Raw genomic sequence first — 144,179 nt, forward strand, 5'->3', positions numbered from 1 at the left:
GTCTGGTATTAATGTTAACCTTGCTGGCTGTCAAGACAAGCTAATAGAGGTAATGATTTTTATCTTACTAGCCCAGCAAAAGAGTTCCTGACTGCCAAACTAATCTTAAATATTTTGACTCTGTATGTGTTTCACCTTTTTTAATATACCACCATATGAAAACATTAAGGTTTGAGTCTAAAAAAATGAACTCAACACCAAAGAGGCTTTATCCATGCACTAAGATAAGTGTAGAAGAAGTTCTTATCAATTCCAATAAATAATATAGTTTCATTCATATGTGAAATTTTCTGGGGTCTTTTCTTTCATCACAGCACTTGTGATTGATGAGGATGGAATCATTGCCTTTCTCTGCCACAACATAAACATGAGAGGATGGAAATAAGGCTCCTTTTTGAGGATATGTTTTATACTGTATAGTAAAATGAGGCTTTGACTCATGTTTAAGCCAACCACTCTACCACTCACACACAAAATCCTCTGATACATGTGAGAACTCTCTCAGAATGCATGCCCGCTGGTATGAGCCCGCATCCCACGTTAGTGCATGTCCAACTCTCAGGAATCAGAAGCAATCTTGTGGTTCAAACACAGCTGCTCAGTTTTTAACCCTTCCTTTTTGTGTGGACTGTACAATTTGTAAGCACTGTTAAGCGTAGCTTGTTGAAAACCTGAGAATATGCCCACCCCCCTTTGTGCTGGTAACTGGCCAGAAGAACACACCAAGATTCTGGTCAATATTTAGTTTGAGAAGAGCAAGATAGGCCCTGCCTTTAGCAAGAGTACAAGAAAGAGACATATTTACACAGATACATCAAAGAGGTTGGCAGAGCTGAGGATCCACTGGAGCAGCAACGAATGCTGGGAGCAAGTCAAGCACCTCAGAACCATCTACCTCAAAGTGAAGGATGTGAACCGTACTTCAGGATGCTCTGTGGCGCCCTGCTATGAGGAATTTGACTGGATGCTGGAAACAATGCCAAGTGCAGCGCCCACAATGCTGCATGACAATGTCCTGAGCAGGGACAGCATGAAGCTAACCGTGGAGGCTGAGGCAGCACTGGAAGCGAGCTTGCGGCTGCCGAAGGACACCCCTGAATGGACTGTGTGGCTGTTGCCAGGCCCAGATCAGGCTATGTGGACAGACCAGCTATAGGACATCCTGAGCCCTTATTTGGAGGAGCTGTTTGGGGATGGCCCCCAAATGGCCCACAGATGAAGCAATAGCAGTAGCCCTGGAGCTGGAGCCTGGTATGTTGCGACTTCCTTTTTTAAAATGTTATTGTTAGTAAGAATGGCACGGGCTAGGCCTCCCCAAACCTCATGCCACCGGTGGGAGGAGCGGGCAATGCCGGATTACCTCAAGAGGCCCTGGCCAATTTGGGGCACTCGGAAAAATCTCCCCCACCACAGCCCTGGGGATGGAGGAGCTCTCGCTCCCTGCTGCGGGCCCTCAGGCCGCAGTGGGAGACAGAGGTTTTCCACTCTGAAGACCACACCGGGGCGGGTGGGGGTTGCGGAATGGGAAAGGGGATCTGGGTGGGATCTGATATGGGTTCGAGGATATGGAAAAAAATTAAATTTTTACTAGATACATGCTTATTGTTTGAAAGAGGGATTGGGGTATTAGCCTTAGTTAGCATTGATTCATATTTCCACATGTATGGCTTTGTTTATGATTCCGCTGTGCCAGAACGCCCTCCCTGTATAGCTGAAGTGTCCAAAGATGCCTTGATTATCAGTCTGAATGACAGTGGTGGATGTAGTTAGTCTCCTGGGCCCTTTCTCATCTGTGCAGGAATGCAGGGTGGTTGTGAAGGGATTATACTACATCTCCATCCTACATCAGCATCTGATTGATTTTGCCACAGATTTTCATCCATTCCTGGCAGCTGATGCATGCAGCCTTCTCATGGAGTAGGAACAATTAAATTCTGGGGCAGGGCATACTTATTATGGCCGCTTCTGACACTCATGACCCCCCTCCATTCTGAGATGTGCTGGCCAGTCACCAGATGCCAAAACAACTTCTTTGTATAGATGGATGGCACTTCTTCACTGGCCTGGAATAGGAGTTCTCACCTCCAGCCAGGCTCATCTAGCAGATTAATGTCTTCCAAAGCTTGTCTTGCCTGTAAGGATGGTAAAACTGAACCTAGGGTCCTTCGTAGGAACAACCATCCTCCCATGGGAAACAAATGTAATGAGATATACATGATATTATTATGCTAAATTTTCCATAACATGTCTGGGTTTGGACCATGGCTTGATGGAGCTTCTGAACAGGCTGATGAATAAAATAAAACTATATTATAAAAAGTATCAATCTGTGACTTTGCAGTGATACTCTCCCCCCAAAAAGGTAGAATTCCCCCACCCCGTCATGGTCAGCCCGTAATGTGCTCTCTCATTTTCATTGGCAGGCCCTTCCACCTCTACCAAGCAGAAGCAAGGAAGCAGGAACCTGGAGAAGCAGACACTCAACCTACGTGGGAGAAGGAAGAGAATCCATGATTCATAGAAGGTTAGGATTGGAAGGGACCTTAGGAGGTCATCTAGTCCAACCCCCTGCTCGAAGCAGGACCAATCCCCAATTTTTGCCCCAGATCCCTAAATGGCCCCCTCAAGGATTGAACTCTCATCCCTGGGTTTAGCAGGCCAATGGTCAAACCACTGAGCGATCCCTGATGAACTGCTGCAAGACATTTTGACCAAGGCAGACAAACAGATGGAGTTCCTGAGAGAGAGAGCGAGAGCGAGAGAGAGGAGATGAGGTTGCAGAAGGAGAATGAGGCAACCCATCATGAGGAGAGAATGGCCTGGCAGTTCCTGGAGCCTGACCAGAGTTTGAGGGAGGGGGACAGAGCGTGGCAGAAGGACCTTTTTGAGACGTTGACTCACTCTCTTGGCCACCAGGCATCAGGCCCACTACCAGCTCCACTGCCAGCTGCAGCTACTGTCCAAGATCCCCACGCGGAGGAGTCCCGTCCACGCTACCGTGTCTTGCAGGCTATGCAGCCAATGGATAATTCTGGGGTTGGCTGGCCGTAACCCAAGCAATGAACAGCTTATGGAACAATTCAATGTGCCCTGTGCAACTGTCCACCACTGTGCAACCAAGACCTGGAAAATGCTCCAGAAGGGGCAAGGAAAACAGGCGCACAGGGGACATGCAGTCCCACCAGCAGTGAGATGTAATAGTGGCACCATATATAGTGTGGCATTTTTGTTGCTTTGGTTGTTTATTCTGCAGTTTTTTTTAGTTTTGCTGTCTTTTGCCACTTGCTGGCAGGCAGTCTGCCTATAAGATTTTTTAGTTGTTATTTAAATGCAAACCAAACACTTCTATTTGAAACGTGTAAACAAGAACAAGTCTCAAGGTTACTTGAACAATCTATTACATTCAAAATATCAAACTCCATGTGAGCAGTACATAAGCTTTATATGGAACTCATGAATGGGTTTTATTAAATTCATAAGCTGCATTGGCCCCAAAATCATGGGATATATGTGGGATGATTTAAGTGTGGGATAACTATGCTACTTCATTCTTCCTCATCCATAGCATCCTGCAAACCCATTATGTGGGTGCACAAGACAGCCCTGGTTTCCCTTGCACATGGGGATCCCAGCCTCATAACGATAGGTGCACTCTCTGGTTGCATGTACCATGGCCTCAATTCACCAGTGTCTTGAATCCACATCTGGCAAAATTATTTTCCTTTCTTCTTGCAGACTTTTTGCAATGCATTGGAGGCCATGATAATGAAGACAGCATTGGCAACACTGACATCCGAAGGCAGCTCCATCGTGACTTCAACCTGCCAAAAGTTCATTCTGCCACTGTCCTACAGCTATTGAGTGTACAACTGAACTTTCTTTTATCTCTGAAGACAGGGTATGATTTCATGAGCCATGGCAGAAGGGAATATGCGAGTCCCCCCAGTAACAGTGGAGACAGAAACTCCATTTACAACAATCTCAGTTGGAGGGAATAAGGTTCCTGCTTGTCCATGAAGGTAAAGTCCTGAACTCCAAAATCCCTGGCATCATGCATCCTGCCAGTTGGTGTCCATGAAACAACCTCTGTGGTCAACCAGGGCCTGCATAGTAGTAGTACGCTTTGTAGATACTAGCACTGAATGTCCACCAGCATCTCATAGAATCTCTGCCTGAATTGGGATATAGGATGAAACGAGGAGTAGGAAATTGTTTTCCATCAGTGCTGGATTCATGGCCTGTCTCTGGTGACAAGGAGTATGCAGATCTGAAATGTCTCAGCTGGGATGTGTTGGCTAGCTAAGGGCACTTCTGGTCAAGTGCTGTGGGATAGAGAGACTGGTTCTCCCACAATACACCATGAAGCAAGCCCTAGAGCACCTACAGCTAGAAAGGGTGCTAAGAACCTTGGGATACGCCCCCAGAAGCCATAGTGTCTGACACGTGTATACCACAGTATGAATGTGCTGGCACAGGTATCTGGAGTGTATAGCACTGCAGTGTGGATGCTCAAAGGTGAACTTGGAAAGAATGGGTTTGAAAGTGTGGGTCACATGGACCTGGGTTTATATGCAGTGTAGACATACCATGCAAGTCTTGCATCTTTAGAATGCTCTTCCCCAAGAGATAGAGCACATCAGTGGCCTCTTTCCAGGGAAAACTAAAGCTTTTTCATTTTTTTTTAATGTGTATGGATTTGTAGTAACTATTATTGAAGAGGACACAGGTATTACTGATAAATAAAAATTTATTTATTTTTTCAATTGCTGTTTCAGGTATCTGTTTTGTCTTGGGATGATGGATCCCATTTGACATTATTGACTTCAGTTGTATATTTACTAAGTGCTTAGAAGTCTTCAGGTTTAAATCCCAGTCAAAAAACATTTTATTCTGAGAATGTCAGCCCAGGGTATGTCTACACTACAAGCACTACAGTGGTACAGATGCAGCTTTGCAGCTACATCACTATAGAATAGACACTACAGCAACAGAAGGGGGGTTTCTGTTGCTGTAGTAAATCCAGTCCCTCAAGTAAATCCATGTCTAAAAGAGGCTGTAGCTTTCTTCCGTCAATCTAGCAATGTCTTCACTGGTGCTCAGGTCAGCTTAATAAAGTTTCTGAGTGTGATTTTTTTTTCACACCTCTGAGCAACATATCTCTGGTCTACACTATGCGGGTGGTCGAATTTAGCTGCATTAGGTCGATTTAAAAATGACTGTGTCCACACAACCAATCCCGTGCCGTCGACCTAAAGGGCTCTTAAAATCGACTTCTGTACTCCTCCCCAATGAGGGGAGTAGCGCTAAGATCGACCTTGCTGGGTTGAATTTGGGGTGGTGCGGATGCAAATCGACGGTATTGGCCTCCAGGAGCTATTGCAGAGTGCTCCATTGTGACGGCTCTGGACAGCACTTTGAACTCCGATGCACTAGCCAGGTACACAGGAAAAGCCCCGGACCTTTTGAATTTCATTTCCTGTTTGGTCAGCGTGGTGAACTCAGCAGCACTCAGCGGCACAGGTGACCATGCAGTCCCTCCAGAATCGCAAATGAGCTCCAGCATGGACCGAAAGGGAGACACTGGATCTGATTGTTGTATGGGGAGAAGCATCTGTGCAGGCCGGACTCCAATCAAAAAGAAGAAATGCAAATATATATGCCAAAATCTCACAGGGCATGTTGGAGAGAGGCTACAACAGGGACACACAGCAGTGCCGTCTGAAAGTTAAGGAGCTCAGGCAAGCCTACCAAAAGACAAGGGAGGCAAACAGTCTCTCCGGGTCACAGCCCCAGACATGCCGCTTCTATGATGAGCTGTATGGCATTCTAGGGGGGGACTGTACCACTATCCCACCACTGTCCATGGACACCTGCAAGGGGGGAGTCTTGCAACAGGGAGGAGGATTTTGTGGATGAGGAAGAGGAGGAGGAGGAGGAGAATACGCAGCAGGCAAATGGTGAATCCGTTCTCCCCGGCAGCCAGGACCTTTTCATCACCTTGGAGCCAATACCCTCCCAAGGCGGGATCCCCGACCCTGAAGCCGGAGAAGGCACCTCTGGTGAGTGCACATGTGTAACTACAGCACAGGGTTTAAAAGCAATAGTGTTTAATGTTTGATTTGCCCTGAAGAATTGGGATGCATTTTCAGCCAGTACAGCACCAGAAAAGTCTGTTAACGTGTCTGGGGATGGAGCGGGAATCTGCCAGGGGCATCTCCATGAAGCTCTCCTGGAGGTACTCTGAAAGCCTTTGCAGAGGGTTTCTGGGGAGGGCTACCTTATTTCGTCCTCCACGGTAGGACACTTTACCACTCCAAGCCAGTAGCAAGTATTCTGGAATCATTGCAGCACAAAGCATGGCAGCGAATGGTCCTGGGTTTTGGTCGCATTCAAGCAACATTCGGTCTATATGTTTCTGTGTTAGCCTCAGTAGAGTGATACCATTCATCGTCACCTGGTTAAAATAGGGGAATTTTTGTAAGGGAACAGTAAAAGGACCCCGTTCATGCTGGGCTGTTTGCGCTTGGCTAAAAGGGATCATCCCAGAGAATAGCCATGCAGTGGGGTGGGGAGGGGTGAAGGTATCATCCCGGAGAACAGCCACGTGGTGGGGGGAGGGGAGAAGGGATCATCCCAGAGAATAGCCACACGAGGGGTGGGGGGAAGGTGTGTGCTGCACATCCACCCGAAAACCACAGCCCCGCCTTTTAAATGTGAAACCCAACCCATTGCTTGCTCTGGGAAAGGAGGGCGCTGCAGTTTGAAAACATTCCCACATTTTGTGAAGGCGTAAGAAGCCAACCCTGCGTAACAAAAGGCTTACCATGGCTGCCTGGAAACCGAATTCTGTTGCCCAGCCGTGTGTGTGTGATGTGTCACCATACCGGCAGGCGCTCAATATAAAAGGCAAAATGCGACCTTGTACCTAAAGCACATGTGCTGTCTGCTGTGAATTGCTTGATTCACTGTGAAAGAGTATCCCTTTTGTTCTCAGAAATGTATCATCTTAAATTTTACTCTCCCTTTTTATCTCCCCCAGGGGCAAATGTTTCTACACTCCTCCTATCATCTCTGTCCTTTAGGTTATCGCAGATTAGAAGGCGAAAAGAACGCACTCGCGATGACATGTTTGCCAAGCTCATGCAGTCCTCCCGCACTGATAGGACACAGCTTAATGCATGGAGGCATTCAGTGGCAGAGGCCAGGAAAGAATTAAGTGAGTGCAAAGAGCGGAGGCAGGACGTGATGCTGAGGCTGATGGGGGAGCAAACAGACATGATGAAGTGTCTGTTGCGGGAGCAAACAGAGATGATGAAGCCTCTGTTGGAGCTGCAGGAAAGCCAACAAGAGCACAGACCCCTGCTGCATCCAATGTATAACCACATGCCCTCCTCCCCAAGTTCCATATCCGCCTCACCCAGATGCCCAAGAACACGTGGGGGGAGGCTCCGGGTACCCAGCGACTCCACTCCAGAGGATGGCCCAAGCAACAGAAAGCTGTCATTCAAACAGTTTAATTGTTAGTGTAACTACAATAAACAATGTGGTCTTGTCCTTCCCTCCTTCCCCACCCCACCTTGTCCGTTATCTCATTTTTTTTAATTAATAAAGAAAGAATGCATGGTTTCAAAACAATAGTTACTTTATTTCAAAGGGGAGAGGGTGGCTGGCTTACAGGGAATTAAAATCAACAAAGGGGGTGGGTTTGTATCAAGGAGAAAGACACACACAACTGTCACACTGTAGCCTGGCCAGTCATGAAACTGGTTTTCAAAGCCTCTCTGATGCGCAGCACACCTAGCTGTGCTCTTCCAATCGCCCTGGTGTCTGGCTACTCAAAATTGGATGCCAGGCGATTTGCCTCAACTTTCTACCCCACCATAAATGTCTTCCCCCTTACTCTCACAGATATTATGGAGCACACAGCAAGCAGCAATAACAATGGGAATGTTGATTGCGCTGAGGTCTGACTTAGTCGGCAAACAGTGCCAGCAAGCTTTTAAACGTCCAAAGACACATTCTACCACCATTCTGCACTTGCTCAGCCTATAGTTGAACTGCTCCTTACTACTGTCCAGGCTGCCTGTGTATGGCTTCATGAGCCATGGGAGCAAGGGGTAGGCTGGGTCCCCAAGGATAACTATTGGCATTTCAACATCCCCAACGGTAATCTTCTGGCCTGGGAATAAGTCCCTTCTTGCAGCTGCTCGAACAGCCTGGAGTTCCCAAATATGCGAGCGTCATGCACCTTTCCCGGCTATCACACACTGATGTTGGTGAAACGTCCCTTGTGATATACCAGTGCTTGCAGCACCACTGAGAAGTACCCCTTACGGTTTATGTACTGGTTGGCAAGGTGGTCCGGTGCTAAGATGGGGATATGCGTTCCGTCTATCGCCCCACCACAGTTAGGGAACCCCATTGCAGCAAAGCCCTCCACTATGACCTGCACATTTCCCAGAGTCACTACCCTGGATAACAGAACGTCAATGATTGCATTGGATATTTGGATCACAGCAACCCCCACAGTAGATTTGCCCACTCCAAATTGATTCCCGACTGACGGCTAGCAGTCAGGTGTTGCAAGCTTCCACAGGGCTATCTCCACTCGCTTCTCAACTGTCAGGGCAGCTATCATCTTGGTATTCCTGCGCTTCAGGGTGGGGGAAAGCAACTCACAGAGTTCCAGGAAAGTGGCCTTATGCATGCAAAAGTTTCACAGCCACTGTGAATCATCCCATACCTACAACACTATGCGGTCCCACCAGTCTGTGCTTGTTTGCCTGGCCCAGGATCGGCGTTGCACTGTATCAACCAGCCCCACTGCCACCATGATGTCCCAATTGCCACAGCCTGTGCTTTCAGGAACATCTGTGTCCATGTCCTCATCAAAATCCTCCTCGTGCTGGCGTCCCGGTTCTGCGTATAATCCAGGATAATGCGTGAGGTGTTTACAATGCTCACAACAGCAGCAGTGACGGTGAGCTGAGTGGGCTCCAAGCTTGCCGTGGTATGGCGTCTGCATGGGTAACCCAGGAAAAAAGGCACGAAATGATTGTCTGCCGTTGCTTTTATGGAGGGAGGGGCAACTGACGACATGTACCCAAAACCACCCGTGACAATGTTTTTGCCCCATCAGGCATTGGGCGCTTAACCAGAATGCCAATGGGCAGCGGAGACTGCGGGAACTGTGGGATAGCGACCCACAGTGCACAGATGCTAGCCACAGTAGTGAGGACACACTCCCCTGACTTAATGCGCTTAGTGGGGACATACGCAATCGACTGTATAAAATTGATTTCTAAAAATCGACTTCTATAAAATCGACCTAATTTCATAGTATAGACATACCCTTAACAAGTTGATCTAAGTTTTAGGTGTAGAGCAGGCCTCAGCTAGCAGCTTAGTGACCATACTGAAAAGCAAACCTGGTCCTCTGGTGAATTTGCTGTGGCCCCTTCTGTTCAAGGGAAGTGTGACCAAACTCAATTTATTGCCAGAGAGTCAGCCTGTAAATAATGGCATGTTATAGTTGAGGCCAAAAATGTGATAATCTGAAAGATAAAATCTAATGAGATGAATATATTTTTATTGTGTTTCTGGAAAAAGTAAATAAGATTTCCATAAACAAGTCTCCGTATACGTTGCTGGTAGAACTCCAATTTGTAATAAATCCACACTGTCTGAATTTTTAGTAGTCAGCAAAAACTTTTCTAATCTGTTTGTAACATCCTGTCAAAACTTCTGGCAATCAACTTAAAGAAGCAAAAGTGGTACATTGGAGGAACAAAGGTTTTGGACTCTCTCTTTTTATTAGTAAGAATTATAGTTCCCCTTTAGAAGGAAGTTGGCATGCTTTTCAAAGAAGTCAAAATGATGTCTAAAAGAGGTCATGCAAATCCCACACGCCCCCCAGCATTATGTAATAATTAAAAAAAATAATAAAAACAAAAGCCAAACTAATTGTTCATCCAATGGGAGCTGGGACCTTGTCCAAATGGAAAGCTTTCTAAATTTCAGAAAAGGGATTATAGGTTTATTTTAGACTTCAGCAAAGTGTTCTTGATTTGAGAAAGGCTTACCAATTGACTTTTATGAGCTGAAAGTCAATTTCTGGTGAAAATGACCTAGAAGTCTAATTGTCTCAGATGATCTCAGTTAAACCTAACTTTTTCCTCGTGTAGCTTGAGATAGAAGTTGGATTCTTCTCCAGTGAGTTCCCTAATATCCTTCATCCATTGCTCCTCTTTTTAAATCCATGGGTTATTTTTTAAAACGGCTAAATAAGGAAAGGAACTTTCTTTTAAAACATGTTTCTCTGAACTCTTTCATTTGTTCTAAATTTGTTTGAGGTCACAGATATCAGTTTGCTTTGCCTCTAGATGGTATAGACTTCTGAAACAACTGCACAAGTTTGAAAAGAGGTTTTTGTGGGAGATAAATAATAAACATATACGTGAAATATTTTGATTAAATACATATTTGTTTTCCTTCTTTTGGCTTAGCCAGATAGGACTAACACACCTGGTGCCTAATCATACTGAATTTGGTTTTGTTCCTTTATCTAAGAAAGAAAATTGCTGTAGTAGGGGAAAGGGAAGAGAAAATCTATCAGCTAGAGTTGGTCAGATATACTTTGCCAAAAAAATGCCTTTATAACTGCATGGACATTGTCATGGGAGAATTTCCATTTTCTTTTAAGTTTTGTGAGTATTCAATGACTATCTGTAAACCAAACATTTTTTCCAGTTGTTGACAACCTAATATATGACCATTGAAACTATGATGTTTTCCCCTAAAACATAAAAAAAATTATGGAAAATTTGACAAAGTTTTAATTTTCCTTCAATTTTTTTGCAAGGAATAAAACACCAGCTCTAGTATCAATTTTGTGTATATTTACATCTTCAATTTAGATTCTGTACCAGTTCAGTGTTTTTAGTATACTTTTATAAGTGAAGACAGGTTTGGTATATATGCTTTCTCTACTGATAATGGCGTTAGCTAGACTATTTTATCACTGTCAAATGAAATATGCTTAAACTCACAAACAACATACATTAGTTCTTTAATGTTACAGAGTGAGTGATCCCAAAAAGAATTTTATTCCAACACAGAGTACAAAAATAAACACCAGCAGAAATTCCACTTATGGTAGAATAAGCTTTCTTGATGCTTTTTGAACCAATGAATTTTTGAGTACTAACATACACATTCTTCCTCTATTTTTCCAGCAGCACCAAAGAATGCTGATCCAACTGAGCTTTATGTTTTTAATCCCTTTAAGCTGTAAGTGTTTTTACTTTCAAAACTTGTATTACTTTGGGGACTCAAATTTTCTGATGGCTGTTCTCACACTCCTCTATAGTAATAATTCTTAGCACTCATAACCTGCAGATCTTCTAGCACTTCACACAGGTGAATCAGTATAATTGTCTGTTTTACAGAAGAGGAAGTTGGGGCACAGAAAGTAAAGTGACCTGAATAATAAATGAATGACTGAGTGTAACATGCCCCACAGTACAATCTGGACGGTTGAACAGCTGTGTCCCTTTAACTTTCTAGCCTGGGGTGCCTTTTCACTGCTTTGCTGTCAGAACAGCCACTCCTGGCCAGCTCATGCACAGTCCCTAGCATGTAAAATCACTCCCAGCTAAATTACATGAATGTTCTGACCAGTCAATCATGAATTACATAAATGGTGACAACCACAAATTCCTAGTCCCAGCTTTGTCCCCCCAGAGATGTCCATTTTGTATTGCTCAGTACCCTCCTGAACAGTACAAGCTCATAGAAAGTCCATCATTTCATCAAAGGAAAATAATATGCACAGGCCTTGTTATCCAAAATGGAGTTTCCCACATACTTTAATTCAAACACATTGGTTAAGATAAAACAATAAGATAAGTTTATTAACTACAGAAAGCTAGATTTTTAAGTGATTACAAGTAATGATGCATAAAAGTCAGACTTGATTACAAAGCAAATAAAAAGGAAAAAAGCACAAGCTAATATGTAATTTAACAAGATAAGTTAACTGAAAAGCAAAAAGATTTTGTTTCACCATATGCTTACAGCTGTCTGTACTGGCTGAAAAGCCTTCCCGCCTGGACCACCCCTACCACAGTTCAATGGTGCTTTCTTTGTCTTTTGAGAATTGTAGCTGCCATGAGTAGAGACGGGGGGGGGGGTGAAGGAGAGAGAGAGGTGATTTGGAGGCCACTCATTCTCATTCTTATACCCCTCTCCCCAATTTGAGGATTACCCCCAGCTGGAGTGCAGGTGACAAGTAGTTTCTTGTGAATGTAAGGTTTGAACTGTCCCTGTGATGAAATGTAAATTTCTTATTTATGCCTTCCCCTGCTGGAGAGTGGCTGCTTAAATGGATGATAGTCTTTTAACACCAGGCTGGGTGTTGGTCTGTCCTTTGTTTCTGATAAATTAGTTTGGGCCATCTTTTCTTAAACTTGAATCATGTAACAACAATGTGATACAGTAGAATCTTATAATTTTACCTATTATGTTGATAACACATATTTTACCAGGACAATAATGTTCAGCAGATTATGAGTTTTCAAATGATATCTCACAGGGCACTCTTTGCACAAAATTTATCATAGTCTTGTAAAAGTAGTGAACATAGTGGCACAGACTGTCACACTGAGCCAGGCTAGAACTCAAGTCTTCTGACTCCCAGGCCAGGGCTCTGTCCACTGAACCATACAGTCTCACTGGAATTGTTGGAGAAACTCTGATATGTCTATGATCATTTATGTAGTCTCTTATTTTAGAAAGTACAAATATAAACAGGTTTTGAAGACAGATGCAGCTATCTTCACATCCCCATGCATGAGATTTTGGTTTTTAATGTTTTTAATTTCTGATATCCTGTAACTAGTTTTATCTTTTCCCCCATCTTCACCCTCCAAAGTCTATTTTCCTTTGGATAATATTTCATATTTTGATCTTTTGTAATAGAGTTCAAAAATTAGTGTAATCCTATTGTCACAGTGCCTGGAGTGGCTCACAGCAGAGTGTGCCAAATGCAGATCAGACTGTTAGAAACCAGAGCAGACACCCCAGACTGGTGGTATATTCTATCATTAGATTTCACCAAGCGTGTAACGATAGTGTACTCCTGGATCACTATATTAGTTTTCCCATGGAGTCACAAACAATCCACTTATGCTCTCTAGCTTCTCTTTACCATCCAGATAAACTGGACTTTGCGATATAAAAGGTTATTAAAACCAAAATCACATACATTAGGTTCTTCCAACTCTGAAGGATTGATCATTTACCTCAAGTCACTCAGGACCTTACCAAAAACAATGCTGTATCTAATTCCTTTAGTAAACTAAAACTAAAGATTTATTAGCTAAGAAAAGAAATGAGAGTTATCGAGAGGCTAAAGCAGATAAAATACATTACAGTTGGATCAGGGTTTATTGTCCGAATGATAACAGAGGTGTAGTAGTCTGCCAGTCTCTTAGAGTCTCTTCATAAGTTCCCCACGGGTTCCTAAAAATGGCTTTGGGGAACCTCTGTCTGTTATCTGGAACACCTGCTGATAGCACTGAGATGAATCAGATAAAAATTGCTCAAAGGCTCCAGTATTTTATAGGTCTTGTTCACAGGAAGGCAAGCTGACAGGCACCTTCATCCCAGCATAGGCTCTGATGGGTAGCCAATGCAGACAGGGCTTGCATTGTTGCTTTGAAGTTAGCATACTGAGTCTTTGGCCTTGGGTCACCACATCAAGGACTACTTGCTTTGAAATTAACATTCTATTTCCTATACATACACAAGTAATTTGGTTACAATGATATAATACAATTGCCAACTACTCATTACAATAGAAATAGATAATTTAAAGCAATACAGTTAACATTCATTTGGTTTTCAGGAAGTTCACATATCAAGCAAATTCTCATCTCAATGCTAACATATATCACTGATCTAGGGCTAATTAAGCATAGGGGTATATATACACAATGCAAATCAACAAGTTACAGATACATGAAGACAATAGTGGTAACATTACTTTGAACTATTCCAGCAGATGTGGCTTGACCCCACTATAATGCCTCTTGGCATTCTTTTGCTTCCCATCTGCACAAGTGAGTTGATACTCTTAACAGTTCTTTGAGGTTGTGAGCTGGGCCCCCTAGCTATCAGTGTCACACCTATTAAATGAGTTTTGTTTCCAGAGGTACCACTCCACTGCTGTCGGGGAAGGAGGGACTGAGTTCAGATTTAAGAATTTTATTAAAATGATGTTAAAATAAAAAGCAAACGGTACAGAGTTTAAGCGTAGAAGTTTCTGGTTATCAGGGAATAATGTACAGATTATCAAGGGGTGCGAAGTTTGGTTTAGGATTGGATGGCGTAAGGAATACTTAATCTGCAATATCCCCAATTGGGGTTAAAAGGTTAACAGGTCAAAGTACAGACATTGAGACATGAGGGTATGTTGTTCATATAATGGCTATGTTCAGGTGTGGAGTATAATGAGTGGATATGATGATGAGGATGTATTTACCCTCATTTAGTGAGATTTAATGTTCAGCGACAGGTTTCAGAGTAGCAGCCATGTTAGTCTGTATCCGCAAAAGAAAAGGAGTACTTGTGGTACCTTAGAGACTAACAAATTAATTTGAGCATAAGCTTTTGTGAGCTACAGCTCACTTCATTGGATGCATGCAGTGGAAAATACAGTGGGGAGATTTTATATACACAGAGAACATGAAACAATGGGTGTTACCATACACACTGTAATGAGAGTGATCAGGTAAGGTGAGTTATTACTAGCAGGACAGAAAAAAACAACAACAAAAAAACACAAAAAACCTTTTGTAGTGATAATCAAGGTGGGCCATTTCCAGCAGTTGACAAGAACATGTGAGGGACAGTAGGGGGCGGAAAATAGACATGGGGAAATAGTTTTACTTTGTGTAATGAGACATCCACTCCCAGTCTTTATTCAAGCCTAATTTAATGGTGTCCAGTTCGCAAATTAATTCCAATTCAGCAGTCTCTTGTTGGTATCTGTTTTTGAAGTTTTTTTGTTGAAGAATTGTGACTTTTAGGTCTGTAATCGAGTGACCAGAGAGATTGAAGTGTTCTCTGACTGGTTTTTGAATGTTATAATTCTTGACGTCTGATTTGTGTCCATTTATTCTTTTACATAGAGACTGTCCAGTTTGGCCAATGTACATGGAAGGGGGGCATTGCTGGCACATGATGGCATATATCACACTGGTAGATGTGCAGGTGAACGAGCTTCTGATGGTGTGGCTGATGTGATAAGGCCCTATGATGGTGTCCCTGAATAGATATGTGGACACAATTGGCAACGGGCTTTGTTGCAAGGATAGGTTCCTGGGTTAGTGTTTTTATTGTGTGGTGTGTGGTTGCTGGTGAGTATTTGCTTCAGGTTGGGGGTTTGTTCACTGAGTTTATGGTTCCAGTTCATATGGTCCAATGGAAAAAGTCTCTCAAGCCCTTTCTTGTAGTTGATGCATGATGTTGTTCCAGCTCACGCCTCCTGGTACTGTCAGTGGCCGGTGATGTGTTCGATGTAGATGTCCCTGGACCATTGGATGGTGTCTGAGACCATGAGGCGCCGCATGAGCCGTGCGTAGTGTTGACCGATCCCACAGGTCCGCAGCACATGGTTGTTGCAGGGGCCCCAGGCGCCCAGTTCTCCGACGATCAGGGCGTCCATCTGCACCTCGTAGCTCTTTGCTCTCAGGGTGTCGGCCAGGGGTGTGTACTTTTCCAGCTTATGAGCTTGGGCTTTGGGAAAGGCCGGGGTCCTGTTCTCAAAGGAGACCGTGACATTGATGAGGTTGATCTTTTTCTGGGCCTTCTCAGTGACGACCATGTCAGGTCGAAGCTGGCTGTCGGTACCAGGGATGGTGCAGTTCATGGCGACCTCCCCCAGGTGCAGTGCGATGGCTTTTACCAGGCACTTCTGGATGGTGTTCTGGTGCAGCTGCCAGGCTCTAGAGTGGGGCTTGCAGCTGCACAGGACATGGGGCAAGGTCTTGCTGGAGTAGCCACACTTCCTGCAATGCTTGTCTCGGTTCCTGTGGCAGACGGCTCCGTTGAGCGGGAAACAGTTGAGCCCGGCACAGTGGATGAACTGCCAGTTGGTGAAACAGGTGAACCTACCCCCTGCGAGGAAGTGGTTGCTGGCATCCCACTTGCTGGTCAGCTCAAAAGCTTTACCCTGGTCCGGTTTACGCTTCAGGGTTCCCACGTACAGTGAATGGATGGCTACCTTCAGGGTCTGCTCCAGCATGCCCCTGGCGCTCAGGGAGATGATGGTGTTGTCGTTGGACCTGATTTGCGGAACCAGGACTCCCAGCTCCTGGCTCTCCTCGCACCACTCCCAGTGGCAGCCCATGCGCTTCCCCAGGCGACGCGTGGCACTGTGAGTGCGGGACCACAGTAAAGCGATGTCGCTCCTTTCCTGTCCGAATTCGCCATCCAGGGAGCTGCTCAGGAAGGTGGCAATGTCTTGGTTGCAGGGGGCTCTGCCGATCCGCTTCTTTGTCACGTCACAGAGGGTGTTCGCCGCTATGTTCCTTACCGTGGCATAAATACCAAGGGCGTCAGGTGAGATTGTACTCAGGCAGATAGATTGAGGAGCCGGCTGTGCGTCTGTGGACTCCTGCTATTTTTAGGCACAAGCTTGAGCATAGCTAGCATGGGTACGTCTATGAAAGCTGGGAATCACACATCCCATCTGAAATATAGACACACCCTAAGAAGGCTGGATGGGTAGAGAAGCTGGCAGTCTGCTCCAGAGGAATGCCTGAAACCTGGGGAACAATGGCCTTTCTGAAACCCTGCGAAGGTGGAGAACTGTGCTAGCCCTAGACCATGGGATGGAGTGAGATAGAGGAGCCTGATAGGGTTGCCAATTTTTGTTGGACGTATTCCTGGAGATTTCATCACATGACAATCTTCAATTAAAGATTAATTCCTGGAGACTCAAGGACAATCCTGGAGGGCTGGCAACCCTAGAGCCTGAGTACCTATGTGAGGATATTGTATCCTAACTGAGGCTCACCTATGAAGGAGGGGGGTGACCAACTGGACTTTGCTGGGGCTGAAGACTTAGTTGTCTTTATATTTATGTTGGATGTGTTAAGGGACTCTGTGACCCAGAAAGGGGCAGACTCTTGAATTGTCTTGACTGCAGGGTTGACTACAGCTGAAATAGGCTGAAGAACACAAGAGGGAAACTGACACAGCTGCAACAATGCCACATCCAGCATGAGGGGGCATGCCGTAGGGACACCACTTTGCTATAAAACCACTGTTGGTTTTATTAAGGGCCTTTCATTTTTCTTTTACTTTTTAAGCCCAGGATCTGTCAGGGCTTGTGGTTAAAAGAGGAGAAAGCTTTGGTATTCCTGGTTGCAGTTGAGTGATGCTACTTAGGACTTACCTACAGGAGTGTTGGCATCATGTTATCCAGAAGAAGAGATACCTACAGTAACTCTTGTTTCCAACTGTATTGACCGCACAGAGCCATGCTGTAGGAGTCCTGTTCCTTGATACACAACCAAAAACCATTTTAAAGATGAAATAGATTCCTCAATTCCAACGTTATTGAGATGGAGAGCATAGTCAATCCCACACCCACTAACAGTCCCGCGATTTTTTTTTACCTTCAGGAACTCTGTTTCCAGCTGGACTCCAATGTGGAGAATCAGTTGCATAGGGGGCAATGTAGCTGGAGAACAGGAATTACTATAGGTCAGGGGTGGGCAAACTTTTTGGCCCGAGGGCCACATCTGGGTATGGAAATTATATGCCGGGCCATGAATGCTCACAAAATTGGAGGGTGGAGTGCAGGGGGCGAGGGGTGGGGATAAGGGGTTGGAGGTTCAAGAGGGTGCTCTGGGCTGGGACCGACAGGTTCAGAGGGTGGGAGGGGGATCAGGGCTGGGGCAGGGCGTTGGTGCATGGAAAGGGGTCAGCGGTGCAGGCTCCTGGTGGTGCTTACCTCAAGGAGCTCTTGGAAGCAGTGGCATGTCCCCAATCTGGCTCCTACGCAGAGGCGCGGCCAGACAGCTCTGTGCCCTACCCCGTCTGCAGGTGCTGCCCCTGCAGCTCCCATTGGTCATGGTTCCCAGCCAATAGGAGCTGCAGGGGTGGCGCCTGGGATGGGGGCAGCGTGCGGAGCCCCTTGACTGCCTCTGAGCGTAGGAGCCAGAGGGGGGACATGCCGTTGCTTCCAGGAGCCACACAGAGCAGAGCGGCGCAAGCCCCAGACCCTACTCCCTGGCAGGAACTCGAGGGCCGGATTAAAACGTAGTTTGCCCACCCCTGCTATAGGTGAATAACCACCTTTTCTCCATCCTGACATTACTTCCACAGTGCCCTACTACAGGACACTAGCTTGTGGTGACTTCACTGAAGAGCCCTGTTAGCTGAACAATAATTGAAGCACTGCTCTCCCAAACTCATGGGTTAATTTTAAGAAAAGGCTAGGATGGCACTCTTGCATGGCAACTTTTTTCATGTTGTAGGAGTCACAGCTGCAATATAAAACTGATAAATGACGGGGACCATAAATTTCACAATGCACTTGCCAATAGGGAAGAAAGTATGTCTGTAGAGGAGCATAATCTTTTTTAAATTTTACCTTAACTGTTGGCATCTATCCTGAATTTTCTGTGAAGCCCTAATTTTGTGTCATATGTCCTGCAAGTCTAACTTAACTTTAAACAACCCAAAATTTTACTTAGGATTGGGAAACCTTGTCTGCATTTATCACAGTATGCTAAATGTTAAATTCCACAGGGCAAATCTCTGAAATCTGAATCCAATTCCTGCTAAAGTAAATGATTGTCTTTTCTTTCATCTAAATGGGAGTTGATCTGGTCCCTAAACAAGAGACGTGGAACCATAAAGCACATTACAGTGGTCTAATTTACTTGTGCAGTAAAAGGACTTGTAGTCTATATCCAGTCAACGTAGATACTGCTAGCAAAACACTACTGTTTACTGTTTCCATGTTGATTGAATGTTCAGATTATATAGGCCTAAAGTATAAATATAATTTGAGTGGCTTCTCAATAAGAATATAAATTGCTATTTTTATTATGAATCATCTCCTACACACACATTGTTTTAACTTGCTAACCTCAGGAGCTGTCAGGGTCCCTGGTAAAAATAGAGCTTTGCTATTGCTGGCTCTATAGCACTCCGATGTCAGTTCTGTAGCCAGCCAAAACCATGATAAAAAGCAGTTCTTGCCACAGTATAACCTAATTTTCCCTGTTCCAGTGTAGACAGAGATGAACTATACAACCATACTATAAGCCACTTTTTCCACTTGGGACCCGAAAGACACCCAAACAAAGGAGTGTATCATTTGGATAATGTCAAGAAACCAGAGATGGTGGTGGTTGATAGCGCTCAGTTTGAATCACTGATCAGAGTGGGGTTTAATGCTTGCATCTGGGTATGTCTGTCTTCTCTTTCCTGAGCTACAACCATCCTTTTTCATGTATTTAAATGAAAGCTGGGATTTTCATGAGAGACAAGATGGGTGAGGTAATATCTTTCATTGGGTCAACTTCTGTTGGTAAGAGAGACGAGCTCTCTTACTTACACAGAGCTCTTCTTTAGGCCATGAACCTAAAGCGGGGCCTTGTGAATCACCACCATTGCACAGCTCCCGATACAGAGGAGTTGGCAACACAGTTGTCTTGTATGACCTGAGACAAGAGGGATAGCTCAGTGGTTTGAGCATTGGCCTACTAAACCCAAAGTTGTCAGTTCAATCCTTGAGAGGACCATTTAGGGATCTGGGGCAAAAATTGGGGATTGGTCCTGCTTTGAGCAGGGGGTTGGACTAGGTGACGTCCTGACATCCCTTCCAACCCTGATATTCCATGAAAGCCGTGTTTACGGATCAAGGGCACCTGAGGCCAAAAAAGCAACCATCAGATTGTCTAGTTCCATGTTTCTCAAATGTGGCCATGAGGGGCCTTTTCTTGGGGCCACAGAGGTGATGGGGGGAAGGGGCCAAGCAGTGGTTGGGTGACAGAAAAGCTGGAGGAGCAGCCAGCCACCGTCTGTTCCCCACCTTCTCAGGGATGGTGGGATTGGACTTCAACCCTGGGGTGCTGTGCGGCAGGCTACACCCACAGGGCTTTGGGCTCCATTCCCTGGCTGTTAGGTGGTGGGCTGTGGCTTTGAGCTCACCCTCCCCAATTGCCCCTGGCCCCTGCTGCCTCCCCTAATGCCCCACTGCTTCTGTAACACTTTCCCATCCAGAACTTAATTTTTCCCAGGTCTTGCCAGGAGGGAGCAAGTCTGCCATGAAAAGTAGTATTTGTATGTTTGTTAATATCGCTTTTCACAGTAGACTTACTAGTTAGCAAGCCTTAAATAAATAAACCCAAACAAAGCAAAAGAAACAATAAGGAAAAAAGACAAGAACATACAAAGCGCCTTCTGTTTCTATTCTGCTTAGGCCCCTAAAGACTAGAGTACATTACTTTTATTACTGAGTGTGAAGTGAGCTGTAGCTCCCGAAAGCTCATGCTCAAATAAATCGGTTAGTCTCTAAGGTGCCACAAGTCCTCCTTTTCTTTTTGGGAATACAGATGTAAGCAGTGTCAGGATGAGCTCCACCCTGACATCTGGTGGTGAGGTGTGGCAAGTTGTGGAAAAGAATTTCAGGGGCCGATCTCATTTGCATAGGCACACCCACCACGCCTAGAATGAGACCATAGCTGCCCAAATGGTCACTTTGGCTGCTGTGGGATCCCCAGTGTCTCTGTTATTGGGGCAGGAAGAATAAATTGTTATTACCCTGATTATGGGAACTGTGCTTGGAACTGTACGTGGCCTTTTGTTACGATGGAGGGATTCACCATCATCTAAGTAGCACTCGCTAGGCAAGGGTCATGGGTTCCAAAACTGTGTGAATGGAGAGAGGCTGGGGACAAGTATTAATACTTGGTGGCATGGGCCCCTTGGTGAGGGCCTTACATGCTAATTGCACTTCCTCCTCTCTCCACTGTGGAATATCAGAGCTAATTTTGATTTCATTAGAAGTCTAGTTACAGGCTGCTGAGCTCACTTTGGGCTGACAGTGCACCAGCACTGGGGCTCCCCTATTATAAGCTGAATTCACCTAAGCGCTGAAATCACTGAGTGTTGTGTTAAGTAGTGGGGGAGCCTGAAGATATATTGTGGAGCAGTTTGCGGGCCGGCTGGCGAAGCAGTTCGACACGGAGCAGTGTGTGGATGGCAGGAGCTGCTTGTGGGCCGTGGAGCTGAGCGAAGGAGTTCGTGGGGCGGCTGGCGGAGCGGAGCGCAGCTGAGTGAAGGAGTTCGTGGGGCGGCTGGTGGAGCGGAGTGCAGCTGCGCGAAGGAGTTTTGTGGGGCGGCTGGCGGAGCGGAGCGGAGCGCCGCTATGGAGCTATGGGGCGGTCAGCTTCAGATCACGTAAGGTGCCTCTTACCCCCGTCCCATTTCCACCCAGGTTGGGAGGTAAAGCTCCGCCGATAAACTTTCGAACTCTGGGGCTGCCCTGACCAGGGACAGAGACTTTTGGGGCATTGGACTTTTGGGGTTGCTGGACTCAAGAACCAAAGGGAAAAGGGCATGCCCCAATTTGCCTGGGGTGGGTTGTTTTTGCTCATGGGTTGTGTTATGAATCCGGTTGGTGGTGTTTCCCCAACATAATGCCACATTGTTTCTCTCTGTTATTAAAAGACTTTTGCTACACTCAGACTATGTGCTTGCGAGAGGGGAAGTATTGCCTCTTGGAGGCGCCCAGCGGGGGTGGTATATATTTGTCCCAGGTCACTGGGTGGGGGCTCGAGCCAGTTTGCATTGTGTTATTGGAATGGAACCCCTAGATATTGAACCCGGCCCTTGTTGCTGCCAACTCTGACGGGCAGAAGGGTTACACAGACTAACACGGCTGCTACTCTGAGACCCCTACAGAAACACATTACCATGATCTGACATGTATACGTGCACATTAATTTGTTTTTCCTAAAGTTAATTAAGTCTTTTAGGGAAATCTGTCACGGTGGCCACCAAAACATTTGTTGCGAGAACCCCTGCTCCAGCCTGCCCCGCTTCACATCTCCGGCCAGTCGTCCCCCCGCCTGGCCCGGCCACTGGCAGGGGGGCGCGGCTGAGGCCGGCTCTGCACTACGGCAGCGGCGGCGCCAGGTGGGGCAGGAGCACCCAGCGACCAGCGCCCCCTCGGGCGGCTGCGGTGCGCAGAGCAGCTGGGGGGCGCCTGGTGCGGGAGCTGCAGCTGCTCCGCTGCCCGCCGCGGGACCCAGAGCGCGGCCAGCACGCGCCTGAGGCCGCGCGGCCCGCGGGGAGCCCCGCCTCGGCCACGCGGACAGGGCAGCGCGATTTGGACACTTCTCGCGACAGCGGCGGAAGCTCGGCCTCCTCAGTGTACGCGTCGCCATGGCGACCGCGGCGTGGGTGAGGTTCGGCGCTGCTGGCTGGGGGCGCGAGGACAGAGCGGCGGGGCGGGTTCGAATGGAACGGGCCGGAGCAGATCCCCGGGGACCATGAGCAGCAGCAGCGACAGCAGGTCGCGCGCAGGGGCCGCCTGCTCCCGGCTCATTGACGTGACCAGCAACGCGGCGCTGCTGCCCGACCCCCCCGCCGCGGAGGTACGGAGCCGCGTCCCTGCCCGCTTTGCACTGGCTGCGGGGCAGAGCCGGGCTTGGACGCAGCGTCCCGCCGCCTCCTGTTCCTATCACGCTGCGCTGCCTGGGGCCAGCACCTTGCTCTTCTCTGCGCTCAGCGTCCCCTGTCTCCGAGATCTCACTGCTCCGTGGGGTCCTAAGGCTGGCCAGGGGGACGCTTCCTAGGCAGGCTGCATGTGTGTGTGGGGGTGGGGATGGACTGAGCAGCCGGTCTCCAGTCTAGTTCCCTGGCCCTAGCCCGCTGCAGAGCCGCGTTGGCAGGCACCCCTCCTGGGAGCTTGGCCGCCTAGTTCCAGGGTGCCCCCCTCCCTGTGCCAGAACGAGGAGTTTATGCACAGTTGCGGAGTCATACTGTGAGTCAGAAGAAACCTTCCTAAAGAGCACCAGGAGTGCAGAGAACAAGAGGTGGGAAAGGGCTTTAGGGAGCCATCGCTGGGGCTAGGGAGCTGGGCTTTGACTGCAGGGGCCTGGGGACCTGAAGGTAGCCAAGTGCCCGGCTGCTGATCAGTGCACTCTAGCACCCCAGGCTTGCTCCCAATTGCTGTGTCTCTCCCCCCCCCCCCAACAGGTGTTAGGTGGTGCGTTCCTACCTACAGTGATGGAAAAGCTGTGCCTCCGCCACAGGACTGTGCCCATAGCTATGCCCGTAGAGTCTCCATAGTGTAAACGTAGTCTGAGTCACAGGTGGTGCACCAGAGCAAGCAGCTGCTTCTCCTTGGAGGGAGGCACAAATTGGGCTGGGGAGCAGAACCAAAGGCCAGAGCTGAGCAGCAGAACTTCTGGCTGACTCTGGCCTCTGCTGCATGCAGGTCCTCAGCCTCACTGTAGGGTCCCAATGAGCATCCCAACCTCCTCATCCCCATTTTAACTAATCCTTTACTAATCCAGCACCTTTTGTCACATGATATTTACTTAAAATATTTAAATAACCCCACAAATTTAAATAACCTCCCAAAATTAAAAAAGGCGTCAACCTGCAGTTCATTGTAATTTTATGTTCCTTTCAAATACGTTTCTATATTTGCTGTATGCAGCTGTGACACCTAGGTTTTAACCCTTACTCTAGTCAGGATGAGTATACTCACTCTCAGTTGAAGACCTGTTACCCCTTTATTGCCTGTGCCATTTCTGAAAACCATTCTCCATCCTGACTCTTATGATGTGTGCTCCCACCTATGCCACATATTTCAAGGAGTGGCTTTTTTTAGTCTCTGGAAGATCTGTGGGTTTAAGAGGTGTAACAGCAAATGCATCCATGTAGATGATTTCCTACAGAAAGGAGGTGAGATAGACTGAAGATCTTCTGTACACACTACTAACATTATACTCCTTGCAGATGATTGACCTTGCCTAGTTTATCTCATGGTAAAACTACAATGTCCTCTCTCCTCTGGGATTTTACAGTGGGGTTGCTAATGCGTATTAATTATCATGTGGCAAAACACACCCTTGTTTAGCAATGTAGACAAAGCCTTAGACAAGAACATGCAATCCAGCTCACCTAAGAGCTGATAGAAACCTTACCTGTTCTAGTGACTCCCTGATGTAGTGGTTCTCAGCCTGTGTTCCATCGCATAAGAGGATCTGCAAAGACTTTCTACAGATCCTTGGCAGTTCCAAGGTTCATATTTTTGTGTGTAGAATTTCTTTGCCTCTTTTCGAATCCATCCCTGCTTCTAGATACTGCTAAACCAGCATTTCTAGACTCAGTTCACTTTTATCTCCAGTTTTAAAATATACTTTTGGAGAATTATTTCATTTTTTTCCCCACTGGAAGCCTCCAGATTGATACATACATCAGGAATAAAAAAAATAAATAAAAAAATCTCCAGTGAAGATGCTCTTGAAGTCAGTGACAGAGGATTTACAAACTTGGGAAAAAAGCTAATCCTTGATTTTAACACCAGCAAAATTAGAAGGGAGGAGGGTCTGTGCAGTTTTAATTGCAATTAATGTGTTTGAGATGGGGCATGAATTTTGGAAAAGTTTGGGCATAGTTTCTTCAAGTTCAAGAAATTCTAGTCTAGTGCCTTCATCCTGATGTTTCCAAGACAGAATGGCTAATTTCTAACTGCCTCAAAGCTGTCCTATTGATCTGTTAGCCAGTTTTCAGACATTTCAGAGGAGAAAAAAAGATAGCTTTTTATTTAATTGCTTGTTTCTGTGGAGGATTAGTGACATTAATTTTAATACTTCAAAATGCAACTACAAGTTCCCTTTTTGTTTCAGTTTTTAGTTTCACCTCATCATTTTGTCAATTTTAACAGCTGCATTACTTCATATACTACAAAGCAGTAGAGATATTTGGTTCAACGATTTAAATAAAGTCTGACTGATCATTAAAACTTATCTTTACAAATTCAAGGACAAAAATTTTTCTTATTAAATGTTGCAAAAGGGAGTATCTTCAGTGTGCTAGGAATTTACTTGTGTTATCCAAGGCTTTTCTTCATTGCGTTTCTTTATCATTCTTTCAACTCATTCCTTTGAAACTGTGGTATGATGGCTTTGATGTGAAGTTAAAGGTGAGGCTCAAGGATATTGCTTGGAAATGAAACCAATTGCCTGCTAAAGCAATAGCAAAAAGTGTAGTTAATATAAAAGTCCATCATTTTAACAATACTTTATTCAGTAGGAAAAACAGCCATTAATAGGTGATACTCAGCTATTCACTGACTTTTGTTAACAGTGGAATGTGATTTTTGTATTGCACTAAATTGTTTTGTTGCTCTGCTTAGAATTTTTGTTTTTCAACATTCTGAAGTCTGTTGCCATTTTAGTAAATACAGCTTTCAACCTGTTAAACTGTTTTCAGTAGCATGAATTTTTAATAGTTTAGAATTGATAGCAAAAAAATAAATATAAAAATGATCTGTAACTAGGTGACTTCTAAATGAAGAACATACTTAAAATTACTTTTACAGGTATTGCAAAAGTATATGTAATAATTGTGACTGATCAGAGCTGGTGGAGTAGAGAGAGATGTGGGACTGGACTCTTAAAATTTATACTGTGCATAAGCCAACTATATATTCATAAGTATATATCTGTTCAGTGTAATGCAAGACATAGAAGGCATGAAACAAAGAGGATATTAGAATAGAATATTGGCATTGTTAGAGTGTCCATCACCTTTGCGGTCTCTCCTCCATTTACAAATCTCTCATTAATACTAATTTATTCTACAAAGCCTTATACTGTTGTCCACCAACCAATAGATAAAACAAAGAAAACAAGTGAAACTGCATGTGAGCAAGCGGTGATTTTCTGCACAGTAACTTGCTTTTGCTGCATTTCATTCCTCTGACCCTTTGTCTGCTGGCAGCAAGATCTGAACTCTATTTCCATATTTGTTTTTTAAAGCATATAAAACATGTTGATCTCAAAGTAATTACAAATAATAAATTTTTCAGCTTTTTCACAGTATTTATTTCACAAAACTGTTGAAACAAAGCAGCAGGGGGACCCATTTCACCAATTTTTTTCTTTTTACTTCATCCCTTAATCAAGTCTTTACAAGAAGATGTAAGAAGTTGTTATAAAACCTGAAATACCAGTATTTTCATAATTGTCTTGAGATAACTGCTGTTCTTAACCATGGTAAACAGTTATTTATCACATTTAGGTTCAAGATCAACTCACCATAATGAAGAGACAAGTGGAAGAGAGAGTGAATTTAAATGCTATCTGCAGTGCTGGAAGGTAAAAATAACATTTTGATTGCTGTGTGACTTTCTTTTGAGCATATTAAACAACTTTGAAGTAGGCTTGTTATTAAATAAACAGTGGAGAATGATGTCCAACAACATCTTATAATGACAACAGCAGACTGGGCAGGACTTATCGTCAGAAGAGAAACACTGAAAATGCCAGAAGTAATTGATTTTATTCACCTGGACTATTGTTTTTAGGTTATGCTTGTTTCAGAAAAGACACAATAATGTTAGAAAAATTCCAGAGAAGCACATCAAAAATAATCAGAGGATTGGCAGGAATTACAAGCTAAAAGTTAGGTCTGTTTGGAAAGGAAAAGACTAACTGGGTAGGTGGACTTGATTGTGACGATGAAGGATATAGTGAAAAGTGATCATAGAATCATAGAACATCAGGGTTGGAAGGGACTTCAGGAGGTCATCTAGTCCAACCCCCTGCTCGAAGCAGGACCAATCCCCAACTAAATCATCCCAGCCAGGGCTTTGTCAAGCCTGACCTTAAAAACTTCTAATGAAGGAGATTCCACCACCTCCCTAGGTAATGCATTCCAGTGTTTCACCACTCTCCTAGTGAAAATGTTTTTCCTAATATCCAACCTAAACCTCCCCCACTGCAACTTGAAATCATTACTCCTCATTCTGTCATCTGGTACCACTGAGAACAGTCTAGATTCATCCTCTTTGGAACCCCCTTTCAGGTAGTTGAAAGCAGCTATCAAATCCTCCCTCATTCTTCTCTTCCGCAGACTAAACAATCCCAGTTCCCTCAGCCTCTCCTCATAAGTCATGTGTTCCAGTCCCCTAATCATTTTTGTTGTCCTCCGCTGGACGTTTTCCAATTTTTCCACATCCTTCTTGTAGTGTGGGGCCCAAAACTGGACACAGTACTCCAGATGAGGCCTCACCAATGTCGAATAGAGGGGAACGATCACGTCCCTCGATCTGCTCGCTATGCCCCTACTTATACATCCCAAAATGCCATTGGCCTTCTTGGCAACAAGGGCACGCTGTTGATTCATAACCAGCTTCTTGTCCACTGCAACCCCTAGGTCCTTTTCTGCAGAACTGCTGCCTCGCCATTTAGTCCCTACTCTGTAGCGGTGCATGGGATTCTTCCGTCCTAAATGCAGGACTCTGAACTTGTCCCTGTTGAACCTCATCAGATTTCTTTTGGCCCAATCCTCTAATTTGTCTAGGTCCCTCTCTATCCTATCCCTACCTCTCCTCCCAGTTTAGGGTAATCTGCAAATTTGCTGAGGGTGCAATCCACGCCATCCTCCAGATCATTAATGAAGATATTGAACAAAACTGGCCCCAGGACCGACCCTTGGGGCACTCTGCTTGATACCGGCTGCCAACTAGACATGGAGCCATTGATCACTACCCTTTGAGCCCGACAGTCTAGCCAGCTTTCTATCAACCCTAGCGTCCATTCATCCAGCCCATACTTTTTTAACTTGCTGGCAAGAATACTGTGGGAGACCGTGTCAAAAGCTTTGCTAAAGTCAAGGAACAACACGTCCACTGCTTTCCCCTCATCCACAGAGCCAATTGTCACATCATAGAAGGCAATTAGATTAGTCAAGCATGACTTACCCTTGGTGAATCCATGCTGACTGTTCCTGATCACTTTCCTCTCCTCTAAGTGCTTCAGAATTGATTCCTTGAGGACCTGCTCCATGATTTTTCCAGGGACCGAGGTGAGGCTGACTGGCCTGTAGTTCCCAGGATCCTCCTTCTTCCCTTTTTTAAAGTTGGGCACTACATTCGCCTTTTTCCAGTCGTCCGCGACCTCCCCTGATCGCCATGAGTTTTCAAAGATAATGGCCAATGGCTCTGCAATCACATCCGCCAACTCCTTTAGCACTCTCGGATGCAGCGCATCCGGCCCCATGGACTTGTGCTTGTCCAGCTTTTCTAAATAGTCCTGAACCACTTCTTTCTCCACAGAGGGCTGGTCACCTCCTCCCCATGCCGTGCTGCCCAGTGCAGCAGGCTGGGAGCTGACCTTGTTCGTGAAGACAGTAGCAAAAAAAGCATTGAGTACGTTAGCTTTTTCCACATCCTCTGTGACTAGGTTGCCTCCCTCATTCAGTAAGGGGCCCCCACTTTCCTTGACTTTCTTCTTGTTGCTAACATACCTGAAGAAACCCTTCTTGTTACTCTTAACATCTCTTGCTAGCTGCAACTCCAAGTGTGATTTGACCTTCCTGATTTCACTCCTGCATGCCCGAGCAATATTTTTATACTCTTCCCTGGTCATTTGTCCAATCTTCCACTTCTTATAAGCTTCTTTTTTGTGTTTAAGATCAGCACTGTTAAGCCAAGATGATCGCCTGTCATATTTACTATTCTTTCTACACATCGGGATGATTTGTCCCTGTAACCTCAATAAGGATTCTTTAAAATACAGCCAGCTCTCCTGGACTCCTTTTCCCGCATGTGATTCTCCCAAGGGATCCTGCCCATCAGTTCCCTGAGGTTGTCAAAATCTGCTTTTCTGAAGTCCAGGGTCCGTATTCTGCTGCTTCCCTTTCTTACCTGTGTCAGGATCCTGAACTCAACCATCTCATGGTCACTGCCTCCCAGGTTCCCATCCACTTTTTCTTCCCCTACTAATTTTTCCCGGTTTGTGAGCAGCAGGTCAAGAAGAGCTCTGCCCCTAGTTGGTTCCTCCAGCACTTGGATTAGAAAATTGTCCCCTGCACTTAGCAAAAATTTCCTGGATTGTCTGTGCACTGCTGTATTGCTCTCCCAGCAGGTATCAGGGTGATTGAAGTCTCCCATGAGAACCAGGGCCTGCGATCTAGTAACTTCCGTGAGTTGCTGGAAGAAAGCCTTGTTCACTTCATCCCCGTAGTCCAGTGGTCTATAGCAGACTCCCACCACGACATCACCCTTGTTGCTCACGCTTCTAAACTTAATCCAGAGACACTCAGGTTTTTCTACAGTTTCATACCAGAGCTCTGAGCAGTCACACTGCTCCCTTACATATAGTGCAACTCCCCCACCTTTTCTGACCTGCCTGTCCTTCCTGAACAGTTTATATCCATCCATGACAGTACTCCAGTCATGTGAGTTATCCCACTAAGTCTCTATTATTTCAATCACATCATAATTCCTTGACTGTGCCAGGACTTCCAGTTCTCCCTGCTTGTTTCCCAGGCTTCTTGCATTTGTGTATAGGCACTTGAGATAACTTGCTGTTTGTCCTGCTTTCTTAGTATGAGGCAGGAGCCCTCCCCTTTCACGTTCTCCTGCTCGTGCTTCCTCCCAGTATCCCACTTCCCCACTTACCTCAGGGCTTTGGTCTCCTTCCCCCGGTGAACCTAGTTTAAAGCCCTTCTCACTAGGTTAGCCAGTCTGCTTGCGAAGATGCTCTTCCCTCTCTTCATTAGGTGGAGCCCGTCTCTGCCTAGCACTCCTTCTTGGAACACCATCCCATGGTCAAAGAATCCAAAGCCTTCTCTCTGACACCACCTGCGTAGCCATTCATTGACTTCCACGATTTGACGGTCTCTACCCAGGCCTTTTCCTTCTATGGGGAGGATGGATGAAAACACCACTTGTGCCTCAAACTCCTTTATCCTTCTTCCCAGAACCACGTAGTCCGCAGTGATCCGCTCAAGGTCATTCTTGGCAGTATCATTGGTACTCACGTGGAGAAGCAGGAAGGGGTAGCGATCCGAGGGCTTGATGAGTCTCGGCAGTCTCTCCGTCACATTGTGAATCCTGGCAAGCAGCATACTTCTCGGTTTTCCCGGTCAGAGCGGCAGATAGATGACTCAGTCCCCCTGAGGAGAGAGTCCCCGATCACCACCCGCCTCCTTCTCTTCGGAGCGGTGGTCGTGGAACCCCCATCCCTAGGACAAAAAGAAAAGGAGTACTTGTGGCACCTTAGAGACTAACCAATTTATTTGAGCATAAGCTTTTGTGAGCTACAGCTCACTTCATCGGATGCATTCAGTGGAAAATACAGTGAAGACGTTTATATACACAAATCTCCTCACTGTATTTTCCACTGAATGCATCCGATGAAGTGAGCTGTAGCTCACGAAAGCTTATGCTCAAATAAATTGGTTAGTCTCTAAGGTGCCACAAGTACTCCTTTTCTTTTTGCGAATACAGACTAACACGGCTGCTACTCTGATCCCTAGGACAGTGCATCTCATGCCTTCCAATCGGCGGAGTCTCCTTCTGTTCCCTTCCCTCAGATGTATCATCTAGTCCGCTCTCCGCATTAGTACCAGTGGAGAGAACATGAAAATGGTTGCTTACCTGTATCTGCGCTGCTGGTACATGGATGTTCCCCTTTCTTCTTCTGGAGGTCACATGCTGCCAAATTTCTTCACCGTCCTCCTGTCCCTGCTGCGCAGCCTGCTCTGAATCTTCAGAACGTTGTGCCCGTAGAAGGATATCCTGACATCTGTCCAGGAAATCTTCAGTTTCTCTTATGCAACGCAGGGTCGATACTTGTTTTTCCAGACCTTGAACCTTCTCTTCCAATATGGAAACCAGCTTGTACTTTGTACAGACAAAGTCGCTTCTGTCCTGTGGAAGAAAGACAAACATGGCACATCCAGTGCAGGTCACAACAGCTGAACGCTCCCCGTCTATATTACCTTCCTTCTACAAGCTTCCTCAGGAGTTGTAGTAACTACTCAGAGAAGCCGGCAAGATGTAAGCCTCAGTGGGCTCTCAGAAACTCCCTCTGTTAGCCTCTCTGCCGTTCACCACTCAGCTTGTTCGCAGCTGACTGGCTTTTTATAACAGTCAGGCCCACTCAAGGCTCACCTGGAACAAAGCACTCCCAAATCACACTTTTCAAACAAACAGCCAATCAAGCACACAGTCAAACTGTCCCCACAACAGACACTCAGATACTCACCAACACGGCCTCCCTAATGCAGCCCTTAGCGTACCTCCTCTCAACAGATCCCAGGCAAACTCCCTCTGTTAGCCTCTCTGCTGTTCGCCGCAGTCAGACATTGTTTTCACCCTTTTCCATAATATGAAAATAAAGAGGATAAAACTGAAATGTAGTAATTACAAAATAAACAGAAAATATTTATGTACATGGCATATGGCATATTGCCAACTCCTGCAATTTTATCACTTGTCTTACAATATTTGTCTTTTTTTTCATAGAACCCTAACTTGTGAAGTCAAGTGGTTATATGAAAATCTCAACTTTATTTTTATAAGTTAAGTTTCTCGACTAGACGGTTGCAGAGAAAAGTTTCAAAATGTGAACCCCTCCCTACACCCGAAAGGCTCAGAAATCAGAAGGCAAAATAACCCCAAATTTGTTGGTTTAAAATCATGAGATTTTTGGGAAAATATTTTATAATTTTTTGAGGCTCGTGATTTTTGGATGCCTGGGGTTGTCAAGTCTGTAATAAGTTTATGTAATTGACTCTGTAAGAGGAGTTGTTGTAGCTGTGTGGGTCCCAGGATATTAGAAAGACAAGGTGAGTGAGGTAATAATCTTTTATTTGACCGACTGTTGTGGTGAGAGAGACAAGCATGAAAGATATTGCCTCAGCCACCTTAGAATTCCTTCTTCCTCCACCTTAACAAAAGAGGTGCATTCAGCAGTGCAGAAATTGTCAGGGCCAGGATTTCTCAAAAGGCAGTATATGCAACCACAGATGACTGCTGCAGTCATGTGATACATGGATTGGTTTATCAGAGTAGAATCCATTATAACTACACTGACTAATATTATAAGGGTGTTACACTAAGTACTTTTGAGTTTTAGATCTCATATGCTAGATTTTAAAGTTTGAGAACTGTTGGTCTAGGTGTAATATTATTATTTTGCTTTAATATCCAACATTTCTGGGCCCTTTACTCCAGGTAAAATGACCAAAGTTGTATGAAAGGGCCCTAAAAGGTATGGATTTGGCTCTGGGAGAATTCTGGCACAGGCACTGAGGAAGACAGCCATAGGCTGTCCTCTGGGGTACCCTTGCAAGACCTAGTGTGCATGTGTATCTGGGGAGGGGCGGGGGGAAGCACTGTCACTCATAGGCTGTCAGGGACAGGCTGCCATGATTTCGACAGACCCTTTTCCCAAAGCAGTCTAGAATCAGGACTCTGCAAGAAGGCTTAAAGCCACATTAACCTCCACTTTCTCTGTCTGCACTGCAAAAAAGATGTGTTCTTAACTCAGGTTAGCTAATCAACATTAACCAGCTCTGGTTAAAATATCAGTGAAGACGTGGCAATTTAGCTTTTAACTTGACTTAAGAGCTCAAGTTCAACCCCTAGCTGTTCTACAGGCTAACTCAAGTTAAAAGCCAAATTGCCATATCTTGGCTGCTGTTTTAATCAGTGTTAGCTAATGCAGGGTAGATAGCCAAATTAAGAACACACTTTTTTTTTTTGCAGTGTAGACATATCATCAGAGGTGCAGCCCAGAATCTCACCCATCCTATTGCCCTAACTTTTCAGAATGAGCCCCTTTTTAATTCACATGTGTGTCCATGAATATGAATGTAATTAAAAATAGAAACACTGTCTGCATAACTCTTCTTTATTTTGTTAAATATGAATCTGGTATGACATAGAAGGTGAACCTTTGGGTTTAGCAATTCTAGTCAGCTTTTCCTCTTTCTTTTTATTTGTTTATTTAATTGTGGTAAGATCCAGTGGTTCCAATCAGTCTTGAGACCCAGTGTACTAGGCATTGTACAAATACATAGGCAGAACCAGTCCCTGCCCCAAGAACTTGCAATCTAAAAAGCATAAAAACTGAAAAATGGTGGCGGAAAGGGATGCAACATACAAATTACAGCTTATGGTTAAGGTTGACCCATGTCAAGTTTATTGCATGGATTTTATTTTTTGTTTTGATTTTATTTGTGCCGGAGGGTTTAAGTGGGAAATTGGGTAAAAAGAAGAAGGGTGAAATTGATGGGCTGAGAAGAGGAACGAAAGAGTAAAGATCGGAGGGGAGAGAGGAAAGGAGGTGACTGGACAAAAGTGGTCATGTAACTGGAGCAGAGATCATTGGCCATGTGAAGAGGACTATCATGACAGTTGGTAGACAAGTATCTGAAGGCTGCTCTGACTGCTATTGGAGGGCTTCTGGTGGCTGGGGCCTTTGATGGGCTGCTACGGAAGCTCTCCCTACACCTGCTGTCTTTTGCTATTATGCCCTTATTTTGTTGATGGAAGAACAGGAAATAGGTCAGTAGAACAGATTTATGAGAATTCTCAGATATGCTATATTTTTATATCCAGCATTTTTTTTCAATTCTTTTTCTCACATTTGTTTTATTAGAAACAAAGGAAGAACAGAGGCACGAAAGGTTAGTGAGTCATTTTTTATTTCTGTTGTACTAGCAATTGAAGTGTGCTATTTGTTTTTCAAATACAGAGGAAGATGCCATCCCTGTTCTGAACAGCATGCGGTCGAAACAGACAAAGTGTTGGGGAAAGGGATACAATGTACCCACTGGTCAATTAGGATGATGGGTGACACTTGGCTTATGGAGGTTTTTTTTATTGTTTTGATGTATATTTCTTTATATATTTGTTTCACTAATATTAGGGATTTTGGGAGGGCCGTAGTTGGGGTTGAAGTGAGAGTGAAGAATGGTGGGGAAGGGGTTGTGTGAATTAAAGAAAGAAAGATGGCAAAAACATAATGGGAAGAGACTGATGGTGGGCAGCTAAAGTATTGCAGTGATATCAAAGGGGAGGGGAGTGTAACAAGATGGTATGGTTCTTCTGGTGATCCACCTTCTTCAGGAGGTGGTGGAGCCCTGCATAAAACTACTGAAGTTCTGCTGACTCACTGTGGCAGGTGCAGCTTGCCGACTCAACCCTTTATATAAGGAAGGTGAGAGTGGCTCTTCGCAACAGGAAACTGGGGCCTAGGTCAGATAGGTCTCTACAGGGAAACCATAGGAACACCGTAGGCTGAGGTTTACGTTTTTGTTGTGTGATCGGCCAGTAAAGCCAAAACTCCCAGGAAAAGAGGTATGTTTAGATTAAAAAGAGTTTGTAGATTCTGTTCCGGGCATGATGTGTTGTGTGGGGGTGTCCACCTGCTTGCACTTGGGATGAAGGGGGACAGCAGTGAAAGGTATTATAGCAAATGAAATAAATATACATCAAGAGTTCAAGTTACAGAGTTGAGCGAATGATGATATGTGAAGGCTTCTCCTGGCAGCTGCTGCCCATGTAAAGGAGTTGTAGGAGAGGTTTCTGGGTCCAGTATAATGGGCTTGTTTCCCTGGAACTGGTGGGCGGGGGGAGGTTGGAAGGCGCTGACTTTACCCCTTTGGCTGTAGCTGGTCTTGGGATTTCCATAGTCCACTTGAAATTGCTGCTGCTGTTTCCGATGTGGAAGGGACAGGAGAGGCATCTGTTACATGTGTTTTGTATGGATTGGATTGTTTTCATTGAGCTTTAATGACTTGAATTTTATTGATCTGCATTGGAGACACTTCGTCTGAACTGAATATACCATGCAAATCTTGGATGAGTGACCTGTTTATAAAACTCGCTTGTAGTTATTATTTAAAAATGTTATTTCATTTTGTTTGCATCAGCCTGTGGAGAACAGAATGAATGGTAGAGATAAGGCATTATGCAAGTGAGCTTTTCTGTTCTTGTTTGAGGGAGTGCCAGATCTGCTTAATATACTTTTAAAATCTCTCAGTCACTCATGATTAGCTAACTGCTTGGCAGTGGTATGGATCACCAGTCAGGTTTGTGCATACTGAGTAGCAAAATGTAGAAATTAATGTGTTTACTTAATGTGTACACAAATATACATATTCACCCCCCAAAACCCATATGAATATATATAGAAAATCCACCTGGACATTAATATAGTAGTTCCAACTTTTCCAATCTCTGGTGCCACAATGATCATTAGGAGCAGATTGAGAAAAGTATTTAGGTGGCTAAAGATGCAGATAGATACTTAGGACTTTGCAACACTTGCGACTTACAGTGCAATAAAGGAGCCCCGGGCGCACTAGCTCACTACCCATCCACACTGGCAAGGCACGTAGAGCGCTCTGTCTCCACGGCTACAGCACTGCTGGTACTTCACCTCGGCGAGTGGGATAACGTTTGCTGCGCCCTCGCTGGAGCGCCACGGTGCCAGTGTGATCGAGGTGTTGCTTTACTGCACTCTGATCAGCCTCTGGAAATGTCCCATAATCTCCTTAAGTCAGGTGGCCACTCTTGTCATTGTTTAGAATTGGCTGTAGGAATGCGGAAATGCCCTTTGACAGCTCCGTTTCTGGCAGTCAGCTGCTTATCAGCTCCGAGACAAAGCAACCATTAGTGTGGAATGCTGTGTGTGAGAGGGGGGGGGGAAGGAGGCGTCTACTGCTGTCTGAACTTACAAGACAGCATGCTGACATGCTCTCAGCTCCCCAAAAACACACTCTGTCTCCCCCCACATACACACAACACACTCCCTGTCACACTCCACCCCAGCCACCCCCATTTGAAAAGCACGTTGCAGCCACTTGCATGCTGGCATAGCTGCCCACAATGCACCGCTCCCAATGCTGCTGCAAGTGCCGCAAATGTGTCCATGCCAGTGCGCTTGAAGCGGTCAGTGTGGGCAGACTGCTGTGCTTTCCCTACTGCGCTCTATGAAGGCTGGTTTAACTCAAAGCGCTCTACGTCTGCAAGTGTAGCCATGCCCTTAGAGGGATTTTCCAAAGTGCTTGAGTTAGGAGCTATCTTCCATTAACTTTAATCTGAGTTAGGTGCCGAACCTACTGAGGGACTGTTGTAAATCCCTCGGGTGTCTGTCTGCATCTTAGCCACCTAAATACGTTTGTCAATCTGTCCCTAAATGAACAGTGCAGGTTTTAGATCCTCAGGCAGTAAGGCGTTTTTGTATTGCTGAGGATCAGGGATCTTCCTCTAGAACAATACTCTCTTATTTTGTGCTGTATTAATCAGCTTGATGAGACACCTATGTAATGATGTCAGAGAATAAGAGATGGTGATTAAATTTATTCATTTTATGTTTCTTTAGAGGAGAGGAGAGAAATTCACAGTAATATGAATTCAGGCCGAAGAGATGGTGATATTACTATTTCATTTGTTGGTATTGTGGTAGTGCCTAGAAGCCCAAAGCATGGACTAGGGCTCTGTTATACTGACTGTTGTATGCATATGGAAAAAAAATTATCCTAAAATTATCCTATTAAAAATTATCCTATCCCTGTCCTAAAAATCTGAACACATGGTGTTAGACAACTCGTGGAGTAAAACAGGAGAGAGGATGGTAGCAGATAAGTGATTATAATAAGTAGCAGGCATAGTATTGTAGTAAGTACAGGATTCTGCGAAAACCACTGCCCTATGGAGGTGTAATTTCTAAAGCACACTAATGTGTTGCTGGGTAGGCCTGCTGGCATGCACTAAAGGTTCCCTCTTGTACTTTAAATTAGTGCTCTTTGAACCAGTACGTTAAAGGGCATTCGGGAACATTACAAAGAGATTACTCATTACAGAACGACTGTAATGAGTAATGTAAAATAATATACATTACTCATTCTAGTATATACAGAGAGAGCAAGCCCTGAAAACACCCAATTTTTGGACATTACATCAAACAAAAATTGCAAAAAGTAAACCCCAAAATATGAAATTAATAAACCAAAAAAACCAGCCAACACAGAAGTCCTGATTATAAGCTATAATGTCAGTATTTACTCTTTCAACACCAGAGTATGTAGTTTTCACTTGTGTACGTGCTTTGATCATCAAACAAAACTAGTTACTAAGTACATTAGCAGGGTGTTTTGATTCTTTGTATTCACTACAACATCAAAGCAATGAAAGCTCTTTACCTTGTCGTTGGAAAGATACAGTGTTGTTATCAGTCTTGTGCTTTTTATAGTTTCCCCAAAACTGTGCCAGGCAGTTGAGTGACAAGAACAAGCCCTTTGTGTGTTAAAAGACTGACATTTGACTGACGAACAAATGTGGCATTATTTCATCTAGATAATTTATTTTGTGACTTTTCCCAAGATACTAATCCTTAGCAGGCTGATGTTTTTCTAAACTACTAATTAAAATATGCATTGGAGAAGAACGTGTGTGCATCCATGTGGTGATGACAGTCATGACAAATTCCAGAGCCATGTAATAAATCACATTTATCTTTAACTTTTGGCTGCCTCATGTGTACCTAAATACGTTTGCCTGCATTCTACCCACTACTCTGTCACCCCTAGGGCTGCTAACATTCCTCAACTCTCATCAACTCCAAAGTTTTCTTAAAACAAGCTGCCACAGAAATGTTTTGACCTTTCCCCCTTAAATAAGAAATTCACTGTTACCCCCAAAATAATGTCCCTCCTCAGAAGTAGGAGGGATAATATTCAGTCTTGCACCAGTGACAGATTTCACTAATCTCTTGTGACCCATTGAGGAAATAAGAGCTTTATATAATTGAAAAGCTCTGCATTCCCTCTTTCTAGTGAGATACATAGTGCTTGTTTCTTGCCTTGGTTTAAATAGTGACCTATTATTTGCAATATTATTACCTATAGAAAACCTTTATAGTAGTTTTTAGAGATTTTTAAAAATATATTCATTATCATTTTACTTTCCCTCTTGGGCTTGTACATTTGGATTTAAATGATAAGTGAGTCTGACTTTACAAGCAGAGGGATACAAAAATCATATCAAAAGAAAATTTAAATATCTCAAAACAGTTGCTTAGGATGTCCTGCATAAATTTAATATCTTCACCACTTGTGACTGATGTGCATAATCCTAAACTCAGGCTCAGAAAATACACCACTGCATGTGTTTTCTCTATTATAGCTGAATTGCCAGTGCCAGCTATAAGGTTGCCTATGTGCTTCTATTGTGAACTCCCTTTTTCATTTACTCATCACTCTTTCAAGTTAGGAGAGAGACATATGGACACAAAATTCAAGGGTGCAGTTTGGCATGCAATGGGTTTGGTGTGGTGCACTGCCTCAATGGGAGCTCCTAGAGGTATAGACATGAGGACTTGTCTGCAGGTGGAGTTCTTCAGACATAGTTATTCTGGAATAACTATTCTTGAAGAACAATATGCATGGACATTCTTATTCTGGAATAAAAGTGTCCACATGTTGAGTTAATCAGGAATGACTCTGTGGGTAGACAAGCCCTGAGACACCCTTGAAGAGGAGGGAGTGTGCCCTTTCCAGAGTGAGACCAGCTCTGCAGGCCAGTGTGCAGTGTGGATTGTGTCCTATCTCTGCCCCTTCTGGGGTGTCTAGCTGTAACAGCATTGCTGGATGGGAGTCTGTCTTTCTTTTGTAGTAGTGCAAGGACCACAGTTGTGTTTCATTTTTGCATGGGAGTTGGTGGAGGTAGAGAGAGGGGTTTTTTGTATGCCCTCTCCCTACTCCTTTGCATTCCCTGCATGTACTAAACACAGTTCTGCTCTAAGAATGTCAGATTTAATATTGTTTCAATCTACAATAACTACAAAATATGTCCTATCTAATGGGGCTGTTGCCCAGACCCTGGATTAGACATAAATTGGAAGGCATGGCTTTGATTTCTCTCTTTTCTAAATTAAATGGACTTGTTTTACTTAAGCTAATTGCGATTCCTTTGATACATGCTGCAAGGTGCTCTTGGACTCAGAGAATGAAAACAAAACTCAGGATTCAGAGCATCCAAAAGCTGAACGCGTGTATACATTGTCAAAATGTGAGATCTGGTCTGCCGCGGAATGGGAAAAGTCTAAAAGCCAAGAGGAACAGCAGCCAAAAGAAGGCTGGGGGGAGGTGAATAGTTACATGATTAGGTATTGTGTTTTGATGCTTTTTAATCCCTCATACTACTCCCCCCCACCCCATATTGATATTTTATTTTCTGCAAAACTGTAAATCAGTGTGCAGTGCAGGAACAGAATTTAAATACTGAAATAGTAGGGACACACAACCTCTGGCCAAGGACAGTCTGTAAAGCTTTCTTTGTCTTTAATGTTTAATAACTACATAAGTAACTTTGCTGCTGTACTCTAGAATTTTAACAATTTAACACACCGAGGGCCAAATTCACCACCAGTGTGAGTAGAGGGACTCCACTGATTTGAGTACAATTATGTCTGTTTACACCTTTGGTGGGTATGGCATACCCAATGTTAGTGCACAGCATTTTTAGTGTGTTTTCTTTGAGCTACTGAATGGCAGGACAAATCTGAAGAAACGTTGTTCAGAAACATGGTGTCTGATGGTTCTTATTTTGCCTTGACTGTGATGTCTTCCCAGGGAGCTTATGATCACATTCTTTTGGATATACCTGTCACTCGAGAACAGACAAATCATTGGGCTGTGGCTGAAACTGCCCGTAGTGAACTTGCAGCACTTCTGGTAAAGTATGAATGTGCCCAGTCAGAGGTAAGTCTTAAAGAATCACCCTTCCTCCCTTCCCCCCAAAAGAACCCCCTAAATGTTCTTTTCCTGTTAATATGAGCTGTGCACACATTGCAGAGACAGTAGATCCAATAAATCTCCTTATGGGGAATGTAAAATGTATCTTTGTTTTATTAATTGTGGGATTTTGTTTTTGTTTTCAGATTACATTTGTTCTGATTTGCCATGAGTTTTTTTTCCTGCTTATATCAGTTGCCAGTCTTTGCACCATTATCTTGCTCATTAATTGAAGTTGGCATCAGGATGATTTTCATATTGTGTTTGTTTGGACGTAAAATACAGTATTTCACAATTCTAACCAAAGTTAATATTTTAACACTGTGGTTATCTCAGTGATTATAACATTTGTTGATTCCAGGACTCCCATATTTTCCCACTTGTTAACATGCTCATTTTTTATTTCCATTACTGAATAACACTTAGTTGATCCAGTCATGCAGTACAGGTGGTTTTTCTGTGCCGATAGAATTGAATGATAGCATCCTATACTGATAGCACTCTTCATCCAGGTGGCATCTAAAGCATTTAATAAATGTTTCAAGAGCATGTTCTCTTTCTCCCCTTCTCTCTGTGTAAAATGCTTAGGATCCACCTGTATGATGCATCAAAATCAAAATTCACTATGCCCATGAATGAAATATAGCTAAATTTGTTGTAAAATCAAACAACTTTTAAACAGTTCACAGCAATGATAAGCAATGGTTTAGAACAATAAATTATAAATTCTATATCCAAGTGAAACAGGGGTGAATGTAGATCAGTAGAATGTAATTATCTGAGCTGGACTTTGGCCAGTTAACAAAAAGTGCCTACTGATCTTTAATTAATGTATGTGGTCAGTAGCTTGGCTTTACATTTCATCAGAAAGAATTAAAGAAGATGAGATTCTTGTTGATCCTTTACTTGACTCCAACTCTTAAATGAAGGGAGTAAATACTTACTTACTGTCGTGATGACAGACCACTTTATAGAATTTTTTTCACTGCTGTTTTTGGAAAAGGCAGAAAGGGAGTAAAGAAAGCCACCATCACTTTCATCGAAAATACTCAAATTCTTGTTAAATTCATGTTGTTGTTTGTAACATCTACATGTCCCAACTGAATTCAGAGGCCCCTAGTGCTTGGTGCTGTACAGAGTCATAATAAGAGACACTGAATGACATACAGTCTAAATTGACAAGAGAGAAAAAGGAAGTGTTGTTCCATTTCTACATGGGGAATTAAAGTACAGAGAGATTAGGTAGCTTGCCTGTGGTCACACAGGATATCTTTGGCAGAGCTAGGAATTAAACTCTGATCTCCTGAGTTCCAGTCAAGTGCCTTAATCACAAGTGCATCTTTCTTGCATTAAAAGAGCACTCATATACCTTGTTTACCTTAGTTTTAGTTTTCATGTGGTAAGAGCTAACTGCCACATATTACATATTTTTCATTATAATGGAGCTGGAAGCAACACCTAAGTGTTGCTTAGAACTTTCTATTGTAAATCCCTGTTTTTAGTTGTTTATAACTTTGACCATTTAGGCTGAAATTTTACATGCCAGGTCTGCCTCAGGCTGAATGTTTCTGGGAAATTTTCAGCAAAAATGGATCAACTGTTTGTGAGAATGAGGCTAGGGAAAATACATTATTTTGCCAGTGTTTTAAAAAAAATAAGTTAGAACTGTTTGTTGAGAAGCTCTAGCACTTTCATATTTTGGAACAGGGACTTGAAATTAGGCAAGGGATGCCACCAGGGGAGGTGCCTTTTGCTGTTCCTATGGAAATCTACCTAATCTACTTGACTGAATTATAAGCCTCTGAAAATCACTGTTTGCACATGCTCTGTAGAGGTTTGTTAGCAAAATTCTCCAACCATTCTATCTTCACTGAACATTCTGCAGCTCTTTAGAGCTCTGTACCAGCCACAGTGAGCAAGCTTCATTCCCACAGAGCAGGGGTAGTCAATTATTTTTGTCAAGGTCCAGACTCTGGAGGAAATAATTTTTTTAAAAAAGTATGATAATAAGTAAATAAAAAGATGTTGGGGTCTGTTCAAAAGCATATGGCAGTCCGGATTTGGCCTGCGGTCCGCCTGTTGATTACCCCTGCCATAGAGCTTACTGAGTACGCTCCAGGTCAGGACTGAGCAAGACTTTTCTTGCAATTACTCTTTCCATTAGCGAGAGGCCACTGTGACACCAGACACCAGAAGTGAGAGCAGGGAGGCAGAGGTCTTGTGAAAAAATAGTATGTGATCATATAATTAAAGACTGTATCATTAAGGTTTCACAAGAAACCCTAATTCTGGCATTTCCTAACTTTTGTATGTGTGATTTTTACAACCTTAATGTTGTTTCAACCTAATATAAAACTCCATTTAAATTAATTTTAAAAAGTGGTTGTTTTTGTTTCCGCTCTGTTTTTTTAAATACCTTTATAGATATTTAAAAATAACATTTTTCTTCTTACTAACTTTGCCCATTTTATTCGGCTAATGCATATTTTTGCTGTTGTTTCGAATGGCACTGAAAGCAATGTGGCTATTTTTGTTTACTTCATACTGAAGCTGGAGTTTACTTACTGCTTTCTGTGAGTACTGAAAAAATGGTAGCTATTGTCACTTGTTTTTTTTCACTGAATCCATTGGTAATAGAGTAGAAGAATAAGATACTTTGATTCCAAAAGGTATTTCCTGCCAGATTTTAAAAAAATAAACAATTTAATAATAAATTAAATAATAATTTGACAGTTCAAATATGTAGTCTATATTGAATTCTTCTTACAGTTATTTGTTTTTTCTCTCTTCCTCTCCTCTCTCTATAGCTTCTAGATCTCAGATCCAAAATGGTCTCTAAAGAAGTCTCATTGCAAGAGCTGAAGGCTGAAGTGGAAAGCTACAAGGAAAACAATGCTAGACAATCCTCTCTACTCCTCTCTTTGCAAAATCGAGTTCAGGAGATGGAGGAGGAATCAGGTGTGCTTGTCGCTTCCAAAAAACAGACAGACCTAACAGCACAGGTTTTGCTCCAGGAGAATTGGGAGCTGAAGGAGAAGATCCATGACCAAGAAGCCAAACTGAAGTAAGAGATTCAATCAAGCTGTGGCATAATTTTGGGTTGAGATGTCACTATACTATAGTTGCCAACATAAAAAACTACCTTTGTAGGAAAATTTCAGTTCAGAAACAGATTTACAGCTTTGTATTGAGCTGTATAGTATTGCCCCTTTGGCCTGGGCAGTTAGCCAATATTCAGGGCCTTTCAGAGTTGTGCCCTTTAGGAAGAGAACTTGATATGAGTCAGGTATATTTTTTGGTGTAATTTTGTTTACTTACAAATAATGTACACAAAGCCCAGTTTCCCTGAACATAGTAGAAACAAATAGCAGGCACACACAATTTCTTAGCTCAGATACCCCCAAGTGTACCACTCCAGCGAGCTCTGTGCCTGACAATGTCTTTTTCTGCTTCCTCTTAGGGTCACATTCACCATGCTTTCTACAGGCTTTCTCTGCTTCTACCACACACAGGCTGAAAAACCAATCTCTTCGCCCCTGTGTTTTCAATCAGGGAAATCCCTGCCCTGCCCTGTAGTCTGGGCCATCCTCCATTTTTTATAGCTGTTTGTTTTAAATAAAGAGGCTAAATTATTTATTCCATTGAGTCTGAAAGAATGCTTGATGCACCTATTGACTGTAACTGGGTCTGTGATTGTTGGAACCAAAGACTTGTCTGATGCCAGCCAGGAGCACCTGTCAGAAAAACAATATGTTTTTACAGAGGTTATAAATAAACTCTGCAGGAGGGATTGTTTACTCGAGTGAAGCATTTAGTCACTTGCAGCTGCAAATCTGTAGGACTTTTCTGTAAATTTCGCCAGTGGTTATTGAGTCTGTAATCTCCCCAGTCTGAATTTCTAAGGGTTAAGAAGATCCGTTAGCGTGCCCAGTGGAGTTTGTGAGCTCTTCCAGCTTAATAGCTTTGATTTTCCCTGAAAGAAAAAGCAGGGAAGTGAAAATACAAAAATTTGTGCTTAAGATTGAGATTACATATTTAAATGCTCAATAGTCATGAAACCAGAAAAGTAAGGTTTTCATAATATGGAAAATTCAGTTATGCTATACATGCATTGTAATTTCAATTTGTGTATTTGTTTTTAAATACATACATGAATATATTACTTTTTATGTTAAGAATATACTAGAAAATATGCAATTTGTACAACGTGGCTCAACTTACTATGAACATTTTTAAATTTTTCCTTTCCATGTATTTGGGCTTTCATATTTGTAACTAGTAATGTCACATTAATATAACCTTTTGTATTTTTCTGTATTGCATGTGCCACTCTGGATAATGCAATATCAAGGTGCTCAGATACTGTGGTATGTTTGTAGGTATAGTTATGCCAAGAAAGAGGAAGAGAACCATTACTGGTGATAGCTGTTAGGTTAGGAAGAAAGCTTAAATACAGTATCTACCAGCATATGCAGGTCTGATGTGCCTTTTGTTAGATATTTCAATCCATTGATTTTTTTCCCTCCTACTGTTCATTGGGTGATGGCTTTTGCCGTATACAACTTTACATTGTAAAAGATGCAATGTCCTGTGCTGACTTTATCAATTTAACAATCTTCAGGACCGTGTGCATGCCAAACAAAAGTGTATTCACTGTTAGATCAGAATACACACACAGGTTAGTTTTGCTGGGCAAGTCTTGTGGCTTCAGACACATCAGAGGTGCAAGTATTTCTGCAGAAATCCACGTGATCAAATGTACTTAAAAAAAAAAAAGTAGGTTAATGCTATGTGCTGTTGCTGTAACTTAAAGAAATTTATACTTTCAAGATAATTCCTGGTTGGTGTGTCTTCATCTGAGACAGTAGTCCTAGAGAACATACTGTACACACATGCAGTACATGGGGCTAACTCACTGTTCTATTGGGGGGAAAAATTGGTGAACAAGACAGGATAAATTTGATGGTATGTCACGTAACCAGTCATTTTGGCCATGTGTTTTTAGAGAAGTCTCTGAAATAGTTAACGTTGAAGATGTGATGGCATTCCTTCCCATGAGGTTCCCTTGGCTATTTCACCAACGAGCCATAGATGCAATAACACATGGATACTCCATCTGGTTTTCAGCAGTGCCTACACTCAACCCCCCTTTCCCAGGATTCTTCTCACAAGGATCTATTATATCAAGAGGTCCTTGTGCTCCTTTCTCTCATTGTGGTGGAAGAGGTCCTGCCTCAGTACAGGGGAAAGGGTTTTTAGAGCAGCTATTTTCCTATCCTGAAGAAAAAGGGAGGCTGGCAACCCATTCTGGACTTGCGGAACCTCACATTCATTCACAAGTTGAAAGTTCAGGATGGTACCCCTCACATTGATAATCCCAAATCTAGAGTCCGGAGACTAGTTCAGATCTCTTGTGCTACAGGATGCGTACTTCCACATCTCCATCATTTTGCCTACAAGAAGTACCTAAGATTTACGGTTGGCCAGGACCACTATCAATATTGAATCCTGCCTTTTGAACTCTCCACAGCATTGAAGAGATTTAGCGAGGTGCTCTCAGTAGTGGCAACTTACTTGAGAAGATGCAACATCAATAAATAACCTTAACTGGATGATTGGCTTATATGGGGGAGCGCTCCTCAACAGGTCTCTTAAGCCATCCAAAATGCACTCAACCTCTTTCAGAGATCAGGCCTGAAACTCAATAAATGGAAATAGACAGTAATCCCAGATCAGAGGATTGAAGTCATTGGTCTGATCTTAGATTCCTCCACATCCAGGGCCTACATGCCTCAAGACAGATTTGAGAACCTGTCCATTCTAACTCTCAGTTGGAGGGAAATCCATGTACCAAGGGAAGGTTGTGCCTTGTCCTTCTAGATCAGATGGCCTCTTGCACCTTTGTGACTCTGCATGCCAGGCTTCACCTCCACTACTTGCAGGATTAGTAGAAGCTGTTTTACACACTCTCCAAACATTGCCTGGATGCATCTCATTAACTCACCCATGGTCCTGTCTTCACTGAAATGGTGGGGGAAAAAAAAAGAGTGCGTGCAGAGGGGTCTCCTTCTGGATAATCCTGCCATTGAAGACCATAGTCACAGACACATCCTTGTTACAATAGGGTGCCCACATGGACGCATTAAAGACACAGGGTTTATGGTCCCCAAGGGACAAGAGAATGAACGTCAATCTCCTAAAACTCAAAACCATACAGGAGCTCTGTGAGTCCTTTCTCCACCTAATAGAAGGGCAGTACAAATAAATCAGGACCAACAACATGACCACCATGTTTTATATCAACAAGGTAGAGACAGGCCTTCCCTGCTCTGCCAGGAAGCCATCACGCTCTGGAACTGGTGCATCAAATATACAGTTATTGCTGGTGAAGTACATTTACTTGGACTGCAGAACATGCTTGTGGACAATCTCATCAGATACTTCCTCCCAGATGGTGAATGGGAGATTCTGGTGGACATCTTCATGGACTGGGGCAATCCCAAAATGGACGTGTTTGCCACTCAATAGAACAAGTGCCTGAGATTCTGCTCAAGGGGTAGAATGAGACTGGAATCCATCGCAGATGCCTTTGTGTTACTGGGAACAGGAGACCTGATATATACTTTCCCCTGGCCCCTCTTATTGCCAGAGGATTTTGCAAACTGAAACAGGTCTCAGCCAAGCTAATTCTCTTAGCTCCAGTGTTGCCCTGACAATTCTAGTTCACAGACCTACTGAGCCTTTCTTCTGCTCCCAGACCTGCTGTCTCAGAACAAGTGATAGACCCAACACTTGAATCTTTCATCCTCGCAGCTCACAGCAAGCGTGGCTGTTGTCAATAGAGCAGGCCTGCTCCACTCTAGTTAGAGAAGTTCTAATAAGCAGCAGAAAAGAATCAACAAGAAAAACCTACCTGCCAAAATGGATGGTGCTTTTCACTGGTGCCACCAAAAATCTGTGGTACCACATCATTCCTTGATTCCACCAATCCTCAACTATTTACCCAAACTAAAATGTAAGAACCTGTCCCTCAGTTCAGTCAGCCATCACCTACTGGCCATCTCAGCTCATCTTCCACCAGTGGAGGACCATACTGTTAGTAATTAGGTTCCTGAAGGCCCTAATTAAGGTATTCCCACCAATCAAGGAACCTGGATCCTCATGGAACTTAAAAGTGATAGTCTCAGCCTTCAGGGATTTACTCTTCAGACCTATGGCCTCTTCTTCCCTTCTACACCTTTCTATGCAAATTACATTTTTAATCACTATAACTTCTGCCAGATCAGTACAGGAAATTCAGGTACTGATGGCTGACCCACCCTATATAGTGCTCCACCCAGACAAGGTGGAGCATACACCTTAAATTTCTTTCTAGAGTATTGACAGACTTCCACTAGAACCAAAAAATACACTTACTGGTATTTTTCCCAAAACCTCATGCATTTAAATCTGGGGTGATGTTGCACACTCTAGACCAGTGGTTCTTAGCCTTTTTGGGTTCAGTCCCCATTTGTAAACTTTGATGGCTTGTTGTGACCAGTAAATAGCTTTAGTGCAAAAAACAAAACAAAACTGGCTTACTAAATATATTGTGGGTAAGAAATACAATATACATATTAATGCAGTAAATACTAAATAATTACACCCTCCATTCCATAATGGCAACTCGTGTGGCTCCTATCCCATGGGACTGGGCGAGCTTGGCTCCTCACTCCAGGCAGTGTGACCTTTGAGGATTTAGCTTGTGGGCTTGCTGGGCCAAATTTGGGAGAGTGATGTAGTGACTTTGTGCAGAAGGTCGCAGCACCACTCACTCATATTTGGCCTGGAGGAGCAGCTGGGCCAACGCTGTGCACCAGGTAGCAACTCCTGGAGCAGGGAGTTGAGCTCAGCCAGCCTCGCAGGACCACAGCAGTGTGAATGCAGGGTGGGCTTTGCAACCCCCCCGTCCATGGCTTTCCATCCCCCTGGGGGCAGGACCTGACACTCTCCTCTCCAGGTTTCCTCTGTGAACCTGTGCCACATTTTGGCACCCTAGTTTTGGGTCACAACCCATGGGTTGAAAAACCCTGTTCTACATGTCAGGAGAGAGCTGGCCTACTATTTAAACAGAACAGAAGTACTTAGAAAATCACTAAGACTTCATGTTAATCTCCATCACAGAGATGTCAAAAGGTTCTGCAAGTTCATCCCAGATACTATAAAACTGAATTTCTGATGGTATTCAAACATGCCACGAAGTGGCCATGGTAGATCCACCAGATATCAGGGGTCACTCCCTTAGAGTGCAAGTCGTAGCAGCAGCCTCACTGTGAAGTCTACCGTTATCAAACACAGTAGAACCTCAGTGTTATGAGCATCAGAGTTATGGACTGACTAGTCAACCACACCCCTCATTTGGAACCGGAAGTATGCAGGCAGCAGCAGCAGCCGCCACAAATTAAAAAAGCAAATACAGTACAGTGCTGTGTTAAATGTAAACTACTTAAAAAAAGGGGAGGGGGGTTTTAAAAAAAAAAACTTGACAAGGTAAGGAACCTGTTTCTGTTCTTGTTTTCATTTGAATTAAGATGGTTAAAGGTAGCGTTTTTCTTCTGCATAGTAAAGTGTCAAAGCTGTATTAAGTCAATGTTCAGCTGTAAACTCGAAAGAACAACCATAATGTGTTTTTCAGAGTTATGAACAACCTCCATTCCCGAGATGTTTGTAACTCTGAGGTTCTACTTAGGGTGACCAGATAGTAAGTGTGAAAAATTGGGACGGGGTGGGGGGTAATAGGCACCTATATAAGACAAAGTTCAGAATATTGGGACTGTCCCTATAAAATCAGGATATCTGGTCACCCTAGTTCTACTGCATTTGTAAAGCAGCCACTTGGGCATCAACGTGCATATTCCCAAGACACTACATCCTGACTGAGGCCTCCAGGCCCAAAGAGTAAAGCAGTTCTTCACTCTGTTTAAATAATTACACTTAGTTCCCACCTCCTTAACACAGTCACTGCTTGGGAGTTACCAGCAGTGGTATATGGATATGGACAATCACCTGAAGGAGAATGGGAAGTTCTTTGAGATGCGTTGTCCATATGCACATTCCCACCGTTCCATCCCCTCTACCGTGAAGTCCCTATTTGGGGGTTCTGCAGTGAGAAGGAACCAAATGGTAGCTGGTGCATGAGGGCTCAGGAGCATGAAGGCTGCAGGGTACATGCGTGTTGTACAAGTACTGCTGACCCAAAAGACTCCACTCTCAGGTTCATGAGTTATATGTGCACCATCAATGGAATGTGTTTATGGACCACACGTCTTGAAGAAGTCCAGTTTCTGTACCTGAAAAGTAACTTCCCCTTCTGTGCAGAATTCAAGGCGAAAGTCTCTGGCTTTATGTGAATTTTCTGTTCTCTTGGGGCTTTGAGTAAAGGTTGTCCATCAAAAATTAAAAAAAAAAAAAAAATCAACCAAAGAGTTAAGTGTCCTCTTAAATATGCATAATTGGTGATGTGGAACCAGTAGTTCATCCAGTGTGTTTAAAAATATAGCAATTGTTTTATTAATTTCAATTTCAAAATGTATGCTATTTATTAAAATACCGAACATGATTTTAATATATGGTATTTTTCCAAGGGTGTATATTGGGGGGTGCTTCTGGAGTTTCCTTCCTTTCCAGCCTGTGCTTTACTCCTCAATAGGACAACTACCAAACAAACCACATCATAGTTTCATCTTCCTTGCGTGGACTGAAGAGAGAGATCTTCAGAGCCAGTCATCAGAGGGGCATCATTTGATAAGGCTGTGAGGCGCTTGCTTTCTTAGGGGCAGAATGTACTCCATCTAACAACACTCCCTGCCCCTGGTGGCCCATAGTATATGCATTAAACCACATTTAACTTGGGTGAAGGTTGTGCTAGAATAGGTATGCCCAAGCAATGAGCTTGGGATAATTTTGCCTTTTGCTTGAAAAAATACTGTTTCTAAATATTCCTCCTGATGTGTGTTTGTTTTGGCTGATTAGCAAATATTTGAATGAATGTGAAGAAAGCAAGAATCAAGCTTCTAAGATCAGCTGGAAGCATGGTGAATTCTTAGCACAGCTTTCTGGATTCCTGGATGTCAACATCAGAGGAAAAGAGGAACCACACAAACATTTAATTTCAAAGGTGTTTATGTGCAGTTATTTTTTCCTACATACTGAAGAGACTTGTTAAATATTTAACTGCATTGTATTGCTCTAATGGATATTAATATAGAAGGGTGCACTGTCTTTGAAATATTTGGTTTGATGTAGAAAATTTAATACAGCAATTTTCTTTTATAATAGAAAAAGAGAATACCTGTTTAAACAACTTAAATGTTAAAGATCAGAATTTTGTTGTCAAATAAGGATATACCAAGCATATTGCCATGTAAAATAGTGTTCATAAATATAGGCCTGATTTTCAGAGGTGCTGATTTCCCACAGCTCTCATTGAACTCAGAGAGGCCTTACGTATGTTCCTATAACTTACAATTATGATTGCAAAGTACAACTCAAGAAAATACATACAATTGAATGCTTGTCTAAAAATATTAAAAACGATAAAATTCCAATATGACCGTTCTGGCACCACTCTTAACACTCATTTAATGCAGTCATGCCATTAAACAGAAACATTCTCAGTGACACACACTAAAACAACCATAATACTGAACCTGTACCAAAACACATACAATTACTACAAGGTTCAATTGAATCTTATTCATTCATTACGCACAGTTCTGAGAGAATGCTACACAAAATCTTTAATACCTTTCTCCTCCACGATTTCCCAAATGTTGAAAGCTGAGCTCCCATTCAGGAAAATGAAATCAACGGCACCCCCTACCCACCTTTAATACATCTTTTACACTCTCTGGCTAGTCTTTCACCTCTACTTCTCTTCTAAGGGGCACACTGAAAACAGTGTTTATTAGAACAGAGTATTTGTTCTGGATTTCCCCCCTCCCCTCCCTTATCTATGTCTCTTTTCTCTCAGCAATGACTAGAGTTAAAGACAGAATAGGAGCACCTTCACCTTTAGTCATCATTCAAGTAGGATTCAAGGGGACATATAATCCTGTATTTTTCTGCTCATTTTGAAGCGTCATGAGATATTCCTCACCCCAGATTTGTAGGATCCCAACAAGGGTAGTCAGGGCCAAGGGACAGAGCAGTGGCAAACCCGAGGCTGGGAGTAGCAGAGGAGTTTGTAGTCTGGTCCAGGCCAGTGTCCATAGCAAGGGTCAGAGTCTTAAGTCAGGTTTTGAGGTTCAAGTCAGGTGGTGAAGTTCAGATCAAGCAGGAAAGGTCATGTCAGCTGCAGAGGAGCCAGTTGCCTGGATGCTTCCTGGAATGTTCCTTGGGCTTATATAAGGCAGTGAGCCAATCAGGAGCTATGGGGCTGCTGTCTGTCAGACTCTTGAGGTGGAACTTCCCATGGTCTGTGTCCACAGTGGGTCATGGGAAATGGAGTTCAAGTTGGTTATAGCTGCTACTGTAACCTGGTAGTTTTGCAGGCTTGGGTTCTAGACTTGTGGAGCTTTACACTCCTTGGAGTTGCTGCAGCATTACCTCAACAGATCAAGATCATGCTTGGGGCTTGTCTTCCCCTGAATTCTGGCTGCTGCTCAAAAGAGCTCCCCAAATTCTTTTTTTAGGAGATAGCCTTTCCCTCTCATAAGGTCAAGAGGAGTCTGTTGCCAAATCACATGGCTCCCTATGACTCAGAATATTTCAAATGTAAAATCACTTCTCAATGTCCTGTGCTGGTTTCCCATTCCAAAGGCTTGCTAGCCATAAATCTTATGGAAAAGCTGCCTGCTTCCCACATGAAGATAGTTGTATAATCTATTTTTATTTTCTGCCCTGCCTTATCACCATTGTGGACATGCAGAAATGACAACAGCCCTCCAGATGATAATGTTTGATCTAGTGCTGAGAATTTGTATGGGGATAACTAAACTAAATTAACATTTGCTATGCTAAGGCATACTTTTCTCATGGCATATTATGGCTCCAGTTTCTCTTCTTTTTCTACTTTGTTTATAAGGAAACATTGGAAATGAATAGCAGAACTTAGTCATAGATCTGACCCTAAAGGTTTTACAAACAACATTTTTTATGATGATGGGGAACAGAAAATGCATTTAAATGAGTGAAGACAATTGTTAACTGGAAACAGTGTAAGAATTTTACTAATATGTACTATTTGAATTGTATGTTTGTCTAGGTCAATCAGATGCATAAAGAAAATACAATGCTAAAAGGGAAGATTCCCACTCTTGCAGAGGCTATCAATGTTCATGAGATAGAGTCAAAAGCTAGCAGAGAAACCATCATGAGGCTTGTTTCAGAAGTCAGCAAAGAGCAGAAAAGGGCCATAGTCTACTCCCAAGACATGGACAAGCTTAGCAAGGTAAATTATTTTCTAGTGTGCATGTCTGTGTGGTTTAGAGATCTATTTCTAGGAATGAAAAATGCATTTTTCAGTGGAAGAAATGGTGTGAAATGAAAGTAAATGATGGTAAGATTTCAACACATGCTATTACCAACAAAAGTTAGTTTGGAAAACTCTTATCAGGCTAGGGTGTTGGTTGGAGATTTTTTTTTTATGCTTAGTTTTTAAAAAAGTATTTTTTCTGTTATCACCTTCAAGTTCATGAAGTCTCAAGAATATTAGGAGATTAAAATGCTTTTGTTAGAGAGCTCTGCTTTAGTGTTGATGTTTCCTATATGCCGATAGAGTGATGTTTTCACTCTCGTTCAACAACTGTATCCCTGGTTATAGCCTTCTCAAAGTGGTAGGTGGGCGGAAATTGTGTAAGTCAGCATGAAGGTACAGAACTATTGATTTTACTCTGAGGTAGGAGACTGATAGATGAGTTGAAATGTATGCTAAGAAATCCATATTTTATTCCTTGAAGTAAGCTTGAGGGAGTTTTACAAGTATTCTTCCATAGAGAATCAGGAGTAGCTGGAGATGCAATTGGAGCCAGATTTTTTTTAAAAAACTGCTGTAAAATTTATTCTTCAGAAATAGAGAGAAATTCATTGAATAGTATTTAGCAAAATGTTGTCCTAAAGATTCCATTTACAGAACTGGTAGTGAAGTATCTTGTCTGTCAGACACCAGATTATTTGTATGGTATAATAAACTCATACTTTATAAATAGTCATTTGACTTGCACACCGAGAAATCCTGGCTAGCAGCATGACTCCACAATCCATGATTCAAAATCCACTGAAGTCAGTTGGAGTTTTTCATTGAATTCAGTGGGCTTTGGATCCAGCTTGTAATATGCACAATGTTTTATGAATACACAGAATATCTGAGATATTGGCATTTTCTTATCTGCAGTTCCAACATTTGCTATGATTGGCAAGACCATCCTAAAAATTATAATTAAAAATGTGTTAAATACATATATTGACCTGATAAACTATATCTATGAAGCTGCTCAGCATTTAATTTTAACATAGAATTTTACTAAACTTTTCAACTTGCATTTGTTTATTTTTTAAAGATTTATGCATCAGCTGACTTGTAAATATGATTCTTAAAAAGAAAGTTTTTTTTTAAAAAAATGGTTTGCTATAACCCATGACACTTAAAATGAGAAAGAGGCACAATAATTGTGTTCCTTTTGAATTATTTTATCCAATTTGTCATTTCAGTACCATGGCCTTTTGAAGCAATTTTATTTGTTTGCAAATTTAAAAAAAATAAACTGAGATCATAACTGGTTATTGCTCAACCTTATGTTGACTAGCTGCTATTGTGCTGCACCTGTGAAAGGAAATCTACAGACTGATGAAGTAATATAATTGGAATAGACCTCCCTTCATTCTTTGCTATAATAGCCATAATTTGATTCTTGGCATTGGCATAATTTCTCTGTTAAGAGGACCTCTTTAGAGTTGAAGAGGGAAATAAAATGGAACCATGCCAAGATTTGGTTGGCAGTTAGTTCTAAAATCAGTTTAGTAACAAGTAATGACAGTATTTAACCTAATTAATATGGTTTTGTTTCTTTGTTTATTCTGAAATGTATTTAACACAGGGATTATCACATTGCAACAAATCTGATCAATTAAGTCTGGTATCCTGCCTCCCACAGCATTTGAAACCTGATGCTTCTGGAGAAGGCAAATGACACCCCGTAAATGTACCAACCTGGTCGTGTAAAGTTGTACCTTGTGGGAAGGAAAATTCCTTCCCATTCTTAGTTGTTAATCAAACAGTGCCCTGAAGTGTGAAGGATTAAATTCCTTGCTACATTGTAATCCCAGCTAGTTTGACTGCAGGGTTTATTCTTATTCACATAAATCTCTAATCCTTTTAAAAATCTTATTAAACTGTTTGTCTCATTAGTATCCTGGGGCAAAGAGTTTCACAGGCTGATTAAATGAAGCAGAACCATGTTTTTGGTTTTGTCTGTTTTAAAATATTTTCTCTTCCATTGAATGGCTTCTTGTTCTTATTTCACAGCACAGGATATGCAGCACTTTCCATTCATTATTTTATATACCCCTGACATATCTACTGCCTCTATCTCTTTCTCAAACTGATGACTGGATCATCACAGAGAAGAGGAAATTTACTTGGCAAGTGCTGTGAGTTTACACAAGAGGAGGCAAGGGTCATGGCTCTACAACAGTGAGATCCAATGAGATGCATGAGAATATTCCCAGGATCTTGGGGTATTCACAGAGTAGCAGCCCCTATGCATTATTCGCCAAGTTCCAGTATCTCATGGCAACATAGCCCCTTTGGGACCTTTGCTATCATTTTCTGTGTATTCCTGCTGTGTACCCTCCCTTTAAGGGACATAGAAGGACTATTCAAGAATTAACTTCCTCAGGAATTTCTAAAGATGTTTCTATAGGGATGCAAGATAGGGCTGCTGTCCTGCCTCACCTACCCTGCCATGTCCCCTAAACTTGCAGAGTCCAGACTCATCGGCATATGTGCAGTATGCCCAGCCATTTAATGGTGTCCTTATCAGCCAGGTGGAGAGCCGGTAGCCTGTTGTCGAAATAAGTCAGTGGGCACTCGGCAATATGTGACATAGTCTGAAGTTTAACATAACTGCATCGCTGGAAAAAACACATTTAAAGAGATTGGCCGCACAGTGCCCTGTCCTGTTCGAAACCAGGTCAGAGATGAACACAGGCACCTTGGCAGATCAAAACTGATGAGAGAGTTATTAATGACTGTCATCATTGACCACTCATTGCGCCAAGCAGATTCCACTGTCCTGTCCTGTGGTGGCATAAATGAGCATAAAGAGCATTGTGACGGGCTGGACTAGGCCTACAGGACCCCAGTTGGAGGCCTCAGAATCCTTCCACACCCCGTCCCAGAGAGGAACAGAAGAGAAGTCCTTCAAGTGGCCTAGAGTGTCTGCAGGGGAAGCGGCCAATCAGAGGGACTGCAGGACCAGCCAATCAGGGGCCAGGAGGGCCATATAAAAAGGAGCAGCAGAGACAGTTGTCGGTCAGTTGCTGCCTGGAGCTGGAAGAGAGAGGACTGTGTTCCTGGCTGGCTGAAAGAGCAGCGGGACCATGGAAATCTTAGTGTAGCCAGGGACCTGGGGAGCTAAGAAAGAGCTCCTGGCTGGCTGAGGGGACTGAGCAAGAACTCAGCCCAGGGAGGGCTTCAGGAAGACAGTGTCTTAAGGGAGGAAGCCCTGGAGGTATGGCCCCATGCCAGGCCTGGGAGAAGGTAAAGACTGTGTATATCAGAGGGGGTTTGTTCTGGTCTACCTACAGACAGTATGTGAGATTCGGCTGGAGGGTTGAATGACTGAAGACTTGCAGAAGAAACTGTTGACTATGGTGGGTGCTCATGAAAGGTGGGTGCTGACCCCATTGCAGGCATCTAGAAGACAGGTGAGCTGGTGGGTGGTTGAAGAGGTCTGAGTACAATGGCAGATCGCTATTCACATGGATCTTAGCCAGCAGCGTGACAGAGACCTTTTCATGGCAAATATGGGGTGGTGCTATGTTAAGTATCAGTAGTCATGGCAACAGAATCCTGCTAACAGTATGCATAGCTTTGTTAAGCTCTACATCGATCAACCTTGTGTGAAATGAGCGACACCAGACAGGAGCACAGTAATCTGCTGTTGAATAGCAGAGGGAAAGGGCTGATGATCTGCGCTTCTGGGCGCTTGCATTCCAGGTCGAACCAGCCAATTTTCTGAGCAAGTTGTTCTGACTGTTGACTTTGTCTGCCATCTTCCTCAATGGTTGTGGTATGTTAATGATCTATCCAATGTCACACTGATTTTGCCAAACTGGTTTTGGATCATGCTGCAGGCATTGGCCACTGAGGAAAATGTATAACTCCTGGCTTGCATTTGCATTATTCAAATGGAATACACTAGAAACAGTCTTAGAAAAGCTCGGCAGTGGGTGCCATTGACTACAATACTCTGCCATAAGCATCACATCTTCATTCAAGACCTTGTCAATTTCTGAGAAGGACAGGTTGGTGGCTACAGCAGATGATGTCGGCATAGATGAACTTGCGCGAGAGCATAGCTGGCAGGTCATTGATGTACACATTGAACAGTACTGGTGAAAGAACTGAGCCTGGAGGGAGGTCATTGATTTGACACTTCCTGTGTCGGAGAAAGGGAGCTCTATTACTTCGAACACCCAGTGCAGGCAACTTGAGAGAGTTTAAACAAAAGGTCTCTGTGCCAAATTGTGTCATAGGCGGCGGTCAAATCCAAGAAGATGGCTCCTGTCTTTAGATTTTGTTGAAAACCATTTTTGATAAAGGTGGTCAAGGCCAGAACTTGATCACAGGTGCTGTGTCCTTTCCCAGACTGAGCAATATTCACACACTGGGGCAGCTGTAGGCTCAAGGGGACAGGTGGCTAGTTTGATATTGACATTCCTCACCTCCTTTTGACAACTTTGGCCCCATAGTAGTAGGAATTTTGCTACTTTCACCAGGGCATGATGTGGCCCTACATAGTCCCAGTTTTTAAATTTCTCCTTCTTTGAAAGTCTCCCCATCATGCTTCTAATGTGATTTAGTCTTCATCTCTCCACCTCCCTCTCTCATCTATGCTTTCTTTGAGATGAGGCAGCCAATCAGCATTTGAATATTTGCACTTTCCTTATATACTATTATAACTTTTTCTCATTTAGGCACTCCCCTGTTTTGTGTGGAAATAATCCTGGTACATTTGTCACTTTTTTTTTTTTTAAACCCCTGTGGGTCTATTATTCAGATGTCTTCATGGAGTGTGCTGAGATGTTGCCTTGATCTTTTCCTGTGTCACTAATTTAGACCCCATCAGTATATGCAAGTAGTTTTTAAATTTTTACACCATTTCTTCTAGTGTGCATTACCAGCACTTGTCTATGTTAAATTTCATCCACCACTGAGTTTCCCAGTCACTGTTTTTTCTTAATGAAAGTCATCACAATCTAGCAATGTATTTATAGATCTAAGTAATTTTGTGTCATCTTCAAATCTTACTTCCCCATTCACTATACCTTGAAGATAATTGATACTAAATGCATGTGGGAGTCCTGTTTACCTCAACAGGGATTCTGTCTGTGAAGGACTTGCAAGATTGGGCCCATAATGAACAACTTTGGTCCTAATGCTACTCGTTCCTGCACCTCTCTGCTAGTCACCTCTCCATGCTGAAAATTAGCCATTTAGTCCCCATTCCTTATTTTTGACCTGTATTAAGCCTTGTTTTATGTTTTTTGTATTTTAGGATCTGGACAGTGCTTTAACAGCCAAACAGAGTCTAGAGAAGGAGATCAGAAGCCTCCAAGATAGGCTTGCTGCTAGCCAGAGGGCTTGGGAAGCCTCAAAGCAGGAACTGCACCACCTGAAGAGATGTTCCAATGAGATGGATGGGAGTCTGAAAAGCAGCATTGAGGAGGCCAGGACTGCTCAGAGCCTGCTGAGTGCTTTTAAAGAGCAAGTTGCTACCCTTCTCAGCAACAGTTCTGTAACAGTTAAATCCTCTGAGGAGGCCATCATGGAGAGAATTCGAGAACTGGGCCACAGGGAAGAGAGCAAAAAGATAGTAAGTGGATTGCTTCTGTACCTGTTCAGTCTGCTTGATTTTTGTATGGCTCCTTTTCCATATTAGCTATAATTCCGTACTCTGCATGTATGTGTTGCATTTATGATAGAATCTTAAATAATGTGGTCCTATAATATTTTTTCCACAGGACTTCTGCCTAATTCAGTATGCACATTGGACAGGCCTGAGCCTAGAGCAACTTTGGATCATTCACCGAAGACGTAGAGTTTGTTATGAAGCTGATGTAGTCAGGAAGTAAGACAGGCATCCTCAGGGAGGGGAAAGGATGCTCTTGTCTTTAAGACACTGAACTGGTTCTCACTTTGGTGTGACTTTGGGTAAATTACTTGATCACTCTGTTCCTCAGTTCCCCCATCTGTAAAATGGAGTGCTCACAGGGTTATTCTGAAAGTAAATTCAGTAACATTAGGTGATCAGATGTGCCTGTGCGTGGCATCATAGGAAAGTCCATGAATGAAGGAAAAATTCCTCTCTGAGCTGAGTTTTGATGTTGTGCGGTGTATGAGGCACAGGACCATACATTAAACAATGAAGAAAAAAAATCTGCCTCCTTCACTGATCAGTCCATCGTGCACAGTGAATAAGTCATGGGTTCTGTGAGAGGAAAAAATAAGAAGTGATCACATAAGTAAAGATCGAAGGCCAGATCATAGCCCCCTTGTGACACCTGTACACCACTCTGACAGCCCTTGCAACACCCTGGTGAGGGGGTGGCTGTTATGTTCATCACTACAGCTGTTTTGAACCAAGAAACACTTCATTGGGAGCTATGGGGAGGCTGTTGTAAGAGCAGTCTTAATGTCGGCACCAGCTCCTGGAGCAGGCAGAATTGAGGAGGCACCAAGGTAGCTTTAGAGCTCCTCCTCCAGGGATGCTCCTGAGAGGTGCAGTACAAAATCTAGCCCTAATAATAGACAGCCCTAATTTTGGCATTTCCTAACATTTGATTGCTTTACTTTGTAGCCTTAATATTCATTTAATGCAGCTGTTTTGTATAGAACTTCCTAGCTTTTTTCAAAAAAAGGAAGAAGGAACTGATGGAAATGAATTCCATCATAGAATATCAGAGTTGGAAGGGACCTCAGGAGGTCATCTAGTCCAACCCCCTGCTCGAAGCAGGACCAATCCCCAACTAAATCATCCCAGCCAGGGCTTTGTCAAGCCTGACCTTAAAAATCTCAAAGGAGGGAGATTCCACCACCTCCCTAGGTAATGCATTCCAGTGCTTCACCACCCTGCTATTGAAAAGATTTTTCCTAATATCCAACCTAAACCTCCCCCACTGCAACTTGAGACCATTACTCCTTGTTCTTTCATCTGCTACCACTGAGAACAGTCTAGATCCATCCTCTTTGGAACCCCCTTTCCGGTAGTTGAAAGCACCTATCAAATCCCCCCTCATTCTTCTTTTCCGCAGACTAAACAATCCCAGTTCCCTCAGTCTCTCCTCATAAGTCATGTGCTCCTGTCCCCTAATCATTTTTGTTGCCCTCCACTGGACGCTTTCCAATTTTTTCACATCCTTCTTGCAGTGTGGGGCCCAAAACTGGACACAGTACTCCAGATGAGGCCTCACAAGTGTTGAATAGAGGGGAACGATCACATCCCTCGATCTGCTGGCAATGCCTCTACTTATACAGCCCAAAATGCCATTAGCCTTCTTGGCAACAAGAGCACACTATTGATTCATATCCAGCTTCTTGTCCACTGTAACCCCTAAGTCCTTTTCTGCAGAACTTCTGCCTAGCCATTCGGTCCGTACTCTGTAGCAGTGCATGGGATTCTTCCATCCTAAGTGCAGGACTCTGCACTTCATAGAATCATAGAATGTCAGGGTTGGAAGGGACCCCAGAAGGTCATCTAGTCCAACCCCCTGCTCAAAGCAGGACCAATTCCCAGTTAAATCATCCCAGCCAGGGCTTTGTCAAGCCTGACCTTAAAAACCTCTAAGGAAGGAGATTCTACCACCTCCCTAGGTAACGCATTCCAGTGTTTCACCACCCTCTTAGTGAAAAAGTTTTTCCTAATATCCAATCTAAACCTCCCCCACTGCAACTTGAGACCATTACTCCTCGTTCTGTCATCTGCTACCATTGAGAACAGTCTAGAGCCATCCTCTTTGGAACCCCCTTTCAGGTAGTTGAAAGCAGCTATCAAATCCCCCCTCATTCTTCTCTTCTGCAGGCTAAACAATCCCAGCTCCCTCAGCCTCTCCTCATAACTCATGTGTTCCAGTCCCCTAATCATTTTTGTTGCCCTTCGCTGGACTCTCTCCAATTTATCCACATCCTTCTTGAAGTGTGGGGCCCAAAACTGGACACAGTACTCCAGATGAGGCCTCACCAATGTCGAATAGAGGGGAACGATCACGTCCCTCGATCTGCTCGCTATGCCCCTACTTATACATCCCAAAATGCCATTGGCCTTCTTGGCAACAAGGGCACACTGCTGACTCATATCCAGCTTCTCGTCCACTGTCACCCCTAGGTCCTTTTCCGCAGAACTGCTGCCTAGCCATTCGGTCCCTAGTCTGTAGCTGTGCATTGGGTTCTTCCGTCCTAAGTGCAGGACCCTGCACTTATCCTTATTGAACCTCATCAGATTCCTTTTGGCCCAATCTTCCAATTGGTCTAGGTCCTTCTGTATCCTATCCCTCCCCTCCAGCGTATCTACCACTCCTCCCAGTTTAGTATCATCTGCAAATTTGCTGAGAGTGCAATCCACACCATCCTCCAGATCATTTATGAAGATATTGAATAAAACCGGCCCCAGGACCGACCCTTGGGGCACTCCACTTGATACCGGCTGCCAACTAGACATGGAGCCATTGATCACTACCCGTTGAGCCCGACAATCTAGCCAGCTTTCTACCCACCTTATAGTGCATTCATCCAGCCCATACTTCCTTAACTTGCTGACAAGAATACTATGGGAGACCGTGTCAAAAGCTTTGCTAAAGTCAAGAAACAATACATCCACTGCTTTCCCTTCATCCACAGAACCAGTAATCTCATCATAAAAGGTGATTAGATTAGTCAGGCATGACCTTCCCTTGTCTTTGTTGAACCTCATCAGATTTCTTTTGGCCCAATCCTCTAATTTGTTTAGGTCCCTCTGTATCCTATCCCTGCCCTCCAGCATATCTACCACACCTCCCAGTTTAGTGTCATCTGCAAACTTGCTGAGGGTGCAGTCCACGCCATCCTCCAGATCATTAATGAAAATATTTGCTGTATTCTAGTAGAACATTGGGGACTGCACAATATGTGCAAGGAATGAGACAGCAACCTTTTTGTTCTTACTTATGCATCATAATCTATCATTTGGAAGAGGCTCTAGCCTTCTTCAGAATCCTGTCTTCTCTTCCATCTGCACCTTTATTATTTGAGCCCTATGTAACACCATATGCCACAAAGCATCTATATGTTTAAAACTGAAATCCCACTCAATTTTCTAACACATGCATATACACAGATCAGGTGGAATATATCTATTCCATGGAAATTATTAATCCATTGATGTGGGCGTTGTGCCACAACCATCTCTCAGCAGAGACTGGTGCCACACTGGAGCTATGAGAATTAGCTTGGCCGAGACCTGTTTCAGTATGCAGTATGTCCACATCTTTCCTGAAATGTGGCGCCCAGAACTGGACACAATACTCCAGTTGAGGCCTAATCAGCGCGGAGTAGAGAGGAAGAATTACTTCCTGTGTGTTGCTTACAATACTCTTGCTAAGACATCCCAGAATGATGTTTGCTTTTTTTGCAACAGCGTTACATTGACTCGTATTTAGCTTGTGATCCACTATGACCCCCAGATCCCTTTCCGCAGTCCTCCTTCGTAGGCAGTCATTTCCCATTTTGTATGTGTGCAATGATAAAAAGATTTAGAAAAGCTGACCTGTGAGGAAGGGTTAAAAAATTGGGCATGGTTTAATTAGTGAGAAAAGACTGAGGGGGGACCTGATAAGCCTTCAACATGTGAAGGGCTGTTGTAAAGAGGATTGTGATCAATTGTTCTCCATGTCCATTAAGCTAGGACAAGAAGTAATGGGCTTAATCTGCAGCAAGGAAGAGTTAGGTTAGTTATTAAGAAAAACTTTCTAACTGTAAGGGTTGCTAAGGTCTGTGTGGGGCGCAGGGGCTCCCTGAATCCCACCTCCCCCTACCAGGTCCCACTCTCTCATTTACTCTCTCTCTCTTCCCCCAGTTGGCAGCAGTTGGGGGAGCTCTCTGAGGGAAACAGACACGGGCAAAGGATTGTCTCATCCTCCTCTCCTCTCCTTGCAACAGAAGAGGATCTGGCTGAAAAGATGGCCAGTCTCTCAGGCAGTCTCTTGGGATTTAACCCTATGGGCCTCGTCTGTCAGAGTCGATTGCCCCTTTGTGGGGTTTACCTTTTGCCTCTCCTCCTGGGGCATACTGCTTTGCTGCCAGTCAGGCCAGCTTCGTAAGCAGTACATCCTATGGCCGTCCCCTCCTTGGCTGGACCACCTCTCTTACCAGCAGTAAGACAGAGCAGCCTTCTTCCTATTCACTGTCCCTTCCTGCTGTAAGTTTTCTTCTTTTAAGCTCTTCCCCTTCCAGGCTGAACAAACCTTGCAAGTGTGCCTTGTTAGTGCTAAAGAGGCCAGGAAGAGTTTGTTTAGTCTCCTCTGTACCAGAATGAGGGTGTGTCCCGTCACACTCTGGAATAGGATCAATGCCCATGATTGGAGATTTTAAAGACCAAGTTGGACAAACCCCTGTCAGGGATGGTCTAGGTTTACTTAGTTCTGCCTCAGCGCAGGGGGCTGGACTTGATGACTTCTTGAGGCCCCTTCCAGCCCTACATTTCTAAGATTCTGTGTTCAGAAATCGGCACCTTAAGGTAAAGGTTCTTGCTCTTCAGAAGTGCTGAGCACTCGCATTGAAAATCAGGCCAGAGTTTAATAGGAATTCTTGGGTGCTCATACCTCTAAAAATTAGGCCTCTTATTAGGCCATTTATTTAGATCCAGGAGCCTTAATTTATGCTCTGATATTAAAAAATCTTGTCTGTATATTTAATCTTGCTAGCATACATTTAACCACACCCATACAAGTAAAATATGTATTGTGCTTTCTGGTTTGAACAGCTGATGGTTGTAACAGAGCAGTTATTGTGCAAATGCTTGCTTTTACTGACTTGCTTGTATAATCAGATTGTGCATCAAATGGGAGTAACTTCAAACCTAACAAAAGATAACATAATCTTCCAGTAGAAAATTATTTCATGTGAGGCTAAATCCCTTTGATGAAAAAGCTTCCATAGAGAAGAAGGAAAACTTTCCTTCAGAAATCCATGACCTGGGTCCTATGTGTGCTATGTCAGCTCCTCTCCGAGAAGCTTGACATAGCACAAAAAATGCAGAGAGCAGTGTTTGCATTGTCTGTGTAGATGTGGACCAGAGATCCACAGGAAGCTGTAGAACAAACTCACGGATCCCTGACTGGACACTGGTGTAGAAGTTCCTCCATACTCTATTTAGGCACTCTCCCTTTATGGCCGCATGGATAGTTCACATACCATAATGAATTTGCTTCCCTGACTTGTTGTTAAAAGATCAATGTGTGGAATTTCTTTTGAGGATTTGAGAGTTCAGTTTTAATTGAACCTTAAGGGTAAGGTTTTTTCATTTAATATTGTTACATGAGTCTGTCTGACACCAAAATGTATCCGGTGTCTCTTATCTGAATTAATCTTATTTCTGCTGTGTGACTTTGCAGCCCTGACCAGATAGGAACTTTCCCAAAACATTCCTTCTGTTTGGATTGTTAGCAAGTTAAACAAAAAACTCTGTATGACAGTGGAGGTGTAGGTACTTAAAGATACTGAGTCTGCCTCTGATCTTGTTTGTACCCACATAACTCAAGTGACTTGGACATTACAGTACATCTGTTTTATACCAGTTTAAGTGAAGTCAGAATCAGACCCAGTATTGCTTAAATGTTCATATGTATTGGGAAACATAAAGTGGCAATGTTTGTTTAGCATAAGCTGGCATCTGAAAATGAATATATTTAATTTTATTGGAAAACAAGTCAAAAGTTAATTACTGTTCAAGGTGAGGAAATGGTGCATGCTAATGACCTAAGCAAAAGGCCATAAAATGAAGGTACACACCCACCTCCACCCCTGCCCCTACCTTGCTGAACATGTGAGTGAGCTTTCTTCTAGACAGCTGAAATGGACAGCTGTAGGTTGAGGGAGAGCAAGAAGTTTTTCTGCTGTGCTATATAGATAATATTTCAGTACTTTGTACACTGAGCTTTGTTCTCACTAAGCATTGCTTTTTGTAGTGTTTGATTCAATGAGTTTATTTCCACATAAGTTTTATTTTATGATGATCTTTCCATTTTCTGATGTGACAATAATATCAACTTAAATTCAAAGTAACCTGAACTGGGCCTTGGATACTGTTAGTTTGGGACAATCACTTGTGGCTACCTAGAAGAGCAACTAATTCTGACATTGAAAACCAGAATCTTAAGGATGAGACAGCCCAAGTACAAAGTAAACATTGCTGCAAGGAGGCAGGCTTGGCCAGTATGGGTATTGGGAGAACCAAACGGCCTGAAGGGTATACATACAAAGGTATTTGAGGTTCATGATGGAAAACTATGGCTCTACACACTGAAAAAGTGACCCACAGTTAGACTGTCCAAAGCTGCAGGTAAAGCTTATTGGAGGACTCTTTTTAAGGAAGAGTAGTTTTCAAAATAAACTACCACTATGGTATGGTATAGTTGCTTAACAGTTGCTTTATTTTGATAACCATGGCAAAAGAGAATGGTTTCTCCATTGCAGTATATTGATTTTTCAAAGGTACCAGAGAAGGCAAAATCATTTAAGATGTTTTAAAGGTAAGAACTGTAGTATCACATGTACGTGTGTGTATATTTTCCAACAGAAAATCTGTGTTTAAATGAAGTTAATTTTGGAAGTACATATGAGATGTTTAGGTTAAAACCATTATAGGGGCATAATTGTCCCCAAAATAAGTGGTATAAACCCAGGAAATTCAGAGTGAAAGTTGAATGTAAGAAATCCAAACATGAAGGTATGGAGATGCACTTTTCTTTAAGCAAACTTAACTCTGCCCTATAGTATCATCATGTTGTAACTAGACAATTGTAATTAATGCATAATAGTTGTTGAAGTTGCATGTTAGATTAAATTGTTTTCTAAAGACACATTAGATTGTTTAAAATCCTCACGCCTACATTACACACTACATGAAAAGATGTGTTTTAACTTGGATTAGCTAACCTACATTAGCTAACTTGGGTTCAAATAACAGTGAAGATGCAGCACCTTGGTTTTTTACCTGGGTTAGCTGCTCAAGTTGAAGCCTCTAGGGCAGCTCAGGGTTGTACTTGAGCTGCTGAACCAAGTTAAAAGCTGTGTTGCCATGCTGTTTCAACCCAAATTCCTCCAGCAGGGTTAGCTAATCTGAATTAACACCACACCTTGTTACAGAGGCAACATGCAAATGTTGATATTGTAGGTGGGCACAATTTAAAGGTTCAGGAGGGAGGGTGTTTGACCGCCCCATGTGTCGCCTCTCAGTGTAGACATACTCTTAGTGTCACTACAGGGCAGAATGAAGGTTGTTTGGGTGCCACAACTGGGCACCCCTGCTTTAAATGCAAAACTCATGTTGGCCTTAACTATGGAGCTACAGCCTGTGCCTCCATAGTATTTTTATTTCATCTTTAAAATAATAAAGGGGAGAGAAGAGCAAATCTTCCCTTTTCCTTTCTTTGCTTTCTGCCCCTGTAAATTTGTTACTTTTTTTTCATCATTTTCTAAATAAAAAAAACGTGGGGAGGATTTTTAGCTATATATCAATTACCACTGAACTCAGTAAATACAAAGATACCAAAAAAAAAGTCGAACGTGCAAGCTGAAGAAACTTTATAATTTGGCAACTATCTGTCACAGGTATGGGGGACAAGGAGTTAATTTATCTGCCTTGTCCCAAAGTGAAGCACTCTAATAAAGAAGTATGGACTGCTTCTCTCAGGAGAGTTTCTTTATGAAGGTCAAACCTTGAAATAACTATGTGAGAAAGGACTTGAGCATGCTCTGAAAGGAATCATTCCCAAGAGAGTGTAGGCTGTTCTGTGTTTCTCTTGCACGCACTTGTTGGAGACCCCAGGGCATGGCCACTACTTAAGTCAAGGGAATGGAAGGCCATAAGAGTCAAGAAAGTCTCCCTGCTAAAGACCTAAGGGTTTCTTCTTAATCCCCCCCCTTAATAAAATTCAGGCCTGGCTGGTTTAAGTAAGCTCTTTTGCTCTTAAAACAATGTTGCAGCCGCAAATAATGCCTTATAGTGTAAGGTTTGCTAACGCCAAGTTAAAAATAATAAACAGCTACAAGGCCAGACAAAATGTGCTGGTTGTTTAAGTTGCTAAAACTGCTTGTTAAAGGTTGCAAAAAATAAACATTGTTGTAACTCATATAAAAAAGGCAAAGTATTTGTGCAAAGTTTTAGTTGGCTAATGTGTAGTGCAGTAGCATTAAAAAATATAAAAGTGTGTGTAATAACCTGCTCTGGTGTGCAGAATTTAAAATTCTATTCTCCCTGTACCTTGTTTGCAGCTGCAGATAAACTTTTCTGCTTCTCCACCCCGTTGTAATTATTAAGTAAAGCACACCGGGTAACAAACCCCTGCTGTTGTTTTGCCTCTCGGCACTGGGTGCCGGCAACACACTCATGAATGTAGAAAGTGTAATTGTTTTTCAAATCTTAATGTAAGGCTCCAATCCTACAAAGTTATATGCCTGCGCTAACCTTTTAGCCTGGGCAGGGTCCCACTGGAACTCTGTACCAACCAGTCCCTTTCTAGGATTTGAATCAAAGTTTAAGATGGAGTGTATATACTTTGCACCCGGATGGTCAGTGAAGGGATTAAATGTCTTCAATGAGGTGACAGAAAAGAGGCCATTTTTAGAGCTTTAATTGCCTACACATTAGCCTATCCTATTACCTGGATGACTTCTCAGTATTCCAGTCAGCTTATAATAGATAATGAATGTGTCTGGCTAAAAATTGCTGCAAACCTTTCTGCAATTGGGTATTTAACCCGGTGAAATGGACCAATGCCTGGCAGTAATTGAATCTGTTACAAGTGTAATTTAATCTGTAGAAAGCCCAGAGGTATGTCCTTTTAAAAAGAAATCAACACATAAAATGACAAGTGCCCAGTATTATAAAGTCTGTTGTGGGAAAGAGATGTTGCTATTAATTATTGTCCTACAGCAGTTAAAATTTAAAATCACAATCATTTTAAAACTACTAGATCAGGTCTTGAGCACTCTAAGTGTCAGCAGGGTTCAGATATTTTTACTTAATCTGGACCACACCTATAGTCATATTACAGGCAAAAGTACTATTAAACTCCACAGTTCTTTCCCCAGTGTAATGACTGAAGAATCTAATGCTGGTCTACATTTAAAAATTAGATCCACCCAGCTGTGTAGCTCAGGGATGTGAAGAATTCTTTCATCAGCCTAGCTACCACTCCTCGGAGAGGGGGATTAACTGCATCGGTGGAAAAACCCCTTCCATCTAGGTAGGAAGAATCTCCCCAGGGCCCTAGAGTGGCCCAGCAGCAATGCTGTAGCTGTGCTACTATAGCAGCCATAGTGTAGACAGGCCCTAAGAATAAATGGGTTGTCCTCTTCAAACACAGTACATACTTTCGCAATTATGGGACTGACCTGATCCAAAGCCCATTGAAGCCGGGGAATGTCTGTTGATTTAATGGGTTTTGAATCAAGCCCTAATGCTTTTCCAATTGAAATAAATGGCAACATTTGAGTGGCAACATCACGAGATGCATATTTCACTCACTGAGGCCTGGTCTACACTAAAAAGTTAGGTCAACCTAGCCACATTGCTCAGCCGTGTGTAAAATCCACACCCATGAGTGATGTTGTGAAGCCGAGCTAACCCTCTGTGTAGACTAGGTCAAAGGGAGAAGTGGATTACGTACACCAATGGGAGAACCCTTCCCATCAGTGTAGGTAGTGTCTACACTGAAGCATTACAGCAGTGCCGCTGAAGCGTTTCCAGGGTAGATAAGCCCTCAGGTGAATCCACACCTCTTACTCTGCCACCCCAAAAGATCTCTGTTCTGCAGAATTAGTGTAGCTTTATTGTGCATGGGAGTGTGTTGCAGAACTCTGCTGTGTGCAAGCAGCCTCCTGGATGTCATTGTATAGGAGAAAAAGAGGATGGGGCTGGGTGCCTTTCTTCTGTCCTCTTTCAAAGATGAACCAGGTAAAGCAGCTGCAGTTTCTGCAGCCTGATGGAGGACTCCTCCTCCCCTGCTACCAGTTTCTCCTCCAATCTAATGAGGGCTAGAGTTCCCCTTAGTGACATACAATAGAAAATAATGTGTTTATTGGTTGTTTTTTTTTCTCTTTAGGTTGTATTTTGTTGTTGTTGGGTCATTCCTCTCAGTGTGCAATCAATATTTCCCTAAAGCCTTTTTGGTCCTGGTTCAATTGTGCCATTTTATTTAACACTAACCCAAGGCTACAGCCCTTACATTTTGATAAGTGTCACTGAAATTAATGGCAGTTTTATGTGTGTAAATCAGGAACCAGGCCAGTTTGTAAATATGAGGCCAACAGATGCTAGAAATGAAGGGACTGTTGGATGAGTATCTGAGGGTGGAATTAAAAATGAACATGCAATGCAAACCAAATAGCTACAGGAAAATAAAATGAGAGGGGAAAAAAAACAACCTTTTGAATATGGCCAAGTAATTTAGCATTTGGCAGCATTGTAATTAGCCATCTTGTTGCTATTTCCTGTTATTAAACAATTCATTTTTTAATTCCATTCCATTGAGTTTATTGGTTAGCGAATCACATAAGTGTTGTCAAGTTAATAGAGAACAGCTAAATGATTTTTGGTTTATATTGTGAGTTTTAGTTCTTATCCGCTTTAGAAGAAAATGTGTTCAGCAAACTCATTTTAATCAAGTGGTGCTTAACAGCACAGTAACACTGAGTGGAGACATCTTTAAAAGAAATTTCAGTTGTCCCTGGTGAACCCTAGGTTCTCTAATGTTGACCAGGACAAGCAAACACATTTTAATTTTTTTTTAACACTGTCTACACTAGGGAGTAACATGTTTGTAAAACGCACTTAATTAAAATGTATTAGTCAATCTTTCTAAAATGTTCCGTTTTTCCAGATTATATGCAGACTGGAATTTGTGGCCCTATTTAATTGAAATTGATTACCAATTCACTCAAGTTAGCTAACATCTTTGTAAATGTTAATCTAAACACTCCACATTTCAGGACAGAAAAGTTTGTGTTTTATACCCTAGGATGAAATTTAGGGTGAATGGGTGTTCTGGAATGATCACGGAGTGTCTGGATTAACTTTTACAAAAGAATGAGGAGTCCTTGTGGCACCTGTGACTCCTCATTGTTTTGGGGGGAACAGACTAACACGGCTACCACTCTGAAACCATTTACAAAAGACTTAGCTACTTCAAATTATTTGGCAGCGTAGGCATAGATAATCAGGTCTTTGTGGTGTTCTCCATTTCTGATTCAGTAGCTCACTGCAGCATTTTTTCCCCAGCAGCTTCTATCATTTTTTCTGAAGAAGAGCTCGGTAAGCGCGAAAGCTTGCCTCTCTCTCTCACCAAGAGAAGTTGGTCCAATAAAAGTTATTACTTCACCCCCCTTGTCTCTCTAATTTCCTGGGACCAACACAGCTACAAGAACACTGCATACAACATTTTTTCTGATTTTTGGTTTATATTGTGAGTTTGTTTCCTTTCTTTTAAAAAAATTGTTTATTTATAAGTGGGAAATCTTCCACTGTTTGGTAGCTTGGGGATGCATCTTTCTTGTGCCTCTACCATGTATATGTCAAGTTAACTCAGTCTCTGTCTTGTTGGTTTTCTTGTTTCCCAGATGGTGTCCCAGCTTGAAGCCCAAATCGCTAAACTGACTGAGCAGCTGGAGAATCAGACGAGATTGCATCAGGAGGCTCTGCAAAAGGCCAGGAAAGCAGAAAAACAATTTGAGACACTCCAGGAGCAATTGATGCGTCTGGATGGGGAGTTGGTGTCTGGAGACGTGATGCGAGATGATTTGAAGCTTGAGAAACAAAAAGTAACAACATAGGTTATTTCCATTTGTGGGAATGTTTTTCACAAGCCAGAGATATAGCTGAGCGTCTTTATTGTATTTTAGTGCAGCGGTTCTCAATCAGGGGTCCGCAGCCTTTCAAGGGGGCTACGCGGCCTTGTGACTGAAGCTCCCATCCCCGCCCCCTAACACTCCCCGAGGAACTGAAGCCAGGAGGTGTGGGGCTGAATCCCTGAGCTCTGGTGCTTCCTGTGGGGCAGAAGCCCTGAGCCCATGGGCAGAGTTGGGGATATGGAGGGCATTGCCCCTCTCCGCCAATTGCAGCGAAAGATCACGACAGTCCCGTGGAGGCAGCTCCATACCCCCCACCCCATTTCCTCTCCTCACCCCCTGGCCAGGTTGGAGGTAGGAAGCTGGAGCCAGGCAGCATGGGCTAGCTGCTGCTCTGGCTGGTGTCATGGAGCAGGCAGTGGCAGCATTGCCTTGTCTCCTGCTGGTGCCCCATGTTGAAGCTGTTCCTCAGGTCCCAGCCCCCTTTGCTCCCACAGAGGCAGCTGGTTAGGCAACCTGGCTCCGTGGCTGGCAGACCCCTCCGGGAACAGGGACTGCAGGGGAACCCTCCCAGCACACAGCCCCTAATACCCCTTTCCCTATACCCTGAGCTACCCCACTGCCTGCACACAGCCCCTAGCCACCCCCTCTCTGTACCCTAAGCTATTTTCAAACTTTTTGAGCTAAGCTATAATTAAGTTATAATTTTTGGTTGCGTCCCCCCCACCCCCAACCCAGACAGTCTGGGTGGCCAGCTAAGGTGAGTCAGGGGATGGAGGTGGCACTTCCTCTCTGGACCCTGCCATGTGGAGGTGTCTTGAGCCCCGCTGGCTCCTGCCCCCCTAAACAGAAGTCAAATTATGCCTATGCCCAAGGCCCCTGCCCTGAAGCCCCCCTCCCCTGCTGAGCTCTGGAGTCTTTATAGCCTGTCAAGAGGGGCCTCAGAGAGAAAAAGTTTAAGAATCCCTGTTTTAGTGAGTACTCAAACTGTGAGTTCACATGCTGGTGCTTTGGGGCATATAAAACTTTTAAATAAGGACTTGAAATGTTAACTGATACCTAAAGGACTAAACTAACTAGCCAGAGAGGTAGAGAAGAAAGTTAAAGGTAGGTGTCCAGGTCATCAGTCCAGGACCAATGCTTTGGTGCGAAGCCGGTGACTGTTTTGAGCTGTCTACCAGACAGCTGTTCTGGACACTGGTCCTCCACCTTTCGTATCAGTGTCTTGCTAATACAGCAAATTTTGGTAAATTTTAACCTCCACCTCTAGCTACAGGAAGGGAGATGGAGCTTTCTGTTTAATCCTCCCACTTCCCCCATAAGGGAAGAGGCTTTTCATTTTTTTACTTGTCTCCAGATGTCTGCTGCAAGGAGGTGGTGTGAGGAAGAGGTCTTTCTTCGCTACTCTGCCACCCATCAGCAGTCTCTATATTTTGGGTTCCGCTCCTCAATGAATAGCTCCAGTTCCTGCCTCTGCTGACATTCGTATGCTCCATATTCCCAACTAGCAGCAGCATTAATCAGAAAAGATTCTTGACAGTTTCACACTCCTGGATGCCAAGGGCAGCCATGAAATTGAACAAGATCTTTTTAATTTACTTCTGTTGCTGTTTTGCAAAAATATGAGTAGCAGCAGAGGGACTAGTGCTCTTTGTCTGCAAAGAGTTTTATGTCATTGCCTTCTGAAAAGGGTAAGGGAAAATAATAGAAAAAAAACAACTAAAATTCACCTGAATGCACAGAAAATCTTCTAGTTGTTCCCAGATTCCTGGTTTATTTGAAAAATCATCCCTTAAAAATGTTTCTACCCTTCTTTTGCTACACCCAGCGAGGCTTCCCCTACTTGTACCTCCATGGCAAGCTAATATACGCTGGGTTGTTAATAACTAATGCAAACTATGAAGAGATATCATGTAGTTCTTTCCTATGGCACCAAATCAAATAGTATTGTTTCAAGTTATCTTTCCTGGCCAATGTTAATTTTTCCAATGTGTTGGATAAATAATTTAAGCAGTCAGAAAGAACAACTGAGGTTTCAGATTTCCATTTCTTAAGTATTCATTAGCCTAACTTTGAATAGAACTTTTAGGGGTCCCACAAAATGTATTCAGCAATAAGAGCAGGGACCAGTAATTTGGAGAGACAGTCCATGCAGGATAACATACTGGACCCAATGCTGCAAGAAGCTAAAAGCTCTTAACAGTGCTTAGGATTGGATCCAATATTTATACAAAGATGTTGGCATATCATTGCCTGCTTTGGCTAGAGCAATTAGCCAATAGTAGGGGCATTGCAGGGTTGTTTCCACTGGGAGGAGAAATGAATGAGTCAGGTATAGTCTCTGGTGCAATCTAGTTTATTTCCAAACATGTAAACAATGTCCTGTTTCCCTGAACACAGTAGAAACAAACAGGTAGTTTTCTTGCTCACGATTTCCAAGTCTACCCCTCCGGTCAGTTCTGTGCCCAAGGAACTTGATCTTTCTGTCCCCTCTCAGGGTCACCACTGTTTCTCTCCCTGTCCACTGGCTTTTTTAAAGTAAGCAGACATGCACAAACACACACATCCCCCCATGCCAAACACCCCCTAGCCACTGCATTTGCAGCCTGTCCCAAGGAAATCCCTCAAACCATATGGCTTAGCTTCTGATCAGGACTCAACATGCGGCATGTTGCCTTAGGTGGTGGCTTCTGTTGTCTCCAGCTATCTCACTACATCAAAGAGTTGAATTGCTCCTTCCACTTAGCCTGAAAGAAGGGCGCTTTGCGCACACCTATCATCATTAACCAAATCTGTGATTGTCTATAGATCAAAGACCTGCTTGATGGTAGCCATTAACACTGCCTAACCATGCTTTTCTTTTCAATCTGAGTTCTTACAGAGAAGTTACTAACACCAGACATGTTCAACAAAATACTCTTTTTAAGTCATTTGCACTAAGCCTTATTTTTTTTTTCAGGGCCCTAGTGACAGGACTACAGACCTATATCAATATAACTATGTCACTCAGGGGTAGTTACATTGACCTAACCCCCTGTGTAGACAACGCGATGCTGATGGGAGAGCTTCTTCTGCCAACCTAACTACTGCCTTTTGGAGCAGTGGATTAACTACGCTAATGGGAGAAGCTCTCCCACTGGCGTAGTAGCATCTTCACTAAATCGCAGCAGTGTGCTGTAGTGCTGTATGTGAAGACAAGCCCTAGGAGAGAGAGGCTGGCAGGATTCTCAGCCAAGCGGTAGGTCTAGAAGCTAATCTCCTTACATGAGCAAGATTACTGATTCCTTGTGCCTCTTGATGATTCATCATCATCATCACTCCCATAACCACATTGGTCATTGGGGCACCATCACTGATAAGCAATCAACCAATTGTCTCCACCCATGATGATTGTGTATCAGTGCTTGAGTCTCCGCAAAGTCCATTCCTGTCCACTCTTTTATGTTGTCAGTCCATCTCTTCTTCTGTCTACCTCTTCTTCTCTTCCCCTGTACTGTCCCTTGGAGGGTGATCTTGGATAGGCCAGATCTTATTACATGGCCATACCACTTCGGCTTGCACTTCTTCACGGTCTTCAGGAGGCCTTCATATGACCCAGCGCATTGGGTGATGATGTTCCGGACCTCTTCATTGGTGATGTGGTCGAAGTAGGAGATGCCCAGGATTTTAAGGAAGCATCTCATCTCTACTACCTGCATTTTCCTTTCAAGTATTGCTGCAAGGGTCCATGTATCGCACGCATACGGAAAAATGGAGATGACCAGTGTGTGCAGCAGTTTCAGTTTGGATTCCAGAGAGATGTTCTTATTCCTCCAAATTGGCTTTAACTTTGCCACTGTTGCTGCTGTTTGTGCAGTTCTTACCAGAATTTCTGCCTTTGATCCTTCATCAGTGATGATTACCTACAAATATATGAACTGTTTCATTGTCTCCAGCTCTTGTCCACTGACAGTGATATCTGAGCTGATCCCATCATGTTTGTCATCAGCTTGGTTTTCTCTGCACTGATTTTCAAACCGTATTTTGCAGAGGTTTCATCCACTCGTTTCAGAAGGTTGGCAAGTTCATCTTTGTTGCCTATCAGGCCATCAATGTCATCAGTGAACCAAAGATTTGAGATTGTTCACCCCCCCCCAATGCTGACTGTGCATATGTGATCTTCCAGGGCATCAGTCATTTTGCACTCCAAGTAGATGTTGAACAGTGTGGGTGAAAAAAGGCAGCCTTGCCGGACTCCAACAGTGGTACGAAACCACTCTCCTATTGTGCCATTGATGAGAACTGCACTGCTGGCCTTGGCATACAGTTATTTAATAAAAAGAAAAGGAGTACTTGTGGCACCTTAGAGACTAACCAATTTATTTGAGCATAAGCTTTCGTGAGCTACAGCTCACTTCATCGGATGCATACTGTGGAAAGTGTAGAAGATCTTTTTATATACACACAAAGCATGAAAAAATACCTCCTCCCACCCCACTCTCCTGCTGGTAATAGTCCCTTTAGATAAGCTATTACCAGCAGGAGAGTGGGGTGGGAGGAGGTATTTTTTCATGCTGTGTGTATATAAAAAGATCTTCTACACTTTCCACAGTATGCATCCGATGAAGTGAGCTGTAGCTCACGAAAGCTTATGCTCAAATAAATTGGTTAGTCTCTAAGGTGCCACAAGTACTCCTTTTCTTTTTACAAATACAGACTAACACGGCTGTTACTCTGAAACCAGTTATTCAATAGTAAGAATAAGCTTATGACTGACACTGTACTTCTTCATGATTGTCCAGAGAGCTTCGTGCCATACTCTATCAAACACCTTACTGAAGTCAACAAAGACGTGGTAGAGGTCCTGCTGGTGGTGTAAGTACTTCTCACACAGAACGTGAAGATTAAAAATCTGTTCTCTGGTACTTCTTCCAGCATGAAAGCCAGCCTGTTCTTCAGCGATGATATCTGTTTCTTGCTTCAAGCTGTTCAATATGACTTTCAGCATTACTTTGCTCGGATGGCTAATTAATCTTATAGTTCGGTAACTCTGACACAATTGCAGGTTGCCTGTCTTTGGCAGAGTGATGATTAGTGACTGTGTCCATGTGGAGGGTCACTGACCGGTCTGCCAGATCTTGTTGCAGATCTTGGTGAGTACATCTATTACTATTTTTCCTCCAAATTTCATCAGTTCAGCTGGGATGTTGTCAATACCTGTAATCTTTCTGTTCTTGAGTGATTTCACAACTGTCTCCACTTCTTCATGCAGTATTGGAAAGTCATCCTCCTCTGAATCTGGGCTGTCTACGATATCTCCATTTGCCTGGTGATTGTATAGATCAAAGCAGTAATTTGTCCACCTATTGATGATGTCCTTTTCTTCTGAAGGTTGTTCCCTTCTTTTTCTTGAATTGTGTTAGCTTTGGTCCATCTTTCCTTCGTGAAATCTTTTGCTATTTTTATTATTGATACACTCTCTTCAATTTTAGAGCATTGTTTTTTTGATCTATATCTTCTTGGCCACCTTCATTCCTTTCTTGATCTTTCTGCCAATCACTCTGTATTTATCAGTGCTGTTCTTGTCTCTCGAGTTCTCTTCTAATGTCACATATTTGTAGTATTTCATTTGTGACCCAAGGTTTTATCTTACAGTGGTTCCCAAGAATGTCCATTGCTGCCTCATTCATTACAGCATTGAAATTGTTGGTCATTGTTTCTACGTTTTCCTCTAGAACAAGCAACGGAGCAAATTTTTCACTGATCATTGCTCGGAATGACTCTGCAATGCTTCGGTCTCTAAGTCTTTCTAAGTCAAACTTGATTTTGGTGAACTTTGGCCTAACAGTTTTCCTTAGCCACAGCCAAAAGTTTAGCATCACAAAGTTGTGATCACTTCCAACATCAGCACATGGGAAGCTCCTTGTTTTAGCTCTGTTGATCCCAGAACGAAATTGGTTTTGCACCGTGTTGTAGTTGATCTGACTGTGATGTAAACCACCAGGTGCATGCCATGTTGATTGTATGGATGCGTTAAGTACTCCTAATGTGTTTGCAAGAACCAGATTGTTATAGCTGGCAAACTCCAAAAGTCTCAGGCCTCTATCATTGGTTACCACATTACAGAAAGGGCCACAATAATCTCGCCAATCTGCCTGTACATCAGTACCCACTTTAGCATTCCAATCTCCTTCTACAATCAGGATCTTTCTTGTGTACCTTATCAATGATGTCTTGGAGCTGATTATAAAAATCTTCAATTTGCTCATCGTCATAGTCTGTTGTAGGGGCGTAGACTTGTACCATTGTGATATTGAATGGTACTGCGTTTAGACAGATGGAAATAAGCCTGCTGTATATTGGGTGGCATCCTAATACTGAATTCTTGATATCCTTATGGACAAGAAATCCTATGCTGTTGACATGTTTGTCCTCTCCACTGTAATAGAGTACATGGTCTTCTTCCATTCGTGCCTCTCCAAAGTTCTTCCATCTGATTTCAGAGATTCCTAGGAGGTGCCAGGTGTATTTTTCCTATTCTGTCCCCTGTGGGTTCAGGGACAGAATAGGCCCACTGCTTCTCCTGCATGTCGTAAGAGGCAACTGAAAGTGGGCTGCCTGGAGAGGGATGGCCTCCGCCAGGTTAGAAATTTCCCCAAGACACACCATTTGATGAGCAAGTCAACCATGTCCATACCAGATTGGTCACAGCCTGGGTAGTCTGATTAGGAGGAGAATATTCAATGCAGTGAGTCCTCTGAACCTGGGGATGACCTCCAGCTCTGTCTCTTTACACCTGAACTGCAGGCGATCCTGGAAGAAGTCACACAGAGAAGGGGATAGAAGGTTAAGAAAGATCCAGTAGTTGAATCAGTAGATCTCTTCCACCTACTGTTTGTGCTGCTCCTCAGTCCACCATCACATCCTCTGTGTACCCTCTCCTAACACCTGACCTCTGATCTGCTGTCTCTGGTTTTGTTTTTGTACAGTTATCTCAGGAAGTATTCATGTTGTTTCAAACCTCATCATAGATAAAGTATAAGATAGGGGCAAAATCTAATTGTATTTAAAATGTCATTTCTCATTCCAGAACAATTAAACAAAATATTACACAGCAATGTCATGTGTGACAGTATAATACAAATTTGACTTGCAGTCTACCTATTAGATCAGTTGTGCTTGGCAGGTATCATGGTAGGTTATCACCAAGGATCCGAGTTTGCTGTGATAACCCCTCCCCAAATTCTCTAATTAAAAAGAAACAGAAAAATCTGTGTTTTTCCGCGATTTAAATAAATGCTGAACTCTAGTGTCCCTAGCCACAATATAGATAGGTATTGATTGAACACAATGTTTTATTGATTATATTTACAATTTTTAAGCTGAGAGCCCAAGCCCCACCCATTCTCCTGATTATCCAATCTGGCCCTGGTCCCAATTAGATTGGATAATTGGGGTTCCACTGTATATATTTTTATTTTTTCACAAAATGTAAAAACTAGAGATTCTCTGTAAAAACACAAATTCCATGATTTTCTGTGGCAAACATTTCTAGGATCCCTGGTGTCACTAAACTACTAAATACTATAGGTTTAACTCTTTTCTAGCAAATACCTATGAAGAGAGATCTGTTTGAGAAATATGTGAGTTGTATTAACTGTAAGAGGATACTAAGTGTGTGCTTCATGTTTTTGAAATGGTGATGGTTGGCTGTACTTCGATGGCTGCCAGCATAGAGGAAAATGGTTTGGATTCTTTAAGGGCTCTAAATGACTCCTTTTCTCTTCCCATTTACCCATTTCTTTTTTCAGTATCTTAAATTTCTGGAACAACTTTCAGATAAAATGAAGCTGGACAGCATTGCAGCTGAAATTGGGCTCGATATGAGTCTGGATGTGATTCTGGCCCGTGCAGAGCAGTTGGTCAAACTGGAAAGTGATGCAGTGATTGAAAACAAGACTAATGCGAACAACCTACAAAGGAAGGTCGGTAAAGGAGGGCTGAGTTCATCATCTCCATCTGTTATAAAGAAGAGCATTATTATTACTATATTTCATTAAAGTAGCTGCCAGGGAGACCCCAAACAAAATCAAAGCCCCACTTTGTACAAACACATACAAAGATACAGTCTGTCTTCCAAAGAGGAGATGATAAATATGTTTGCAACCCAGAGCAAATTACTGCATAGTAAAACAACAATAAAAAAGTAGGTCAACTGAACACCTCCTAACAACAATACTACTATTAGAGCATACCAAAAATATTTAAATGTAGAAGTATCCTTTCGTTGGCACAGTCTGCAAATCACATTCACTAAAGTTAATAAAACTGAACTAGTACTTTAGTAAATACTTGATCTTTTTGGTGTATTAAACTTCCAGACACAGCTATGATGTCATTGATTGAAATCTGTTACATGTGTTTGGTTTGACTCAAACACTATCAGCCATCCTGCTGTGGTTGAGCTCTTCACCAACTGTTAGGCTAACCTGCAGGATTACATATGTTTGGTAATTGTAAAAAAGCAAGCTTAGGTGTTATGCATGATGCTTAAGTATAGGATAGGGTCGGTGTTCAACATGTAAGCAGTAAAATAGAAGGAGCGGTGGAGGTGGCCCAGGGAAGTAGTAAGAGGTGAGATATAGGGTGATTAGATTGAGATGAAGTGCCTATGTAGGCCAGAGCAGAGTTGTACGGAGCTCTGCAGGAAACGATGAGAAGGTCAGACTTACAGAAATGTGCTTCAGAAGGACCAAACTTACAATGACAATCCATTCATGTAATTGCTGTTAAAGTTGGGTGTATGTTTGTTTTTTGAAATCCCCTTGTTCTCTTTAAACTAGTTGAAAGCTCAGAAAGAAAAGCTTGAGAGCAAAGAGCTGCATATGAACCTTCTGCGGCAGAAAATATCCCAGCTGGAAGAGGAGAAGCAAGTGCGCACAGCCCTGGCTGTGGAGAGAGATGAGGCAAACCTAACCATCAGAAAGTTACATAAGAAGGTGGAGAGGTTACAGAAGGAGCTGGGCCTGGCAAGAGACTCTAACACTGACCTCAAAGCCAAACTGTCTGACACCAATGAACTGAAAGTGGGTAACTTGGTTACATTTTACCGTTTCTGTTTACCAGTGGAGGGAAAAGGCTGAATACAATTGGAGCTCATTTTATATTATGAATAGTGTTCCACGTTTTCAGCTTTTTTTGGTAAGAAATAATTCCAGGAATTTGTTGGTGTTTTCCGAACATTAAAACCAGGATGAAATGGTGTTAAAAATAATTAAACAGGGAAAAAAGAAAAAAAAAGTTCGTAATATACACATTTTACTACAGTATAATTAAAACTTTTTTATGTACAAAGGTATCTTTTGTCTCTCTGAGCTAATATTTTTTCAAGAAATCCTGGTTTACGTACACTCGCATAGTTTTCTTCGAAGTATCCTCGCTCATGTTGAGCTTCTTGCTGTCTTGGAGGTAGTCCAACTTTGAAAGTAAGCGCTCTGTATTAATAGACCCCAGGGCTTGCTGTGCCACTTTGTTGAAGTTGGGAAGTGTGTCTTGATGACTGTTCCAAAAAGCCAGCAAATCCAGTTTACATTGTCAGAGTTAGGCATGTTCATGTAGGTAGTAAATTCCCTTTTCAGGGAAATTTGAAATTTTATCTTTAGTGGCTGTCAAGGCTGAATCCCCACTCTGTCACTCAGAGTGCAGAAGGTGGGGGCCCGCAAGGATTCTAAAAATTAATACTTGCCACTCCAGGCTTGTATTACACTCCCAAGGTTACAGCTTTTCTTTGACCTTGGCTTGGTAAACCCTGCCACCACCCAAATGCAAAAAAACCCCCTTGAACCCAGGAAGGAGCACTTGTGAATTCTTCCCTGTGGGGTACCCTCAAGCCCTTTCACCCCCACCTCTGGGGAAGTGCTGAGAAAGAAAACAAAGGAAATTAGCTGTTGCCCCCAATTAATCAAACAGCATATGCACAAACCTCTTAGGACACCAAAAATCCAATCCTGTTCTTAAAGGTAAATTTTAAAATTTAACAAAAAGAAAGAAAATACACCTGGAACTTTAGGCTTTTGCTAGATTTTAAAAAATTCCAAAACTTAAGCAACTCAAAATAGCTTCTTGGGGGTTCAGCTTAAAGGTTGCAAGCAAACAAAAGCATCTGGGGTTAGCACAGAGGAGATCCACAAGCCAAAATAAAGAAATAACCTGATCATGTCTACCTAAACATTCCCTATCCCAATGAGTCCTGCTATGTATGGAAAATAATTTTTCATATCTGTTTCAAACCTTACACAGCATTTTTGCTTATAGCATTGCTGTGCCGGGGTCCTGTAGCCCAGAGAGAGCAACCACAGACAAAGGGAAAATTTATTTTCCCATTTTAAAAAGTTCTAGCCTTCCCATTGGCTCTTTTGGACAGTTGCCCACTTATTTTTCCTTTACCTGGGGGACTTTTTAACGCTTTACAGGTAAAGCAAGTAAAGAACAGCTACCAGGAGGGATTTTATAGCTAACTGGCTGGCTGGGGGTCCATCAAATGGAGCTACCTCCCCCCCACTTTATTTATCACAGTGGCAAATCATTGAAACACTAGCATAACAGTCATACACCTTGAGAGGAAGGGGTACACACCTGGATGACATTTCAAACAGAATCTTCAGCACCAAACTCTTTGGGGTTCAGATTATGGGTCACGGTCATCTCCCATTTGTTGCTGAGCACGGTGTTGAAGGTTTGGAACGCTTTTTGGTTTTCTCATGTTGTGGGGTTGGAAGGATTTCCAGAAGCAGCTGGGTTTTCTCACTGTATTTTTCTCCTGCTACTTTTATGCTTAATTCAGATGAGATTTTGGTTGTCAGGATCTGGTAATTGTCTGTATTGGCAATCACGTTGGCAGTAGTCAGAGGGAAAAAAAGTGTTTTTTGTGTTTGTCATCCAGTGATTCTAAGTTTTCAACAATGAACATTACCTTGGTGGGCAGAATCTGGCAGTAATTTTGGTTATTTGCCAGTCTCTTCAGAGTTTCTGCTTTAGAACCAACAAACTCAGTATGATCTATGAGACATATTAGCACAGTCCACACATTATTTACATAACAGGCAGTGAAGTACAAGCTCATCCACTGATATGGCATAATGGGTAGGTAATTGGCAGTTGGCTCTGCATTCATCTTGCACTGTGTAAAACAAAGCCTTCAACTTGTTTGCATGCTTGAAATAACCCCGAATCCAATGATGTAAGATTTCACCTCTTTAATTTCTTCTATAGCAATAGCTGCTGACAGCGCAATGTTAATCAGGTTAGCAGGACAGGTAATAGGTAGCATCTCTGGTTACTGGTTGAGTTTAATTTCCCATGCAAACTTAGCCATGTAGGAATCAGAATCTGTGTTAGCTGTGCCACGTTTTCCCAAGTTAGTTGGTACATCTCAAACGTATCAGTTATTGCTGCCTCAACAAAGTGGGTGTCAACTAATGTCACATTAGCACTAAACAATGCAAGTTTATTCACTTTGAAATCAAAAAACAAAAACAAAAGGCCAAAAATTGGACAGTCCAAGGTATGAGGAGACTCCTCAAAAATCAGCCTAGACACAACATTTCCATCAATTCGTTCCATCAGTTTAGATTCTAAAGCATTGTCATTTTCTTTCAGATATTTACCAGTGAGGTTGTCTGCATTAGGAATGGTTTTTGCTGCTGGACAGTATGGTTGCACAAAGTCACCAATAGGCCCCTTAGCAATTAACAGCAGCTGTCTGGTGAAACAAAGCACGCACAAATTCAGTGGCACAATCATACTGCGTCCTCTCACTAGGGTGTTAATGAAAGAAAGCTCCTGATATTGACTGTTTACCCAACAGCTCACTTTCTTCTTTAAGCTTCTTATGTCATTTGTTTTCAACATACTCCTTTATTCTGTTAGCGTGAGCACTAACCTCAACTCTGCAGTACTCGCAGCACAAGACATCCTCTTCACTCCTGTCTTTGATTTTCTTGAAAATTTCTAACCACTGATTTTCTTGTTGGTGTTCAGGTATAGATTTGCGTTTTCACCCCAGGTTTACCTTTTTACCTTATCTTTATCTGTGGAGGATTGGTTGTTTAAATATCAGTGCTGCACTAAGCGCACACAAAGAAATAGGTGGGCAGCGTCTCCTTGTGAGCCAATCATAGTACAATACTAACATTGTTTAATTTTTCCAACTGCCACTGTGAGTGTGTTCTGTGTTTTACACTGTAGAATTGCTTCAGTCTCAGAACTGCAGGACACAACAATCGCCTAACGCGTTAGTGTTTAACAAAAATAAGTAAAGTGTGTGTGTGTATGTATGTTTGTGTGTGTGTATATCTCTATATATATAGAGAGAGAGAGAGTGTACATTGATAAACAGGTGTAAATCAGTAAAAACTGAAAACACGAAACACTAATTATGAAGTATAATAACATATGTTAACGGTGAACTATTGAAATCTGTCTGTGTGGCAAAGAAAGCAGTGTAATAAAGTCAAGAGATCTGTGATATTTTGGAATCTGTCATTGACCTCTATGTATGTACTACATAGCATCTGTAAATAATGTCCAGAACACTTGGAGTTAATGTTATGGAATGTGGAATACCCAACATGGCTACAGTTGAACACATTCCAATGTGTGTTGCTTTAGTTGTCCTCAGAAAATTTATTCTGTCAAACCTGGGAGAAAAAGTTTTGAACTGAAATGAAACACAGTTTTAGCTTTTCACTAGTTCTGAATTTCTTGTGAAAATGTTTGTTGCTTTACAGTGGCAAAAAGCTATCTTCAGCTCAGCAGAAAAAAAAAGCATTCTAGAATAGCCATCTTCGCTATTGGGTTCTTATAAATGGCAATGTGAAGAACTTAATAGTCCTCTAATCGTTGATCTTGTAGGTCAAAACTCTGGAGCAGACTAGAACCATTGAGGAACTAAACAAGTCTCAAGGCAAGCTGGAAAAGATGAAGGAGAAGGCTGAGAAGCAGCTGATCTGTGTCAAATCTGAATTACAGTTTACGGAGCATGAAGCTAAGGAGGATAAAGAAAGGGCCAGGAGTATGCTAGAAGCAGTTACCAGTGAACTGAAGGCGCTTAAAACAATCCTGGCAGAGGTATCAAAAAGAGAAAGGCAGGTAGGTATAAATATGATAGACAATTGGTAGATGCCATTTGGAAACTGAGAACTTGGTATCTGGACGAATTATACTGCCATTCTGAAAACGTGTGTGTTAGTATTAAGGTTTTACTGACATGAGTTTGAGATGGCTGCATTATTGAAGAGTGGCAAAGTCATCAGAGTTATGCAACTCATCCCAAAAGAATGCCAAATAAGACTTTTTGTGTCACTGTACGCCACTAAGTGTTCAGTTCATACCACGTTTTGGAGAAGTTAGATTAAAAAATATTTAGAACTCCAACTTCTTTGTTACTGATTCAATTTTTCATATTTATCAGCCAGTAAAACCTAGTTATTTTGCCATGTATAGGCAATGGATTCATGGACAATTCAAAAATATTTTTAAAATATATCAAAGGTAACTTTTTTGGTTAACAAACCAGGTGTCAGGACTGAGACGTGGGTGGTCTGATCTAGTGGTTAGAACCTGAGCAATGCTTGGTGGTTAATGCCAGGGATAGAGTTGGTAGCCAGAGTCCTGGGCCAAAGCTGAAGTCAGAACCAAGAATCAATCCAAGGACTAGAGCCAGAGCCAAGAGTCAGTAATCAGAGTCAGAGGTCAGAGCCGGAACCAGAAACCAGGCACGGATCAGAACAGGGCAAGAGCAGATTGGAGCAGGACCAGAGCAAGGCCAGAGCCAAGACTGGATACAAGGCAGGAGCAAGGCTGGGAACAAGGCAGGAAAAGGAGAGATAGCAGTTGTGGGTGTAAGCACTGAACAGCCAGCAAACTGCTGCTTCTGCTGAGCTTAAATGCAGACATTTTTGTCTCCTTTTAGCCAATTAGGTGGGCCGGCCAATCAGGCAATTCTGCTGCAGCCCAGCTGGGCTCATTAACCTTCCTGAATGCTGAGCTGGCTAGCACTAGGCTCTGTCAAGGGAACTCAATGCCAGGGTTCCTGACAGTAGCCCTCTGGCAGGAGCACCTTCTTTCGGATGGACCCAATGAAAATCGCATACCAATCTTGATTCATGAACGTTCTCTGCTGGCTGCCATGACTGGTCATCAGGACCGTAGTCGTCCTAGTACACCAAGCAATTAAACTTGCTTGGAGTCAAGAATCTGTCAGACAAGGTCCTCTTCTTGTCCAGGGACTGTTATGGGCAGCAGCGGTGGGTTGGATTAACCAAAGAAGGGGTTACGTAGGTAAGGTTTTAGGAGAGAGACTTGAAACACTGGATGGGTCTTCACTGACTCTGGTCATTGAAGCTTGAGTGTCACCAGGTTGATCTGCTCAAGGATATCGAATGGACCTAAGTATTGGTGAGCCAGCTTAGCTGATGGTTGGGTTAATTTCAGATTCTGAGATGATATAAAGACCCTGTCCCTGACACTAAAGTGTGGTGCATCCTGGAAGCTGCTATTGTCATAATGCTTCTAGGTTACTTTGGTGGCTTCCAGTTGTTCAATAAGTTCTTGTTGCAGGTGATGCAGATGGGTGACCAGGGAGTCTGTGGTCAATGCTGCGTGAAAGCAGGGATGGAAGCTGCAATTGCCATAGAATGGTCTCTGTCAGGGGGAGGCATGGATCGAACTGTTGTAGGCCAGCTCTGCACAAGGCAGCAGGGAGACCCTATTATGCTGGTCATAATTCAGGAAGCATTAGAGGTACTGCTCTAAGATCTGGTTTGGTCCGTCCATTGGTGTGATCTGTGGGTGGTATGCTGATGAGGTAAGGAGCTCTACACCTGGGAATTTAAAACCTTGTGCCAGAAGCACATGAAAAATTGTGGGCCTTGATCTGACACAGAAAGCAGACTTCGACTCCCTCAGGGAATGGATGGATAGGATCCCCTGGGGGACTAACATGAAGGGAAAAGGAGTCCAGGAGAGCTGGCTGTATTTCAAGGAATCCCTGTCGAGGTTACAGGGACAAACCATCCCGATGTGTCAAAAGAATAGTAAATATGGCAGGCGACCAGCTTGGCTTAACGGTGAAATCCTAGCGGATCTTAAACATAAAGAAGCTTACAAGAAGTGGAAGGTTGGACAGATGACCAGGGAAGAGTATAAAAATATTGCTCGGGCATGTAGGAATGAAATCAGGAGGGCCAAATAGCACCTGGAGCTGCAGCTAGCGAGAGATGTCAAGAGTAACAAGAAGGGTTTCTTCAGGTATGTTGGCAACAAGAAGAAAGCCAAGGAAAGTGTGGGCCCCTTAATGAATGAGGGAGGCAACCTAGTGACAGAGGATGTGGAAAAAGCTAATGTACTCAATGCTTTTTTTGCCTCTGTCTTCACGAACAAGAGCTCCCAGACTGCTGCGCTGGGCATCACAACATGGGGAATAGATGGCCAGCCCTCTGTGGAGAAAGAGGTGGTTAGGGACTATTTAGAAAAGCTGGACGTGCACAAGTCCATGGGGCTGGACAAGTTGCATCCGAGAGTGCTAAAGGAATTGGTGGCTGTGATTGCAGAGCCATTGGCCATTATCTTTGAAAACTCGTGGCGAACGGGGGAAGTCCCGGATGACTGGAAAAAGGCTAATGTAGTGCCCATCTTTAAAAAAGGGAAGAAGGAGGATCCTGGGAACTACAGGCCAGTCAGCCTCACCTCAGTGCCTGGAAAAATCATGGAGCAGGTCCTCAAAGAATCAATCCTGAAGCACTTACATGAGAGGAAAGTGATCAGGAAGAGTCAGCATGGATTCACCAAGGGAAGGTCATGCCTGACTAATCTAATCGCCTTCTATGATGAGATTACTGGTTCTGTGGATGAAGGGAAAGCAGTGGATGTATTGTTTCTTGACTTCAGCAAAGCTTTTGACACGGTCTCCCACAGTATTCTTGTCAGCAAGTTAAAGAAGTATGGGCTGGATGAATGCACTATAAGGTGGGTAGAAAGTTGGCTAGATTGTTGGGTTCAACGGGTAGTGATCAATGGCTCCATGTCTAGTTGGCAGCCGGTGTCAAGTGGAGTGCCCCAGGGGTCGGTCCTGGGGCCGGTTTTGTTCAATATCTTCATAAATGATCTGGAGGATGGTGTGGATTGCACTCTCAGCAAATTTGCGGATGATACTAAACTGGGAGGAGTGGTAGATATGCTGGAGGGCAGGGATAGGATACAGAGGGACCTAGACAAATTGGAGGATTGGGCCAAAAGAAATCTGAGGTTCAATAAGGATAAGTGCAGGGTCCTGCACTTAGGACGGAAGAACCCAATGCACAGCTACAGACTAGGGACCGAATGGCTAGGCAGCAGTTCTGCGGAAAAGGACCTAGGGGTGACAGTGGACCTTGTTCCATTCTGTGTCACCAGGCACTGAACATCTTCAGCATAGTTAACAACTGGCCAGCATCCCTGCATGAGGATCTGGAACTTGGATTCTACTATGTGCTTGTGATTCAGATGGTTGAAGATCACCATCATGGCTTGGGCAAACTCCTTGAACTGTCTCAATTAGGGCACTGGATTTCTCAGGCAGTGGGGAAGCTCAGACCAACCGTTCCCTGGACAGCAGGCTAAGAAATCCCATCCTGGTATAGGTGGTGGAAAACAACTGTAGGCATAGCAGGAACAAGAGGTGGCACTGATTTAAAAACTGATGGAATTTTCTGTGGTCACCATCAAGCTTGTCAGGCATTGGAAACTTTGGTTCTCGATGGGTCTGAATCACTAATGGCCTGCAGCACTGCATTGGCTTTAGGGGGGCCCATCCCAAAAGCTGAACAAAGCCCTCTTGTTTGGGTGGGGTTGCTGGACCAGGACCAGGACCTGGGTAGTCTGACCTAGTAGTTAGAGCTGGAGACAGGAGTCACAGGCCAAAGCTGGAGTTAGGAACCAGGAATCAAGCCAAAGATCATCACCAGAGCCAGGAGTCACAGGCAGAGTCAGAAGCCAGGCAAAAAAGTAGGGCTGAGGCAGACTGGAGAGGACAGGAACAAGGCTGGAAACGAGGCAGGCCCAGGCGTGATCACAACTGCGGGTGTAAGTGTTGAGCAAACAGCAATCTGCTGCTGAGCGTGAATGCAGACCTGTTTGTTCCTTTCAGCCAATTGATACAGCCAGCCAATCAGACAATCCTTCCACAGCCCTTCTTGGTTCATTTAAGCTATCATCTGAAGGCTGAAGCAGCTAGACCCAGGCTCACCTGAGGGAACTCAGCTGCGTGAGTCCTGATATAAGGCTCTTGTGACATTAAGATCTGATACTTCATGAACCTCCAAGGTTTAGATATAAATAAATGCTTTATACTGTTATCCTGGAATCCAAAATGAGAGCGCAGAGGTCATTGGAAGGTGCAAAATTAAAGCCACTGACTACATTTTTGCAAATCACATATGTGCATTTATTGCTACTACATATTGCATGTGTTTGATTATTACAGGTGGGTCAATTATTGAGGTTTCCCAACACTTCCCATTATAAGACCATTTTGAGTTGCCTATTACATTGTCAAACTTTAACCATTCAGGCTGAAATTTATGGGAAAACTTCAGCTAAAACAGTTCACCCATTTCCAGGAACAAAGCTAGGTAAAATGATTGTTTTGCTCATGTTTTAAAAAAAAGAATTCTGGCAACTTTGAAAAGCTGTAATGCCGCCATGCTTTGAAACAGGGACTTGAAATTTAGCAAGGAGTTGCCCTTTATGTTAAGGAACAAGCCTTTTGCTGTCTCTGCCAAATCTGGGCAGTTTTTCATGAAGGGCTAAATGTTTGAAAAAATCTCAGTTCACACATGCTCAGTAGAGAATTCTTAGATTTTTAGCAACTAAAAATCACTGAAGATTCCATCCGCATTGAGTACGTTGGAGCCTCTCACGGCTGCCACTGTGACTGGGCTGCACATGCACCATCCCCACAGAGTGACTGAGCATGCTCCAGCCCAGACTGGACTTTTCCCGTACTCGCTTCTCTCAGTTGCTCTGGGCCAGGCACTGGAACTTTGAGCCTGTCTCTCCTGTGCGCCCAGTGAGCCGCCTCCTACTGCTGGGCCACCCATACAGTGTGGAGGAGGAAGCCATCTGATTTGAATACAGAGGAGACAAACATCAGACGTGGGGGGAGGGGAAAAAGAGTAGATTGCGACAAGGAGCCTGGTTGGACTGGAGGGAGAGGAGAGAAACTGGGTCTGATGTTGGCTGGACAAAGAAACTGGGAGCTTATGGGGAGGGGAGCCTGGGACTAGATCCAGTGAGGGAAATGGCTAGGCGAGTGGGAGCCAGTTGCCTGGGGGTAGGGAACACTGAGAGTGGACAAGGAGCTAGGGTTGGGGAGGGGCAAAGAGGAGACTGAGACTGGTTGGACAAGGAGGCTGGGCTTAGGAACCAGTGTGGAGGGAACAGAGGCTGCAGCATAGTTAGGGCAAAAATATATTTGAAAACTGAGGCCACAGCTTGAGGGTGTGGGAGCATGCTGAGATAATATTATGTATAATAAGGCTGTGTCTGTCACGGAAGTCACAGATTCTGTGACTCTCTGTGACCTCCATGACTTCTGCAGGGGCCAGCAGCAGCAGCACTCTGTGTGTGTGGGGGGGGAGGGGGCTAGGGCAGGAGGGTGGCGCTTACCTCAGGGTGCGGGGCTCCCTGGCTCCCATCAGCATGACCGTGCAGCTCCTAGGCAGAGGGGCCAAGGGGGCTCCAAGCGCTGTGCGCACCCACAGGCACCACCCGCACAGCTCCCATTGGCTGCGGTTCCTGGCCATTGGGAGCTGCGGAGCTGGCTTTTGTGGCGGGAGCAGCACGCAGAGACCCTCTGGCCGTCCCTGCCCCTAGGAGCTTCAGGGACACATAGAACTGGGTAGGGAGTCTGCCAACCCCACCAACACCCCCCCTCCCCAAGCACCAGAGGGGGTCCCAAGCCACGTGCTGCTGCCCGCCCCCCCACCACCCCCAGCACCTGTAATCTCTTAAAGCTCTGTATTTGCACTATGAAAAGAAAAAACATATCAATTTTAGCTGATATTGCTACATATTCAAGAATAATACTTAGATTATATTAGATTTAATAAAATGCATCTTAATAAGATCAGTCTAAAGAGCATTCAAAGCAATTGTTGAGATCCCTATGTAGCCTTTATACACAATCAACCACAAAGAAAATCCCAAATATATTTTATTTTGACATTGATTCAGCTCAAGCACTGAAATGCGATATTTAATTTTTGATAGGAATGTAAATGTCACAGTTCTTGGTTCAGTTTTTGGTCTGTGTGCGGTAAGATTCCTGTGGCTCTTTCTCTTCTCCATGGCTGAATAAGACCCTTTTCAACTTTCTTCTTGGGCTGAGGGTAAAGAAAGTGTAACGTGAATTTGTTTATTTCTGCATCAGAAATAGAGTATAAAGAGATTATTATTCTCTAATTATTAATGAAAATCGTTACTGGCTGAAGTGAAATTTAGGATTGTGCATATATGTGATAAGTTTGAAATAATAGAATCATACAATCATAGGGTTAGAAGGGACCGCAAGGGTCATCTAGTCTAAACCCCTGCCAAGATGCAGGGTTTATTGTGTCTAAAGAATTCGTTGTGTCTGAAGAAAGCCTTACATGAAAGTTCAGACAGTGTGTAATACTAGTCTCAGTTTGTGATATTTCAGAAGAACGGTCCTGCTTTTATTTTCCCTGTTGCATTGTTTTCAAAGGAGGATGCCGGAAAGATGCGGATGTTCTTATAGCAGCAGCTGCTGCCATGTTTTGGGTCCTTGAGTGTCCTATCCAGGGCATAGTGACATCAAACTTGCTTCAAAGTGGCAGATCTGTAGAACCAGTGTAAAGGGGTTGGCACCCACCTCTCGCGAGTGCCCCCTTCTGATTGGGCGTGTCTGCATTATTTCGGTCTGGAGACCCCTTTCAGTGGTTCTTAGGAGGGTTTTCAGTGACTCGGCCGAGTGACTGTCTGCACATTAGCCAGCACAACCCCCTTCTGGGGTATACAGTCCACAGAGCCTATCTCAGTACCCCTCTGATGGTGTTTCTCTCTAGCCCTCCTTCGGCTTTAGTCTTTAAGTGTTCCAAGTCTGGTGTGAGGCTGTATCCCCAGGGCTTCCGCCCTGGAGATGCTATCTTTCTGAGCCCCAGGCTCAGTCCTTACTCAATCCCTAGCAGCCAGCCAGGAGCCTCTTGCTCCCCCAGTCCCTACCAGCTGACCTAGCTGTCCGTAGTCCTGTGCTCTTCCAGGCAGCCACCTTTCTTCTCCTGCTTCATGCAGCAACTAACTACTGCTCTGTTCTGCAGCTCCTTTTATATGGCCCTCCTGGGCCTTGATTGGGTACTTCCCCTGTAGCTACACTAGCCTGCTTGGAGGACCTCTCCACTGCTTCTTTCCTGGGATGGGTGTGGCTGAACCCTGAGGCCTCCAGCAGGGGGCCTTTGGGCCTAGTCCACCCCATCACAACCAGTTATACCAAGTCTCCTGTATAAAAGTGATATGTGGGCACTGAAGAAAGCTGAAGAACACCAGATTGATGTTTTTGATTCTTGTGATCTCCACCAACTGTTCCATATCAAGTGGCAGGGCAAAATCAGAAATCAGGATTGTCATAAATATAAAGGGAAGGGTAAACCCCTTTAAAATCCCTCCTGGCCAGAGGAAAAGTCCTCTCACCTGTAAAGGGTTAAGAAGCTAAAGGTAACCTCGCTGGCACCTGACCAAAATGACCAATGAGGAGACAAGATACTTTCAAAAGCTGGGAGGAGGGAGAAAAACAAAGGGTCCGTGTCTGTGTGATGCTTTTGCCAGAGACAGAACAGGAATGGAGTTTTAGAACTTAGTAAGTAATCTAGCTAGGTATGTGTTAGATTATGATTTCTTTAAATGGCTGAGAAAATAGCTGTGCTGAATAGAATGAATATTCCTGTCTGTGTGTCTTTTTTGTAACTTAAGGTTTTGCCTAGAGGGATTCTCTATGTTTTGAATCTAATTACCCTGTAAGGTATCTACCATCCTGATTTTAGAGGTGATTCTTTACTTCTATTAAAAGTCTTCTTGTAAGAAAACTGAATGCTTTTTTCATTGTTCTAAGATCCAAGGGTTTGGGTCTGTGGTCACCTATGCAAATTGGTGAGGATTCTTACCAAACCTTCCCCAGGAAGTGGGGTGTAAGGGTTGGGAGGATTTTGGGGGGAAAGACGTCTCCAAACTACGTTTTTTCAGGAACCCAGATAAAGTTTGGTGGTGGCAGTGGAAATCCAAGGGCAAAGGGTAAAATTAATTTGTACCTTGGGGAAGTTTTAACCTAAGCTGGTAAAAGTAAGCTTAGGAGGTTTTCATTCAGGTCCCAACATCTGTACCCTAGAGTTCAGAGTGGGGAAGGACCCTTGACAAGGATATTCAAAGCCAAATCCATCAATCCCTCTATCAGCACCAGTTCAGTTTTGGCGGCTTTCTTGGTATGGACATATAAGAATGGAAAACCAATGAATTCTGAAGTGTGTACCAAGGAATGTGGCTACATGGCCAGAGTTCAGTGGCCACCAAAAGCTCTGGTGACACAACAGGATTGCCAGTGATGGACATACACAGTGATGAATATACAGCCAGACCACTCAAACTCCTTGCCAGAGATAAACCCAGGTGGTGCTTGATTTGCAACAAGGCCATGTTCTTTGGAGATTTGTCATCATGATGATGATGATTGTTTGCACAGTTGAAGCAGAATTTTCATTGTGTTTTTTCTAGTCACTAAATATTTTAGCACAAAATTTTAATAAATGTTCATGAAACACATACAGCAGTGCATCAAATTAGGAGCAGAAATGTGTAGTTCTGCTCCAGGCAAGACATACTGTAGAATTAAGGAAATATTTCAGTATATATTTGCACTCCTCCTTATGTTGCTTTTGTTTGACCTGTGACTTTGTTAAAATAGTCTGAATAAAAATCAATGTCTCTTGTTCAGCACTTTTGCAAGGGAAGCAATGTTGCTCTTTGGTCAGCTTGTTATAATGTATTTTGCTCTGCAGGACAATCAGTTCTCTTTTCACCTCTTTCGTGAACAAACATTTTCCTGTTTTCTTGCTACAATTCATTAGCAGGAAAGCTGATTTTCTTGAAGTGTTTATTGACCTTAGACAAGGTGGGTGAGGTAATATCTTTGATTGGACCAACTTCTGTAGGTGAGAGAGACAAGCTTTTGAAGTTGGTCCAATCAAAGACATTACCTCATCCACCTTGTCTGTCTAATATCCCGCGACTGACACAACTATGGTTACACTGAATATCTATTGACTTGTCAGAGGCAAACGTCAAGGCTGCACTGCTGAAGATGTCATCCAGAAAAGCAACAAGTTCATAGAATCATAGAATATCAGGGTTGGAAGGGACCCCAGAAGGTCATCTAGTCCAACCCCCTGCTCAAAGCAGGACCAATTCCCAGTTAAATCATCCCAGCCAGGGCTTTGTCAAGCCTGACCTTAAAAACCTCTAAGGAAGGAGATTCTACCACCTCCCTAGGTAACGCATTCCAGTGTTTCACCACCCTCTTAGTGAAAAAGTTTTTCCTAATATCCAATCTAAACCTCCCCCACTGCAACTTGAGACCATTACTCCTCGTTCTGTCATCTGCTACCATTGAGAACAGTCTAGAGCCATCCTCTTTGGAACCCCCTTTCAGGTAGTTGAAAGCAGCTATCAAATCCCCCCTCATTCTTCTCTTCTGCAGGCTAAACAATCCCAGCTCCCTCAGCCTCTCCTCATAACTCATGTGTTCCAGTCCCCTAATCATTTTTGTTGCCCTTCGCTGGACTCTCTCCAATTTATCCACATCCTTCTTGAAGTGTGGGGCCCAAAACTGGACACAGTACTCCAGATGAGGCCTCACCAATGTCGAATAGAGGGGAACGATCACGTCCCTCGATCTGCTCGCTATGCCCCTACTTATACATCCCAAAATGCCATTGGCCTTCTTGGCAACAAGGGCACACTGCTGACTCATATCCAGCTTCTCGTCCACTGTCACCCCTAGGTCCTTTTCCGCAGAACTGCTGCCTAGCCATTCGGTCCCTAGTCTGTAGCTGTGCATTGGGTTCTTCCGTCCTAAGTGCAGGACCCTGCACTTATCCTTATTGAACCTCATCAGATTCCTTTTGGCCCAATCTTCCAATTGGTCTAGGTCCTTCTGTATCCTATCCCTCCCCTCCAGCGTATCTACCACTCCTCCCAGTTTAGTATCATCCACAAATTTGCTGAGAGTGCAATCCACACCATCCTCCAGATCATTTATGAAGATATTGAATAAAACCGGCCCCAGGACCGACCCTTGGGGCACTCCACTTGATACCGGCTGCCAACTAGACATGGAGCCATTGATCACTACCCGTTGAGCCCGACAATCTAGCCAGCTTTCTACCCACCTTATAGTGCATTCATCCAGCCCATACTTCCTTAACTTGCTGACAAGAATACTATGGGAGACCGTGTCAAAAGCTTTGCTAAAGTCAAGAAACAATACATCCACTGCTTTCCCTTCATCCACAGAACCAGTAATCTCATCATAAAAGGCGATTAGATTAGTCAGGCATGACCTTCCCTTGGTGAATCCATGCTGGCTTTTCCTGATCACTTTCCTCTCATGCAAGTGCTTCAGGATTGATTCTTTGAGGACCTGCTCCATGATTTTTCCAGGGACTGAGGTGAGGCTGACTGGCCTGTAGTTCCCAGGATCTTCCTTCTTCCCTTTTTTAAAGATTGGCACTACATTAGCCTTTTTCCAGTCATCCGGGACTTCCCCGGTTCGCCACGAGTTTTCAAAGATAATGGCCAGTGGCTCTGCAATCACAGCCGCCAATTCCTTCAGCACTCTCGGATGCAACTCGTCCGGCCCCATGGACTTGTGCACGTCCAGCTTTTCTAAATAGTCCCTAACCGCCTCTATCTCCACAGAGGGCTGGCCATCTCTTCCGCATTTTGTGATGCCCAGCGCAGCAGTCTGGGAGCTGACCTTGTTAGTGAAAACAGAGGCAAAAAAAGCATTGAGTACATTAGCTTTTTCCACATCCTCTGTCACTAGGTTGCCTCCCTCATTCAGTAAGGGGCCCACACATTCCTTGGCTTTCTTCTTGTTGCCAACATACCTGAAGAAACCCTTCTTGTTACTCTTGACATCTCTGGCTAGCTGCAGCTCCAGGTGCAATTTGGCCCTCCTGATAACATTCCTACATGCCCGAGCAATATTTTTATACTCTTCCCTGGTCATATGTCCAACCTTCCACTTCCTGTAAGCTTCTTTTTTATGTTTAAGATCCGCTAGGATTTCACCATTAAGCCAAGCTGGTCGCCTGCCATATTTACTATTCTTTCGACTCATCGGGATGGTTTGTCCCTGTAACCTCAACAGGGATTCCTTGAAATACAGCCAGCTCTCCTGGACTCCTTTCCCCTTCAAGTTAGTCCCCCAGGGGATCCTGGCCATCAGTTCCCTGAGGGAGTCGAAGTCTGCTTTCCTGAAGTCCAGGGTCCGTATCCTGCTGCTTACCTTTCTTCCCTGCGTCAGGATCCTGAACTCAACCAACTCATGGTCACTGCCTCCCAGATTCCCATCCACTTTTGCTTCCCCCACTAATTCTACCCGGTTTGTGAGCAGCAGGTCAAGAAAAGCGCCCCCCCTAGTTGGCTCCTCTAGCACTTGTGCCAGGAAATTGTCCCCTACGCTTTCCAAAAACTTCCTGGATTGTCTATGCACCGCTGTATTGCTCTCCCAGCAGATATCAGGAAAATTAAAGTCACCCATGAGAATCAGGGCATGCGATCTAGTAGCTTCCGTGAGCTGCCGGAAGAAAGCCTCATCCACCTCATCCCCCTGGTCCGGTGGTCTATAGCAGACTCCCACCACTACATCACTCTTGTTGCACACACTTCTAAACTTAATCCAGAGACACTCAGGTTTTTCTGCAGTTTCGTACCGGAGCTCTGAGCAGTCATACTGCTCCCTTACATACAGTGCTACTCCCCCACCTTTTCTGCCCTGCCTGTCCTTCCTGAACAGTTTATAACCATCCATGACAGTACTCCAGTCATGTGAGTTATCCCACCAAGTCTCTGTTATTCCGATCATGTCATAGTTCCTTGACATCACCAGGACCTCCAGTTCTCCCTTCTTGTTTCCAAGGCTTTGTGCATTTGTATATAAGCACTTGAGATAACCTGCTGATCGCCCCTCATTCTCAGTATGAGGCAGTAGCCCTCCCCTCACAGACATTCCTGCCTGTGCTTCCTCCCGGTATCCCGCTTTCCCACTTACCTCAGGGCTTTGGTCTCCTTTCCCCGGTGAACCTAGTTTAAAGCCCTCCTCACTAGGTTAGCCAGCCTGCTGGCAAAGATGCTCTTCCCTCTCTTCGGACAAAGTCATGGCAGAGATGATCAAAGACTTGAGAGAAATTGGTGTATGCTGGCTCAGATGAGTTCTGCACTCAGTTTAGAAAGAGAAGAAAATGCCAAGAGAATGGAGAACGTCCATACTGGTACTGATATACAAACAAACGGTGAGATACACAACTGTTCAAAGTACCAAGGAATTATGTTGTCCCACTGCATGAAACTAAGAGAATTATAGATAGCCACATTTGCCGAATCACAGAATATCAGGGTTGGAAGAGACCTCAGGAGGTCATCTAGTCCAACCCTCTGCTCAAAGCAGGACCAATCCCCAACTAAATCAATAGTGGAACCCGTTTTAGGAAAGGCTAAATTTTGGTTTTAGAAAAGGAACAACAGGTGGTATATGCATTGCTAAACAAATGGTGGAAAAGAAGTTGGAAGGAAACATCGAGTACACTTGGGAGTTCCTCGATTTGGAAAAAGCATTCAGCATACTACCTAGGTGACTTCTGGGACTTTTGCTGTGATTCTCTGGGATAACAGAGGATATTGTCCAGATGGTGATGGGTTTGTGTAATGGTACCAGGATAAAAAAGAGCAGACGCCCTTTGGGTAATGGAGGGCTTCAAGGTGAAGGTTGGGCTCTACCAGGGATCAGTGCTTAGTCCATTAGTATTCATAATTGTGACAAACTTCATAGGAGAGCAAAGGTACCATCTGTGCTGATGATATTGCACTAATGGCTGATAGTGAGGAGGATTTGATCCAGACAATCAATGCTTGGAACAGGGAACTAGCAAAGTATGGCCTCAGAATGAGTAAAACAAAGACTGAAGTCCTGTAGTTGACTTGCACAGAGCCAAGACAGATGAATATTAACATTGAGGACCTGTGCCTAGATCAGGTTTCTGGTTAAGTACCTTCATGATTTGTTAGTAGCAAATGGAGAAATTGACAGAGAACTGAAAGCAAGGCTGCTGAGTGCAGGGGAAGTCTGGAGCAAGATAAGTGTGTGTGATTTATGATAAACAGTTATTCAGGTTATTTAATGGACAACTATACAAACCATAGTAAGTCCAACTTTTCTGTATGGATCACAGACATGGGTGACCAAAGAGAGGCACTTGAGAAGACTTAAAGCCATTGTAATGATATATTTGAGGCCAGTGAGGGGGTGACCTTTTGGGTATACATGTGGAATGATGTCATCAGGAGTGAGACCAAAGTGTATGATATCAGAGAAGCTGTAAGGAGGAGGCTAAGATGATCTGAGCATGTATGAAGTTTGCAGGCGAAGAATGAGAGGATGGCCAAGAAAATGATAGATGGGTGGATTAGATATGAAGTATGTGAGTACTCCAAATTCCTAAAATGTTTACCGTTCCTCAAATGTAGCCATTTATGCCAGTAATTTTCCTCCATGACAAGAAAGGAAAGAGTGAGATTTCCATATATCCTTTAATGTGCATCTTCCACTGGCTGAAATCAAGCAGTTTATTAGACTGAGCGTATATTCATGCTACAATAAAATACTTATGGCTGGCCCGCATCAGCAATTCTGTGGTTTGCAGGGCAGTGTAGACATACCTTGAGAGTTTGTGGCTTCCCTTCATTCTGGCATTTAGCAATGCTAAACCATGCATACTCACATGTTCCTTAACTGGCTTCTAACTGTGGAATTGCCTCCCAAAAAATGAAGGCAAGATTTGAAAAATAAAGGAAAAGGATGAAAAACTTCAGCTACGATACAGAGAACAACAAACATGCACCAAGCTGAGTCTTGAGCATGTTGGTCAGCAGGGACTGGAAGTGCTGTTGCGGCATCGTATTTATCCCATGGGAGAAGAGTTTCCCCTGTGGCTCTTGAGTGAATCCTCTTGGCCAAAGCTTGATGCTAGAGGAGCCTCTTCTAGTTTTCTTCTACAGGAAGGAAATAATCTGATCAGGAGCTTTCAGGATGTTAATGGGGGAACGAAAGGAGAAACATGAAGAGCTACTCTTGCTGGATGCTCCCTGGCCAACTGGCTCATGGATCCAAGAGCTGGAGGACTACATGGGAGCTCCAGATATCTTTTTAAATGTGTTTGAGGTCCTGGTTGACAAATGCCAGCTTACCAGCCTGTTGGAGCCAACCTTGAATGAGCCCTTTAAAAAAATCCAGCTAATGCTCCACCATGCTGCTCCAGCATTCCGCCACAGCTTCTGAGTTATTGCCTCCAGGCTTGGCTCTGAAGTCATTGGGAAGAGCACTTTGAAATATGAGGCCCCTCCAGTGCTGCATTGTTTAGCCTATTGTTATAGCCTTTCTTTCACAGCTTTTGGACCTAATTTAGGACAGATATTACCAGGTTGAATCCTTAAGATCCCTCAGTACTTTATGATGATTTGATTCATTTATTTTTCTGAACTTAGCTGTAAATACTGAAGGTCTGTACTTGCTTTTCACTCGGTCTGTTGTCACACAAACTGTTGCTGACTTCAGTGAGACTTTGCCTGACTAAAGGCTTCAGGATCTGGCCTTTGCACTTGTTTTTTCTTAATTTGAATTTGGTTTAGGTATGCTACAATAACCTTAATGTTCTGGATTCCATTCGGAGGCGGGGGTTAACCAGGGTATTTTGGGAGTGTATTTGTTTTTGTTTCCACTCTGTTTTACAACTTAATTGTCAGTGAGTTAAGGGGGTTTAGATTTTGAGGGCCTGAGTATAGCTTATTCTGTGTTTGTACCCTTTCTAGCACAACGGGGCTTTGATCTTGGTTGGGACCTCTATGTACTGCTGGTAATATAAATAAATAAATAAACCAGTTAGAAATTGTGGAGGGGAAGGCTTTCTCCCTCTTACTCTCTTTTAATTGTCTTGTGGTAGGTTATCACATTTGCCCATGAGGACAGAAATTCATCTAGTATCCCAACAGCAAAATCACCTAGCTCACTATTCAAAGACCAATATTGGTAACATAACAGGAGGGTCTGTCCCCTTTAAGAAGTAGTGAGGACTGAGGCCAGCCAAACCCTGACCCTTGACATGCCCCTTTAAGGTTCCAGAAGTTCTGGAGCAGATGAGGGCCTAGGAAATGGCAGAGGCAGATGCTGGGGGAAAGAAAATGGTCTCAGGGTAAAATTCGGTGTCTGGGGAAAAACCCAGATTATTGTTTCCTTAAGGGTCTGGGACCATGACATATTAGTGTAGGGTGGAAGTAGGATCCCCTCCTTGCCAATCAGGACAAGTTCTGGGAAGGAGGGCAATATATACTCTGGCTGTTCCATCATAATGTGGGGATCTTAGAGAAGAAGGATTGTTTACTTTCTGGCCTCTTCTGGCACAGGAGAGAAAGGAGTGAGGTGGGTTGACCTGTCCTGCAAGTGGTAGAGGAAGATTTGAAGAATGTAAAAGCAGAGATGCCTGGGTGGAAAGGACAATAATAGCCATACTGGATCAGACCAAAGGTCCATCCAGATCAGTATCCTGTCTGCAGACAGTGGCTAATGCCAGGTGCCCCAGAGGGAGTGAACCTAACAGGAAATGATCAAGTGATCTCTCTCCTGCCATCCATCTCCACCCTCTGACAAACAGAGGCTAGGGACACCATTCCTTACTTCTCATAAAGATGTTGTTTTGAGTTCTACTTTGTTTGAAATGCTTTTGCTGCCAGCCAGCTGGAGCTGGATGAAGGTAATTTAAAGGGAACTAGCTGGGAGAGGTTGGCCAAGGGCTGCAGCCTGCCACAGGAAATATGGAAGTTAGAAGCTGCAAGTTTAGGCACATCTGCTGATGCTTCTCCTTCCCCTTAGTGCTAAACTATCTTGGTTAGAAAATCTAATCAGGGACAGAAGATGTCTGAATGTTGCCTCATAGCTTTTATTAAAGTGTGATTAAACTCTGAAAAGTGACTATGTAGACCTGGGCCATTTTTACTCATTAGATGTGTCACCTGTGTGCATGCAGTGTCATAGCTGTTGATGTCCTAATTTTCCTGCTGTGACTGCCAACAATATTGATGGTGACTTTTCATATGGACACCTGTCCACTTGGAACTGGACCGAAAACACCTGCCTTTAAACACAGGCTGCCCAACAGACTTTGTATGATGACTTTTTTCTGCGATTAAACCTAGAGGTGAAGACTCTATGTCCAGTCTCCAGGCACCCCAGCCATCTAGTCCACCAAAATCTCTAATCATGCGGAAGAAGAACAATGCCAAACTTTCAGGTTGTTAGGAGCAATAACATAATCTTTGAATCCCTGATACAAGTACTACTTGTGTGTGTGTATAAATGTTTTTCCAGCCTTCCTCTTGTCTGAATGATTGATTTGTTTGTTTGCTTTTGCAGCTGGCAGAGTTCCGTGAGGTGGTCTCGCATATGTTGGGCCTTAGTGTTACCAGCCTTGCACTCCCTGACTATGAAATCATCACACGTCTCGAGGGGTTGATCCATTCTCATCAGCACCATTTTGTTCCCTGTGTCTGCCTCAAAGACGTGGCAGTGAGGCAAGATGGACACTCGCAAAGTCACTTACAGCTTCTTCACTGAACAGTGTCTCTTTGAGAGACAGGCGGACAGAACTCAGCTGGCTCTTAGTGTTGAAAATGAACAGCAGCATGAGTCCTGATTGTGATTGTGGGTGATTTGAGCAAATATTCCTATAACCATCTCTCTCAAAATGTATATATGGAGTGAAATCATGGCCCCACTGAAGTCAAGAGGTGTTTAGCAATTGCCTTCAGTGGAGCTAGGATTTCACCCACTGTACCGGCAGCGAAACAAAATACAGAAAAGGATCCAACCTAAATTTAAATTTCTTGCACTCTAGACACTGAAGTATTTTTAATAAGCAATATTTTTAATACAGCTAACAGATGTCTGTTACCCTGTCCAGGAACAAACATATGTAATTCCTCCTACTGTTAATGGCAGTTATCTGTACAAATTCACAAATCTTGATAAGAGACAAGCCGTATCACCCCCAATATAAAGCTTGTACGTAATCAAGGTCTATGTGCTTGATAGACAGTATGTGGGGTATAGACCCACCTCTGCTGCATGGCTCATAGGACAGCCAGATTGTGAAAGTTCTGTTGGGTAGTTGGGCAGATAAAAGAGGCAGCTATTCAGTTACCTCCCCCAACCAACACATGCTTCGCTCTCATCATTGCTAGTCCCTCTGCACCCACTGTAGTTGAGCTCTAGAAGCTTGATTGCGTGGTGGAAAGGCAGAGCATATGAAGTAAGGAAGCAGCATGCTCTCACCTCAGAGCAGTGTAAGTTGTGATGCAACACACATTGTAATTGCAACAAGTTCCCTTTTGCATAATTAACATACCATAGAGGGGTTAGGAGCATGGGGCATCTCAACAGACATTACTCCAGTCATTGAAATTATTAATCTATATTTTAAGGAAAATGAATTATAATCTTTACAATCTTTTTTTAGAAAAACAATTTTAGTACAGGATTAGGAGGGATTACATAAGTAATGCACAACTGGCTACATGCAGTGTAGTTTTTTTATATTTTGCTTTTCTCTGAAACATCAGTTATTGGCTATTTTTGAATGAGGAATACCAAACTTTGCAGACCAGTGGTATGATCAGGTATGGTAAATCGTATGTTCCTATGATGATTTAGATTAACACTAATTTCCTTTCTTATTTTCTATTGTGAAATGGTTTGTTCACATACAAGTTAACAAATATTCACAAATAAAAAGGAAAAACCCTAATATTCACAAATATAAAATAAAACTTGAGATATAGGCACTTCTTTCATTGAAAATAACAGATTACAGATTAACATTTTATCGGTCAAACTGAACTGCTTGGGGGTGTGTAGGTAGGAAGAGGATGTACAGATATACTAATACTCAGATAAGGTTGATAGTAGTTTTAGCCTGTGCTTTTGTTTGTTCCATAATTACATAGGTGGACAGAGTCTTTGCCAGCTAGTGTAAAGCCCTGTCAGCTGTTTCTTACATACACACTTTTTTAAAATACTGAAACATGCTTTATAAACCATAAATTGAACAAAGTAAAATAAGAAATTAGTGTCTGAACATACTAGGTGTTGAATGTACTCCCAGTAGGAGTTGAGTGCACTTGACAACTTTCAGAACTAGTCCCTCAAAACACCGCTAAGAGATATGTATTTTTAGTTCTCTTTTACAGATGGGGAAACTGAGGCACAATGACTTGCTAAAGGCCACAAAAGGATTCAGTGTCTGTCAAGATTAGAGCATGGAAGTTCCTGGGAGCTCAAACCAAGAGACCAAGGATGAAATTCTGGCCCCTTTGAAGTCAGAAGCAAAACCCCGATGACGTTAGTGGAGGCAGGATTTCACCTCAATCCAAAGAAAGGTTTAGTCTAGTCTCTTGTGTTTTGAGCCCAAGATTAGCAGAATCAGGAACTTCTGAGTTCTAATTTTGTCTCTGACTTTGTTGCCTCAATAAGACATATCACGTACAATTTTTAAACAGTACATCAATGAATACATCCCTTATTCTAAATATTTGTTTTTCTTCTGGAAGAGTTACTGGCATCTTTGCTCATTTAGCTAAAGCAAATAAAAAAGTAAATAAAGCAGTAGTTTGACATGAACAAAGTTCAGAGTGATTTTTTAACCATGCAGTTTAATTAACCCCAAGCTGACTTGTAATCTTCTATTGGGCTTTGTTTCATGTAATGTTGAGAACTTCAGACTCATTATTTTTCACAAGGAAAATTGATTTAGGTAACATTCTCTTTGAATCTTTCATTTTCAAACCAGGATGTAGCAACCTAAATCCAAATTAATTAAAACCTTCCCCAAAATATGTTTTAAGATTGAAAAGGCTTGGAATACCATGCGCTAACCATTATTCATATGAGTAGAGTATTGTTTTCGCTGGGCTTGCTTCTGTGAGTAAGAATGAAAAGAGTAAGCGTTTGCAGAATCTTTCTTTATAAGGATTACCCTTTCACTACAGTAGAGGATTGTATTGGGTACAAAATATATATAAAAATTGAAATGCATTTGCTCATATGCATAAAGCTATAGAATGTTTGTTTTCAATTAAAGGCCAAAATTTTGCTCTCAGTTACAGTGGTAAATCTGGAGTAATTCCACTGAAGGCAGTGGTGTAACTCCAGATTTGCAAGGGTAAACAGAGCAGAATTTGGCTCCCCTTGTTTACAATTTTCGAGGTAACCACTGAAATTAAATAAATAAGTTGCCCGTAACTTGTTGAATTTTAATTTTTCTCTCCGCCTATCTTTCTTTGAACAAATTGTCTCTTACAGTATTTGTACTGGATAAAATACAATATTGTATCATGTGTACCACAAAAATTCTGATAAAGCATTGTTTTAAAAAAAGGATGTGATTTTGAGTTAATTTTTGTACTTCATAACAAACTTGTCACTACTATGTTTTGAAAACAGAGAAATTATGCAATAAGGCCTTGATTCAGCTAAGCACTTAAGCAAGCTGAAATGCTTTACTGAGTTTGAGCCTAGAAGACGAGATCCCCATGAATAAGTGCTCTACCTGGTGGAGATTTTTTTTTTTAACTTTGAGAACACGAGCCATTGACATTTCTTCAAACCCAGGGGGACCAATGGTACCCATGTGAACTGGTCAGTTATTTTATAATTTTGAAGAAAAAACAAATGAGGGGACCCAAAGCTTATAAAATGTTGACAACGAAAATCTTGAGTATACTTCCAGAAAGATAGAGAATTTCTGGAGCAAAGCTACTGTAAATGCCTTTTTCACCAAAACTCTTTGATAGTAAAATGTTTTCTGTGCTAGAAATGGTAGAATAGACTATCAAAGGAAGAGAAAGAGACTCCTTGAAGAGGAGAAAGTATCATGAAGTTAGAGAAAAAGATTATGTACTGGTAGGACTGGAACACAAACAACCAAATGAAAGAACAGGTTTAGAAGCTGGATAACTGGCTTGGGAGAAGAGGGAGGTATGACCCTGAACCCCATATTCTTCACAGTAATATTATTATGATATGATTATGACAGAATTATAAAGTATTTTATGCCAGGTACATCATGTGAGGTGTCATTGGAAAAGTTATGATTTGCTGAATATGATTATCCTATTTGTATGCATGTATCATTTTTGTATCGGAAGTTATGAATATTGACTATGTATCTGTATTTCAAATGTAGTTACAAACCTGGGAAACACCCGCTAGACAAGATGCTTTCAGTCTAAATAGTGGGTGGGAAAGGGTCTATTGAGGGCAATGGGCCATTAGGAAAAAACAATAGGCCTTCTGAGAAGCTTACGTCCCACCTGGGGAGCCTTCTTGAGAACGTTACAGACAGTTGCCACGTAATGGCTGCTATGAATCTACAAGGACATGTGATCAGACCACATGATGCTGGACTCTATCTTGAGATGTCAGTATTTTTCCACAGACTGGTCTGGGAACCAAGCTTTGAAAGAAAGTGTTCCTGCCATATGCAAAAGCTATATAAGGCAAGGAGTGACATCTGGTGTTCTTCACGTGCCACCCAAGAAGACTCCTGGAAACACCTGAGGAACAAAGACTGAACTGGGGGATGTGTTGGACCCAGGCTAAAGGGATTTTTGGCCTATGAATGCACACCTGTGGATTCCAAGCTGTAAGTAAGTGCAGCTTGCCCCTTAAGAATCTGTAGCCTGCTTGTATCATTTCTTAGGGTTAGAATCGACTAATTCATATCCAATCTTTTTCGTATATTAAGCTCGGTATGCATTTTTTGTTTATTTGCTAGGTAATCTGCTTTGATCTGTTTGCTATCACTTATAGTCACTTAAAATCTATCTTTTGTAGTTAATAAGCTTGTTTTTTCTTTATCGAAACCAATGAATTGGAGTGAAGTGTATGGAAATCATAGCTCGGGCAAAGGCTGTTGCATATTCCTCTCCACATTGCAGGAGGGGGCGAATTTTATGAGCTTGCACTGTACAGTTTTCTGTGCAGCACAAGATGGTATAATTTTGGGTTATACTTCAGTGGAGGGTGTGAGTTTGGAAAGCTAGGAAACTGGCTGCTGTCTGCTGCATGTTGTTGAGTGGCTTGGGTGCAGCTGCTCTTGCAGGTAGCTCACTTTCCATGTGTGGCGCCATCCGCTGTTGTGTTCAGTGATAACAGGGTCTGGATTAGGCTGGCTGTGTCCCCAAGCAGTGTGAGCAGAGCCAACCCAACTGAGTGGATAGAGGGGTCCAGCGGTTCCCAGAGCTGCTAGACTGCACCCCAGGGATGACAGCCCATCACAGGAGGGATGGAAGAATTGGGGGTTAACAGAAAGGACTGGTAAGGCTGCTCATTCTTCATAATTTTCAAGCAGCAGTTTTCAATTTGTTTTGGTTCTCTTGCCACAAGAAGTGATAATCCTGCATAGATTAAACTGTCTGAAGTTTTTTTGGCAGGAGAGGGTTGATCTTAGATGGTTCCACACATATAAACATTGTTCAGCAATAACCTTGAAATTGCATAAAATGAAAGGATAATAAAACAAAAAAAACCCCCAACTTGCCTGACAAAACTGTCAGACTTCTCTGGCAGCTTTAAAGGTCAGCTGATGACTCATGGAAACAATGATGAACATTCCTGTTATAAATTGATGAAAAAAATCAGATGATATATTTTCTGCAGGTTTTTCTTCTTCGTCTTGAAGGCAATATATCCTATATGAAAACAAGATGCTTTTCTTTCCTAGGAGTTCATAGGCTTCTGTGGTTTATGTAATAAAATTACGTTTGTCAGCATGATCTCCACAACAGCTGTGATATCACAGACCCCACAATTGGTGCCCTTATGGGTAGACTAAATAAAGTAATTATGGAGTGAATTGGCAAAGAGATTGAAGCATCCTGTTAGCCTTCTCTATCATTCCTCCAATAGGTAGCAGGCATAGTAATAGGGCAGTGGAGCTAAGCTTGCACTCCTGTCTCTCATGCTGTACCTAGTCAATGGATCCCAATAGGATTCATTCTGTAAGTCAGCTGGGCACCTTTCACAGACCCAAAATTCATATTAATAAACCTCTGGCCTCTTGAACTTTTTCTCACGTAGGCAAACTTCATGGTAGTAAATCACATTCTCAGGTTCCCAAATGTTGTTTAGGCCTGTAAGGTGCTGAATGTCTCTGGAGCGATACTGAGCTCCTTTAACTTCAGTCAGAGTTTGGCAAACACAGAACTTGCAGGATCAGGTCCTGCATCCTACAGACATTCTTGTTACCGGTAATACATACGATATCTCTAACTATAGAAACAGACCCTATGTGCATTTCATTTAAGTATTGTTACCACAGTTTTCAAAGTCACTTCTAGAAGAAGTCTGGTCTATTACTAAAGAGTACAGAATTGAAAAAACCTGAAAAATAATTTGTCCATATATCACATTCTGTTTGAAGGTAGATTGCTGATAACTTTTGTGTTATGGATGTGAGGTATATATACTGAAACTGTGGTCATGTTTGGTACCATAACTACCATGGTATCATCGCTTATGCTTGGGACAGGAGTGAAAAGAAAAATAACTGAAAGTAGTTAAGGTTGCATTTCAGTCTAAAAGTCAAAAGATTAACTTTCTGAGCTTCCTTACTGTACTCTAAGGAGAGAGAAGGTGAGTCAGGTAATATCTTTTAGTAGACTGCGGATGAGCTCTGTGTAAGCACCAAACCTTGTCTCTCTCTCTCACCAACAGAAGTTGGTTCAATAAAAGATATGACCTCACCCACTTTGTCTCTCTAATATCCTGGGACTGACACAGCTACAACAACACTGCAAACATGTACTCTGAGTTCTTTAAATAATTAATCTGTTTGTAAGTGAGTGCTATTTAAATTAAACAAGGTTCTGCTCATTATTATGCACTATTAGAAATAACAGATTACATTGAGGAATAATATAATTCATCTCAAAAGATCTGAAAGTGCTTTACAAATGTAAACCCCTAGACGGTTTTATATCTCACCCAAGGGGGAGCTGTTTAAGTTTACTGCCAATAGTCATAGGAAGTGGTAGGTTTAGATTTTATGTCACTGTTTACTTTGGGTAACATATTTCTGTGTTTTAAAAATAGTTAACCTAAGTACTGAGCTGCTAGAATGCTAAACACTAGAGAAATCAATGAACAAGTGAAGAAGAAATACTCTGTCCATCTCTGGGTAATATGGGGCATTTAGCATCTCTCAACTCCCCTGTACACAGGAAATGAAGCATACTTTATTAGTTGAAACTTCAATTGAATAGTGTACCAATTGAAACTGAATGTAGGTAGACAGAATGTAATAACTTGGGTTGGTGTTTGGCAAGTTACATGAGACTTAGCATTGATTCAGAGTGCCATATACTGAATCATCAGTATTATTTCATGTGGGGATTGTGTTTCCACTAGAACAGTGCTACCCAAAGTGGTGGTCCACGGACCGGTGCCGGTCCGCGAGCCATCGGCTGCCGGTCTGCGCGCACATTGGGAAAAAAAAATTGCCAGTTCCCCACATCAGATAGCTTGAGAAGCACTGCCCTAGAAGACTGCTGTTTTGAGTAGAAATCCAGCAGTGTTTCTGAGATCTGAGGGAATCAAAGGAAAGATATTTCCAGTTTATCGTTGTTACTGATTTTTGCAATACTAACTTTGTGTCAGATTTTTTAAGTTTCTTGTTTCAGTGACCATTTTGATTTTCAAATTTTTGTAAAGAAGCTGTTAAAATAATTTCATACATAATCTGGACAAGAATCTCTGGGTACAAAATCATCCTGCTGTCCCCATATAACTAAGCATGATGATGCTCTCTTCTGATTATAATATTATGTAGTAACTATCAAACACAAATTTAAATACATGTGTAAAATGGGTAAAAAGACACTTTAAAGCACTTTAGTCCTATCCAAGCTGTATTCACAATATTTTTCTGTTTTATAAAATGGAGGAAAGCAATAAATCATCCACCTTTTTCCAATTATTAATGCTTGTGTTTTCATTATATGTTTAACAATTTTAACAAAATCTATTTGTTTGGACAGTAATTCTTCAACCTGATCAGCAAATTTCAGAAAAGGGAGGTAACTTTCCTCTTGGTAACATTTATCATATGTTAGTTAGCCTTAGCTAACAGTCATCCTCTAGAAGAAGGTTGCACACAGCTTGACCTTGCTGAGAAGTGCTGCACTGTGACTTCCTCTGGAGATCATCAGTGCTTCTCTTAACATTGAAGAGAGAATGGTCATTTTGAATTTGAGCTTGTACATACATGGTAAAGCTCCCATTGACTTCAAAGGGGCAGGATCAGGCACTTTCTCCCTGTGAAGCAATTGCAGAACCTGCTAGTGATGGTGAGCTCAAAACTGAAATTAAGACCTCATAGATCTAAACTGAGATGGAATCGGAGACCAGACCCAAAGAATTTTAAACTGCAGACAAAGACTGTACAAGGTAAAAGATAAAATATAAAGGGATCAAAACACCAGGAGCATGCTCTGTGTTTTGTTACTGTAGACAGAAGGGTTATGTCAGCATGTAAATGAATCTCTGTGACTTGCCAAAATTGGCTCAGGGATCCTAATTAACTTTGTCCAAATGAAATATTTGGTGAATAGATTGTATTTTGGTAGTTTGTTAAACCTGAAAGATTGGAAGAGTTGCAATGTTGGCTACCAGCAGCATTTTTTATCTTCCAAGTATGAAATATAGTCTCTAATTTCTAAAGGAAGTAAGGGATTTTATTTTGATTTTTAATCTGTATACTGTATATATGTGTAGTTTCTCTGACAAAGACTCTATTCTACAATATACACTAAAGAATTTAAAGAGAGATGTTTATAGCTGAAAACAAGATTTAATTATTCACAGCTGACCAGATGCCTTTAAACTAGCTAAATACAGCATAAATAATATTGCTAATTAATTAAATAGTTACTATTTGTACAGCTCTTCTGACAAAGGAAAATTCCATGAAAATTTAAGGAAAGAGATTCTGTAGATTTGTCATATATTTTGTAATAAATATATGGCATTGATCAACACTTGTGGTAATTTATCAGATTTCACAGAATCTGATTTTATCAGAATATTTCACATGAATTTTGCATATTGTCACACACTGTATTCTGCTACATGGTTATGCAGTGCACATCATGAAACCTTGCAAATATATTTACAATCTATTATTTTCCAGAGGAGGAAACAACCTCCTATGCTGGAGGAAAATGTAACTCTGAATGTGGACGAAGGCCCAAATTCAGCACAGTGCTTAAATTCATACTTCAGTACTTTGGTGAATCAGGGCTCGAATCTTGACGATTGCACTTTCTCTGTAAAATGGAGATAATACCAACCCACGTTTGTAAGGCACTTTGATATCTACAGTTGAAAGTGCTAAGTATTATAATTAATGTTTGTTAATATTCACATACAACTCCCATTGACTTCAATTGGTATTTTTCCTGTGTAAACACTAGAGGATATGGCCCTATGCTATTTCCTTTGGTATGCATATCATTGACAGCAAAATAGCAGAGACATTTATCTCTAGGATATATTAGAATTTTATTTTTGTTTTGAGAACTCTCAAGGATTGAAATTTTTAATTAAATATAATCGGAGTTTGAATTATGCTGCAAAGTCTGCAGCACAATACTTACTTGCTGTTGGCAAAAATGGTCTATTTTGGAGAAATAAAATTATCCACTCCTTCTGCTGCTGCTTCTTAGATGCAGACATCAGAGCTCAATGTCCAGGTTCTGTAAGCAGAGGATGGCCTCTGCATCAAGGGAGGATAGGCTTTCCAGGTGTCAAGTTGGGCACTTTGCCACCACTTCAGTTATTGTCTGCAATGCTACCCCACAGTCACAGTGTGGAGAGGAAACCAGGCCAAACTGCCGCAGAGTTGCAGCAACTCTAGGCAAGCCATGGAGTAGCGGTGAGCCCGGTCCTGGGTCTACGCTCAAGCGGAGAAGGAGGCAGGTGCAGTGATGGATTCCTGAATTGGCTTTGTATATAGACTCTTTTTCCCACCATTGCTTCCGCTCTATAAGAACATAGTTTTCAGCTCCCTGGTTATGCTGATCATCCATGCATGGTAAAAGGCCAGCAGCGCTCTTGTCCAGGAGTGCATGAGGAAAGGGGTGTCCAGAGATCAGCTGTGGTGTCATACGCCAGTCCAGAGGAGTGGGATTCCTCCCCTCAACGTGAGCAGACCTTCAAATTGGTGCTGCCTGTTGTTTCCTGTTTGAAAGTGGAGCATCAGTCAACTAGGGATGTAATGGGTTGGTCTCATCTGTCGCAGCTCTCCAAGCAGACTTAACAGTAATGGCAACTCATCGAAGGTCTGGCAGAGCTACATGTGCAAACTGGAGGTTGGCATATAATTCAAACAGCCACTAATGATATGACTTCAGCTCTATATTGATGAGATGAGTGTGGCAGCTGTACCCCAAGAATGCAGAGCATTCAGCTGGAGCAACTATTGGGTTTCTTGCAAGTCACAAGGTTTGAAGCCCAGAGATTGGGGCATGTCCCGACCCTAGGCTAAGTCGCATTCGGGACTAACAAACTATCACTAACTATGCTAAGGGAACTATAAAAATATCAAAGTTCTTAACAACTATATACAGAAAGTTCATAACTAGGCACAGTTGAGAGGAGGAAGCTTGCAAGGAAAGTAGACATTCCAGCACTGTCACTGGAGGTAAGAAGGAACTGAGGGTGAGGGGAGCTGGCAGTGCCCCTTATACCAGTGCATACACATGCCACTCTAGAGGGCACCAGAGTTTACCACTAAGGGAAAAACTTCCAGCATCGGTGCATGGGTGAGCACACACACCTACAATGGAATGAGCAACACATCTTGAAGAACAACAGTTATGAAAAAGTAACTGTCTTCTTATGTATAGTGGATTACTTTGTATATAGGTCATTTAAATGACTTTCCAAATACAAAGATAATTTTCCATTGAAGTTTTATTATTATTTTTATTGCTTCATAATAAAAACCATTCACAGTACACTCATTATGGGTCATCATTGCAATTAACACCAAAAAGCCTTTAAATAAAGCTGAAATAATTCACGGTGTTTTATAAAAGCACATAGGAAATGCTACACTTCAGCAATCCACATGCAATACCTCAGTGCTTCCAATAGCTGTATCCCAACACAACACGCACAGGCTAGCATGTTCAGCCATGAGACTCAAAATACAAACAATAGGCATCTCTTACAGCATTTCCCTGGCTGCTTGTGTTCTCGATGGGATGCCTTGCTGGCTGCTCGAACCTCTGAACAAGTCTCAGCACTTGAGCCTCCCACCCAGCCGTAAGGCTTTCCCCCTTGCTCTCACAGTTGTTGTGCAAAACAATACATGCAGTTATAATGGTTGGATCATTTTTTTTCCCTGAAGCTTCCAATCTATTCCTTAAACAGTGCCATCTGTCTTCCAAATGGCGAAATGCCCACTGGACGACCATTCTGCTACTCTTAAGGCGATAGCTAAAATGTTCAAGTAGCCTGTATGTGGCTTCATTAGCCAGGACATAAGGTGATAGGCTGGGTCTCCCAGAATAACTGGACCAACCTCCACACCATTAATTTCCTCAGTAGACCTGGGAGCCAACAGTCCTTTCTCCATTAATTTAAATAGTACCGAATGTCAAAAGATCCTAACGTTGTGGACTTTCCCAGATAACCCCTCATTTATGTCTGTAAGCCTGCCGCAGTGGTCCATCAGTCCTTGCAGCACCCTGAAGATATACCCTTTTCTCTTTATAAATTCTGTATCTGGCAGGGATTGTGGTGGTAGAATGAGGCACATGGGTTCCATCAGTAGCACCTGATGATCTAGTGATCTCTCTCCTGCCCTCCATCTTCACTCTCTGACAAACAGAGGCTAAGGACACCATTCCTTACCCGTCCTGGCTAATAGCCATTAATGGACTTAACCTCCATTAATTTATCTAGTTCTCTTTTAAAGCCTGTTATAGTTCTAGCCTTCACAACCTCCTCAGGCGAGGAGTTCCACAGGTTGACTGTGCACGGAGTGAAGAAGAACTTCCTTTTATTTGTTTTAAACCTGCTACCCATTCATTTCATTTGATGGCCCCTAGTTCTTATGTTATGGGAACAAGTAAATAACTTTTCCTTATTCACTTTCTCCACACCACTCATGATTTTATATACCTCTATCACATCCCCCCTTAGTCTCCTTTTTTCCAACCTGAAAAGTCCTAGCCTCTTTAATCTCTCCTCATATGGGACCCGTTCCAAACCCCTAATCATTTTAGTTGCCCTTTTCTGAACCTTTTCTAATGCCAGTATATCTTTTTTGAGATGAGGGGACCACATCTGTATGCAATATTTAAGATGTGGGCGTACCATGGATTTATATAAGGGCAATAAGATATTCTCCATTTTATTCTCTATCCCTTTTTAAATGATTTCTAACATCCTGTTTGCTTTTTTGCCTGCCACTGCACACTGTGTGGATGTCTTCAGAGAACTATCCACGATGATGCCAATATCTTTCTCCTGATTAGTTGTAGCTAAATTAGCCCCCATCATATTGTATGTATATTTGGGGTTTTTTTTTCCAATGTGAATTACTTTACATTTATCCACATTAAATTTCATTTGGCATTTTGTCGCCCAATCACTTAGTTTTGTGAGATCTTTTTGAAGTTCTTCACAGTCTGCTTTGGTCTTAACTATCTTGAGCAGTTTAGTATCATCTGCAAACTTTCTCACCTCACTGTTTACCCCTTTCTCCAGATCATTTATGAATAAGTTGAATAGGATTGGTCCTAGGACTGACCCTCTCCATTCTGAAAATTTACTATTTATTTCTACCTTGTGTTCCCTGTCTTTTAATTGGTTCTCAATCCATGAAAGGATCTTTCCTCTTATCCCATGACAACTTAATTTACGTAAGAGCCTTTGGTGAGGGACCTTGTCAAAGGCTTTCTGGAAATCTAAGTACACTATGTCCATTGGATCCCCCTTGTCCACATGTTTGTTGACCCCCTCAAAGAACTCTAATAGATTAGTAAGACACGATCTCCCTTTACAGAAACCACGTTAACTTTTGCGCAACAATTTATGTTCTTCTATATGTCTGACAATTTTATTCTTTACTATTGTCTCAACTAATTTGCCTGGTACTGACGTTAGACTTACTGGTCTGTAATTGCCAGGATCACTTCTAGAGCCCTTCTTAAATATTGGTGTTACATTAGCTATCTTCCAGTCATTGGGTACAGTAGCTGATTTAAAGGACAGGTTACAAACCATAATTAATAGTTCCGCAGTTTCACATTTGAGTTCTTTCAGAACTCTTGGGTGAATGCCATCTGGTCCCAGTGACTTGTTACTGTTGAGTTTCTCAATTAATTCCAAAACCTCCTCTAGTGACACTTCAATCTGTGACAATTCCTCAGATTTGTCACCTACAAAAGACGGCTCAGGTTTGGGAATCTCTCTAACATCCTCAGCCATGAAGACTGAAGCAAAGAATTCATTTAGTTTCTCTGCGATGACTTTGTTGTCTTTAAGTGCTCCTTTTGTATCTCTATTGTCCAGGGGCCCCACTGGTTGTTTAGCAGGGTTCCTACTTCTGATGTACTTAAAAAACATTTTGTTATTACCTTTTGAGTTTTTTGCTAGCTGTTCTTCAAACTCCTTTTTGGCTTTTCTTATTACATTTTTACATTTAATTTGGCAGTGTTTATGCTCCTTTCTATTTATCTCACTAGGATTTGAGTTCCACTTTTTAAAAGATGCCTTTTTATCTCTCACTGCTTCTTTTACATGGTTGTTAAGGCACATTGGCTCTTTTTTAGTTCTTTTATTGTGTTTTTTAATTTGGGGTATACATTTAAGTTTAGCCTCTATTATGGTGTCTTTGAAAAGTGTCCAAGAAGCGATTTCACTCTAGTCACTGCACCTTTTAATTTCTGTTTAACTAACCTCCTCATTTTTGCATACTTCCCCTTTCTGAAATTAAATGCCACAGTGTTGGGCTGTTGAGGTGTTCTTCCCACCACAGGAATGTTAAATGTTATTATATTATGGTCACTATTTCCAAGTGGCCCTCTTATAGTTACCTCTTGGACCAGATCCTGCGCTGCATTCAGGACTACATCGAGAGTTGCCTCTCTCTTTGAGGGTTCCTGTATCAGCTTTTCCAAGAAGCAGTCACTTAAAGTATCGAGAAATTTTCTCTCTGCATTTCATCCTGAGGTGACATGTACCCAGTCAATATGGGGATAATTGAAATCCCCCACTATTATTGAGTATTCTATTTTGATAGCCTCTCTAATCTCCCTTAGCATTTCATCATCACTATCACTGTCCTGGTCAGGTGGTCAATAATAGATCCTTACTGTTATATTTTTATTAGAGCATGGAATTACTATCCATAGAGATTCTATGGAACATGTGGATTCATTTAAGATTTTTATTTCATTTGATTCTACATTTTCTTTCACATATAGTGCCACTCTCCTCCCCATGCACGACCTGTTCTGTCCTTCCAATATATTTTGTACCCCGGAATGATTGTGTCCCATTGATTGTCCTCACTCCACCAGGTTTCTGTGATGCCTATTATATCAATATCCTCCTTTAACACAAAGCACTCTAGTTCACCTATCTTATTATTTAGACTTCTAGCATTTGTGTACAAGCACTTTAAAAACTTGTCACTTTTTATTTGTCTGCCCTTTTCTGATGTGTCAGATTCTTTATGTGTAGGTGATCCAGGAGGTCCTTTTGTTCCAACAGCTAGGTGTCCTCCTGTTCTTCCACCTAATCCTAGTGCCACTGATGCAGAGCATCCCATAGAGTAGTCTCCTGTGCCTTCATCAACTGCTCAGTGGTGTGACGGTTGGTGTCCAATGCCAGATTCAACTGGCTCTGAGTAGGGTCATACAGCCCAAGCAGATTGTATGTATTCATGCTTGTCACCATAGTGATGTGGAGCATTGTTGGTTCCATGCTGGCTGACGGTAATTTGAAAATGGCGTGAGCCAGTCCGGGAAGGAAGCATGGGATGAAGACAGTGGAACCATGGGATTTTTTTTTTATTTAAAGCCACCTGGCTTCCCACAATTCACAGCAAAAACAATCCCATATGCAAGCTGCTCAGAGGTGAAGCAAAGGACCATGGGATACCTCCTGAGAACATTATGCCTTCAGTTTGCAACAGCCTGCTGCCTGGTGGTCACATGATGTGAATTGAAAACAGACCACGCATTCCATGGGCGTGCTATTAGTGCATCTCCCGGCCTGTGAGTTACCTGACACACACCAAAAAGCTGTGGATTAAATCCCCTGTGCGGATACACCCGAAGAATTAGTCTCCATTGCTGGTAGTAAGTGGTCAAAGTATCCATGGCCTGGCTGAGATTCCCTTGAATCCTATGGAAGCCATTTTCAGTGTCACTAATACAGATGTCATCAGTATACAAATGATTCTCGGCCTGCAACCTTCAGGAAGGTTTAAGTACATATATTGAACAAAAGGGGAGCCAGCACTGACCCTGGTGGAAGACCACTGGAGAGATGTTTAAGGAGACTGATTTTTTCCCCCCAACTGGCAGGGTGAAGCTTTGGTTACTGATAATTTCCTGGATGATATTTGCTCTGCTCCACACATTTGGGATGCTACAATCCTGGGCACAGTGACTGAGAGACCAGAATAGGCAGCTTTTGGTCACTGGCCCAAAGGGAGAGATGAACTCATTGTGGATGTTATCCAGACCAGCATTGGTCTAGATCAACTTCTGAGCAGAGTAAACTTTTAAACATATCTCCCTAAATGACATTATGTTTGTCTGAAAGTGTAGTAGCAGTCAGAACGCTAACACCTCCTTTGGTTCTCCTAGGACAGTTCCTTAACCTTTTCTGGGTGATGATCCCCTAATTGGAAACATTTTTCACAATGCCCTTACCTTTGCTACTGAAAGAGTAAAATGTAAATGGTAACCCCATAACATTTATTATTGTGTGTTTCAAGAGGTAGACAGAGAACACTTGACCTGGAAGGGTAAAGGTGTGTCTGGAGAAGCAGAACAAGATTTAATTTGCTTTAGATTATAATACATTTTTCAATTTCTTGCAACCCTCTTTGGCTGCCTTTTGTGAACTCCTGGAGTGGCTGAGGCGGTAATCTGTCAGCTGAGAAACAATGTGCAAGTGCATCTTATTTTATCTGTGCCTGGCCTTTAGATTTAAATCATCTCAGCCAAGGGACCTTACATATTTCTCGTAAATCAGCAAGCTCTTATAAATACAAATAATGCAAGAGAACATTTTAGGGTATCTAAAAGTTTGATGGGCAGGTACTGAAATAGCCACTGTGCTGCTCACAGATTGCCCAGCTCATAGAAATGATCATAGAAATTCAGGTCTGGAAGCGACCTTGAGAAGTCATCTTATCCAGCCCCCTGCATAGAGGCAGGACCAATGGATGATTCAGAGGTATGTCAAAGTCAACATTTTATTACATCTTTCTTGCTGGTGATGGTTCACCTAGAATTAGAGCTTTTGGGGTATCAATTCAGTTGTATATCCTGGAGTGAAATAATTGAAAATAGCATTGCACCCTGCTTCGCAGGCAGATTGCCAATTTACAGTAATTGAAGGGACCGCACGTATCTGGATTTACTAAAACAAGATGCATTGTCTGATGAAGCCTCATAAAATCAATTCAAATTGGCCTGGATATGAATGTCATGTAGATTGAAAACTGGCTGAAGGACCATATCTAAAGGAAGAGGTGTTTGCGGTTTTACAGAGTCAGTTTTAGTCTAATTTAACATTTGCATTAATAATCCAGGAAGAAGCATGTTCAGACAATTTGCAAATAATCCTAAATTGAGAGGTGTCGTAAACACCCTTGATGACTGTGAAAAGGGACCCATGGAATTTAGAAACTTGTGCAGGAAACAACAAAATAAGCTCCAACTTGGAAAAATATTTTCTTTATACATCTGGGGGAATAATCTGAAAGAGGCTTTTGAGCTGAATGCATAGTGTCCTTACTTCACAGAGCAGGGCATTGAAGATCAGCTCATAGGGAAAGACTAAAAGAGTTTAATAGCTGTTGTTTAGCTGAATAACACAGCTAAGAAGTTGTCTACACTTGCCTACCCCTGTGGTAGCATGGAGGTTACATATAGCTACACACCTCAGTTAAAAGCAGGCTGTGTCCACACTCACGGCAGCATGTAGCTAAATGCGGCAGTGAAAGGCTCCAGCGGACGTTGGGGGCGGGGGAGCGCAGTGGGGAAGGACTCCAGCAGCAGGGACGCAGTGGAGCCATTACACTGCTAAAAATATCAGTGGAGATGGGGGGAGGGGCGTTGCTTGGTCCTGTAGAGTGCTGTGTACGGTATACACCCTAGGGTTCAGGGGTGTAGGTCACTCTACCTTGTCTAGGCAGTGACTCACCATCTAAACTGCTATTTCATACCCGTACTAGCTAGGCATTGCAGCACCTGTACTCCACACGCTACCATAAGTGTACATCTACCCTAAGAGGTGACAGGGTTATCACCTGCAAGTGTTTAAACTAAGATGAGCATCAGGAGAAACCTTGTGCCAAGGAGAGTTCTTAAGCTAGTCTCCGAAGGGAGTAGTGGACCCCTCAAAGCAGAGTGGTTAAAGTACTAGCAAACATATTGCAAGGAACATTTTTGCATTGTATTCTTAGGTTCACAAAATTTAAAAGTTTAGATAACCAGTGAAGTATTTTCCTTCTAATTTTGATGATTCTGTATCTGCAATTCAGAAAAACTGGAATGTTAACATTTCAAATCTTCAGAACAATTTAAGAACAAGTTTGCTTTTCTGCCAGAAACTTCCTGTAGTTTGTCTTCTTCTGTTTTCCCAGAGCGAGACTGTGGTTTGCATAATTCTGCTCTGAAAGAAATTGCATAACACGAAAAACAAGCCCAGCACTAGTACACTCTCAAAAAGTTTGAAAGTGCACTTATAAAAAAAGAAAAGACAAAGTTCCTGCAATTATTATTTATGATCTTTTTTTTTTTTTTGTATTTTAGCAGCAGCGAGGAGCCCCAGTTATAGACCAGGATCTCATGAAGAGTTACAATCTCACTTAAACATGGATGTGGAAAAGCAGTTTTACAAGCCAAGAAGTGACTCCTCAATGGTGAGGAGGGAAGTATAAGCAGGCTTCCTGTCACTTCTCCAGGAGGCTGTTGCTGGTGGGGATAGAACATTGCGCAAGGGAGGTGGGAGGCTGGTTGAAGTGCAGGTTGGAGATGGAAGAAGGTGCAAAACTGAGAGTAAGAGAAGGTCACAAAATAGATAAATTCATCCTAGGGCACAGGACTCACACAAAGCTCTTCAAACCACATAAACCCTTACAGTGGGGCTTTGTAGGGTGTATATTGAATCTGACCCAACACCCATTGAAGGCAATGGGTATAATATTTCTATTGACCTCAGGTGGTATTGGATTAGGCCAGTTATGCAGGTGAATTATCCAAAAAGAAGCTTTAAAGGGAGTATAGGCTGAGTAAGGGCAGTAGTTTTATGTCCACTGTATGTTCTTGAAAATAAACCCACCATTACATATTGGCTTGAATTTCTTCCCCTTTTTTAAAGAATGTGATAATTATTATTTGTGTTTTAATATGGAATGATTCTCAACCATTCAATTCATGCTTTGTTTTTGTCAAACAGGGTAGTATGGCGTTTTCCACCTATAGGAACAATACTGATTACCCAGTCTAGTTCCAGTCAAATAATTTTACATTTGAATTATGTATTGGCTTTGTTACTCTTGAAACCCATGGCACATGCAATGAAGCTTGATGTAATCAATCTTTTTTCAGCAGGTTATGCAGCTTGAAAAATATTTTTTCACTTGTATGCTACATTTAGGTTTAGCCAATGCTTTCATTTTTAAAATGAAATAGTTACTCCTATGTAGCATTTATTGATTGTGAGAAAGCTTATGACTTGGTTCTGCAGAAGCTGGTGTTTGGAATATTGAGATGGAATGGAGGAGGACTTCAAGAAGTGGAGATGACAGAGGAGCTGTACTGAGGGTCAAGAGCTAAGATGGTAACAATACATGGAATTTTGGAGAGCTTTGAGATGGTGGGGTTTAGACAAGGCACTGCTGAGTCCCTTTATTTTCATCCTAGTTATGGAGTTCATTAGTAGGAGAACCAGACCTGTGGAGACACAGAAAACTAATGAATGCTCACATTCTGGCCCTTTTGGCTGGCAGAAAAGAGGTATTGGTAAATATCATGGGTGTGGGCATCTGTGTTTGAAGACCATGGTTTGAAGGCAAACACAAAGAAAACTGAGGTTACTATGCAAGTAGGGAAGGTGGAAGAAGAGCTGTTGATTGAAGTTTCAGCAGAGAAGCTAAAGCAGAAGAAAGAATGTGTGCTTGGGAAGTATATCAGTGCTGTTGGCGAGAGATCTGGAGAAATGAAAAGAAGAACCCAATGTTCATGGACAGCAGTGAAAAAGATGGCAAGATTACTATGGGATCAGCAATTAAGTAACAAACGGAAAGGAAAAATATATGCTGCATGTGTTTGCCCCTGCCTGCTCTATGGTTTAATGGTGGGTTTTATGCTGATGGAAGAAGAGAAAATGCAGGCAGTAGTAAAGTGCCACCACCTGCCTCAAAGGGTGGAGAGACTTGATGGGGTTGATGGCGAGACAGGACAGTTCCATCAGCGAGGGAATGCACTGCTCCTTTTGTCCTGCTTCCCCCCCCACCTCCTGCTTCGGCGGGGAGGGGTTCTTGGGGCTTTGGCCAAGGGTTCATCCACTGGCCCTGTGGGTCCTGCTCCAGAAGCTGCTTTGGGGTAACTAGGCAGAAGATCTGGTCCCTTTCCCCCATCCCTTGGGGCAGAGAAGCAGGGGTCAGGGTGTAGGTAGTAGAAGGTCCTTCCAGAGGCTTCGGCGGAACCTAGCCCTGCCCTACGGGAGCAACTGAGAGAGGTGGCCTTGGAGGTGGGTGAAGGTTCATTTGGGCAGCTTTGCAGGGGAGTTGTGGGCCTGGGATCACTGCCCTGTGGGGAAGAATGTGCTCAGCCTTCACAGGAGCAGAGATTGAGTGAGGACTAATGGCCTGCAAATGATGTGGAAGGGGAGTCACGGGATTAGGAGAGCCCCTGAGCAGGAGCCAGGACCCCAGCTGGGACAGTCAGTTTGCAGAAGGTGGGGTGTCAGAGGAGTGCACTTCTCCAAGAGGGGGTCCTGAACCCTTCATACAGGAGGTCCATGGAAGGGATCTGAGGTCTGAGATTGAGGATAGCGAGGGTCTGAGCCTCATTGAGGTGGACAAGGATGATGAGCGGGTGAGTGTCCACAGCCCCGCGCTCACCAAGAATCCTACAGGCCTCCTCAGGATATGGCAGTAGAGTTTGCCAGCAGCCCACAGATACTGAAGAAGGAATTGTGAGCCTCAGGGCAAAGGCAGCTGCCAGGTAGCTCCTCCTTTTGACACTCCCCTCAAAGGATGTGGGGTGACCTGGCAAAATCATTGGCATTGGTTGCCTTAGGCTGGGCAGCCTGCCAGAGAAGAGTGGGTCCTCTCAGATGAGGGGGTAAACCTGTCACGTGTTTGGGTGGGACTGACAGGGAGTAATCAGGGAGGGTTCCCTCTCCCCCGCATTGCCAGGCGGCTGCATTCTTAATGGGACAGAGACGGGATCTATGGTGGCTAACGACTCTGGATTTATGCAGAATCCACTTGGCTGCTCAGGAATCATCTGTCTAATGGCTAAGGGAGAGATTTAAAAGGGGGAGTTTGTAGATGTATTTACTTGCTGTTTAGGAAAGACAGAGGAAGTGTGGAAAAAGGACAAAAAAAGACACTGACAAACCCCGCAGAGCTAACGTGCCTCAAACACTTGAGAAGTGGTCAGCGGCCTTTTGCATTTATGCAAGTATAGTTTGTGCGAGGAGCCCCAAGAAATGTATTTGTTTGTTCAAGTACGAGGATTTAATAGCAGGGTTTATGCCACATGTAGTTGGGTAGCATGGTTAAGGTCTGATAGAGAATTTAGAGAGCAGCAGAGCAGCCTGAATTACGCTGACAAAAAATAGATCAGGAACTTTGGCTGGAGTGTATGATTACTTATTGCCCCATCCAGCTGGCATTCACAGACAGCAGGTCGCCGGTGCCAAAACCTCCTTTTCAAAATGCAGAAATGCATGCTTTGCATTTAACTATCAAAATGTTTTTGCTCCCAAAGCGAGTACAAACTTTGTTGACGGCAGTGCAGGGGTCAGCATAGAGCCCTGTCCTGTCATTAGGGGTGTGACACAGAGGCCCATTTGTGGTTCACTGTTTTGTGTCAGCAGTTCTCGTCAGACCTGATATACTCACTGCACCTAACTCACTGTGGTTATAATCTGTATCTGAAAGGTGTCATGTCACTAGAAAACTAATAACTCACCAATCATTAATATTCGTGTGTGATGTATGTATAAGGTATATACTAAAAGTTATAGATATATGCTGGAATTCTGATTATGTGATCTGATTATGTGTCTTTCAAGGAGAAAATGAACCTTATTATCTCTCTGCATGGTTCAGGAGAGGGCTGGACATTGCAGAGCACAAATTTTTGAAAAATGAGGCACTGGGAGTATGTTGGAGTTACCCTGCAAGGCTGGTAGGGACCAGGGAGTGTGAGTGGTGTGTTGCTGGAGGCTGCTGGGGTCAAAGTTGCTGGACCAGGGCTGCGGTTATACACAGACACTCATTGTATGGAATCCAGTCTGGGGCTATTGTGCTGTAGGCAGGCTGCTGGAGTCAGAGTTTCTGATCCAGGGATGCACAGCGCACAGATGTTCAGGGTATGACCTGCATGCTAATCTGCTGGCTGCTGGTGTTCAGACTAAAGAACCACAGCCTCAGAGCATTTAAGGCACCGAGGGTTACAGGCCAGGCGGTGACACAATGCCTCACTTGTCTGGATTGCAGACTGGTCTGCTAAATGGCAGTTCCAACAGGGTGGTAGGAAAGGAAGTCAGTAAGGACAGAAGGAGACAGTAACCAGGGGAAAGGCTCATTCTCCAGTTAAGATACAGGTAGTATGGAATTTGTTATTGGACTACCCCCAGAAAAAGTCACAGCTTATTTCTGGAATGGATTTTCAGATGGTTTTCAAATCCCAGCGTGGGAGTGAGGTGCCCCTCCTAGGCAGGGAACTTGAAGTCCATTAAAGGCTTTGAACATATAATGAGGGCTAAGATCACCTTGGAAGGGGCAGCAGGGCGAGCGGCAGGCCCCTTTCCATGTCTTCCAGCGCTGGAATTTCACACACTTCCCCTGGATGTGCTACCAAAGAAGGTGAAGAGTGAATACAGGCTTATCTATCGCCTGTCCTACCCTCAGCTGTGTTCGGTGAGATACTCCTCATTTGATGCTGTGAAGGAATGTGGCTCTAGGGGTGGCATTAGCTAAATGCAACATCAAGTCTGCATTCCAGTGGCTCCCAGTGCATCCCAGGGACTTCAACTTGCTTGGGTTTCAGTTTGAAAGCCACTACTATTTTGATAAAGCCATGCCCAGGGGGTGCTCGGTGGCATGTGCTGCTTTTGAAAGATTCAGCTCTGTGTGGGAGTGGGTGATTGTGCACAGTGCATGATCTCCCTGACTTCTTATTTGCAGGCAGATTAGGGACAGGAAATTGTGAGTACTTGCTTCAGGCATTCCAGAACCTAGCTAAGTCCCCGAGGGAACCCTCACCACAGAGAAAACAGGAGGCCTTGCCAAAATTTAATGTACCTGGGCATTGAACTGGGCAGAGTTTGGGTTGTTTTTCCAGCAGATAAGTTGGAATTGGTCAGGGCACTGATATGGGCTCTCAAAGGGACAAAGAAAATCACACCGAGGGAAGTACAGGTGCTCATGGGGCACCCAAACTTTGTGCGCCAGGTGTACCTATCTGTACCTATCTGACATCAACCTATTTAGAAGTGTGGGAAAGATTTCTGGAGGTGTTTAATGATGCTTCAATATGGCATTCAGACTGATTAATCAGAACTGAGCTGCAGGTGTAATCCAATGCCTCAGGAGGCCTAGGTTTTGGGGTTTAATTCAAAAGGACGTCATCTTCCTTGACTTTTCTTATAATGGTGGCAGGCACTATTTGAGGAGAGAACTTTCAGAACAGAAAATTATGTTACGGCTGCAACGACAGATCTATGGTCCATATTGTAAACAGGCAGTCGGCTAAGTTTGCTCGGGTAATGAGGCTGGTGAGGGCCTTTGTTATACGCTGCCTGTAGTTTAACATCCTTTTCTCATACAGTGCATGTCCCAGGAGAGAGTAAGTGTAGCTGATGCTCTGTCTCAGGGGTGGGCAAACGTTTTGGCCCGAGGGTCACATCTGGGTATGGAAATTGTCTGGCGGGACATGAATGCTCATGAAATTGGGGGTTGGGGTGCGGCCGGGGTGAGGGCTCCGGCTGGGAGTGCAGGCTCTGGGCTGGGGTTGGGGGTGCAGGAGGGTGCTCTGGGATGGGACCAAGGGGATGGCTGCTCCTATGTGTAGGAGCTGGAGTGGGGACATGCCGCTGCTTCCAGGAGCTGCAAGGAGCAGGGCAAGCCCACGACCCCGCTCCCCACCTGGAGTGCCAGAGCGGGGCAAGCCCTGGACCCCACTCTCCGGCAGGAGCTCAAGGGCCGGATTAAAACATCTGGAGGGCCGGATGCGGCCCCCCCCAGGCCGTAGTTTGCCCACCCCTGCTCTGTCTCAATTTCAGGACAACAGATTCTGGGTGCTCACTCTGCTTCCCTGCAGGGATCCACAGGCAATGCCCCAGCAACTCTGCAACCTTGGCTCATGATCGCTATGTGACTAGTCTAGGACTCCATTGCCCTGCGGACTCTGGGGGTCTATAAGGCTAGCCTTCCAGAGTTCATGGAAGTTAGGGCACAAGAAGGGCTTAATCATTGATGCTCCATACTTACACACCAGGTGGTGCAATATGTGGTGTCCTTGGCCCACTGCAGGTTGGCTTCCTCCATTATATCTGGCCAGCTACCGGGTCTGTCCTACTGGAGTAGGCTGGTGGGTTTCCTAGACTCACACAGACATTTTGTAGTATGGAAGCTCTTAGAAGGGTGGCCCAGGAGGGGTGGGCACCTGTGGGATGACAGGTTACCCATAACACTGGAAACCCTGACAGTGTTATTAAAGGCTCTACCCTGGGTCTGCAGGTCATTTTATTTAGACAGCATTCATTGTTGCCCTCGTCGGTGCTTTTGGAGTGAGCCGGTGCCTTTGGCAGCTGCAGACAGGTTGCAGCATTCATTGAAATTAATGGACTCTATCTACAGGAGCAATGTTCCTCTACTTAAGGTACTCAAAAACAAACTAGAAGAGCAGTGGGGCTTAAGTGGTGTTGAAGAAATGTGCAGACAAATGATTATGCCCCATAAAGGCAGTAAAATACTTACGAAAAATACAGAGTCAGCAGCTGGGTGCATTGTTCACACAGGGCGATGGCAGCTTCCTGACAAGGTACCAATTCACTGCTGTACCAAGAAAAACCATAAGTTACTGCAGTCTTGTCCTGGGTAAATTTAGTACTCATTCTTTCAGGGCGGCAACATCAGCAGCTGCAGGGAGGTTTGGTCCATGGATGGTGTAAGCAATGGGGCACTGGAAATCAAGGTGTTACATGACTTATGTCCACACCAAGGAAAAGATGACAGGGAATGGTAAAATGGAACTAACTCAATGCACCTTTTGTTTCAGAAGGTGTCCAGAGCATACTCAGTATTTGGATTTGCAGGCATTCTATAGTGCATTGGGCCCACAAGAGAGTGACTAGGACAGCAAGCAGATTTCTATGGGGCTTCAGGCCCAAAGCTGTTCTCATCCAGAGATTCGGCAGAAAATACATGCAGTGGGAGAAGCTTGTGCCTCTTCTGCACCCACTGATGAACAACATGGAATCACCTCAGTCCTGGTTATTCACCTCAGGTAGAACAATCTCAGGGGCTGTACAGGGGTCAAAGTAAGGGACAGAATCCAGAGGGATGATAGCTTGCTTAGGCAATCATGGCCAGAGGTGAGGTTGCTCTGGTCAGAAATGCTTGCAAGGCACGTTTGGCAGGGAGCCACAGATCCAGCCTACATGAACAAGGCTGAGAAGAAAGTGGATAGGAAGGTCACTAGGCTATCCCTGGATAGAGGGGATTCCACGATACCGCATAGGAACATCTGTTACAGTCAGCCTGAATTTTCAGGGATGATGGCATACACTTGTCAGATGGAGGTGCTGACATTGGGATACAGAATGTGTGGGAATGGACTGGGCAGGAGTTGTGATACCAGGCAGCATGGTTGTGAGAGGGTGGTGGTGGTGGGGAACCAGGCTAGTCACTGACATCCGCAGTGGTCCGTACCCAGTGTGTTTAAAATGATAAAATGAATGGTTCCCAGAGGTAAGAGACCTGGGATTTGGTGATGGGGCTTGGGTTCATGGGAGGGGGTGGGATATTGTGGCCTTCATGGGCTCAGGTCAGACCTTGTGGGCTGAGGTCCCTGCTCTGCTGCACCCTCTGTCCCCCTTGCAGTGGGAGGGTGGTAGGACTCCGAGTAAGCTGAGTCCTGAGGGCTAGGCTGATGAGAGCTTAGCCCAAGTTATGGATTATATGGTAGGATCCCTGTAACCCCTGGACTAGAACCAATTAAATGCCTGGTATAGGAAAGTATGTGTGAAGAGTGAGTAGCACCCTCCTCTATATTAAAGTTTAATAAAAGTTGTGGCCTGCTACTTAAAATCCATCCATGTGCCTGTCCTCATTTTGCCACTGTGTGCACATAAGAACATAAAAGCGGCTATACTGCGTCAGACCAAAGGTCCATCTATCCCAGTGTCCTGTGTTCTGACAGTGGCCAATGCCAGGTGCCCCAGAGGGAATGAACAAAACGGGTAATTATCAAGTGATCCATCCCCTGTCACCCATTCCTAGCCAATAGCCATTGATGGACCTGTCCCATCAATAATATTCTGAGGAAATGGCAGGCAAGCAGAGGATAGACAGAATGTGCATGGAAGAAATTAGGGGGAAGATGAAATTGGGACTCTCACTGACATATAGACTGGAGAGCACTAGTTTTAGGTGGGCTGGATATGTGATAAGAATGGGAGAAGAATTACCAGAAAAGAAAGCGTGGGAGGAAGAGGACAGTAAGAAACGATGTGCAAGACCAAGGATATAATGGAAAGACTTTGTCAAGAGAAGTTTGAAGAGAAAAGGACTGGAACTCCAAGACACAGTGTGCCATACACCGGAAGGAGTGGCGAAGAATTGTGGGCACTTCTGACTGTGTGTAAACAGGATTAGGAGTTGAGAAGTGAAATGAAGTATTGTAATCACTGCCTGGAAATAGTATGCAAAGAGAATGTTGTTAGAGCAGTAATCAATATCCAGAAAAGGAGGAGTTTCTTCAGCAAAAGGGTCATTAGTTTGTGGAAAAAATGTGTCACAAGAACTAGCGGTGGTTGCTGGTGTAATAAGAGATTAAGATTAAACAGGACAGTCATTGGGACATACCTGTGCATGTCTGCAGAGAAGCTGGTTGTTCCTGTCACAATTTAGAAGTTGGATTAGGTGGGCCTAAGGTTCTTTCCACCCAGAAATGCCTATTTCTATGGTACTGTAGACTCATCTAAGGTTGGTAATATTTACAATAATCTCTAAATATATCAATAGCTACTAAATAAATAGCTATTATCAATTTTTGTTTTTAACTTTAACTTTACAGTTAAAAGTAAAAATGTATCTTGTATTAGGAGGAGTAGGTGGGTTATTTTTAAGCATAATAATTGGCTGCAACAGAATTCTTGTTTAAAGGCATTTTATTCTTTATAGAAAGTTTCGGGGCTTGTGTTGTTTTAAAGTTTACCTGATGGCGATATACAATTGTACAATAAACCAGATGAGTTAGCAAGATACATTCAAAATGGAGGTTTTCTGGTTAATAATCTAGGAAGAAGTTAATATTTTGGCTACTGGAGGAGGATATTTTTTGCACTGCTTGAGAGCTCTTCATTCTTCTAAGAAATCCAGCCTTTACAAAAAAGTGAGATGCAATATCATTGAGCTTTTAAGAAGCCATTTACTTAGTATATTGTTTTATATTTGTATTTATTATTTTTAGTCTGTTACAAAATATTAATATGAGTTTATCGTTGGTCTCTCATGTTGTATTGATTCTGTAGACTTGTATAATGAAGTGCTGTTGTGATACAAGTAAATACATTCTATTATCATGATAATATAGAAAAATAAAGTCAGAAATTCAAATCAGTGCTTACAGCACAGTTGTCAGTGGCTCTTTTATGCCGAATAATGTTTCCCAAGAGACAAATGTATCTGTATATCTTTGACACATATGGGATGTGGGAATTCTCATCTGAAATCCCAATCAAATCATGTTAGAGGCACGGTAACGTCTGTTCAGTTCACTGAACACTAAGCTATTCCTTCTGGAAGTAGGAGCTGCTTGTCGCTTACACTGGTCTTAAAACAAGATGACTGACTGGGGAATACTGAATAAACTCTATTAGCACATGAGAACAGCAGAACTGAATGGCAAAGTGCTGCGGACACTTTTATGGTCACCGTATGAGTCTTATGAGGTTATTACATAATTCTGTTCTGCAAATACATTCAGGTATTTTCATTTATTATGTTAAAAGGCTGCCATTCTAATGGAATCAGTTGGTTACAGTGTCGTGCAACTCTAAGGGTTAGTACATTATTTATGGTACATGTATATTAATCAGTAGCTTTTTTCATTGCCTTTTGTTTTATATTTTCGATCTCATGATTCAGGCTGTATTGTTAATATCGATGTAGGCTCCAGCGTAAAACATTCCCTACATCAGGAAATTCTGGAAAATGTGGTATTCCGCTCACTAATGAGAATTTAATATTTTGGTAGAGTGGTTTGCATTTTTACCCCTGATTGTCAAGAGTCCATAAAACTGACTGCCATTTATAATTCCAATTTAAATTGTTCCATAAACTTATCAATGAAAATTGATTTATGTCAAGTTGGCCATTCACATCTGGTAACTTAGCTAAACAACATGTATAAAGGAATTTCATCATGAATATATGTGGATATTGAGCATTGATAAGAACTGAGCTAGTGATAACTAATAAACATTTTTCTTTGGGCAGCAAAGTACACATATTTATCTTTAACAGAGTGACCCACCAAAGCATTGTCAGACAGCCAATCAGATAAAGGTCAACTATTGAGCACCTGAGTGACTTGGGCAGTTGTACCTTTTTTTAAAATGGGGTATTTATATTTGCATGGTACATTTTTAAACATAGTTAAATAAAGAAATGAAAATTCTCTGAAATAAATGTAATGTTTAAATGTTTCTTATTTTTGAGGTTTAGTAGCTCAAAGGAGATTGTGAATACTGAAAGCAAAAAGAACAGAGTTAAAATATGTTACATTTTACTCTTTTTCATTTCCTTGCAGTTTTCATTTAGCCAGACTAACTCACCCCCACACTGTGATTAAAATTGGACGGAAAGACCAGCTAAAAAAATCAAGTGATTAAGGAGGAAGATATATGATTTTTCTTCAAATCGTCTTTGTTCAGTAGCATAGTGTTTAAGTTTCACACTGTAATTCAACACCTTGAGTGTCTTATTCCTCCATAATTTTTTAATATGTGGTTAATTTAATCATTGAGTTCAAACTGGTTTCAATGTACATAAAAAAGGGACACAACTAGAAAATGTATATTTGATTCTATGCAAGGTGTCCAATATTTGTCCTATTCCAAAAGCACTTTTGTATGTTTATTAACAGATCAGTTTCTTGATTTATTGTGTATAATACACTAAGGTCAGTTTCCGTTTGAGGAGATATGTACACTGTAGGCTTGCTGCTTGTTGTTGTTCAACCCCTACCTCTACCCCCCACACTCAAAATCCTTAAAAGCATATATAAGCGCGCATTGAACTCACGCTGGCATGCTAGGCTGGGGATATGGGGCAAAGTGTTTTGAGCTCTGAGTGGTGTCCCTACATTGCAGTGTGGAGTGTGCTCATGTTTAGGTTGTCCTCCAATTCCATACCCATAATTCCCTGTATCTTCCAGCCTTTCTAACTGCTCACTTCCCTCTTGCCGCCTCTACGATGGAAGCCACCTGCTGGTTTATGTACACTTGCTTGGTGTTTAACCCTTCATTTCCATGTGGCCTACTCCAGTTCCTGTCCAGCTATGCCAAATAGTAAGATGTCCATCTGCTAGCTGGCCAGAGGAGCACTCCAGGGTTGTGGTTAATGGGGTGTGAATATAGCCAGGATCATGATTTTGTGAGAAGCACCTGAAATATCCACTTTTATGAGGCCATCTAGATGACACTTTTGAAGGTGGGCATCAGTTGGACTAGTGTGCAGTGCAGGGCATGCATTAAGCATCTAAAGACCTTCTACTGCAAGGCTAAGGATGGCAACAGCAGGTTCAGCCACCCTTCTATATGCATCTTCTGTGAGTTTGATTGGGTGCTTGACACCACCACAAGCACAGAGTCCACCATCCTCCATGACGTACTTCTGAACACAGACAGTCTGACGTTTAGGTTGCCGAAAGAGGTTATGGGAACAGCACCGAAGGAGACTGCAAGTGGAGCAAGGGGCAAAGTTGCAGGAACAGACTACAGAACTGGAAGCCCAGGATCAGCCCACACAGCCAGATGGGCTAGTAGGTGTCCTGGATGAATTTTCTGAGGACAGTTCAGGGATGGTCCTGGGGAATAGTCTGGCGAGGGAGTGACACAGAAGTAGGAACTGGATCCACAGCTGGGTAAGTGGCACCTGCCATCTTTATTATCACGGGGAAAACTATATAGAATCATAGAATCATAGAATCATAGAATATCAGGGTTGGAAGGGACCCCAGAAGGTCATCTAGTCCAACCCCCTGCTCAAAGCAGGACCAATTCCCAGTTAAATCATCCCAGCCAGGGCTTTGTCAAGCCTGACCTTAAAAACCTCTAAGGAAGGAGATTCTACCACCTCCCTAGGTAACGCATTCCAGTGTTTCACCACCCTCTTAGTGAAAAGGTTTTTCCTAATATCCAATCTAAACCTCCCCCACTGCAACTTGAGACCATTACTCCTCGTTCTGTCATCTGCTACCATTGAGAACAGTCTAGAGCCATCCTCTTTGGAACCCCCTTTCAGGTAGTTGAAAGCAGCTATCAAATCCCCCCTCATTCTTCTCTTCTGCAGGCTAAACAATCCCAGCTCCCTCAGCCTCTCCTCATAACTCATGTGTTCCAGTCCCCTAATCATTTTTGTTGCCCTTCGCTGGACTCTCTCCAATTTATCCACATCCTTCTTGAAGTGAGGGGCCCAAAACTGGACACAGTACTCCAGATGAGGTCTCACCAATGTCGAATAGAGGGGAACGATCACGTCCCTCGATCTGCTCGCTATGCCCCTACTTATACATCCCAAAATGCCATTGGCCTTCTTGGCAACAAGGGCACACTGCTGACTCATATCCAGCTTCTCGTCCACTGTCACCCCTAGGTCCTTTTCTGCAGAACTGCTGCCTAGCCATTCGGTCCCTAGTCTGTAGCTGTGCATTGGGTTCTTCCGTCCTAAGTGCAGGACCCTGCACTTATCCTTATTGAACCTCATCAGATTCCTTTTGGCCCAATCTTCCAATTGGTCTAGGTCCTTCTGTATCCTATCCCTCCCCTCCAGTGTATCTACCACTCCTCCCAGTTTAGTATCATGTTGATATCATAAGAGGCAGGGATTTTGGATTACGACCAATAAAATTATTGTTCTGGAGGATATTGCATGCAATGAGATAGGTCTAGCATTCGCTCAGGGCAGTTGCCCTTCCCCATTCTCCCACCACTAAGTGTGATTTAAATTTATTAAGACTTACAGTCTTAGCAAGAATGAGTGCACATCTCTGCAAATAGTGCTCTCTTCTGCAACTCAGTCAGACACTGGTGGAATGATATAGTTTTCTACTATAACTAGCATTAAAACATTAGCCCAGACAGTATGGATTATAAATTGCAGTGTCTGTATTAAGTGGTAAAAGTCCCTGTTGGATCTCAGTGCTTGGCCTTCTGGTTCTGTCCGTTTGCAGCATACTGTCCAGTCTGGGGAAGGGGAGGAGGAAGAGGAGTGAATAAGCTCAGCTGTTAGCAAGCTGCTGCATCCTATTTCAACATCTTGTTAATATATATTTTGGCAAAATTAGTTGGACAAATAGTTTAGTCACCAGAAAAAGCAGGTTTGGTTGACCCATACTGTGAATCTAGCTCACCATTTCTTTTGCTTTTATGTCAAAAATTGCCCAGAAATTAAAACAAAATGAAAAATTTCATTCAACCGGAAACAAAATGTTTGTTTACTTTTTCGATTTGCTGACTTTTTTTGACATTTTCGGATTCTGTTTGACACAAACAATTTTTTTTCTGTTTTTCAGAGTGCCAGCACACTATAAAAATAGTAATTCACCCAGCTTTATAGTGACGTTCTCTCAAATTTTTCCTCATGCCTGGCTGGTGATGCTTGAGAACTTTTCATACAGGAGAAAGTCCAAGATAGTTTTTGAGATTCCTGGGTAAGGCAAACTTCCAACAGCTGTCTCTGTGACTAACTAGCCCTCTCCATTCCTTGATATGCTGTTCAGTCACTATGGAATAAAAAATCTCCTTTGCATGGATAGATGGAATTCCCCATGTAGTCTGGAAAATCTGTCCCTTCTTCTAGTCCACAATCTTCAAAATAGTAATATCCTTTAAGGTTTCTCTGGCCTGAAATAATGTTGAAACCAATACTGGTAACAAGGCCCTGGTCTCATTGCTCTAGCCCCCTGCTCCAAACCAGATCCTAAAACTTTATTTGTTTGTATGTTTAATTAATTAATTACATAAATCTGAAGTTCTTATCTTGGTTTTGTCTTTGGTCTGGATATGTTGCTAGAAGGAGCTTCTGAATAGCCTAATGTATGAAAGATGAAATAAAAGCATACTAGGTTGCTAAAAGTTTCAGACTGTGCCCTTGTCTTGATGCACTGTGTAAAGTAGAGGGATTCTTTCCTTTTTTTTCAATGAAAAAATAGATTATGCTCTTGTCAGGCACTTCCACCTCAGCTGCACCATCACTTGCACCCAGGACTTGTGGGGACAAGACCCTGACCCAGCGTGGGAAAAGGAAGAGGGTCTGAAAGGAGATGTTCAGTAATGTGAGGTGCAAGATGGAGACCACTGGGTGTATCAAAAAGCAAAGGAGGAGCATGAGGAAAGAAAGGTCATCCAATTCAACTCTGGAGTGGATTGGAGAATGAGCAACTCAATGGAATGGGCAGATGTATCCTCTGCATTCCAACCCACACAACCGTACAGCCAACTGTGCAACTGTCAGTGCACTAGGCCAAGAGGAAGGAAAACAGAAAGAACACTTCTGAGATCCAGCTTCCTTACTGGTGAGACTGACCATGGAACTTGGACATCAGTTAATTGTACTGATCTGCACTGTTTTTCACTGTTTTGTACACATTGGCATTCATTTCACTTTGCACATTTGTAAATAGTTACTTGTGAACAGGCAGCCGCTGTGCCTGCAGTGGCTTTATTAATATTTTTTTCTTTTCATACTTTTGGCTTTGTTAATACATTGATTTGGTTGCACAACCTGTTGGTGTGTGAGAACCTGGAAAAGAACAAAGAGTCAGGAAGTTGTATCTAAAGCTTTTAATAAAATATCAAACCTGCAGCAGTCTGGGGTAGCCAGCTTCCAGATGCCAATTGCAACTTGCTTCTGGATAGGTATGGTCTCCCTCAACCAAGTGTTCTGGAGCTTGATGATTGATGATTCTTACATAGCTCCACAATGGTGGCCTTCCTCATGTGGAAGTTCTGGAGCTGTTGTTGGTCATCCCAGGGCTTCATGACGATGTGACCCAACCACACTGTGCTAGTTGTCCTCTACTAGAAGTGCTGCTCTACAGATGGGGACTCCACAGTGATTACCGCAAGCATCAGGTCTCTCCAGTCTGACATGGAAGAAACCCTTGTGTAGTCCTGCCACCTCCTTCCGTGGTTCAGAAACTGCTGCTGAAATGTCATCCAGATTCTCATGGATGAATGTCTACCCTGCTATATAAACACTTCAGCCACAAGCAGGAGCAGCTCGTCCAATGGATCCATGCCTTGGTACCAGATGGAAAGAACAGAAATGAGGAAAGTGTAGAGCCAGAAGTGCTTAAGCTAAATGTATAGGCAGGCTTTGGCAGGCTAAAACCACTTCCACACAGTGGTCTAGGAAGGACAGATGAGTTCTCCCACAATACACTGCAAGCCAATTCCTGGAGTAGCTCCATTTGGCAAGATGCTAGAAATCCCAGTGCCAAACAAATGTAACTGCAATGCCATTGTGGATGTGGGTACATTGCTATTGGGCACATGTGGCTCTGCAGGGTGGATGCTCAGAAGTGGGCTTGGCTAACACATACACATTCTGTGTAGAGATATCCTAAAACATAACATAACTCTTCCTATGTCACAATACCACAGAAGTCAGAAAACCAGTAACATCTACTTCCCGCTGTTTAAAGGGCCTACTCCCTGCTGATGGGAGTAGTCAAGACAAGAGAGGACCAATATACTGATGAAGGGGATTAGCTGTACTTTGTCCATATGTTGTTTTTATGAGGGTTAGCAGTGGGAATGGAGAGGAAAGAGTAGATTTTGGATATGTTATATGTTTGGATTTTGTGACCGCCCAAACATGGGGGTAATCTTAAGAAAATAAAATCAAAAGGAAAGAGAGAAAAGGGGGATATAACAATTACTACATAACCCTGCTATATGTTGGATGAAGGATCATTCAAATCTGTTAGTTGCTTAATCTCTCTCTTTTTTAATCAGGTCAAATTCTGCCCTTGTATACACATTCAAAAGCCATGATAAGGTCAGTGGGAGTTGCACATGTGCTGGCCAAATTTTGACCTTAGTATAATGCATGAGAAATATGTCAGCAGTTTGCTTTTGCTTCTATGCTCTTGTTTTTCTGAGAATCTCACATAGGTCATATCCCTACCTAATTTGTCTAGTCCTCTAGACATAAGAATATAAGAACATGGGATTTGCCATACTGGATCAGACCAGTACTGCCTGAAGTTCAATATCCTATATCAGGCAGTGGACAATGTAGAATACTTGAGAGGGAAGGTACAAAAAACTGTAGTGGACAACTATGGATTAACCTGTCCACAAGGGGAGTTTCTTTCTAACCCCCATCAGTTAGTGGTTGGCTTGTACCCTGAAGCATGAGAGTTTATATCCCTTCTAAAATGAATAACAATAATAATGTACACTGTCTACTGTAACTTTGGATGATCTCACGGTACAGATAATTGTCTATTTATGTGAAGTCAGGTAACTGTTTACATCACCATCTTTTTTTTCTATGTGGCTCTTATTGCATATCTCATAGCAGTGAACAAATATCTTCCATGATGCAAATAGCTGAGCACTCTCAACTCCAAGTAAAGTCAGTGTGAACATCAAGCTGAATATGTTACTACATGGGTAGAGACCGTCGAATCGTGGAAGTCAACGAATAGCTACGCAGGTGGTGTCAGAGAGACAGCTTTGGATTCTTTGACCATGGGATGTTGTTCCAAGAAGGAGGAGTGCTAGGCAGGGACGGGCTCCACCTAATGAAGAGAGGGAAGAGCATCTTTGCAAGCAGGCTGGCTAACCTAGTGAGGAGGGCTTTAAACTAGGTTCACCAGGGGAAGGAGACCAAAGCCTTGAGGTAAGTGGGATACCGGGAGGAAGCACAAGCAGGAGAGCGCGAGAGGGGAGGGCTCCTGCCTCATACTGAGAAAGAGGGATGATCAACGAGTTATCTCAAGTGCCTATACAAAAATGCAAGAAGCCTGAGAAACAATCAGGGAGAACTGGAAGTCCTGGCACAGTCAAGGACTTATGATGTGATTGGAATAACAGAGACTTGGTGGGATAACTCACATGACTAGAGTATTGTCATGGATGGATATAAGCTGTTCGGGAAGGACAGGCAGGGCAGAAAAGATGGGGGAGTTGCACTGTATGTAAGAGAGCAGTATGACTGCTCAGAGCTCCGGTATGAAACTGCAGAAAAACCTGAGTGTCTCTGGATTAAGTTTAGAAGTGTGAGGAACAAGGGTGATGTCGTGGTGGGAGTCTGCTATAGACCACTGGACTACGGGGATGAAGTGAACAAGGCTTTCTTCCAGCAACTCACGGAAGTTACTAGATCGCAGGCCCTGGTTCTCATGGGAGACTTCAATCATCCTGATATCTGCTGGGAGAGCAATACACCGGTGCACAGACAATCCAGGAAGTTTTTGGAAAGTGTAGGGGACAATTTCCTGGTGCAAATGCTGGAGGAACCAACTAGGGGCAGAGCTCTTCTTGACCTGCTGCTCACAAACCGGGAAGAATTAGTAGGGGAAGCAAAAGTGGATGGGAACCTGGGAGGCAGTGACCATGAGATGGTCGAGTTCAGGATCCTGACAAAAGGAAGAAAGGAGAGCAGCAGAATACGGACCCTGGACTTCAGAAAAGCAGACTTTGACTCCCTCAGGGAACTGATGGGCAGGATCCCTTGGGAGAATAACATGGGGGGGAAAGGAGTCCAGGAGAGCTGGCTGTATTTTAAAGAATCCTTATTGAGGTTACAGGGTCAAACCATCTCGATGTGTAGAAAGAATAGTAAACATGGCAGGCGATCAGCTTGGCTTAACAGTGAAATCCTTGCTGATCTTAACCACAAAAAAGAAGCTTACAACAAATGGAAGATTGGACAAATGACCAGGGAGGAGTACAAAAATATTGCTCAGGCATGCAGGAGTGAAATCAGGAAGGCCAAATCACACTTGGAGTTGCAGCTAGCAAGAGATGTTAAGAGTAACAAGAAGGGTTTCTTCAGGAATGTTAGCAACAAGAAGAAAGTCAAGGAAAGTGTGGGCCCCTTACTGAATGAGGGAGGCAACCTAGTGACAGAGGATGTGGAAAAAGCTAATGCACTCAATGCTTTTTTTTGCCTCTGTCTTCACGAACAAGGTCAGCTCCCAGACTACTGCACTGGGCAGCACAGCATGGGGAGGAGGTGACCAGCCCTCTGTGGAGAAAGAAGTGGTTCGGGACTATTTAGAAAAGCTGGGCAAGCACAAGTCCATGGGGCCAGATATGTTGCATCCGAGAGTGCTAAAGGAGTTGATGGATGTCATTGCAGAGCCATTGGCCATTATCTTTGAAAACTCATGGTGATCGGGGGAGGTCCCAGACGAGTGGAAAAAGGCTAATGTAGTGCTCATCTTTAAAAAAGGGAAGAAGGAGCATCTGGGGAATTACAGGCCAGTCAGCCTCACCTCAGTGCCTGGAAAAATCATGAAGCAGGTCCTCAAGGAATCAATTCTGAAGCACTTAGAGGAGAGGAAAGTGATCAGGAACAGTCAGCATGGATTCACCAAGGGCAAGTCATGCCTGACTAATCTAATTGCCTTCTATGATGAGATAACTGGCTCTGTGGATGAGGGGAAAGCAGTGGACGTGTTATTCCTTGACTTTAGCAAAGCTTTTGACACGGTCTCCCACAGTATTCTTGCCAGCAAGTTAAAGAAGTATGGGCTGGATGAATGGACGCTAAGGTGGATAGAAAGCTGGCTAGATTGTCGGGCTCAACGGGTAGTGATCAATGGCTCCATGTCTAGTTGGCAGCCGGTATCAAGCGGAGTGCCCCAAGGGTCGGTCCTGTGGCCGGTTTTGTTCAATATCTTCATTAATGATCTGGAGGATGGCGTGGATTGCAGCCTCAGCAAGTTTGTAGATGACACTAAACTGGGAGGAGAAGTAGATACACTGGAAGGTAGGGATAGGATACAGAGGGACCTAGACAAATTAGAGGATTGGGCCAAAAGAAATCTGATGAGGTTCAACAAGGACAAGTCCAGAGTCCTGCACTTAGGACGGAAGAATCCCATGCACCGCTACAGACTAGGGACTGAATGGCTCGGCAGCAGTTCTGCAGAAAAGGTCCTAGGGGTTACAGTGGATGAGAAGCTGGATATGAGTCAACAGTGTGCCCTTGTTGCCAAGAAGGCCAATGGCATTTTGGGATGTATAGGTAGGGGCATTGCCAGGAGATTGAGGGATGTGATTGTTCCCCTCTATTCGACATTGGTGAGGCCTCATCTGGAGTACTGTGTCCAGTTTTGGGCCCCACACTACAAGAAGGATGTGAAAAAATTGGAAAGCGTCCAGCGGAGGGCAACAAAAATAATTAGGGGACTGGAACACATGACTTATGAGGAGAGGCTGAGGGAACTGGGATTGTTTAGTCTGCGGAAGAGAAGAATGAGGCGGGATTTGATAGCTGCTTTCAACTACCTGAAAGGGGGTTCCAAAGAGGATGAATCTAGACTGTTCTCAGTGGTAGCAGATGACAGAACAAGGAGTAATGGTCTCAAGTTGCAGTGGGGGAGGTTTCGGTTGGATATTAGGAAAAACTTTTCCACTGGGAGCGTGGTGAAGCACTGGAATGTGTTACTTAGGGAGGTGGTGGAATCTCCTTCCTTTGAAGTTTTTAAGGTCAGGCTTGACAAAACCATGGCTGGGATGATTTAGTTGGGGATTGGTCCTTCTTTGAGCAGGGGGTTGGACTAGATGACCTCCTGAGGTCCCTTCCAACCCTGATATTCTATAATTCTATGATATATTAATCCTTTATTATTGGATTTGCCTTTTAATATACATATTCCCTTTACAAATATTTCATCCAAGGTAACAGAAACATACATTTATCTGAAACACCTTGAAATGATGTTATGGTCTGTGAAGCACATGTAGGGTCATTTAGTTCCTTCTTGGTATGTGCACGTAAATTCTATTATAATAAATGGAAGTTATGCAGAGCAAAGGAACCGGAACTGAGTATTCTCCCCTTAAAACAAATGCAAACTACTCCTCTTCCCCCAAACCCTCTGTTTTCTGTAAGGTTATAAAACTCAGAGGCTTATTCTACCACTGGTCAATACACATTACTCCCTGTAATGGGAATTACATATGTGCATCAACAGTAGAATAGACTAAGAAACCCAGGAGAGTCTATAGAAATAGACTAAAGAAATATTAGTCGAAAGAAATCTAGAGTGATATGATGGAAAAAGTAGAGTCCAAAGAAACTCAGTGGTACAGTAATCACTTAAAGCAAGAGTATATGGTAAGTAAAAAGCCTGCTGTAAATAATTATTAATTGTACAATTACAGACACAGTACTGGTTAGAGAAACTTGACCATGGAGATTCTTTTTCACTTGGTAAATGTTGCCTTTTTGTTTGTTTCGATTTCTAACTGTGCTACTTATGAAATTGGAAATGAGTATGGATTTTTTTTGTTTATGTTCTTGTTTGTGCAGCAGCATCCCCAGCAATTGTCAGGATTATTTTAGGAAAAGATTTAACTGTTTCTAGGGTGTCACCCAAAGGAACACAAGCTGGTATAAACTGACAGTATTTTCCTTTTTGTGTTTAATGTGTACTGATATTTTTCTGTGGTGCTAGAAGAATAATGTGCCTGAAACTGGCATCCATTGCAGAAAAATAGATTTTTCTCTTTAAAGTGCTTTCAAAGGCTCCACTCTGGCAACGCTGGAAGTCTCTTGTTTAGTCACCACCTGCTTTTTATCTCTGCTCCCTGCTGCCTTCCTGCAGGATGAGTCAGGAGTTAATATAATCCTGCCCTCTCTTTCCTCATCTCCCACCTTCTCCCTAAAAGTCCAAGTCAGCAAAAGGAAGGATGTTCATGTTGGCTTCTCTTTCCCTTAATGTGGGCAGCTCTTGCTGTGCCCTATGATCTCTGGGACTCCAGCACTAGGGTAGAGAGAGTTGAACGCTATGCACCCAGTTACGTTTCAGACAAAACTAAATTATCGTAGGTGGTGACCGTAGGGACATTAATTTTTCTGTCGACCTACACCAGTATTGCCAGGCTCAGAAGTTCAAAAATCATGGATCAGACCCCCCCGAAAAATCAGGAAACTCTTTTATTTTAAAGATTACATCATGCTTTTTGGGCTGTCTTTGGATTTTTGAACTGTCCCTGCCCATCCACAGTGTGTGTATGTGTTTGCCACATTTATAGTCAGGTGATGTGACTCCTGCCACTCTTGCTGGCTGCTTGAGGGTGTGGACCCCAAACCTCAAAATTATAATTAATTAATTATGCACATCCCATCTCCACATCTGCCACTCCAGAGCCCTGCAATTAATTCTGCCTGCCAGCCCCAGATCTGTCCCTGCCTCAGAGCTGCACCTCTGCTCCTCCTGCCATTCCAGGGATTATTTACTCACTCTCTCCCTTCCCAGGCCTGGTGTTGCCTGACTGGGAAGGTGTAGAGGTTAAGGAGCTACAGTTGCCCTGAGTGGCTGGGCTCATTCCTCCTTCCCCTGCCCCTCCTGGGAGAATGGTGCCAGCTCCTGAGGAGAGGGGGCTCTGCCTGCTTCCTACAGCAGTTCTGACTGGCTGCTCTTCTCCAGGAAGTAGGGAAGTGGGGAAAGCAGCCAATCAGAGATGGGTTTCCCGCAGTAGGCGGGGTTGAAATTTGTATGAGCTTCTCCCATCATGGCCAGATTGGCTCCATCAGGGGGCTAGAATTGCTTTCCTTGCCGGGGCTGGCACACTGCCATCCCTGCTGTTGCTTCCCAGATACCAAAGAGAGGAGAAAGCACCTGAGATCTTACGGATGGGTCTGACAAAAGCCATCCAATCTTATTCAGCATTAGAAGCCCTGAGTCCTAGGGAAAGAGGGTCAGAAAATGGGAGGTCCAAGGCCAGGAACCCTACAGAAGGTTCAAAACCAGGCACTAGTTAATAGTAGTACCCCAAGAACCTAGGCAAATCAGGAGCATTTGGACCATCCAAACCCTCTGAAGGGTCACTGGAATCAAATGAGGGGCAATTGTTGGCTCAGGGTGCAGACTCTGTAGGGCTAGTAGCAGAGAGAGCTGAGACATAAGCTGTGGGAAGAGTCACTGTGGGGATGGCAAATCGACTCAGCTGGGAAATGATCTGTTTCAATGCTGATGAAAAATGCATAAATCAGAAGGGTGTTTCTGTTGTGCCTGCAGAAGCCAGGAAGAGAGAGAATTATTCTGGGAATATAGTTTTACTGTTTGTGGAGTGCTAGCCAAAGGTACAAAGACACGATTCATACCAACAATATTGTTCTTTTCTGTGTTTAATGCACAGTGATATTTTACAGGAGCACTGAAAGAATAGAATCTATGGAGCTAAAGTCTACTGGAGGAAAATGTATTTTTTCATTTAAAGTGCTTTGAAAGATGCCAGACTAGAGACAGAAGCCTCTGCTTTGTTCACCACCAGCTTCTGTCTCTTCTCACCTGCTGCCCTCCTGCAGGAGGAGTGGGATGTTAATTTGGGATAAGCTCTAAACCCCAACAAAATTGGGTGGATGGCCCAGCAAGCTGGAGGCTCTCTCTAGAGAACAGTAAGCTAAAGCACAAGCTCTCTTTAAACCACACAGCTAGGTGAGGGAGGGAGAATTTTGGAGGGATTGGAATCTACCTCTTACCATGCCCTTCCACAGAGCCCAGTGGAAGGCTCTTTGCTGCATGTTTGTCCAGAGGCTCTGCTGCTTATCAGGGTTGTACAGGTGGAGCGAAAAGGGCTGGACTGTGGGCTCCAACTTCCACTGCCCCTCTCAGCTGAGGGAAAAGGGCTTCAGATTGGTGTGCAGGCTCCATCTCACACACCGCAGCTTCCTGCAGGGCTCATCCAGAGGCTGGAGAAACATATCTGGCTGGTCTACATGGCTCCTCCTCTTTCACCATGGCACCCAGCACAACCCAGCCTATGAAGGCTGCATGGGTACTGGCTGGTCCAACTCATTCTGGCTCCACTTACTCATTGCAATACTCCACATGATACAAATTAGGCAAGAGAAGGGCTGTTGCTTGGTCCAAATGACAGGCATGCTGCCCTTCAAGTCAACATTGCAGGACTATGTTTCTCCCTGTTCTAAGGAGGATTGATTCAGGACAGAGCCAGAAGCCAGATTCTTAGAGGGAAGGCAATAATATGCAGACCCCTGACTCACAGATCTTCCCCATCTCTAAGCAGAGAATTTAACTTGTTGCCTTCCTCTGACTTAATATAATTCACCATTCAGTTTTCCTCTATCCTCATATCCCTGTCTGGGTTGGCGATGGAATAGGAAGATGAGAGGACTGAGGCGTGAAGAGTATTTTAAGAGGGGTCCTGTGCATTTTATTCTGACTCTTAGCTTTCTTCATCCTTGTCCCTTCCGCGGTAGATGGAGTCATAACAGTCTGTTAGGACTGGTTTTCTTCTACAAAGTGGGAAAGAAGTAGTATTTGGAAAGTGATTCAGTGGGGCCTTGTAAAATTAAAAAAAAGAAACATGAGCAAAAAATGCATTATGGCACCAAAAAGGTCAATTCAAATGTGTGCTGTATGAGTGGGGGGGGTAATAAATCCTTTCTAGACATGGGGCCACACCTGAAATGTACTGCACTGAGTTTTGGGCAGAGAAATGCTGATAAAAATGATGAAGGGACTAGAGAGATTAGGGAAAGTTTAAGAGTTCACACATGCATAGTTCAGTCAGCATAGCGCCGGCGAGGTTGTGAATTTGTGTAAATAGCTGAAGAATGTGGTCTGAGTGTATTCTGAAAGCCACAAATCCCAAGGAGGAAGAATCAATGTTTAGTGCATAGAACTAGAAGTAATAGGATAGGATGAAAAATAGAAAATATAGGCTAAATTTCAGGACAAAGTTCTGGACATTGAGGTCTATTAGAATGTGGAATAATCTCCCAAGGCAAATAGTGGAAACTCTGTTTTTTAGGAACTTTTAAAATGGCAGTGGAGAAAGCACTAGTAAATATACAATAGGCAGCAGTCTGGCAGTAGTAAAGAGATAGATTAGATGAGCCAATGGCATTCTGTGCCATTTCTAACACTTCTGAGTCTGTGAAACCATAAACGTTGGCTAAAAGGTTAGAAAATGTTAGGAGCTGGAAAAGGCCATCCAGCCCAAAGAGCCTGTCTTTGTAAAAATTTGGACCCTCCTTTTCTTCTTTTTCATCATGTTTATATCCACTGTATATTATCTGTTTATGCTTTTCTAATGTGGCCATCAACATAGGACCAAGCTCAGCCTTCCCCTTTCAAAATCAAAATCTGGTGAAAGTAATGAATGTTTTCAACACCTCTATATTATGGGTTTTTTGCAGGGAGGACAGGGCCTGGAAAGGAATTTACAAATTCATTTTTAATAACACTATGAAATAGATTTTGTTAGGTAATTTAGGCCCCCATACTAGGTTTTGGTAAAAAAACTTTGAACAAGACATAAGCTCAATAGAAATGCTTTCATGGATTAAAAAAAAATCATTTAGACAGTTTTATGCATTTAAACATTCCTCTGCAGTTTTTGCAGCCTAACAGTTGCAGTACTGTTGGATTTCATGAGAACCAGAAAGCGAAATTGATTTGAAATTGGCTATAAACAAATGTTAAAGTGACTGGTTTGTTGTTTTTCATTCCCCAAGCTGAGTGAAATGCAGTAAGTCAGCAAACAGCATAGATTGCCAAAAGTTAGATTTTAACAAAGTATTTCAATGCTGAAAGTCTTAAGTTGCAGTTTGTAACACAGATATCAAATTTATTTTTTAACAAATATGATTTTTAACTGGAGAATGTCCCTTTAAATTATATTTTTAGCTCATTTTCTACCTCAGAGTCAGAGGCAAACTTAAATTGCTCCAGCAAACACCAGGCAGAAATGGAAAGATCATGTGACAGAGGTGAAGGGCTTAAGAGTCAGTGGGAAACTAATCCCTTCCAGGGCCACTTCAGACAAGTACCCAACTACTTAGCGGTAAAAGGGCGGAGGGCAATGAATGGGCAATAAAAACCCTGTTCCTTAATGGAGCACATGAATCTCCTGTTCCGGTTCTGCACATATTTACCAACATTTTGCATATGTTTCTTTTCCAACGTATGCTTACCCCCGTATATTTTATTATTTTTTTGTCCAACTAATATGTTTCTAAGAAACCCAGCTCAAAATGGTTTAAAACATCTCCAAGATTTATAGCACAGGGAGAGAAAATCATCTGGACTCCATTAAGATTTTCCTGGCAAATTAATAATGCTGACAATGTATCTTCATCAAACATCTCCAATAAGAGCAATGGTAAGTAAGTTAAAATCATGCTTACAGTGTAGAGACATGATCCAAAGGGGCCTGTAAGGTTTATGATAGTTTTTCCATCCCTAGGCGAATGGTGGTGCTAGTACTTTATTTTTCAGTCACTGAGTTTCCTCATTTCATGGTCATATCAGCCTCCTGGTTACTGCCAGTAAACGGATCTTGTCACAGCTGAAAATACAGGCACACATGCACAGAAGCCATTCAATGGGCATGAAATTGTAATATTTCACCCGCTTCATTTTTGCTTTAAAATAAGAAGGCGGATTGCAAGTCGTACGCTCCTGTGAAAGTAGGTAATCTTATTTGTTTCTTGGTCATTTATGTCTTGATTTATATTTATGGTAACTTTAGCCCACGCGTTTGTGTATATATACAGTGGCTAGGTGTATCTTCTTCCATGTTAGTACATGCATCCGCCGTGCATTTTACAATGTGGGTTTATGAGAGCCGATCGAAGGGATTCTGACTAAACCTGCTGCAGTGGAAACTGACATCTGGGACAGTAATGAGCTGAGCTGTAGTGTTAAAAGGGTGTCCTTTTCGCAGAGCAGTGATGACAGCCTGTCCTCTGCACGTCAGGCAATATATATTGCACCCAGCTTCCTGCGTATGAAGTGCCACAATGTAGGAATACCTGTTGGCATCACACAGGTCTTAGTTCAGTTTATTATGCATGGGCTTGAAGGAGAATATTTGAGCTAAAGAGGATCCTGTACCCTATTAAATTTGTGGTAACTAGTATATGGATTCACAGTGTACATATTGAGTACATTCATGTGAGTTCAAGTAAATATTTGTCAGCTACAAAGTAAATACAGTTGCCTTTAGGTTTAGAGAGATGTCTTTCAGAAAATGTTTGTTGACTTAGAAAATTTTGTGCAGCAGCAAACAGATCATCACCGTAGCTTCACCCATCCAAGCTCACAAATTTTAGCTTGGAATGTTGTGGAACTTATTTGCTGGACCGCCAAAATTCAAATGGCTTCAAATGTGGGAGTTACTGGATTGCAGGATAACTCTGGGAAGGAGGTTACTTAACAGATGATCCCATGAAGACTGTGGTGTTTTTTTTATGGTTTTGTATGTTTTGTATGGTTGTATACAGTGTGTAACTGCCAGACAGAATGACAGAGATGCAGGGATAGACCACCCCTTTTAAAATGTATTATCCTGCTTTTCAGTAAGAGAAGGGAGGCTTTGGATTGTAAGCACAGGATCAGCATTAAACTAAAGCACTTTTAAATGAGAACTTTTCCCCCTAGAATTGGG

The 144,179-nt window shown here is 43.1% G+C and overlaps 1 protein-coding gene across 1 annotated transcript; it reads left to right on the plus strand.

The window, feature by feature from the left end:
- The first annotated feature begins 22,455 nt into the window (after nucleotides 1–22,455).
- On the plus strand, nucleotides 22,456–102,925 carry CCDC170 (coiled-coil domain containing 170). Its single transcript, XM_073337669.1, is given in 14 exon segments — nucleotides 22,456–22,501; nucleotides 22,504–22,682; nucleotides 26,344–26,420; nucleotides 33,720–33,747; nucleotides 39,700–39,828; nucleotides 42,669–42,925; nucleotides 49,873–50,017; nucleotides 52,106–52,291; nucleotides 57,621–57,938; nucleotides 69,935–70,135; nucleotides 77,953–78,126; nucleotides 78,985–79,227; nucleotides 83,054–83,290; nucleotides 99,930–102,925. Coding segments are annotated over 14 exon segments (2,406 nt in total). The 5' UTR covers nucleotides 22,456–22,470; the 3' UTR covers nucleotides 100,131–102,925.
- The last annotated feature ends 41,254 nt before the right edge of the window (nucleotides 102,926–144,179 follow it).

Source organism: Lepidochelys kempii, chromosome 3, assembly GCF_965140265.1.
Source record: "Lepidochelys kempii isolate rLepKem1 chromosome 3, rLepKem1.hap2, whole genome shotgun sequence".
Taxonomy (NCBI): domain Eukaryota; kingdom Metazoa; phylum Chordata; order Testudines; family Cheloniidae; genus Lepidochelys; species Lepidochelys kempii.